This window comes from Aegilops tauschii, chromosome 5 (assembly GCF_002575655.3).
Source record: "Aegilops tauschii subsp. strangulata cultivar AL8/78 chromosome 5, Aet v6.0, whole genome shotgun sequence".
In the NCBI taxonomy this organism is placed as follows: domain Eukaryota; kingdom Viridiplantae; phylum Streptophyta; class Magnoliopsida; order Poales; family Poaceae; genus Aegilops; species Aegilops tauschii.
Window position 1 is genome coordinate 162,058,925 of NC_053039.3, and position 144,179 is coordinate 162,203,103.

The 144,179-nt window shown below is 46.9% G+C and overlaps 1 protein-coding gene and 5 long non-coding RNA genes across 12 annotated transcripts; 3 read left to right on the forward strand and 3 right to left on the reverse strand.

Annotated features, from left to right (window-relative positions):
- Positions 1-6,580: 6,580 nt before the first annotated feature.
- On the forward strand, positions 6,581-10,340 carry LOC109747386 (uncharacterized). Of its 2 annotated transcripts, XR_012184393.1 has the most exons (5): positions 6,581-7,077; positions 7,181-7,256; positions 7,362-7,514; positions 7,599-7,771; positions 7,849-10,340. It is a non-coding gene; the product is annotated as an uncharacterized lncRNA (long non-coding RNA). The 2 variants fall into 2 exon arrangements; XR_012184392.1 differs by having other exon boundaries at positions 7,075-7,256.
- A 1,465-nt stretch (positions 10,341-11,805) lies between these two features.
- On the reverse strand, positions 11,806-16,302 carry LOC109747379 (uncharacterized). Of its 6 annotated transcripts, none has more exons than XR_012184385.1 (6): positions 15,386-16,302; positions 14,638-15,116; positions 14,343-14,559; positions 14,063-14,185; positions 12,249-12,553; positions 11,806-12,128 (listed from the first exon to the last, which is right to left on the reverse strand). It is a non-coding gene; the product is annotated as an uncharacterized lncRNA (long non-coding RNA). The 6 variants fall into 6 exon arrangements; XR_012184389.1 differs by having other exon boundaries at positions 14,063-14,177; positions 15,386-16,277; XR_012184388.1 differs by having other exon boundaries at positions 12,317-12,553; positions 15,386-16,277.
- A 5,531-nt stretch (positions 16,303-21,833) lies between these two features.
- Positions 21,834-35,506, reverse strand: LOC109747383 (phosphatidylinositol 3,4,5-trisphosphate 3-phosphatase and protein-tyrosine-phosphatase PTEN2A). Its single transcript, XM_020306453.4, has 13 exons — positions 35,252-35,506; positions 34,135-34,719; positions 33,344-33,445; positions 33,212-33,268; positions 28,768-28,833; positions 28,436-28,612; positions 28,240-28,326; positions 28,100-28,164; positions 27,938-28,014; positions 27,762-27,808; positions 25,132-25,262; positions 24,859-24,928; positions 21,834-22,635 (listed from the first exon to the last, which is right to left on the reverse strand). Exons 2-13 carry the CDS (start codon positions 34,666-34,668, stop codon positions 22,087-22,089), a joined length of 1,962 nt encoding a protein of 653 aa, XP_020162042.1. The 5' UTR covers positions 34,669-34,719; positions 35,252-35,506; the 3' UTR covers positions 21,834-22,086.
- Positions 35,507-39,595: 4,089 nt separating this feature from the next.
- Positions 39,596-44,487, reverse strand: LOC109747382 (uncharacterized). Its single transcript, XR_006663895.2, has 5 exons — positions 44,256-44,487; positions 42,257-42,649; positions 41,921-42,038; positions 40,222-41,822; positions 39,596-39,997 (listed from the first exon to the last, which is right to left on the reverse strand). It is a non-coding gene; the product is annotated as an uncharacterized lncRNA (long non-coding RNA).
- Positions 44,488-44,771: 284 nt separating this feature from the next.
- LOC109747381 (uncharacterized) lies at positions 44,772-50,650 on the forward strand. Its single transcript, XR_012184395.1, has 3 exons — positions 44,772-45,167; positions 45,263-45,310; positions 49,532-50,650. It is a non-coding gene; the product is annotated as an uncharacterized lncRNA (long non-coding RNA).
- A 6,330-nt stretch (positions 50,651-56,980) lies between these two features.
- Positions 56,981-59,299, forward strand: LOC120963902 (uncharacterized). Its single transcript, XR_005755591.3, has 3 exons — positions 56,981-57,328; positions 57,404-57,644; positions 58,164-59,299. It is a non-coding gene; the product is annotated as an uncharacterized lncRNA (long non-coding RNA).
- The last annotated feature ends 84,880 nt before the right edge of the window (positions 59,300-144,179 follow it).

Consider the following 144,179-nt stretch of genomic DNA (forward strand, 5'->3'; position numbering starts at 1 on the left):
CTAAGCATATTAGAGCTAATTTAGCATTTTAGAGCTAACTTATGTCAATTTGGAGCTAACTTAGGTAAAATTAATCATTTTGGAGCTAATTAGGCTTATTATGTTATTTTCGAGGAAAATAAGCTAACTATATGGCATATATGAGGTTACCAAGATTGTTATGCCATTTCAAACCTAAGTAAGCTAATTATGCCATTTTTTACATAAGTAAGCTAAGTGTATGCCATTATTGAGCAAACCTAGGTAACTAAGCATATTAGAGCTAACTTAGCATATTAGAGCTAACTTAGGTCATTTCGGAGGAAACAAAGCTAAGTATAGATCATCTTGGAGCTAAGTAAGCTAATTATATCATTTTGGAGGAAGATAAGCTAAGTCTGGGTCATTATGGTAAGCATTTTGGAGGAAATAAAGCTAAGTCTAGGTCTTTATGCATTTCGTAAGAAAAGCACTAGAGAAAACTTACCGTCATCACGGAGGTGAAGGACCGATGTGGCTCGTGCCGGTACCATCACCTGGAGAAGGATCGTGTGATGCTTGTCTGGAGGCACGCTGCACCAAAGATAATTTGCAATGTCTCGTTAGCATGACGACACTCAAATGTTAATACTAGTAACTAATGACTATTCAAATCCTGGTCCTTGGAGCAATCTCTGGCGTCGGCGGAGGGGTCTGACCGACCTTCTGGCACACAGACTGCACATTTGGTTTTCACGGGTCAGTCATACTAGTTAGTAATGAAATGAACATTACGTGCATGATTTGGCTAATATGCAGAATAAAGTTACCACGAGGAGCTCGTACATGGCCCGGTTCTGCATATCATTCCGTGCCCTCTCCTCCTCCATCAACCTTGTCGTCTTCTCCTCCAACTCCAGCTCCCTCTCCGCCAGAAGTGCCTGTGTTCTATCTCTCTCACTCTAAAGAGCAGCCTGCAACACCACTCCTCGTTAGCATTGTAATCATCGATGGCTGCACACACAATGTAATGTTTGAAAGAAATCTGAGTCCGTATAACTAACCTGGAAGGCGAGCTTGATTGGCCGTGGATGAGGTCTTATCTCAAGATCTGAGCTCGTTTGGCGCGCCTTGATCTCCGGGAGAGTGCGAGGACAATGGATAAGTCCATCTCCAATGGCTATCGAGCCATGGGACCTCCCGCCACCAGATATCATCACTAGCTCCTGATCAAACGGCCTGCTCGGGTTAAAGTCCTCCCCTTTCCTCATCTTCCCCTCATCTCTGTACTTCACGAGCTTGTTGTGGGAGGAGATGTTGGTGAAGTTCTCTGGATGATCGAGGTCAGACGCAGAGAATGCCTTGGCCTTCTTGAACGGGGCAGTATGGGCCATGGCATAGAGGTCGAACACCTCTGGCACCGGTGCCATATTGTATCCCGCCTAAAAGAGAGGAACATAGTATTAGTAATTAAAGGGCTCAAGCTAGCATGACAGAACGAATTGCATGAATCATGAAGCAAACCACATACCCAGTTCCGCCCGTATTGAAATAAGTTGGCGTTGCCTTGATGGTGTGGCACACCTGTAATTTGGGCACGCTTGTCCTTGGCACCTTTGTGGATGGCCCGCCATGTGTCTGAGCACCACTCATCCACCAACGCCTCCCACCAATCCATCTTATCAGCACACCATCTCGGGGGCACCTAAGTCAGTAAAGAGAAACTTGAGCGCTACGCCTACGAATCAAATCAACGAAACTAAGAACAAGGCCTTAACAATATAGGCAATTACCTTCATGTACTCCTCCTTCTGCAGATACTTTCCGCGGCACTTCTTCTTGGGCTTCCGAACACCGCGCGAGGCGAAGTAGCCTCGAACAGCCTGCACCCGAGCCTCGTGGCGTAAGTTTTGTAGTAGGCGCCTGCATTCGGCATCGATAACCCATTCACAGGCCTCCTCGTATCCCTCCTCACACCTGTAGAAGGTCTACAATCAAACGAGACAACATTGATTAGTACAATATTCGAAGATTTTTTTATTGGGTAAATGAGAAATTACCCAAAACGTTCTAATCACCATGTCGGCCCTCGTGTGGCACAAGACACCCTCGACCCCTCGGCGACCCTCGACCCCTTACCCCTCAACAATCCTCGACCCTCGACCCCTCGGCGGTTTTGTCGAATACCTTCACTGTGAGCATGGTGCGGCTGTTGTCGTAGCTTAAGATGCAGACATGCCCGAGCTGAAGGTCATCAGCGCGGGCGAACTGCTTCCATCCGTTATTCGTGCACGGATGGAAGCAGTTCGTCCAGTCTCATGACCTTCAGCTCGGGGACATTCTCGTCTTAAGCTACGACACCAGTCGGTCAGCACTCGGACCGGAAGATCCTCGACCATCGACCCCTAGACTCTTGACCCCTCGGCAGTCTTGTCAAACACCTTCACTGTGAGCATGGTGCGGCTGTTGTCGTAGCTTAAGATGCAGACGTGCCCGAGCTGAAGGTCATGAGCGTGTGCATGGATGGAAGCAGTTCGCCCAGTCTCATGACCTTCAGCTCGGGGACGTCCTCGTCTTAAGCTATGACACCAGTCGGTCAGCACTCGGACCGGAAGATCCTCGACCATCGACCCCTAGACTCTCGACCCCTCGGCGGTCTTGTCGAACACTAATGAGGACATCAATACCATTGTTACACCCACAGCCCCTACTGCTACATATACTGGACCAATTACTAGAGCTCGCGCACGCCAATTAAATTTTCAGGTACTGTCGTTTTTTGGTAATGATTCTAATGTTCATGAGAATATGATGCTGCCCAAATTGGATACATTTGTTTTGATTACAAATGAAGGGTCTGGCATGGATAAGAGGGATGAACACTGGAGCAAGACCAAGCATGGAGAGGATGGCATGCGCAAGGGGAACAAGAACGGAGTTACAAGTAATGATTTCAGGACTTTGAAACCACCATAATGAGTGCATGAAGCCTTGGACGAAATATATAAGATGCCACTTCATAAATTTCGTCCAGAGGCTATTCTAGGTGTTGCGTCACCTTATTATTGGGCCAGGCCCATGTAATTTCGAAATACATAAGTATAGGCTATTTTTAGAATCCGTATGTGTGGGGAAACAAGAGATAGGGTTGGTTTCGGACCCCTTCCCCAAGGGCCACGAAATTCCCCCCTCTTCCTCCATATATACAGCCCTTAGGGCACCGTTTAGACTTTGAGTTTTGCTTAGATTAAAAGTTCGCCATAGCTGCAACTTCGCATACTTCGTTTCTGTTCAATGACCAGACAAAGGCGTCACAGAACCCCACCTTCATTAATAAAGCTTTCCTCTTATATTCGCAATATCCAGATTGCAATCTTAGTTTCTTGCTTGTTCTTTGTTTGCTCGCAGGAAACGGACCTTCGTGGTCAGGTTGATCATGCTTCGGCGTGGTCAATAACCCTCGGAAGTTGGTTTAGCGACTGCTAAGGCGCGACGTCTCGCACGTTCGTAGTCGGATCGTCAAGGTCGACTCCCATAGAAAATGATCACCTCCATCTCATCGAAACATCAGGACACCTTCGCCTCTATCAAACACCTTCACTGTGAGCATGGTGCGGCTGTTGTCGTAGCTTAAGATGCAGATGTGCCCGAGCTGAAGGTCATCAGTGCGGGCGAACTGCTTCCATCCGTTCTTCATGCACGGATGGAAGCAATTCGCCCAGTCTCATTACCTTCAGCTCGGGAACGTCCTCGTCTTAAGCTACGACACCAGTCGGTCAGCACTCGGACCGGAAGATCCTCGACCATCGACCCCTAGACCCTCGACCCCTCGCCCCCTCGGTGGTCCCGTCGAACACCTTCACTGTGAGCATGGTGCGGCTGTTGTCGTATCTTAAGATGCGGACGTGCCCGGAAGGTCATCAGCACGGGCGACCTACTTCCATCCATTATTCGTGCACGGATGGAAGCAGTTCGCCCACGCTCATGAGTCATGACCTTCAACTCAGGGACGTGCTCATCTTAAGCTACAACACCACTTGGTCAGCACTCGGACCGCAAGATCCTTGACCATCGACCCCTCGGTGGTCTTGTTGAACACCTTCACCGTGAGCATGGTGTGGCTGTTGTCGTATCTTAAGATACGGATGTACCCGGAGGGTCATCAGCGCGGGCGAACTGCTTCCATCCGTTATTCCTGCAACGGATGGAAGCAGTTCGCCCACGCTCATGATTTAGCTCGGGGACGTGCTCATCTTAAGCTACGACACCAGTCGGTCAGCACTCGGACCGGAAGATCCTCGACCATCGACCCCTAAAGCCTCGCCCCCTCGCCCCCTCGGTGGTCTTATCGAACACCTTCACTGTGAGCATGGTGCGGCTGTTATCATATCTTAAGATGCAGACGTGCCCGAGCTGAAGGTCGTCAGCGCGGGCGAACTGCTTCCATCCGTTCTTCGCGCACGGATGGAAGCGGTTCACCCAGTCTCATGACCTTCAGCTCCGGGACGTCCTCGTCTTAAGCTACGACACCAGTCGGTCAGCACTCGGACCAGAAGATCCTCGATAATCGACCCCTCACCCCCTTGGTGGTCCTGTCGAACACCACTGTGAGCATGGTGCAGCTATTGTCGTATCTTAAGATGCGGACGTGCCCGACGCACCCCTAACCTCGACCCGGTTCCGTTGGCGCCGACGCACCCCTAACCTCGATCCTCGACCAGGTTCCGTCGGCGCCGACGCGCCCCTAACCTCGACCCGATTCCGTCGGCGCCGACGCGCCCCTAACCTCGACCCGGTTCCGTCGGCGCCGACGACCCCTAACCTCGACCCGGTTTCGTCGGTGCCGACGCACCTCCTCTTCTTCTTCCTCCTCCTTTTCTTTTCTTCTACTTCTTCTTCCTCTTGTTCTACTTCTTATTTTCTTTTCTTTTTCATCTTTCTTCTTAACTAAACCTAAACTAAACTAAATATAAACCTAAACCTAAAAAACAGAAAACTAAACTTAAACCAAATTAAATCTAAACTAAACAAAACTTAAGCTAAACTAAATCTAAACTATAAACTATACTTAAAAAAAGAGGGGGAGGGGGCTCATCGGAGTGGGGGAGGTGGAGAAGGCCGATGCCGGCGGGTCGGGGCGGCGGGCGGCAGGGGGGCGGGGCGGCGAGGCGTCTGGGGGGGCGGGGCGTCGGGGAGGCCGGGGCAACGGGGCAGCAGGGGGCGTCGGGCGGCCCGGAGCGGCGAGGCGTCGAGGTGGCCCGCAACGGTGTTCCAGCGCGGCGGGGCGTCGGGGGGAGCGGCGGGCCGAGGCGGCGTGCAGGAGCAGGGTGGAGGCGGGCGACAGGCCGGTGCGGCGTGTGGTCGGGGACGGGGTGCGATTGGGGCGGCGGCGTGGTGCGGGGCGACGATGCGCGGTCGGGGGCGCGGTGGGGGCCGGGGGTCGGGGCGATTTGACTGGAGGCCGGCGGTGGGTGTTAGAGAAGACAGAGAGAGAGGAGGCGGGGGAACGGCCGTTACATAGTCAAATCTTGGCGGACGGCAAAGAGATGGGGCTGGTGGGCCGTCAGGGTTTGGACCTCTACTGGCCCTACCCACCTCTTTGTCGTCCGCCAGCGGGCGGCAAAGAACTGTCTGATGGCAAATAGGGTATTTATCGTTAGCCCGTTCTTTGTCGTCCGTTTTTTGGAAACGGACGGCAAAGACCTTCTTTATTATCCGCTAGCAGACGGCAAAGATCTGACTGATAGCAAATTCTCTGTTTGTGAGATAAACCATCTCAATGCAGAGTGTTTTGTCATTGTTCTGGAAGCAAACTAGCAAGACACACTTGGTCGAAGGTCAAGAGTGTTATTCCCTGGATGGTGCCAACCTCGCTACTCTTCATCAGGACTCTTGTGGCTCAAGATGTTGGCACAGGCAGTTTTTTGAGGCAGAAGGAAGTCAGCGATGCTAAGTAGGACACGGTTGATGGAGCAGAGCAAGGAGGGACTGGGACGGTGCCGTACTACATAGTAGGCAGGAAGTATACATGTTATGTACTCCCTGCGTAAAAAAATATAAGAGTGTTATAAAAGTGTTTAACACTCTTATATTTCTTTATGTAGGGAGCACAAAGCAATTAAAAGCATGGTTTATAGCGTTGGAAGCATGATTTTTATATGATGAAAGAAAAATTGAGTACACTTGTATTTCTTGGAATGGCATCACTAATATGTTTGAAGCATGTGTTCTGTGTACTCATGATAATGTTTATTTTGTATACTAGTAATTTGTATGTGCTTTGCACGTTAGATTATTATGTGTAATTACAATAATAACTCATTTAAATTAAAACTAATCTCTTGTCTTATTATAAAATTATAATGTAATTTTTGGAAGTACATTTGTGTTTTCTAGTGGAACTTGTGGAAACTTTTTTTTAGCTCCTCACATTTAGATATATTATAACCGAGCATCTTTGCAGCCCTCTCACGCATTCTCACTTGTGAACCGTTAGATTTTGTTTCTGGGACATCCACGGTCGTCCGATTTGAGGTTAGGTCGCAAACTGGACCAATTGTCCTGATGGGCTGCTATTCTGGTAGCCTTTTTGAAGGCCTGTGGTTAATCCGGGTCCATGGATGTAGCGACGACCCGTCTCTCGTCTCACCCCTGCTTGCGCCGCCGCCGACACCCCGGCTCACATCCTCGTCGGCTTCTCCCTCCCCTCAGGCCGCCTAGGCACGCCGCCGCCGCCGCGGCCACCACCTCATCCGTCATCGACCAATTCAGCCTCGGTCCAATTCCTCAATGCGAGTGCCTCACTGGTCGATGCGGGGCGAGCCGATGTATCCCCTCTCCCTCTGTGATGTCGTCCGTCCCTGCGTGTGCCCTCTCCCTCCAAGATCCCATCTCTGTGCTGTCTGCTGCATGGTAGGTTCGTAGCCCAATGCTCCGTTCGTATGTCCTCACAGGGAATCCCCTCCTCCCTTCTTTCCCCCGATTTGATTTCAACATGGTGGAAATAAACGGTTAGTCAACATAGACAGCGGATCAGAAAGACTACAAAAATAGCGTGCCGGCCAGTACGCTGTATGTCGTGGTGGTCCACTGTGGCGTTGGTCTCAACACCGGCATGTGGTATTTTCTTCCTTCCTGATGTTCAATTCATAAGCATGACGTGGTGTTTCACAGCATGTTCACTTGCTCTGAAGAAATAGTTGCCTGCTCATTTTTTCTTTAGATGTTCTTCTTTGTTTTGTTACTTCTACACATCGGTGCATGTGCTACTAAGAGATTATATGGCTGCCGCTCATTTAGTAAGTTCACATGGACTACCATTATCCATGCATTAAGGATGTACGATTGCTTAGTTTGCGTTTCTGTATCATTCATGCAACGGTACTGTTTTTTGTTGTATGCAGCAGTTTACTTTCATGAAGACGCCAGGCGACTGTGACAAAGCCCTCGTATCATGATGGTTTGAGGTGAACGGCTCAATGATGCCAAAGAGATTAATATTGAATTAAACTTTCCCCCATAATCTCTGCTAGGAAAAAAATGTGCAGGGAACTTAGGTACTGCTATCTGCCTGATCTTCCATCTTTCACACTCGATCTTCTCTGGCTTTATCTCACAAATTCACAAGGGATGTCGTGCAGGTATCAGTTTCCAGATTTTTGAGCGACCAGGGAGCAAAATTTTCACCACAGATGACTATGCATGGCTTCTCTGTGCTTTGCGCTCTTCTTCAATGAAAAATATTTACTTCATTACCAGAATTAAGAGACTTTTAATGACCATCGATATTAATATGTGACTGAGTTTATTCTAGGTATGCTTTTTTCCGCTTCTCAACTCTATCTCAGTCCCCATCCATCTTCCCTTAATTTTTCTCTTGATTCTATACAGGTTAGGTCAATGAGGTTTACAGCAAGGTACAAAGCTTCGTGAGGACTCATCTTCTTGGGATGCAAAAGGGTGAAGCTAAGTTGATGTTTCTTAATTAATCAAAAATATGTCAGGAAGATTAGAACATGCGTTCTATCTATAGGTATTATTTGGGAGATGATCGGTTACTATAAGCTCTAAAGTTTATATATTTCGATGATGGGTCTACCATGCGTAGTTAAAACTTGCCTATCGACAAACCATCAGCTGCTGCAAATGACAGATGGGTATGACGGATGGGTATTGCAGATCATGCATCACGGGTATTTTGATTCTAATATGATGATTCAGTAATTCTACTATTGGTCTAATAATCTTCAGCAAGGATATACTGACTCTCATTTCTTTATTAGTTTTGTAGACATTGCTTGATCCAAATTACGACAAAAGATCAATTGCCGAGGTTGTACTAAACCACATATTTATCACTGGGCAGTAGTAGTATAGTCTCTTAATTATCCTTTTAAAAATAAATTTAATGTCTACCTATTATTAGAGAATTAGAAAGCATAGGCTCTTTAGAAGCTTTCTTGCCAAAAAAGAAGGCCCTTCAAAAGCTAATACATGTATATGCTCACATCACATGCTTGTTTTTCTTCCTTGAATTTTCAAATGCTTATGAATCATCTGCAAAATAGTGTAGCTTGTAACTCTCTGTTGAACTAAATACCAATCCAAGTCGGAGTGTAAAGAAGACAATATAGGTTTTGATCTGCCGAGAGGTCATGCAATGCTTCTCTATTCCCATTTCAGGCCAGATTTACCTCCAAAACACTGCATGGATTCTTTCACATATTGTCCATTTTATTTCTGTAACTTCTTGCAGTTTAATTACTTGCAAGTTTTGTTCTCTATTAAGTAAGTTATTTGTCTTGTGGATTGTACGAATGATTTTCGCTAATACGCTGCACACATCTAAACCATAGACTGTTTCAAGACACATCAGAAAAATATAAATCAATCTAGACATCAGAAACCAAAGATGAATCATTTATATATGCATTTGATTTCCTGAAATATAAGAATAACGATGTATGCTTTTCTTTCTATGTGGAAACTATTATGTATCATTTATTAGCGGTGCACACATTCATGATTTTATTCTTATAAAGAAATTCACATTTAGAACTTAGATTCGGCAATTATTTGACATGGCATGTAGTGTGTACTACGCTACTCACAAAAAGTGTAGCATCCATCGAGCGGCTTTGGCAGACTTAATCCGTACGTGGATGTTTAACTGATTCCTGAAGTATAACTCTTACTTCCTGCTTATTATTGTTCAGGTTACTGCAATTAGTCCATTGATTGAAGGCTTAGCTGTTGCTTCTTGATCAACCCTGTTAACCTTTAGATGTGTTTTCAAGTTGTTCATAGTAGTCCGATGTTGTGTAAGTTAAAGTGAGAGCTATTACGTCAATTTATTTTTGACCTTTTCATTTGAAAGTAGCCAAAGCTACAAATGGGTATGTAGATGGTATGCACAACTTCTATGAAACAACTTTTGTCAGACTATTGTATCCTTTTACGGAAGGGACGTGCGTAAGACTTTACTGTTTTCCTCTCGTCCTTGGCGGCTGGAACCCTAGCCGTCGCCAGGGGAGGCCGATCTTCCAACGCCACTCTCCGGCGGCTCCCCTCTGCCGGCGACCTCGGTCGTCGGTGGTGAGGTGGGTCGCCGGATCCACGCATGTGGATCATTTTTACTCTCTCGTAGTCTAGGTTTTTAGGTTGTTCATCGTCTTTGCTACAGCGGCGACGATGACAATGCTGAATAAAGATTCTTCGGATTCTTCCCTGACGAGGCCATTGGTCCTATGGTTGGGGATGGATTTGGAAACCAGTCTGTTCAAGCAAGGATGGCGTGGCGGCGACGACATCCTCGTGGTGGACCTGTGTCCTCGGGCTCCGCCGTTGCGATGGCGTTTGCTCCAGCGTCGGCGCGGAGCTTGGGAGGTAGTCCAGGAGCGGATGCAGATTATGGTCTGCACCGACGACATCTAGAAGACGGAGCATGTGCTAGGCTCGTGGTTCATGGATGGCAGATATGGTTTCCTCCTTCGGTGTTTTAGTCGTGGTGGGGTGCTAGATCTGGAGTTAGATGGCGTGTCCGGGGTGTTGCCCCGGTCTGATCGTTCAACGGTAAGGGCTTCACTTTTGGTGAGCCACCTTGAAGGTCCGCAAAGCTGTATATCAGCGATGGAGCCGCGTCGAGCTCAGGTGAGGAGGTGATTTGTCATTCTTTTCTTCGGTGGCTGCTATGGTGGTGCCAGAGGCAGGTGACGGGCGTTGGTGTCAAGCTCAGAGATATTCTGCTATCTTTTCAGTTTTGTCATGTCGGTCTTTACATGACTTGTACTTTGTTCTTTATGATGTGAATGAGACACGTATTACCATGCAAAAAGACTATTGTATCCTTTTCAACATATTGTGATTCAATTATGTTTATCTTTTGTCTCCTTGCATTTATAGAAATTCCTATCATTTTATTGCCTAAATAGACGGGCGCAGCAACGCACACCAATCATGATCTAGTGAAATCACAATAGCGCAACGAATTTCTCTATCGAAAATGCATTAGAAGAATCACATATTTTTTCCAAAAAAAAATGTTATTGACATGTTCATGAACTCTTCTAGTTTTCGAAATTCAATTTTAAATATAAAGAAAATTAGTTTAATGTAATAATTTACACCTTTTCACACCTTTAAGTCAGAGTTTTCTTATAAACTCTATTTTATTTGTCTATCGTCGACCTCACAGTATTTTAAGCAACTTAACATCTTGTTAAAAAACAAAAGAAAATCTAAGTATAAATTTCCAACTGATTGTTTGAATATTTCTCTCAACGATTAGTAGCGACCCTATGCATGCATTCTTTTCTACAGTATACTACTACTTTTGAGAAAAATAAGAAATGCCTTCATGCATGCATTCAGAGGCACTCACGTGAGGAGTAAATTTCTACAGTGGCGCTCACGTCTACTTCCAGTCTGCAATGGAATAGGAGTACTACCTTGTCTCGTCTAACTAGTAAGATGCCCGTGCTTCGCTACCGGATCAAAAAAATAAGATGAACTTAAATTATAGTCAGGAACTCATACATTGATCAAAGTAAGGATATATTATTATTGATAAATAGACAGCAAGCACAATCAAATATATGGTTTTTAATCAATGAACCCCTTCGTCATGAAGCCGAACTCTTTCTTCTCCATCTCCATCTCGTAGAAAGAACCTTTGTTCTCCATACTCAGCTCTCTAATTAGGGGGAGACTTGTATAGGATCTGATCTTTAGGTGAGATCGTAGGATCAACAGCAAAATTTCATATTTAGACAATTCAAAAAATTCTAATTTTTTTTTACATACCTGCAAGGTATGTTTACAACTCTAAAAAAATTCAGCTTCAAACTCGGTCTACGGTAAGAGATTCAAAAAAGACAAATTCGACTATGAATAGTGTCATCTTGGGGTAAATAGTATTTGGCACAATTCATATCCGATTTTGTCTTTTTTGTTTCTCAAAGTGTACTTCGAATTAGGAGCTGAAACCTTTTAAGTTTTTACATCAAACACGGATGTGTCTACAAATATTTTCAGAATTTTTAAACATGTTTTGAGTCTTCAAATAGATTGATCTCATCTAAAGCTAGATCTAATACAAGTCTTCCCCGCTCGCTCTATCCTATATCGAAGGGAGAGAATGCGGCAAATATAGAATTCGTCTACACACGTGGCAACTGACAACATTCGCCAACTTTATCTCTCCATTTGTCTGTCTTTGGCTTCTATTTGCTTATCATGGACTATAACTCCAGCCCGCACACAATTATCAGCTAGAAATGGTAAGACATTAATCACCTCACAAACATATCACATTCAGTAACCAGTCATGAAAACTCACATGAGAAAAGATAACACAATCACAAGCACTTGGTGCATAACTTGCATACATAAGAGATTACATACAAGTACAACCAAAATAATTGGGCTCAGTAAGCAAGATTACTATGGCAAAAAATAGAGATGATGTGCCATGTGTCAGCATCCTTCAAATAGTGGCTTCGTCAAATGCAAGGCCTGTGAGTGTCACAGACGATAACTCCGAATTGCGATAAATGTGATGACCGCTCTCACCAGATCTCCCAAATCACCGGCACGGCCAGCAATCTCCAATACATATTATCATGTCTAGCCTTAGAACCACTACAACAGAACTGCTTCTTTCCTTTGATAGGCTGTAGAAAGCAAAAAAAAAAAAGATATCGTGTTACCATTCATCCAGGAATTGAACATTTTATGCCACCAGAACTAATGTGAAGATAAATGGCAGCAATCAGTATACCCAAATAACATACATAAAAGCCTGAAGAAGAAAGGCAATGCTACCGATGAATGCACGGCGGCAGTGTATATTGCATGGCACCTTTGGATTGAGAGAAAGAACAGAGTTTTCAAGGCCTCGTCAAGCTCTATTTCTGCTGTGCTGCTTCTTGCAAGAGATGCGATCGGCCTCCTTAAGGAGGCAGGGGAGTAGTAGCCTGAGGGTGGCATGGCTGGATGCCTTTGGCTTCAGCCTATTTTCCCTTTTTCTTCCTTATTGTAATCATTTCCGGCTGCTGCTTCCGGCAGTTTTGTACAGTATAATGAAAAGGCAGAGCTCCTGCCGTTCCGGTCAAAAACAAAATACATACTTTAGCTTGAGTTTTTTTTTAGAAAAGAAGGATGACCCCTGGCCTCTGCATCTAGACGATGCATACGGCAACTTTATTAATTATTCTCACAAGACCTTACAAAGCCAAACAACAGCAAGACTAAAGTCACCGTCTAAGCAACAGCTGTTGCTACACCTATCCAATTGATGAAGGGGCGCAGATAGTCTGGACCTAATACCAAACGACATCGCAGCCAAACCTAAACATCTAAGACCTAAGGTCCCAACCAGGACGCCTGCCTGGTATGGGGCACCTACCAGTCCGGCGCACTCCTCAACCAAGACACCTGCCGGGTATGAGGCCGCCGCAGCCACCTGCCATCAATCCATTTTCAGAGCTGTATTGTTGCATGTACCGTGCCATGTCTCTCTGCCATCGACGCCACTACGACGCCCGACAGCGTCGTCCTCCTGCGCGAGTCCATCCTCCCACACCGAACTCCGAATCTGCACTACGCCACGCCGTCAAGATCCGTCGCCATCAGTGTGTAGGGTGAATCACCGCTCCACCAAAGAATCCGTCCTCTAGTCCCTCGATCACGTGTGTACCTCCAAGAATGACGCCCCCAAGGGAGGAACGACACCATAGCGCCGCCGTCATCCGATCATCCGATCTAGGGTTTTCCCCGGAGGTAGCAGAGAGTGGCCTTGAACTTCTCCACGGCGATGCCTTCAAGAAGGGAACGACGCAGATAGCGCCGCCACCGCCGGCCTTAGCAGACGCCGAAGGCAAGTTTTCACCCAGATCAGTTCGAAGGGATCCAACTCTCGTGCACGGGCCGCCGTCACCACCAGCACCACCAGGCAGAACCCTGGAGCACCGGCAGATCAGCGAGCCGCCGGCACCACCGCATCCAGATCGCCGGCCACGCCGGGCCGCCGCCATCCCCCGCGCCGTCCGGGTCAGAGACGGAGCCGCCGACCGCGCACAGGGACCACCGCCTCCTGCACACGCCGGAGCGCCGCCGAGAGCCCAGCGCCGGCCACCGCTTGCCGAGGGCCGCCGCCGCGCGCCCCGAGCGGACTCCCACGCACACCAGGGGAAACCGCGAGCGTGAGCCCTGCCGTCGCCCCCAAGCCCGCGCCGGCACGCCCCGCCTCCAGCGCGCCGCCAACAACCGCCGCGATCTGCCCGCGCCAGATCCAGCGAGTCATGGGAGAAGAGATCCCGCTGCCGCCGACGCCGACCGGGCTTTGCCCGGCGGCGGCGAGGAGGAGAGGTCAGGGGAGGGACGAGGACGCGGCGGCGCTAGGGTTCCCCCCGGTCGCCGCGCCTACTTTAGCTTGAGTACACTCTTATAAATGATTCCAGGACAAACAAGATTGAAGGAGTGTTTAACTGAAGCTTCGCTAAATATGTACAAGAAACATGAATCTGTATACGGCGCCACCATGAAGAGAGGAAATATTCCAGACATGACTCAGATAGCTAGTTCCACTTAATTAGTTATTACATACCTTAGGCATTTATCAGGCCATGAAGTCATTTCTCAGCATAGTATACTCTTCTGTAGTTGTTTGCTCAAAACATTTATGCCAACAATATTAGCTTTGGAGCTCTCACATCATCCATCTGCTCACCTAAAAAGAACAGAGGATATTAGACAATCAGTACAGCATACGTAACAGTCAGGTATATTCAGGAAAAGGAAAAAAATATTGAGCCTGTAGAGGGTCTGTAGTATATTTAGTCAAGGAAAAAACAATGAACAACACTTGCAATACATTTATTTCTTGCCTCTCATCTAATGTCAAACTTTGCCTACATGGTCGTTGGCTTGCATTCCTCTCATCATGTGCCATTCGTTGTCTTTTTTCTCTTCTTTGTGCATTAATCTTTTTCTTCTCAGCAGGTGTTAAATTTTGCCGACGTGCTCTAACACGTTCTCGCCTTGCTTGGATTTGTTCTGGTGTACGGCTAGCATATCTTATTGCTTCACGTGCACGCTTTCGCCCTATAGCATTTTTACGAGAAATTAATTAAGTAGTTAAATAAAATTACTTATGCACACAATTTCGCCTTATAGATTTACCTTTTGAGCTTTCTCCGCACTCCAAGCCCTCAGTTGATATGAGCATGCCATTAGAAGGGAAAATCGTAGATGATTCGTTTGTCACTTCATCGTCCAAAGACGAGTGACTTGAACTTGTCATATCTGTTGGCTCGCGTATAAATAGACTTGTATGAGCACTTGGCATGCCACTGGAGCAAGTTCTGTTGGACTTGGCTACAAAATAATGCATTCAAACTGCACACTGATTAGATGAAATAAGATATGAAATGCATAAAAACTGCAGTCAGATTGGATATAAATAATCCAGGATGTTGGAGTCAGTTATATAAGATGTGTATCATTCAGTACTTTTCCAACTGCTACTGATACAGTATTCAGACGGGGGAAGCTAGAATGAGTTTTTTTTTTATGTATGGCCATCATGCGTGAAACATGGGCCACAAAAACCTCCCATGGAATACCACGCCACTCCATAGCTGAAAGGCGAAGCGCCTGGCCTGTGGCAAATATAACCAAATCAGTATAATACATGAACCTTCAAATTCTTAGTTTGTGATTCCTTTTATAATACTCAAGTTTCATTTCACAAGACGATTCTGGATAAGATATTGCAACTAAACACTGCTTATGGAAAAATAGAAAACAGTTCCATGTGCTACCACCACCACATATGCAATTGCACAAGTAAGGTTTGTCTAATAACAAAGATGAAGCAAGGGTTGATGAGATCGTGGAGAAGATTTTAATATTCATTTACAACCCATACCTTGCCCTTGACGAAGAAGATTAGATGGCGAAGAGAAGTGAATCACACTTCCTCACACTCCCTTCAATCTGAAGGTTTGCGTGACCAATGTGTGACTTCTTGGGGGTGTAGTTTGAGCAGCGTGAGTCCCATATGCCTGCCCACTTATTTATATTGGGCTGTAGGAGTGGTTTCTGGAGAGTTGGAACTGGGCGCGCGGATTTGAACTTTGACAGAAATTTTGAACTTGGGAGGCGGGACGGGTGGGAAGGAGAGGCAGCAGCAGAGGCATAGTACCGGCGGCAAGAGTGGCGTCGCGAGCTCGGGGGATGGAACGTGCCGGCGGCGTACTTGCCAACGTCGGCGTCGGAGGAGATGGGGTGGAAGGAGGAGACGCCGGGAAGGAGGAGGGGGGGGGGGGGGGGGGGGGGGGGGGGGGGGGGGAGTGGTGGGCGACTGGGCTGCTGCGTCAGAGGATAAGGCAAGACAGGGGTCGCGGAATCGGAAGCGGACGGCGCCGGTGGCGTACTTGCCGACATCGGCGTCGGAGGAGATGGGGTAGGGGAGACAACAGGGAGGAGGGGGAATTGGTGGGCGCAGGGGCTGCTACATCAGAGGACGAGGGAGGAGAGGCGTCACGGACTTGGGGGACGGGCGGCGGCGGCTGCGTGTTTGCCGACGTCGGCGTCGGAGGAGACGGGGTCGGCGGGAGGACAAATCGGGGAGGGCCGGAGGGGGGACGTGTTAGTGAGCGGTGGGGATGCTGCTGCAGTGAGGAGGCGGAAGAGGGCGTTAGGAGCGGACTGCGTCGGCGGCGCCGGCGGTGTGTGGAGCGGCAGCGGCGCTGCCCTCTTCGGTTCCACTGTCTTCTGTTTTCGTGAAGGATCGAATGCTTCGCTCGTTGGATCTGGATAAGGTTGGGATGGCTAGAGCTCAACAAAGAGACACAAGTTTTTTTTTTTTACAAACATGAACCACGGTTGGCTTCTGTGCGTCGGATGCAGATCTGATGGTCGAGAACGAAGTATGGCAGGCACACCATCACCACCAACTGGGTATTTTAAGTAGTAGAGACATGGCCAGTCTCACGTGAAAATTCTCGAGGAGTCTGCTCAGATGGCTGACGGCAGGAGAAGGGCCCCTCACAGCGAATCCCTGAAATATTGACCATTGGATTGCCAGGTCGAATGGACATGTGATGCCACGTTTTCTCATATTTGAACCTGTTAGTTACAACCGTCCGATTGTAAAGATCCAACGGCTCATATGTCATATTACTGGTACACTATATAGTAGTATAGATATAGATAATGGATGTCTTATTTCGTTAGAGCAATCCTATAGTCAATTTTCTGTTAACCGTAGCAAGTTTACTTCACTGTTGATGCAAAATCATTGATAAACACAAGCAAATTTAATTTTGCATTACGCTGGATCAAAGTCACATGGAAGCAAATTTAAATGGTTCTGAATATATCACATCTAATATTTCACATCTAAGTTGTGACATCAGCAGAAGCAATTAAAAGCATGGTTTGTAGGGTTGGAAGCATGATTTTTATATGATGAGAGAAAACTTGAGTACACTTGCATTTCTTAGAATGGCATCCCTAATATGTTTGAAGCATGTGTTCTGTGTACTCATGATAATGGTTATTTTGTATATATGGATGTTTTATTTTGTTAGAACAATTCTATAGTCAATTTTCTGTTAAGCGTAGCAAGTTTACTTCACTATTGATGCAACATCATTAATAAACACAAGCAGATTTAATTTTGCATTATGTTGGAGCAAAGTCATACGAAACACATGGAAGCAAATTTAAAATGGGTCTAACTATATCACATCTACCGGCCGCTGGAGCGCAACAAAAAAAAAATCAAATTACGGACTCCGCTGCTTTGGAATCAAACTTGGAACTTCACATTGGGAAACACTAGTGCCTACCACTCCAACTAATAGTTGTTGTTGAATATTTAGAAGCTGGAAGTGATTAAGAACATAGTACAACGTCAAGATTAGAAGACGCTTTAAAAAAATGAAACCTTATTTGCAAATTGTCAACAATTTTGAAATGTCAAATATTTTTTAAACGCAAAAAAATTGAAAACTCTTTTTCAAATGTGAGTAAATTTTGTAATTCCAACTTTTAAATAAGAACAATATTTGGTATTCCAAACAATTTCTTCACGAACAAAATTTGAAAAAAAAGCGAAGAAATTTTGAAAATCCCCAAACAGTTTAGCTTATTTTTTTAAAAAAATCTATTTTTTTGAAAAACATGAATAAATTTAGTTTATTTTTGTTTTAATCATAAAGTCTCAATAAAAAATTGTTTTCACCATTTAAAAAATGTTCATACATTTCAAAAGAATGTTTGTGATGTTTAAAAGAATGTATTATATAATGAAAAAAGTTTGGGCCTCAATTACGAGTCCAGGATAGATTTGCAACTAGGACAAAAAGAAGGTCGGACCCCCAGTTACGAGTCGAGGATGGGATTGCATCTGAGACAAAAAATGTCGGGCCCCAGTTGCGAGTCGATGGTGGACTTGCAATTGGGACAAAAAAAGACCGAGCCCAAGTTGCGAGTCAAGGGTGGACTTGCAACTTAGACAAAAAAAGGGCGCGCCCCCTTTACAAGTCGAGCGTGGACTTGCAACTAGGACAAAAAAATGTTGGGCCCAAGTTGCAAGTCAAGGGCGGACTTGCAACTGAGACAAAAAAGTTTGGGCCCAGTTGTGAGTTGAGCGTGGGATTGCGACTGAGACAAAAAAGGTCGCGTCCCCATTATGAGTCGAGGGTGGACTTGCAACTAGGACAAAAAATGTTGGGCCCCAGTTGCGAGTCGAGGGCGGAAAAGAAGTCCGGTCTCAGTTGCGAGTTGAGGGTGGGACTGCAACTGAGACAAAAAAAGGTCGGGCCCCGGTTATGAGTCGAGTGTGGACTTGCAACTGAAAAAAAAAAAGATCGGACCCCCTAATTGCGAGTCGATGATGGACTTGAAATTGGGACTAAAAAATATCGGGTTCCAGTTGCAAATCGAGAGTGAACTTGCACTGAGAGAAAAAAGTTAGGCCTCAGTTGCGAGTTGAGGTGGACTTACAATTGGGACAAAGAAGTTCGGACCCCAGTTACGAGTTGAGGGTACACTTGCAACTGAGACAAAAAAAATGTCGAGACCCAATTACAAGTCAAGGATGTGATTTCAATTGGGACAAGAAAAAATCAGCCTCAGTTACAAGTTGAGGATGGACTTGCAACTGAAACAAAAAAAAAAGACAACCCCTTTTTTGGTGGTAGACTGTCAACTAACAATGATTCGAAAATTCAATAATTTAAAAAAATGAAAAGGGAAAAAATAAAAATAAGAAAATCATGAATTGAAAAAGAAGAAATAGGAAAAAAGACAAAGAAACCAGAAAAACACAGTCGTTGCGCATGCACCACAAGCAGGGTACCTACAAACACACAGGAGCACAAACAAAGCAACACCGCGTCAATCGGTGCTTAAATGGATCAACGCTGAAGCCAACAAAATGCATCCTCCTGTCGTTGAGTTTGACCGACTCTATCCCGACTTTGAACAAATGAAAGAATAGGCGCGTGACGTCCTCCAGCACTTTGAACAAACGAAAAAGAATCAAAGAACACGAATCTTAATGTCTAAATCGTGTGGTTAGAAAGTTAGATGTGATGTAACTATTTTCACATTTAGATGTGAAATAGCAAATCTGAATTTAAATGATAATGGATTCAAATCTTCTTCCTATGGAAACAAATACTCTCTCCATTTTTGTATACAAGGTCACTATCAAAATTATAATTTGTATCTATATAAAGCCACTAACATCAATCGAGGTAAAATTAATGAGGTTTGCCTCGTACTAGCAACCGAGGACATTAATACCCCTTGCATCCATGTGGGAGTGAGAAGGTTGGTTATCGTGTACCACATTAATCAACCAATGAGGAGTGAGAGGGTTGTCTTGTTGTGCGTTGAAAAGAAAAATACACATTAATTAACACGTCAAGTGAGAAAAAAGACTACTCCTCAGCTGTCTGCAGGTTTACCCGACAAGAGAGTGGAAATAAGAGCATCTCGAGCCGCCCTCCAACAGGCCCCCAGGGCACCCTTTTTACCGCCGGTGCAGAAAAAATCGCCCAGCCGCGCCCCCAGATCCTCGTTTTTGTCAGTTTTGGGCCGAAATCACAAACGGCGAACCCAAGCAGAACCCAGCGCACCGGGAGGCGCCTGGGGACACCGGCTGAAGCGAAAAGACGCGTGGACCCGCACTGTCGGGGACACCAGCCGGTTTTCCTGCCGTTTTCCGCTTTTCCCTCCCTTTTCCTCCCCACCACCCCCCGGTCTCCCCCGCAGCTCCCGCCATTCTCCCCAGATCCGCGCGCCATGCCATCAAAGAAGTATGCGCCCCTCGCCTAGCCACTGATTCCGCCCAGCCAAAGCCGAGGAAGCTGAGGGCGCCGATGCCAAGCCCCCGGGGCTTGACGAACACCCAGTGGAAGGTCGACGTTGATCGCCGGGCGGCGGTCACCAACGATCGGCGGAACAAGCTCAACATGAAGAAGGCCAGGGACGCGACGGTGGAGCAGGAGGAGACGTCTCGCGCAGTCATGGCGAACGAGTGCCAGCTCCTTCCGCCTCAACAGGCCGGCCAGTACCACAAGGCGCGTGGGGCAGCCAGCAGAGCGTCGCGTCGCCGGCCAACTTCTCACTGCCAGTGTGGGGGTACGCGCCCTCACCTGAATGCGCCGACGATGACGCGCTTGGCGGCTTCAACCCCAACATCACCTTCCGCATGGCTCTGCGCCACTCCCCCCCCCCCCCCCCGTCGTCGCCCCGTCTTCAACCCCGACCCGCGCACGCCCTTCCCCGCGTTCATCGCCGACCTCAACACCCAGTACGGCTACTCGCCGACGTACTCAGGCTCGCCTGCACCAACTCTGCGTCGTGGACCCCTACCCTTCACACCAGGCTCGGTGCCACAGTTCAGCGGCACCGATACCGACATGGACGAGATCATCACGGACGGATCAGCCGCCGCCAGTTCGTGCCCCGGGTTCCGCATGCAAGACGAAACGTTGGACACCGCCGTCAACATGGAGGACGTCAAGCACGACGATGCCGAGGAGGAGGTGGAAGAGGAAGAACCGACGGAGCCAGCGGCCAAAGGGAGAAAGAAGAAGCGGCCGTCCAAAGCCATGCTGGGCGTGCCTCGCGTCAACTGGACGCCAAAGGAAGACAAGTGCCTCGCCGAAGCATGGAAGACTGTCAGCATCGACCCAATCACCGGCGCGAATCAGAACGCCGACACCTACTGGAGAAGGGTCAAGACGGTGTTCGACGAGCGCAAGTTGGTCGACCCCGACTTCGCCAGCATCCACATGGATTGCGGCGAGAAGGCCATGGCCAACCATTGGGCAACCATCCAGCAGGCCTCCAACAAGTGGCATGGGATTCAGGAGGAGGTCATTGCTCGCCCGGAGAGCGGCGTTAACGTCGAGCTTCAGGTATGTCCATCGCTCGCCGGCCCAGCTCTTCGCCGTGTACTTCGCCGACACTTGTTCTTTGTCTGTGTAGATGGTTCGAATGTTCGACATGTTTCACAAGGACAACAACGACCAGGATTTCAAGTTCCTTCATGTCTTCACCGGGATAGAGTCGTGCGAGAAATGGACAGAGTGACGGCTCGCTCTCGCCAAGACCAAGGATAGTGTCTACAACCGGACGCGCCTGCGTCGGCGGCGGCAGAAGGCGTCATGATGGCAGCAAGAAAGCTAAGGCAGCGAGAGACTCGGCGTCCGCTGCCAAACGGCTGCAGTCGTCGGTAGAGCAGTGCATCGCCGACGCCAGGAGCCACGCCGCCAAGAGGGAGGAGAAGTCTGAGGCGAGGTGGTCGGCGCTAATGACGAAGCAGGACGTCAAGCTCGACTTTCTCAGGACCAACGTCGTCGCGAAGAAGAGGAACACTGACATGGCGTTCCTGATGGGAGCAGAGATGGCGACGATGGACCAGCAGGTGAAGGTGTGGTACCTGGCAGAGCGTAACCTCATCTTGAACCAGATGTCGAGACCGGCAACGACCACTGCCACTACGCCCACGCCAACGCAAGCACTGCAACTGTGCCCACAACGCCGACGCCGACCTCTCCCACCCCTGTAGAGGAGCCTGCCATTTGAGTTCCATGTCTATTGTTCCTACCCTTTTGATTGCCGGACTTCGGCTATGTTCGATTGCCGACCTGTGGCATGATGATCACCGAACTTATGTCGTTTTTTGGTAGCGAAAAAGAACTTTGATTTTGTGTGTGTTTGGGGGCCGAAACCTGGGGGCGCGGCTGGAAACTTGATTCCCCTCAGGCCGAAAAAACTACCGGCGCAAACGCGCAAAGGCCTTCCCCAGGTGCGCTGGGGGGCCAAACGGTTGGAAATGCTCTAACAACCCATTTTGTGCATGAAAAGAAACAACCTGGTCTAGCTTGGAGAATCAAATGGTTATAACATTCTCAGTGGCTACTGTCCAAGTTCAGATCTGGTCAAGGTACAACACTGCACCTTGATTAAAGGGCTATAATAAACGCAAAACACAAAAATAAATCAATTCTTTCCAGCTTTGCTTTATAGTGACATTCCATCATGGGTCTTAGAAGAGTGAAAATGTACACATGACAAACCAAACACCTGCAAAAGCAGAGGGCCCTATTCGCTTTCGTAGTCATCTTCATCTCCAAATGAGAAGACCGAAGCGTCTGCGGCGATGGCCTTGAACTCGCTCAAGCTGGATGATTCCACAGCAGGGGGGTGTGCTTTGGTGGAGCCGCTCTTGCTGCTAGCTTCAGTTTTGAGAGAGATAGCGTCAGCTGCCCTTGCAATTCCTTGATCGCCCGAAATGGTTATTTTCTCGATTCCGCTGGCAACAGCTGATGGCTCCTGTTGTGCAACACTTGTTTCAGAAGCTTTGGCTCCATTTGCTCCACCTTGACCACTGCTGGAGACCTCCTTCCTGCCCTTGGATGACCCATCTTCTGCTTCATTGTCAGAAAAAACATCATCCTTATCATCACTTCCAGTTTCTTTCTTGGACTCTACAGGTGCAGCATTGCTGTCTTTGGCACTGCTGCTCGTAGAGGAATCAGCATCAGACTTCTTATCAGCAGATCCATCAGCTGGTTTTTGTTTTGGTGGTTGTGAACCACTATAATCTACCAGAACGATCTCAACCTGGAATCCTGGTGACGGCAATTTTCTCTGGATACCATAATAGTTAGTTAAGAGTCTGAACAAAGGTCAACAAGGTGAACTCAAGATAAATGACTCATCACTGGGCAAAATGTTTTCTTCACTTACTACTAGTAATATAAATCATTTTCATCAATGACAAATATAAAATGTACCAAGTCTGCTACAGCTCAACTAGAGCCAAACCTTGCATTACACATGGCAACTCATGGAATAAGGGTGCATTGGGTCCATAGGAAATCTGCAGGAATTTCAAAGGAACATTTGTTCCTGTGGGAAAATTTTCCAACCTAAAGTTTGGGAGAAAGGAAAGGCGCGCATCTCGATGCCAGTGGGAGAAAGGAAAGGCAAATAAAGTATTCATGGAACCATGATTAATAACAGGTGCACCAGTACCATTCCTTCGTTCTCCTGCAACCACCCAAATCGCACACTCCTTATGTTTTCCTGTGGTTTTTCAGCTCCTTTATTTTGCAGGTGTGATCCTTCCCCATTCCTACACTTACTCATATTCCTATGTATTACACATAGTTCAAAAAAGCGCTAGGCGTTAATTTTGTGTTTTACCACCTCCTTGCGATTTCTGACCAAAGCGCATACTTATGCGCAATTATGTGCAGATTAAGCGCAGTTACGCGCTAGGCGTTTTGCTACCGCCTAGAGCTAGGCACGCCTTTTTTAACTATGGTTTTACACAACCGTGTCCCGAACAGGGCCTAAAACAGTCATGTGGACTCAACAATATAAAGTGGATATTTAGCGTGCATCTTATTGAATAGTTCAATATTTTTATTTTTGAAATAAACTTCCGTTAATGTATTAACAACTTTGAATATTGGACATTGGATGAAGATAATCCGACGATACAGAGGTGGTAAATCCGAGCACTATTGGCCGTTGGATATCATCTTCACTCCATCGGATTCTACCACGTGCACTGATGAGGACATCCCCTACTGCAGTTACACCCACACATCTCACAGGTACACCTGCTCAAGTAACAAAAAGACAAGGACCAATCACCAGAGTTCGCAAACGTCATTTCAGGACTTTGAGGGAGCCATAATGACACATGAAGGCATGGACAAAGCACACACGATAACACTTCATAATTTCATCCATAATCATCCTTAGGTATTGTGCCACGTCACTTTTGGGCCAGGCCCATGTAAAATCGAAATAAAGGGCAATAGGTTTCGAGTTCGTATTAGTGGAGAAACCGACTTAGGGTTGATCCCCCCCCCCCCCCCCCCCCAATCCCTCCAGGGCATCGTTTAGACTTGGGTTTTGTTTAGGTACAAATTCGCCATAGTTGCAAATTCATATATTTCATTTGTGTAACAACCAACCCAAGACCGCTTACGGAAACCCAACATTCAGCAGTTTATATTGCAAATCATAGGTCTTGCTTGTTCTTCAACTGCTTACAGGGACTGGAACTTTGTGATCAGGTTGACCGTGCCCTGGTGTGGTCAATAACAACTTCGGAATTGATTTAGCAATTACATAAGCGCAACCTCATCCCATGTTGTAGTTTAATTATCCAAACTTTCTTTCTTGTAGATGAATTGTCACTCTTTTTTACTTTATGATTTAGAGTGCACAATATACACAAATTCGAAAACACCAAACACTTTTTTGTTCTAGAATCTTCCATACTTTAACTATCCAAACTTTTTTTCGAATGAATTGCCATTCCTTTTTTTACTATATATGATTCACAATGCGCAATATGCACAAACCTCACTTCGCAGGCACTTCTCATTTGTTCTAGATCCTTCCATACTTTAATTCCCCCAAGTTTGTTTCTTCAAAAATAATTCCATTCACTCTTAGTTCACAAAAAAACTCAAAGTTATGACAACATGTTCATAATTCCATTTGTCTTTGAAGATGCAATACTAGCTACTCAAAACTGCAATACGAGATACCTAAGGACAAATGTGCTGGATATATTTGACATTTTCATGTACTATATTATACCTTGCAGTCTTCAAATATTCTGTAGTTATAATTTGATTTTCGATGGGATGAACCACGAGAACTAAATCTACATCTACGCCATGCATATATGACTCCAAACTAACATGTTTACCTGTTTATCATGTGGTATATCGATATTCGTTCATACTTTGGTTATATCTATAAGCTCCTACGTGCAATTTGCACGTGTACCTACCTAGTCAAAATAATCAGTTACCTTGTCAAAATCAGCAATGAAGCATCGATTACCTTGTCAAAATCATCAAAATCAGTTGGATTCAGTGTCACTCTGTTCTCCATCATTGTTGTATTTAGCCAGCTGAAAAAGACAAGTGTAAAATATAATTAAGAATATAATTTATTTCCAGTTTCCCATGTAAGATTTTGATGCCATCAGATATATATCATATATATATATATATATATATATATATATATATATATATATATATGTAGATTTCTGCAACTAAAGCAAGATACTTATGTAAAGGAATGATACATTATTAGAAAAAAGGAGCTTACCAGTAGAAATCTCCTTGCCGATCATGAAACTGAATCTTGAAATCACCAGCTACCTCTGCTAATCCAGGCTCCCCGGGCAACGCGAAAACCATAATTCCCTTCTTTGGTGCACTAAACCAGAAATCTTCTGGCTGAAAATGGGTTGAAAATTAAGTTACCAAATGAGAGCAGAGAGAGACTTCATGCATTTAGAGAATAGATCAAATATATAATAAAAGAAACAGCTTCTCTAGGTCATAGTGAAATAAGAGAGTTTGGAATATCTTTTGAGGTTTTTGGTACTTTGTTTTACGGAATGTCATGTGGTGGGCCTTGGAGAAACACAAAGTCCCAACAAAGTAAATTAACCTCATCAAGGACATGTACGATAATGTTGTGACAAGTATTTGAACAAGCGATGGCGAGACTGATGACTTCCCGATCAAAATAGGACTGCACCAAGGGTCAGCTTTGAGCCCTTATCGTTTTGCTTTAGTGATGGATGAGGTCACAAGGAGATATCCCATGGTGTATGCTCTTTGCGGATGATATGGTGCTAGTCGATGATAGTCGGACGGGGGTTAACAGAAAGTTAGAGCTATGGAGACAAACCTTGGAATCGGAAGGTTTTAGGCTTAGTAGAACTAAAACTGAGTACATGAGGTGCAGTTTCAGTACTACTAGGCACGAGGAGGTTAGCCTTGATGGGTAGGTGGTACCTCAGAAGGACACCTTCCGATATTTGGGGTCAATGCTGCAGAAGGATGGTGATATCGATGAAGATGTGAGACATCGGATCAAAGCCGGATGGATGAAGTGGTGCCAAGCTTTTGGCGTTCTCTGTGACAAGAGTGCCACAAAAGCTAAAAGGCAGGTTCTATAGGACGGCAATTCGCCCCACAATGTTGTATGGCGTTGAGTGTTGGCTGACTAAAAGGCGACATGTTCAACAGTTAGGTGTAGCGGAGATGCACATGTTGAGATGGATGTGTGGCCACACAAGAAAGAATCGGGTCTGGAATGATGATATAGGGGATTGAGTTGGGCTAGCACTGACTGAAGAGAAGCTTGTTCAACATCTTCTGAGATGGTTTGGACATATTCAATGCAGGCCTCCAGAAGCTCCAATGCATAGCAGACGGCTAAAATGTGCTGACGATGTCAAGAGAGGTTGGGGTAGATCAAACTTGACACGGGAGGAGTCCGTAAAGAGAGATCTGAAGGACTGGAATATCACCAAAGAACTAGCCATGGACAGGGGTGCGTGGAAGCTAGCTATCCATGTGCCAGAACCATGAGTTGGTTTCGAGATATTATGGGTTTCAGCTCTAGCCTACCCCAACTTGTTTGGGACTAAAGGCTTTATTGTTGTTGGTGGTGGTACTTTGTTTTATGGAAACAACAAAACTGGAAACCTACTAGATTATGCTAAATAAAGCCTGAAACAAAGAAAAAGGAAAAGAAAAGAGATAACAAAGTAGGCTGCTCAAGTAGCAACCACACAAATTCCAAATGTACTTCCATTATAGCATTGTTTTTGTGTTTAGCTTCACTAATGCAAAATCCATAGAAACACGCAAGACACGTAAGGTAGAAGCCAACATATCTAGATTCCAAAAGTATTGTGCTCCTGTAACAAGTCAGTGGGCCGGCGGATCAAGGTGGAGGGTCGGTGAATCGGGGTGGAGCAGAGGTGGAGGGCCAGTGGATAGGCGCGGAGCAAAGGCCGGCTAGGCGAAGCAGAAGCCGGCAGGTCGATTGTTTGGCAGTGTGCAGTGGCATGTGGTAGAGGCATTGACTAAGGGGAGCAGCACGTGGCGTGCGCGGAAGCAGCAGCGACCAGAGGCAGGCACGCGTGTGGACATGAGAAGAAATCAGCAGCAAGCCAAGAGGATTATGGCGGCGCAAGATTGGATGGAGCGATTTTTTTTTACCTAGGCTCTAATACCATGTTATGGATGCACCTTATCTCGATTGCATAGCCCAAGAGGCATATATATATATATATTACACAAGACTTGGGGTACAAGGAAAGAGACGTAGCCTAATAAGAACTCCTAGACCAATACTAATACTACTTAACAGGTCTGTCCTTTATATAGGAAAATCGGGAGCAATACAAGACCAGTTAGTTAAGCAAGAAATATTACAAAATATTATAAGCCATCAGTATATTAGAGGAGGCATGTATCTATTGTTGAGGAAGCAAAGAATCAACACAAAAAATTAGTGTTCAATATTTGTTAGTTTCATTTCTCTCTTGGACCTAATATCATTTACATTATGATATAACAACCATTACATTTCTTTACCAATGTAACACCCCATTGGTACTGAAAATGTTGGGCATACAACTGCTTCAAGCTATAGAAGACGGTACTAGGCTATGTTCATACAACTGCTTCAAGCTATAGAAGACAGTACTAGGCCACTGATTTTTTTTAAGAACCTTTTTAACACTATGCGGTTTCCGCTATGAGCTTACAAAAACAAAGTGGGCGCAATCAATAATATGAACAACCTGCACAGATATTCGTGATACTCAACCGATAATTTTCAGAGTAAGCAGAAAGCCACAAACTACTGAACATAAACAAGAATGTTTTATTAATGAACAAAAACCAGAGTGGTTTATTGATGGAAAGGCATACCATTAGTTCTTTCGTTCTTGGATGCTTCTTCGTAGAAAAAAGAACACCTGCATAATAGGTTATTACTCAATGCAGAGGAGAAAAACTGCTAATCATAGAAAAAGAACAACAAGCTACTCTTTTACTATATGATATGTGAGATGAACATTTCAAGTTCAATTCATGATGTAAGATACCATTGTGATTGGACACAGTAATTGATGGCCTGATCCAATAGGGGCACCTATGAAGGCGAAATCCCCTAAGCATGCACCTGGAAAGTGTGGCACATGCTTAATCATTTACAAATGAGATACATGCAGATCATACTGAAATCATGGAGGAAGTAGTGTGAACACCTGCGAGGCGGCTGATTTTCACCATTGAAGTAAGTTAAGATACGCTCAAAGTACTTCACATATCTCTGTAATTTTTTCCAGCAAATTAAGAATAATGCATTGTTATATAAATAAATTAAAATAATCCAAGGGTTACTCACAATCTGGCTTGGAAGAATAAGCCCTTTTCCATCTACACATCTTTTCTGGTTGTAGTATTCAATGGACTCCTCCGCAGTAGGAAAGAACTGTCCATACATATGATGCACAAGCTTCCAATCTTATTAACCCTCAAAATTGGTAGGAGAATTGGCATGGCTAATTTTAATTAGCATGTAACGCAAATACTGATTTTACCTTTAGGTATACTAGAAGGCTGGAGATCATCAACCCTGTTCTTGCTTTCCCAGCTTTGCAATGGACAACCACCACATTTTCTATGTCTTCCTTCAGCCATGAGTATGCACTTTGGCAAAATGATATGACAAGTTGTATCGGAGGACAATTATGATCGTCAAAAGGAAAGCATGCAACCTAAAATATACACATCAAATATGAATATTGAACAAAAATGATTATTTCATTATCAAACTGTGTGAAGGAAACTGAAGCAAGTGATTGGAAATTTTCAAATTATTTCTTGGTGGTGACAGGACAGGGACATAAACAGATATATAAGCTGCCCATACCTTTCCCTCAAAAAGAGATGCATCATACAGCCTTTCTGAGCAAAGGTTATACACCTTATATTTCCCCTGTAACATAATAATAAATATAGAGGTTAAAAGGCACAAATAGTTCAAGTAACATTTGTAACTGAACTTTGTAATTGATGTAAACGAAGATCAACTAGAAAACGTAATTGTCCTCCAATGACATTTAACTAAAATTTAACTACCCCAACGACATGTCACGAGATCTACCGAACTTCAAGAAACATGTGTTATAGGTTTGATCCACAGGAGTCCTTAACTGCAAAACTTCCAGTAGTATTGCACATTGGTAAAAATAGAGAAGATAGGTCTAACAATGCATAGAAGCAAAATATCATAGATGAATTACCACCCTCAAGCAAATGAAAAAGGCATTCATCACCTTAACAAAGATATGCATTGTACAACAGATGAAAAGGTTAACTTGCACATTCATCATAATAGAAATGCTAAAACCCATTGCTTTTATGCGACGCTTTGGCGTCAGGGTGCCCCCCAAGTCCAGGGCGTCGAACCGCCTTTGACATCTACGAAAGGCATCCGCCTTGTCCATGTAATAGATATGTGTACTTCCTCCTTTATATAGGGGTATATTTGCTGGCCCGTAGCAATACGGGGTCCAGTGGAGGATGCCGTCACGGCTGCTTCATTAGATGACTGACACCCAGGCAGCTGCCTCACCGGACTGCATCGCCTCTACTCTCTACTGTCGCCTCCACTGTCTCGCCTTGGTCTCCTATGGCCTGATAGTGGAGTATGCTGCTGTTGCTCCCAAGGTAGTAGCACCTCATGCACCGCAGCCTGCTCAGCTCTCCAACTCGGCATGGCCTCCAATAGTGAACAAGAGAGCATTTGTTACCAACATGTCAGCAAAAGGCAAGTCCGCTGCTGCTGCTGCCAATAGTTCCAAGCAAATTGTTGCCATGTTTCGAAGAACACCTGAGGATCTTGTAGATGAAAGGCGCTTTTGGTGTTCTCAAAGCACTATGGAGTCCAGCACAAAGACTAAGGAAGAGAGGCACTATGTGAATGTGCAGTGAGCATTTGTTCTTCTGTGAGTGTGGCATACCATTTAATGCTACAAGCAGTAGACAATTTGAGATTGCAATTGAAGCCCCTTGCCAATATGGTTCAGGGTACAAGCCTCCTAGTGCCTATGAACCAAGACCTGAGAGAGAGCCATTGCTTAATGATTGTGTCAAGGAAACAAGTAGGGGGCAACATGAGGCAGCATGGAAATAATAGAGAAGGAAACTCATGTCGGATGGCTGGTTGGATAGAAGGGAGCGCCATTTGATTAACTTCCTTGTTAATAAATAATCCGGAGGACACTTCTTGGAGTTGGCTGATGTGTCGCTTAATCCGGGCGTTGCATGTTGCATTGTAGCTCAAATAAATAGAGGAAAACGGGGTAGAGAAGTCGCAAGTACGCACATGGCGCAAAACATTGTCTGTGTGTGTGCGAGATAGAGTTGGGGTAACACCAATTGAAGAGAAGCTTGTCCAACATCGTATGAGATGGTTCGGGCATATTCAGCGCAGGCCTCCAGAAGCTCCAGTGTTTAGCGGACGGCTAAAGTGTGCGGAGATTGTCAAGAGAGGTCGGGGTAGACCGAATTTGACATGGGAGGAGTCCGTTAAGAGAGACATGAAGGATTGGAGTATCACCAAAGAACTAGCTATGGACAGGGGTGCGTGGAAGCTTGCTATTCATGTGCCAGAGCCATGAGTTGGTCGCGAGATCTTATGGGTTTCACCTCTAGCCTACCCCAACTTGTTTGGGACTAAAGGCTTTGTTGTTGTTGTTGTTGTTGTTGTTGTTGTGTGTTGAGTTCATCATGCTCAGCTCCCGTAAGCTCTTCTGGCCGACAATTGGCATCAGAGCCTTGTTAACCGGTGACCGGTGGACATGTCGAGCAGCGGAGGGCAGACAAACTCTCCCTCCCATGCCTCCAAGTCGCAGCCACTGAGGCCACGGGACGTGAGCCGCGACCACAGCCGAGTGCGGCAAGGGGGGAGCTGGTCATGCAGCAGGTCGTCCGGGAGATCGGCGGCGGCAGCAGTGGACTCTCCTTTCCCATGCTGAACATGGCAAACTACACCGACTGGCCCTGGTCACAGGTGAATATGCAAGCGCCTCTGGAACGCCATCGAGGATGACGACATCCCGCGCCGTGAGGATCAGCAGGCGATGGTGGCGCTCCTAGCACTTTTAGGCTGCCACGGCGCCATTTCGGTTTTTTCTTTATTTCCCGTTTCTGTTAGAGCTTAGCTCGGGTTTCTAACAAACTTTGAGCGAGTCTTGTACTCAAGCACGATTCATTCGTGGGATAGAACGAACGCCACGGATCGTGGGCATTGCAGCTCAAATAGATAGAGGAGAAAGAAACAGAGAAATTGCAGGTTTGCACGCGGCGCAGAACATTCACTTCATCGTGCTCAGCTCCGGTGAGCCCTACCAGCCAACAGTAAAGAGAAAATGATGATGCCTTAGTTGTGAAGCTAAGGAGCTGCTTTAATGATGCACTTGCAAAAATGGTACTTGATGTCAATCTTCAAAACAAAGTTGATCAACATGGGGAAAGGAAACCCTCGTGAGTCATGTTGAATGCAGCATGTTAATTTTTGCAAGGTAATTCCAGCAATGTAATTTATAGACAGACTCTTCATATATGTTTATTTTTACATGTTAATTGTTTGGTGGTGTGCATATTGTGGTCAGACCATTGAGCTACAAAGGTTTGAAAAGCGTATTGTTAGTCTTTGTGTTTCATCATTTGGCTGTGACAGAAATCGGAGCACATTTGAATTTGCGAGTCAACTAGTAAACTCTCTGTATTTATTCAATAGTAATTTCAGCAAGCTAGTTATTCATTTTATTTGCTATTTGTAGATCCATATAAAGAAAGGAAACACGTTACAATGGAAAAGAATGAATGATGTGTCTTTGTTTCATACAACCAGAAGATGCATAGGTTTCAAAAGAGGTGTGTGAAGGCGGGCGACAAAAGCTGAGGTTTTTGATTGGGGCAATGAATGGGTTGACGCAACAATGTCACCACCAAAGGTGCTCGAGGGTGTCCTGATGACATTACATGGGAGGATGTTGGTGTGGCTATTGGTGCATCTTCGAACCTTTCGAGGTCGCAATCTTCCTAGGACAGCTATTACACTTCATAGGGGGGCGTCAAGTGTCTGTGTGGCATACATAAGGCAGCACAAGAGACCTACACCAACACGGCCAACAATTCTTGCAAAAGATGAGGAAGAGGAGTTAGAGCAATACTCAAGTACCCCCAACACAGAGGAGGATGATTGAGACTGTGATTGATGATGATAGTGTGAGCAGTGATGACGATCCAACCAATGTTGACCAAGATGGTGGAGAAAACACCAATGTCACCATGGATGAGTTATATGATGGTTATTGAGACTTGGAGATGAAAGTTGAGAGTTGAGAGACATGAGAGAGTTGACAAGCCTTAAGCCTTTTGCTATGCTGGTATTATGTGAACGTTTTTTATGCCATTGTAGTAATGTTTTAAGAATCACCGAGGAACTAGCCATGGACAGGGGTGCGTGGAAGTTTGCTATCCTTGTGCCAGAACCATGAGTTAGTTGCGAGATCTTATGGGTTTCACCTCTAGCCTACCCCAACTTGCTTGGGACTAAAGGCTTTGTTGTTGTTGTTGCTGTTGTTGTAGTGATGTTTAAGAATCAGGATTCATGACTAATGTCATGTGGTTAACTGGTTGTGCAATATATCATGCACTGCAGTCATGCTACTTATCTTGTTTTTCACTTTTGCAGTTTTGCTCACGCTTAGTTCTCTGTTTTTTCATTATTTGTGGACAAGTTATTAAGTTATAACATATTTGTTCATGTTCATGCCACTTTCTGTTTTGGAGAAGAGCAAGTGCAAAGAGGATGGGAGGGATGGATGCTATGTGGGCTCTACAACCAGCAATTTCAAGGTGTGTATCTACCAAATTCTTCTCTACTCTGCTGCTCATAGTAGTTCAGAATTGTCTAATTGTGTCGCCTCACCTTACGCTTTAAGCGACTAAAAGGTGAGGCGGTACTAGGGCGCCTCGCCTCGCGTTACCGCCTTAAAAACATTGATCAAACCCCTTGATGTAGATACTTGAGGTGAACAAGTTATCAACTGTTCTGGCGCTAGTGTCTTCGAGAAGTTATTCCTGTGTCATATTCAGAGGGCATGCCTACACTGAAGCAAGCTGCTTCTTTTTGCGAGAAAGAGAAGCGAACTCATGTTATTAAGTTAGTGCAGCATGGTCAAGGTAGCAAGAAACATATGGAAGCATAAACAAGTAAATATCAGACATATATCTGTAAGGCACTCTTAAACACCTGAAAATTATCATGTATGTTAAGAAACTTAATAGATAGCAAAAGCTACCTTGTGATGCATTTCAAAGAACCTGATGACTTCCTCCATGTGGTTGCGATAAAAGCCCTGCAATAGAGGTATTGACGTGTTTAATTCTAGAGACAATACAAAGGAGCTCCAACTTCAAAGTGTGACACTGACCTCAAAATATCCGAAAATCCCTGAGCTCAAATCACCGGCAGGAAAACCCATAGCAATTATGTTCTCTGTAATATATGTCATGTCTAAATCAAATCCTCCTTCCTATTATAAGAACGAGAAATTTGTCAACATCTATTGTCTTGCTGCTATGGCCACAAAAGCTAAATTATTAAGTGAAACCATCCTGCCTACTGTTTTTCGTATAGTTTCTAAGGTGTTCGAGAAAATAACTGACTAGCAAGGATCTTCTGAAGATAATCACACAGATCATTACTCTAATTCTCCAAAATAGTAAAGTTTGACCCTCCTCTCCATATAGCATTCTTGATTGTCCTTGCTATTATCAACGTAGCAAAAGACTGATGAATTATCATAATCATGAGGCATGACACTGCTTACCGAACCCAGCTAAGAACATGCAAATATGAACCTTGAACCAAACGACATGTGACTTGTGAGAAGATGCATGCTAAATATGAACACATATTAATGTCTAAAACCTCCTAACATGGATGACTTGGTGCTGGAAGAAGGCATTTTCAACGACACACACCATCATTTTTCATAAGTCAGAAGCGAGCAATGGAGCAAACATAGCATTCAAGGAATTGTGTGCGGACTATTAGAGTTTCCATGATGAAAGAGGAACAAAATTGTTGCTCAATTAGAGGCATGTATGCTTGTCCTGATCATGTTAGTGCAATACTATGAGAACTGAAAAATAAAAGAAATGCGTTTGAAAGATATAAAGGTTCACCCAAGATTTCATATTCGAACACCTATAAATGTACCTGATATCGTCTCTTATTCTGTGAGACCATGTGGCGAGCCTTAACTTGCACTGCCTTAACAGCATTCTTAGAGGAATCCACAATGCCTCTTGTCAAGGAACCAAAAACACCAGCTTGTGCAGTAGTTGGGGTTGTGCTGCCTTCAGCACTCTCGTCTTGCTGTGGATCTTTTGGAGACAGCCGCAATCCAAGGCCACTAGCGAGACGGGAAACGGTATTTTTACCTGTTGGTGATTCTTGACCTGAAGAAGGCTGAGGGATTTTCAGATTTTTCGCCCAGGAAGATAAGCCTGATGTAGAAAACATGGATGATGGTGCCTCGCGTCCTGCAGCATCTTGTGTGGTGGCAGAGGTTGGAGCAGAAGGAGATGAAGGGGCAACAGGATTTGGACTGGCAGCCTGTGTCGCGGAATCATTTGAAAGAGCACGTGGAACAGGATCAGCAGTAGTAACGGCAGGAAGTGGAGATGAATCCTGGTTATCCATAGGAGTATCAGACGGGGGGAGAGATGGCTTGACTTGTTGTTGTTCCATGATTGACTAACGGAGTTTATTAATCTCAGGTGAACGAATGACAAGCCACATCTGCAAGACCATCATCATAAGAAAGCAGCTCAATCTGCAAGTGCAAATCATGTCCTCGACTAACTGCATATATTTATTTACACGGAATTTGAGTGCATAACTACAATTTCACTCTTAACAAGCGCAAAAGATCTCATTCTAAACAATATGTTATGTTGCATCAACACATCAGCCAAGCAATGTATCACTTTACACATTCACATATCTAACAAAAGACAACTTAGAATAATTATCATCTTATCGATATCACTGATTACTTGCAACTGGGCAGGTTATTCCACATGTACAAGAACTGAAAATACAAATGAGAGCTCGTCCACACTAAAACTAACACAGGAACAAGAACCGCAACCTGAGCTACCACGGCAGCCAGACACGTAGTTAACAAGAATCTTTAAGCCTAACAAGAAACTCACGACGAGCTCGGACAAAGCAACGTGTGAAAGAACCGCTCTGAAGGGGATCTCTCGGGTCGGCTACGGACTCAAGAACTTATAATAGATGAGAAGCGGAGGTTGTGGCCTGGCCTTACCCGCAAGGTCCGGATCTGTGTGTCGTTCCTTCCCTCGAGGCTTGGCGAGTTGGCGACGACGGCGAGCTGCCTGATGGAGGGGGGAGAAGGGCGGTTGCTTCTTCGGCGGAGGTCTGTGTGGGAAACAGAGAGATGGGGATCGCGGGCGGGTTTGGTGGGGTGCAGCGGGAGGAGACGACCCTGGAGTGGGTACAGGGGGTTAATTGGAATTTTTGTGCAAAAGAAAGGGTAAGGGCATCTCCCGTCAAACCGTTTTGAGGGACGGTCTGGACGTGTTTATACCCATCTAAAACAGACATGTGGAACCGGCTTGGATTGGCAGATTTTATCGACACAGCAGCAAATGTTGACAGATCTCGGTCGGTCATTATCTCTATTATTAAAAGAGGATTAAACGCCGTGATGGTTCGACCTTCTTCGATGGTTCGACCTCATTCCCCGCTCCCCTTCGCACGATCGCACGCAGTCGAAAAAGGCAGCCACAAAGAGAAAAAAAGGCATCCACGAAGGCACGATAAAAAGAAGGAGAAAAACTGTAGGAACGAAAAAGCCCACGTACGCAAGCCCCACTCTCCCACGCCCCATCTTTCCCTAACCACTCACCCCAATCCCGCGACTCCTCCCGAGAAAGATCGCCGCCGCCGGCCTCCTCCAATATCGCGACTCCTGCCGAGAAAAAACGTCGCCCCTGGCCTACTCATTCCTTGCTCAACTTGGCATCAACAGCCCTCTCACACGCAATCTCTCTTTTTCTCGTCATAGACCCCTACTCCGCCTCCGTCCTCCATCCTTTCGCTCCGGCTTCCACGGCTGAGAACGAAGTCACCCGCGACGACGCCCTCACTGAGGCTTATGGCCCGGCTCCACCTACCCTCTCACCAGAGCAATCGGCGGGAACCAAGACCGCTGACCCGCGAGACGTGCATACAACAGCTCGGCTAGAGGACCAAAGGCAAGGTTGGATATCCCCATCTCGACCATTTCATCCCACCGACTATCGTCATCGTCCTCCCCGTGAATTTCCACGTGAACGACCACCTCGAGGGGCAGCACATCGCAGCCTGCGAAATTAGATTGGAGTGGCAGATCCGTGCCCTATCCGGTAAGTTCTACGATAACCATTATCTTCCTTCAAACGCTAATTTCAGACTGGTCACAATCTTCGGCCAGAGTATATTTCTAGACTATTAAATGCCATCAATTGTACAGTTGGTGAAAGGTCACCAATTTTTATGTTTCTGCTTCCAGTTCCATCCATAAAAAATGTGATATGTTGCCCTTGCATGCATGGCAATTGTTTGCAGGGCAGTGTTTATATGACATTGCGTAGAACAAGAATTAAAACTCCTTTCTAATGGTTGTACGCAACAAAAAATTCCTTCAACAATGTCCGATTGTTTAATCCATTATCGGAGTACAAATCCATCGAAACTGTAATGGTAGCAGTGGAGGTGCCCGCGGGCGGAGCAGCTCGTACATGGTTCACGGCGTACATGGGCATAGCGATGGAGATGGAGACGAGCTTCAGATGGGTGGCGTGACCATAAATTCTCCGACGAGGCTTGAAGTCACTTGGATAGGAACGCCATTAGAGGCCATGCATCAATTGTAGGACCGATCTAAGGCAACAAAAATCATAGGGAAAGCATCAGCTGACCGACAATAGCTAGATCATAGCTAGATCGGCAAGCTTGATTGGATTAATTTTAATATGCTATATGGCTAAGTGCACACAAGACCAAATAATCAAAATTCTGCAGTTTTGCCTTTACTGCCGGCCCAAGCATCATCACCTTCTGGACTGAAACCAAAGGCATGCGTCTGCATGTCCCATTGTCCAAGTCCACAACAACGTAGGTGTTGCAAAACTGCAGGGGACTTCAGTGAAGAATATACTCTGGGCTCATCTTACATCAGTGCTTATTGTATCTCCTTTTGCTTGGTCTTTATTTGGTTCTAATGGAACAACTTCCAGTACAATAAAAGAAGAAAGAATCATTTCTTGACTTGCAGGTTCCCCATGCACAAGGTCCAACAAATGGTTTGATACAGAACAACAATTGTAAGTGCTACTGTTCGTATGCCCAATTTGGTTATCTCTTATTTTCTGCATGACTATATTATCGTTCTGTTAATATTTAGGTACAAAGTGGAATTAAACGAGGTCTAAGTGATCTTTGAATTGTTCTTTCTCATATGGTTTCTCCTCTTCTCTCTACTTGATTATTATGTAGACAACTTCTTTTGTTTCCTTAAGGAGCCATATATGAACCAGTACGTACACAATTCTTTTCGCGCGTTATGCATCTACAAATAATTTATTAGCTTTGTTTTTACACGTATTTGTTTCGTGAATAACTAATCCAATTATGTTTTCTACTTTCGACCACAGGCTACTGGACATGGCATTATGACCATGCTCCTGATCATTCAACCAACAATACCCGCCTAATCATTTTAGGAGATAATTGCACGGTTGTAACCATGTAGTCATGTTGGAATCTTCCAAGTGTGATGCACCTGCATACACAGTTAAAGCATAGTTGCTTACATTTCATCTCCTATAATTAGGTCACGACCGCAGAACACTGTGCATGTGAGGGTTACATTTTTCTTTCAAAGAAGAAGATCCATGGGGAAGTGTTTCAGCTTATGGCCAGCGGGAAAATCTTCGCCTCGTTGTCATTAGCCGATTACCAGATAGTATCCAACATGTTTTTCAACATGTAACATTTGTCCACATAGTTTCCAACATGTAACATTTTCTCATATAGTTTTCAATATGTAACAATTTCCTAGATAGCTTTCAACATGTTTTCAGTAGCACATGTTGGAAACTATCTGGGCACCACAATGTTACTCCTGGAGGCTTAACTTTTGTAAGGCAGGTATTTATTCTTTCTTGTTTTGTCTGTAGATGATAGTCCACTTATCTATCCTTTTGCCTTTTACCTATTATAGATCTGTCTGTGACACAAATATACAGACACAAATATATCAATCTGGTTTATGTTGTGGTTGCTTCCTAACTAAAAGGTCTTGAATTTGATTCTAAAAATGTTGGAAGTTGCAGGCATGGTCATATGAATTTTTGCTCAAACCATGCTTGATACTTTCACATTAGTAGCTAATATCTTTGGAATTACACTTCTAAAAATCTTCCATTATTTTAGGCTAGCCCAAATGTCCATTTACTTTGGTTCCTTACTTATAATTAAAAATCTTAATTGCATTGTCAGCTATTTGGACAAGAGAAACTGCCATTGGTGTTGTTATTGAGCTAGCCAGTGCTTGGCATTGAGAATTTCAACATGAGGACAAAAAGGGAGGCAGTGACAGGAGGTAAGGGGGACAACAACGGGAGTTACCGGACCGTAGCTAGAAGATATGGACGTGACGGTGCGGTCATCATGTCCTCCAACTTGTAGAAAAGGAGAAAAGTGGATCGGTGTGTGCTCCGAAAAGAGAAGTGCATTGTTATTATTATTTTTAAGTATGCTTGTATTTGCAATTTGTTTGCTGGAATCAACTTTGTAATAGTTTAATAAGTGATAATTAGTTATTTGCTCTGCTTTTGCTTCCATATGATGTCAAAGCACATTTCAAGTTGAAGAGGAATCCTAATGTTTTTGAACTACTATATGACATTTTTTGCACACATGCATTTTTATGTCAATTTGTATATGCATTATGTTTATGCAATCGCCAAGGAAAGAAACTTGACTGGCATGAGGTGATTGCCTGTACAATGGTACCAAGTTTAAGCTGATATTTGTCCCAACGCATTGGTAAGCACATGCTCGTGAATTACAATGAAATTTTTATCAATATCCATATACGTAAATTTTGTCCTGTAGCAACGCATGACATTTTTATCAACATCGTACAATGGTAGCAAGTTTAAGACGACATTTGTCCAGATGCATTCGTAAGCACATGCTCATGAATTACAATGACATTTTTATCAATGTTCCAATACATAATTTTTTTGTCCCGTAGCAACGCATGACATTTTTATCAACGTCCCTATACATAAGTTTCTTGTCCCATAGCAACGCACGGGCATTCAACTAGTGGAGTATATATCTTGTCTATTGATCAAACGCCACTACCTCTAATGCCGACATTGAAGATTAAACAGGTCATAGTGGTGGGATGTTGGTATCTCTGATGGACACGCCGCCTTATAACACACTAGTGGCAGGGGCGCGCCCGTGGCGTGCCTCCTCTGTGGTCTTGTGCGCACCAATCTAGCTAATGCATTTGTGAACGTGTGTATGCAGTCCAGAAAAAAAGCCAGTTGTTTAAAAAGAGTATACTTAGCAGAAGTGTAGAAGCAAAGTGTTCAGTCGTCAAAGCATATAGCATGCTAATATATCTATATTAACTGAGAGGTGACATCTTACAAGGTTGATGCCAGAGCACAGCATCGATTGAAATCAAAGTCTAATATGCTCCAAAAGGCGGGCGACCTCCAAAACAGACACATACCTTGTTGAGCATCGCACATCTTGGGCTCACATAGCTAGAAAAAATCCTCTTCTACTGAACATCGCCTAAATCTCTCTCAACTTCTCTCCTCTAATCTCCCTGATTCATCTCCATAGCATCAGTTAGTTCAACACTTCCTCGCCCACCTCTCTGTTCTTCACACAGCCACCCTGACCATAGTTGCTAGACCTGCCACCCACCTCCCTTCACCTGTAGTTCTGTACCCAGGGCTCCTCTGCATCTCGCCGCCCTAGCCTAAGAGCATTTAAAAACGTTGTTTGGGTTAAAAAATTGTAATGATATGGCGAAAATGATCCAATGATTGTAAGTAGTGCCTTATATCATCATTGTTATAAGATAAGCATTCCAGTACTATATACCATTCTTATTAAATATTGCAAGAGGATCATTATAACTCAAACTCAGGTTCCGGTTTGATGCAATAATCAGATTTCAGAAAAGTGAGTAGGAAGACGTACATCAATTGTAACTCGGCCAAGCCGATGTGGTACTTTGGGATATTGCTGCAATGACAGATGGTGAGTAGATAAGCATTGTGTAATGAACCAACATGAGCTCAGCATAAAAGAAGGACATGTTCTCCACCTGCATTGCATTAAACAGAACCAAATAAGATTTCATCGAGTGATGGTAGTCCAGATATCCGACAATAGGACATCTTAGTAGCTAGCCAGCTCATATTTATTACAAATATCTTAAAAAATTAATACTCCCTTATGTGAATTTAATTCAAACATATTTGTACAGCGTGTATTCAAATCGAGAAAGATAAATATGAATATGAGGCATGCCCACTTGATGAATATCTCGATCATCAGAAGTATTCCCACCTAAATGTCAATGCACTGGTCCACTATCTGAATGCCAATGCACTGGTCCACTCCTGACACGAGCATATGTAGGAACATGAATATAATTGTTTTCTCGTATGATATTGATGTGTATTAAATGACAAACATCATATTAGCTTAACTTTTCTAGTCAACATATAGTTCCGCAATTAGCAAATGGTAAAAATTATTAGGAGTCCAGACCAGCAAAATCCAATTGATCTCTTCAGCAACTACTCTATTCTGCCAAACCAATATTTTGACAGATCATGTGATTACTCCACAATCTAAAATAAAGAGACACCTGAAGGTGATAACTACAAAGTAGATGAACCAAGAGTCACCACTTGCTCATGAAGAAAATTATTCAAGGGTATAAACTTGAACTACTAATGCAGGCTGCAAAATAGACGGGAAATCACATTTTCCTTGGTAGCGGCAAGTCGGCATCAGTTCAGATACAAAAAGACCCGATCCATCCTTTGAAACATCTACTTCTTCATTACGTGGGGTACTTATAAATCTGTAGACCATAGCTGCTTCAACTTCAGAACATCAACTACCAAGAGGGTAAAAAATTCAGTAGAAAAAGTTCATCTATAGGATGTGAAAATTTCAGAGAAAACATCAAGAGGATGTAAATCATTAGGATGCAACTACTCTCAGAAATTGAGGTGACACTTCCAATTATAATCATTTCAAAATTTCAAATAAATCAACATGAAGACTCCGGACTATAACTTAACATAAGTTGTACTCACTTTTTGGTATATTTCATAATCAGCCAGACTACATATCTTAAAGTTGCCTTGGATCGACCAAAAGCCTTTTGGCATTCTGGATGTATGATGTTAGTCCACCAGTACTACTTGAATTAAGTAGGCAAACCTGCACAATGAAAACTTTCGCAGGAAAAGAACAATCTTATATTTACTTTCTTACTCACTTCTGCATATGAAATCCCGTAGACTTCGAACAGAATGCTACTAACAGACATGCTCGTGTGTGCCTTTGATATAAAAACTTGTGACAATAAAGAGCTATATATTTTTGGTAGTTCGTTAGTAAATATCCCTTGCAAATATGAGATTAATCCTCCATCCAACATAAGTAGTGAAATATTTCAAGGATACAGCCGAAGACGCACCTGGTCACCCGAGAGTGCTACTATGTCCTCATCGGTCAAAAGCCCATTTGGTAGAAGACATCCCTAATAAGGTGTGAAGTACCTGGTCACATGATAACAAATTATTATTTACTTGTCACAACTGAACTATCATTAGCTGGAAAGAGTAAAAAAAAGCATGTATACTGAAAAAGCATATACCTCAGTTCCAGTTTAAGCTAAACGTTCTTCTCTAGGCTCCTTTTCTCCATCAGGTGATAGGGTGTACTGCTGCAATCTATCTCATCCCCAGAATTTTCAAATCTGCTAGGAACAAGTTCTAAACAAAACATTCAGAGAAAAATATAGTTAGACAGGGACATGGCATCGTCCTTTCTAGTTTCTATAGACTCCAGTTGCAACAAACAAGCTGAGTAGCTTATAAAATTGCTATCTTTACATAGAATAATCACTGTCATACCAATAAAATAGGACAAACTATTAATTGAAAGCAATAAGCGTCAGTACATCCTATCAGGAGGTGTACAGCCTACTTACTCATCTGCTACTTCAGTACATACTCCTTCTGCAACAGTAGCTACATATTCTGACTCTTGTTTCTCAGATGGAGCAGCTTTGGTTGTTCTTGCCATGCATTGCCTACACGCCGTTAAAATCAATTAGCTCAATGCAAACGAGCAGTAATATATGGATAAATGTGGGAGAAACCCTGTGTTCTTCCACATGAAAATTAAAGGAGAAACTTAATCGATCTATTCAACCAGAGAGAAATGCATGGAAAACTACATCTATTCATGAAACAAAAAGGCACCGTTACAGTAATGTTGTTGCTGTACATACTACTACACAACAGTGAACAAAATCGACAGAGCAATTCATCCGATCCCAATCTCAGCCCTAACACCCCTCCATCTATTAGTTCCAGGAAACCTGGAAAGTAAAAGAAAAAAATATCAGAGACATTTGACTCAACATGGAAAAGAAGGACTTGTATGAAAAAACAACAAAATTGAGTAAATACAAGTGCTATTACGGTCCATCTATCTCACTCCAAAAATGAGAAATAAAAGAGAACTAGTTAATTAGTCCATCAAATTACAACTTTTTTCTTTTGAGTACTTTGGAGAACCGGATCTACCAGCAGCTAGTTAATTAGTATGTTGCTGATTGTTCCTTCCTAAGAAAGAACTGAAACTGTATGTACATTATGTTTTTCTAGCATGGGGTCTTCTACCTTTTAGTATGATCTTATGATCTGTTTAGGGAGAGTGGTGTTGATCGTCTTCTTGTCAAACATGCATGGTCATCGAATTTGCTGTTCTGTTGGATCAAGTTAACTGTGTGCTAATCTCTCAGCAAACCAAACCATGCATTTAATAAACTCACTGTGTTCTTATTCTGAAATTATATTCAAGCTCATTATTCAGACAGATTGATGCTGGATTGCTGATAACAACATGCATGTACACGCATGTCAGCTGCTAGCTTATAATAGTTATTCCAGAGGACATGCATGCATACATGCACAGATTTGTATGAGCGAGCATAAGTTCAAAACTTACAGTTTTGTAGTGATTCTATGAAAAATTATGTGACTATGAACACCTAATTTTTAGTAGAAGCTAGCGCCGCGTTGCTGATTAATTATGGGGAAAATAGAAGAACAAGAAACACACATCGTAGTGGTGGAAGTTCCTTGTCCGGAAGCTGGGTGATGAAAATGGTTGGCCTTCACCAGGCACCTAGTGCCGAAGCTGCCATTGCCCAGCAAGAGGGGAAATCGGATCGCCTTGCTCGACGCCGGATCGTAGCCAGGCCCGTGGGAGACTTGGCTTGCGCGGGCACTGGCTCAGCCGGCAGCGGCTCCGAAGGGCTTGTCTGCGTTGGCTGCGGCGGCGAGGGATGCATAAGCTCTTCCATCGCTTGGCGCAGCTCGGAAGCCATACGGCCCAACTTTGTACGTAGATCACTGTATTTTTTTTTTTGAAGCAAGATCACTGTATTTTAAATGGCACTAACAACTTCAGTTAAGTTCGTCTCGTTTTAAAGTGCACAGCACAGCAGAATTTATTTCAAATCCATCTTCATACTGCCACATATAACAATCTTGCTCAAAATCTCTAAGAAGAAAAAGAAGAACCAACCGAACAATCTTTCTTGGAACCTCATACAAGAAAAAGCACAATAAACTGAAGCGGCAAAAAAAACCCGCTGCAAATCATACCTATAAAGACAGAGACAACCCACTGAGCAGATGAAACAGCGAACCAAATCTAACGATGAACCGGTCATCGCGATTTCTAAAATAAGAAAAGAAAATTGAACGTACCACAGCGAGGAGACATAAGATCAAACACCTCATGAGCGTGAACAAACTGACACAGGCAGGAATTGAAAATCAACACAGAAACATCCATGGATATGCATGAGCGGACCACGAAGCGCACCTTGACAACGATGACAAGCGGAGAATAGAAAGCAGAGGAGGGGCCGGTCCCACGCATCAAGAAATACAGAGAGATGATTGGGAACTCACCTCGGCCTGATGTCCTCTCCACGTCTCCCTCTGCTGCGGTTTGCGACGGTTCACGCTCGCCGGGTTGAGTGCCAACAAGGAGGGAAGGACGGAGCGCAGGCCGCGGGTGGAGGAGATGGAGCTCGGGGCGGGAGATGGAGGGCACGAGCATGGGGGAGGGCGGCGGCGGTAACCCTAACTGGAGGAGGCGCTGGGTGCGAACCGAACGGAGAATGAGTGCTCGAGGAGATTGCGTTTTGTTTCTTTTCTTCCTTCGATATACAGTGCGCCCATCACGCCATTGGCTGCATCGCACAGTACGCCTCCGCCCACGTGGCACGCTCGAGCAGCCCCCTTGATGCACACCTTATTGTTTTAGATAACTAGATCATCGATGGCGCGCGTTGCCGCGCCATCCATTATGATGATGGAATGCTAGAAATTTAGTAAATATATCAAAGCATGAAGATAAAAAATAGATGTTAGTATCAAAGTAACCATATAAATCTAAATTAGAAGTATCTACCAAATAGTATTTTAACCAATCATGATTTGTATATAGGGTCTTCATTTCCGGAATAATAATAACATATCATTCCCACTGAAGTGTTATTTACAAAGATGCAATGCATTATGCAGGGAGTGGAGTTTTGGCTTCCGGGTCCAGATGAACCTGATATCTGGGTCGTCCAGGATCGCACGGGGATGTGTGCCGTGTATTTTTCAGCTGGACTACGGGAACAGAAAAGATGGGAAAAGCAGATGTACGTATAGTGTCAGAGAGCGGCTAGAGAGCCGGTGGGCGGCGGCCGCGGCGGCGGGTGCCTCGGCTGTGTTCTCGCACGCTGCCGCACTAATCTCGTGGGCGGGCGTGTCTCTGATTAGCGGTGGCGCAGCCATGGCGATGGATTTCCCCGTCTCTCCGATGGACAGGTACGAAATCCCTACTTGTAGTACAAAATGTTTGTCGCTGCCATTCGCAAATCCACCATGGGAAAAAGCTTAGGCCTTCGATTGAATGTACGCAGGTTGCCCATCTTCTCGGATGAAGCCTGTAGCGTGGTGGCCCTTGTAAGGTACAGGATATATCTCCTCTAGATTATAGTTCACACACACTCACGATCTGATACAGGAATTGAGTTACAGATGAACTGGGGGAGCAGAGGTAGGAGAAGAGAGGAAGGTAGCCGCCGCTGGGTTGGTCCGTGATCCACTGGATGGTTTGCTCCTTGCCTTCGATCTGGTACTTGTAGTTGCAGCGATGGGGTAGCAGGCGGGCCAGGTCCATGAGCGGCCCAGTGGGCAAGCCCATGTGCGTACATGCTAGGAGGGCTCCTAACATCCCCCCTTCCTTAAAATTCGGCTTGCCCCCAAGCCGAAACCACCAAGAGCCGCCTGGATCCCACTGCACTCGATGTTCCTTGACTACCTTGAAGTAGTGGTGGTAGCCGAAATCGGGCTTGACTTGAACGATCGGGTTGTGGTGGCCGTGGCCGGTGGCGACCCAACCAAATGAGGTGCCAAAGTTGTCGTTGTCGAAGCCGGGGCAGTTGTGGTCGATGGAGCCTTGCAGGAAGCCGACAGTGAAAGCGATGACACCCCACCCTCCTTGAATAATAGTTTGTCAAGTCCATTTCAATAACAGCCACAATGCAATTCGTCCAGGATCCCAAGGTGTTACCAGCTGGTAGATGCCCCAGTGAGGCCCCAACAACTCGATAGCATAAAAGAGATGATAATCTGAATGGAGCTCATAGGACCGATGTCCAGCTTGATACACATCAAGTGCACTGGGCTCAACGCTTGTTCCCTTGCACCAATGAATATCCAGATTCAAATGTGCTAGGACAGAGCAAGCTTCCAAGTAATCAACCCAGGTAAGTAATAGGACGTTCTGAACAGAACAAATGTCGCTGCTCTGTCTGAAGGAAGAAGTGACAGTAACAACTGAATTGTTTGAACCATGTTTCTTCATCTTCCACAGCAGTGCAAACTTCTCCAAATAAATTTCCCAGTGGGCAAGACCATAGGTAAGGTATTCAACACTTACTAGTTGCTGCACCATATAGGATATATAAGACTGTACGCTTTTTTGTAGGTCACCTGCATCCCATGTATTGATTCTGAACACCCTCAAAGTAATGTTGATAAGATTCAGATAGGCCATACAACTTGCATGTGTATGCAATGTGCCAAGAGAAGATGTTTCCCGAGTCACTGTCCGGCTGCTACTATGACAAGCTTGAAAATGTAACTGGGACATATATCGACTTCTGGTGGCAAAGTCTGTGAAATATAGTACCTTTGTGCTGGTGATCCAAGGTTGAAAATGTTCAGAATTGCACTGGCCCCGGGGTGCCGTTAGAGAAATGAATGTAATTTGAAGATACCATTTAAGCAAGAAAAAACTACCCAGCTGTGAATGCATAGGACAACGTGAAGAATCAGACAGTGCACCGTAGTTTCCTTGCAACGGCAGATGTAGCATCTCAAACAGTGGCTTCAACGTGGTCAGCACACAGCTTGGAGATGATGTTGTAGTGATAGTCCGCATTCTTATGAAAAGAAGGATGCACTTGTCATAATCTTCAGGAGGTTTGGCAGGTGGTCTAGGGACACAGAGCCTTCTAGTTGCCTGCATTCCCACTCCCTTATAAGGTGCTTGCACGGTGGGAATCTTTCTCTCCATAATTCCCTCTTCCCTCAAGTAAATAATTGCAGTATGGTGGCAGTCAGACCAAATTGAACATAGCTCCTCAAGATAGTTCGCTTCAGATCGAAACTTAATTTCCCTTCGACTCAAAAATGACCAATTCACTGACATTCTCCTGGTATTCATGGCCCTGTGCAATTTCTCATGCCATGGAATAATAGATACAACGGCATGTTCGTCATAGTTAAATATCCATTGTTCAGATATGCTAGCTAGAGAAATCGGTGATAGTCTGCAAGAAGGCCATGGTTGCAGGTTGACTGAAGGGGCTAAAAAAATATGCAATATTCTGAACTTCAGAAGCACACCACAATTTTCAGTTTGATTTGGTCGACGCCACAGCTCATAATCAATGTCAGCAGGAGATAGTAAAACCAAGCAGCGCGTCATCATTGCTCGACAATCGCAGGCAAAATATTGTAGCTTCAGCTGAACATTTTTTTGACTGAACCCAAGTTTCAGTTGTATATCTTGAGCACACAGTTCATAAGAGGATTGCACACAGAAGATAACGCAGCAGACTGTGAGTTTCCTTATGCATTTTCGCAGTAGACTGAACCATGCATCAACACTTAAACTTGCAGAGATATCCACATTGAGAAATGCCAATTCATTTGATGCGTTAGCATCAGGTGGTGCCTGATTCGGTGGACGCCTGGATTGCAACTGTGCAACTGACAAACAACTGGAATGCTCTTCCACGGAAATCACCTCATAACAAGAAACCGGAGGGAAAACCACATCTCTGTATAGCTTCCTGCCGAGTCCAAAATTGAATTCATGCGGACAATGTATACCTGTACATGGCTCCTCCTGATAGCTTGTATCTGAATGAAACTTGAAAGACGGCCATGGCTTGGGCCTGAACAGGTTTCTGATGTATCTGGTCCTCACTCGCACAGGTGGTGGCCATGGTTGCTGCCCGATTCCTTGCTGTATCGGCGGCAGGCACGAGGTTTTGCTCATGTCCACAAGACGAACAGGCTTCAGCCATTCGCCATCCTGGAGTAGACCGTCTGTCGAACACATGGTCAGCACCGGCAGAGCAGGGTCGCTGCGGATGATGAGGGCGACGTCGTGGTCCGCCTTGCTCATCAGTTGGGTGGCGGTGTCGCCAGAGAGGGCATCAAGCTCCTGCATGCCGGCATTGGGGTCGACGTCGGTGGTGGTCGTCACGGGAGAAACGACCTCGGCACAAGAGGGAGTGTTGGTGCCGATGGAGGCCGTTGCCTGCACCGGAGCGAGCTGCTCAACTGCTTGGTGGACCGGGTCGACCGTGGGCTCGAGGTGGACGGTGGTAGCAGCGTCATGGACCTCGTCGACGCTGTCGATGGTGTCAACCTGGGTCGAGCACTCCGTCGAACAGGTGACGGGCACCATCGTGATGCACACCGGGGCTGCATCATGGGCGACCGTGGGAATCTCCTGGGCCTTGGTGGTGGAGCCGGAGACGTCCGGGACGGGCGCCGACGCGTTGGTTGTGCTCTCCGGCGAAGTGGTAGCTGATGGTGGGTTGTGGACGACGGCGGGTGAACTGGTGGCCCAACTGACGTCAAGGGCGTTCAGTTTATCGGCGAGGGACCTGGCGGCGTTGGTGTAGGCGTCGAGCCTGGCGCCGAGCCGCTCGAGATACTCCTGAAGGAACGGATCCATGGTTGATTCCGTCGGATGGTGGTGGTGAAAAAAAATGGGGAAAGAATTTGGGGAAGGGTGGTGCCTGGCTCTGTATACCAGATGTAAGGTACAGGATATATCTCCTCTAGATTATAGTTCACACACACTCACGATCTGATACAGGAATTGAGTTACAGATGAACTGGGGGAGCAGAGGTAGGAGAAGAGAGGAAGGTAGCCGCCGCTGGGTTGGTCCGTGATCCACTGGATGGTTTGCTCCTTGCCTTCGATCTGGTACTTGTAGTTGCAGCGATGGGGTAGCAGGCGGGCCAGGTCCATGAGCGGCCCAGTGGGCAAGCCCATGTGCGTACATGCTAGGAGGGCTCCTAACAGCCCTGATGGAGTTTGATTGGTGGGGCTGGTCTTGGGGAAGAAGACTCCGCCAATGGGTGTCGCGGGGCGGTCATCTGTGGATTAGGGTGGAGCTCTCTTGGCCAGTGTGCTGCTGTGTGCGCGCGAGGAAAGTGTTGCTGCCGGCGGCGCCACCATGTCTTTTACAGTGAGAGTGAGGGTGACAACGCTGATGCCATTGAACACGACTGTGTTGAAGCACATCTTGATATGGACCAGGAGGCTTTGATTCAAGATCGAACAGAGAGTGCTGATGGAGGCTCTGGGTGGACTAAGAGGTAAATTGCATTTTTTTAAGCATAGGTAGGATGAGTTTCTTATGCTGTGCACTGCACTGTCAGGTTTGGAAAACAAATCCCCTGATTCAGTGGATAATGATAAAATAAATAAAAAGGAATGCCATGCAGTAGATATAACTAGCTTGGTTTGTAAACAGATGTGAAATGTAAGGCTTGTGTTTGCCTGTGCTGGAGCTGAAGTATTTAGTTGTTCAGAAAAAATAGAAAGATGGGCATTCATCTGTTTGGTTCAATGAATAAAAATGCTTATCATGCTGCAGGAGTGCAGGGTGAGAATCGGTAATCAGCCTCCGGATAGGGCTCCATGTCATGAAAGAGTCGGCGCAGTGGAACAGACAATTAAGGAGTATGCTGATAAACTGGGGGACCATGTAGTTGAGCTTGCTATTGGTTTAACATTTGACTCGTTGGGCGAAGCATATGATTTCTATAGCCCGTACTCATGGGAGCATGGTTTCAGCATAAGGTACGGCAAAAGTAGGCTGAATGCCGAGAAGACGAAGTGTATGCAGGAAGTGGTTTATGGATGCTCTGTAAGTTCTTTGTTGTCAGGGCCCGTATATATATGGAAAAATCATAGTATCTTATGCGTTGCTGAATATCATAGTATCATTGACGGAAATGGTTATCATCGTGCTAATCCGTTCTAAGTTTATGCGTTGCTGAATCGGCTCGCTGAGGCAATCAACAGTTTCTACGAGGCTGATGTGTAGGCCTTTCCTAGCCTTTGGAGGCGTTCTTTTTTCTGTGTTGGGCGACTGGGCGTTTCTCTGCTATCCCTCTCTGTATGGGGTGTGGGCTGATCGATGGCTGCACAGTTGCTCGGTGCAGGTTTGCGGTGCTCGTGGGATGAGCGATGCATTTGTGTCAGGGTGGTAGGTGCTTTTGTGCTGAGTGCTCCTGTGCGGCTCCTTGCTGCTGTGGTCGGGGGTCGGCCCGCCGGCGGTGGTCGTCGTTTCATGGGTAGTCTGCTGCTTTCTCCTGTTGCTCTGCTTTCTTCGGTGTCTGCTGCTTGCGTCTATTCGGCGCGTTCTTGGTGAGATTTTGCGTCCGATCCTTTCTTTTCTTTCTCTTCTGTTTGAGATTTCAGGACGCGGCGGGGGTGCTGGGGTTGGGGGTTTCTTTGATCGATATTTTCCCTGTCATAATGTGCTTGCTATGGGGTTGGGTGGCCCTTTCTTTCGATCTGTGATATGGTTTGTATTTCGGGAGGTGTTTGTTTATAAATTTACAAGGATTCACGCATGAAGGATTTGGTCTTTTGGGTTACATTCATTTTCAGGCTCATTGTTTTGTAGATTTATAGGGATTTGTACATGTGTAGATTAACATGAAAGTTGTAAGTTTTGAAGCAGGAATGGTACTTTCTATCTCTGTTACATCTTCGGCTTGTGCCAACTTGACAATCCCTGATGATTGGGTTTTCCTCTTTCCTGGTGTGTAATTTTTCAGTTTCAGAACTTTTATCAATATCAAGACTCTAAATAGTAGATGGTTCAGACTTCTCCTATGATTCGATCAAACTTCGAACAACTTTCTAGAAATGTTTGTTGGCACTTTTTAAATCATCCACAGGAAGACGATTGGAAGTTTCCTAATCATGTTCAAATCTACAATGGTCACTTTTTTTCTATCATTGCTAGAAAGACCGACCCATTGATTGTTACTTATCGCATCCATAATGTCTTCTGGCTGCTGAATGATTATGTTTCTTTTGGTAGTGATGAAAATTTATCAGATGATCAACTAGAAAACAAGGGTTTCATAAATGTGAGTGTGCTTCAGTAGATTTTGCTTCTGCCATTTGAAGATGCATGGATAGCTGGAATTTTTTGCAAGCATATGCTTACACTAACAAGTTCTTACCAATTAGGACGACACGAGTCATTTGAAGTCAAGAAAACAAGGATTATCCCCTATATGTTTCTGAACTATCTACTTGAGTCCCTGTGAGGTCGCCTGCACGTTAGGATTATGCCCACTGTACCATCTCAAGACTTCATCTTTTATTTCTTTTTCAACTTATTTTCCTTCATCTTAGTGTCGGCATGCTCCAGGTTGTACCATATAAGGATGGAACTGTGGATGGAGCTCTGTGCAGATGAGGATATTTTTGGAGGCGTATGGAGGAAGATGACCGTGGCCCCGGTTAGGTGAGGCTGGGTGAGGGTGGGAGTTGGGCTGACGGCGTCGTTCGTTTTCTGCCAGTGGCCCAGGTGCATCCAGGCGTGTGTACCACCGGCCAGGTCCGTCTGTACCACGTGGGCCGTAGCTAGCGTCGTCATGCAATAAATGCACTGTGTGGGCCAGCAGGGAGATTCTGCCGAACGAATACCATATGAAAGAGGTAAAAGCACTCGGAGTCATAGAACTTTGATGTGATGGTTTAGTCCTAGAACTTGCAAAATATACCTACCCAGTCCTATAACTTGCACCCAATGTGCAACTTTGGTCCTAGACCAATCATAGAGCGACAACTGGACTGCTCGGGCCCGAACTGGTCAGCGCACGCATATTTGCAAAATCTCCTTGCCTTTCCTTGTAATGAACCGCAGTACAGGAAACTGCATAGATAGATAGTAAACCTACCGAGCTAGTGTGAGTATGTGACCAGGAAACTTAACCACTGGTGCTTCAGGATAAGCTCCACGTTTGGTGCGGGAATACTTTTTTGTCATGAAATGAGAGATTTAGCTCACATCAATCCGTCTGCCCCCTGAATTTGCATTTGCTCATATCCCTATTGTCAAGAATGGTAATCATGTTGCTGCTCTTTTGCGCCCTCTGATCCTTCTTCCTAACAAGACTGAGATGAGACAATCCCTTCTAACCATATACTGCCATGCCAGCTTTGCAGTTACTTAGTGTTGGGGATAAGCTTTCCGTGATGCACACAATGTCCATACAGTATTTTGGATCGGCTTACTTAATCTGCACTGCATATTTTTGTGCACCTGCATGCCAGACTAGACAAATCCATTTCGGAGTGCATATACTATTTTTTTTTAAAACGAGGCAAAAAATTTGCCATCTTCATTGAATAAGGAGAAGAGTTTTGTTTAGTACATTACAGCCCCGCCAAAGCGGGAAAAAGGCAAAGGCCTACTCTCGCGTCATCAAATTACACAAATGTTTGGCGCTCGCTAGACCCTAGATAGACGCCTCCTCCTTAATAGATCACACTATCACCGCCATAGGCGCCGCCTCGATCCTGAACACGCGTGCATTTCGCTATTTCCAAATCTCCCAGCTTACAAGGTGGAGTACGGAGGCCAAGGCTTTCCTCGGTTGTGCAGTGTTGGTGAGGACTCCATCCCACTAGAACCTCACTGTATCATAGTTCAACCAATGGGCGGTATCTACATCAAGTTGCAACCATGCAAGGACCTCCTTCCAGACCCGAATGGAGAAGCGGCACTTGAACAGCAGATGCGCCGCGGACTCTCGCACATGATTGCAAAGTGGGCAACGATCACAGTTTGGCCACCCATGACGCTGCAGCCTGTCCACCGTCCAGATCCGATTTTGTGTGACCAACCATGCAAAAAACTTACATTTTCGTTCTTATATTACGGAACAGAGGGAATGGTAAACACATTTTCTTTCCTTGTGTTGATGCAATGGAGCAGCTGTGATCCTAGATTTGATTAATCTGGTCTGCTGTGGAGGAGCTGGTAGAGGAGTGCGCTGCGAGCAACGGAGCTAGGAAAGAAAAGGTAAGCGAGCGAGAGTACACATACACACTCTGTTGCTGCTACTCCAATAAGGATTGGTTTTTGCACAAGTGTACTAAATGAAATGAAAAAGGAAACATTCTACTACGGCTTTTGGACGGTGGTTGGGTTAAAGGCCAATCACTTTGCTGATGGCCACTGATGTGATCCTTGATGGACTCCATCGCATCTCATGGGCAATGACAAGAAAACTGCAGCTATGAGCCGGCACAGCAATCAGTGCCAGAATCATGATGGGTATGAATGCTACTTAACACTTAACAGCACACCCATCATCAGTTAAATCACCAACATTAAGACCATGCATCGTCTGAACTATCTTGAGCAAGAAGCAGCAAGCCATGCCATCTCAAGGATGGATGGATGGATCCACGGTCGGGCACTCGGATCGTTCTTGCCATGCATGTGAGCATTATCCAGACGGACAGACAGACATGTTGAGGCCTGAAACCACATCCAGGTCAACCTCCATCTCATTTTCCGTGGCTAATTAAACCAACGGCCGCATATGCATATGCAGTGGTGTGCAGGACGAGGGAATATTAGTCCCGCCAGCCACATTTTCCTGGTCACATACTCACACTAGGTCGGTTTCCTGTACTGCAGGTTCATTACAAGGAAAGGCTGGGGGATTTTGCAAATATGGGCGCGCTGACCGGACCGGGCCCGAGCAGTCCAGTTGTCGCTCTGTGATTGGCCCAGGACCAAAGTTACACATTGGGTGCAAGTTGTGGGACTGGGTAGGTTCATTTTGCAAGTTGTAGGACTAAACCATCACATCTCGGACAAGTTCTAGGACTCCCAGTGCTTTTACCTTCATATGAAATACGAGGTTGAGCGCACATCCCGATGCTCCTGGTCGGTTCAGATACCGGGATCATCTAGACTCGGGAGCCAAATTGCTTTTCCGCTTGTAGTAGTATATAATGTTTTCCACAAAGATGTGAACGTAGGGTTCTTTCATTACCTCCACATATTGTGTCAAAGGTGTTATTATTTGGACTTTCTAATGGTTTTCGGAAGCAGATAGCTTAACTACACACGTCTAAAAAACAAACCAAAAGATGACAAGTCTGGTTATGTGGGAAGCATCTTTAAGCAAGAACAAGTGGAAACAATATTGTCACAAAAGTAGTCTGACATCTTGACATGAAATTCATCTGAAAGTACAAAAACAAAATGTATGAAATATCAAAATGACAATGATTTATCATTCATACTCATTGAAGTAGTCTGACATCATTAGATGAAACTCATCCGAATGTACAAGTTAAGACAAGGTATATACATAAATTTAGTATACAAAAAATGAGATGTAGAAAATATCGAAATGACAATGATTTATCATTCATACTTATAGGACACCAGGCAGTGGCGATTCTAGAGTTTATTCATTTTCTCTACTACTCTATACGTAGCCAGCAGGAATTAAAAAAGGTGCTTATAGGAAGAGGCAAACTCGTATAGCTATGTAACAGTCAGATAAGCAACTTATTGAAGTGATGTGCTTAGTAGACAGCCTCAGTTAAACTTACGGAATCCACCTGTGCAGTAAGAGAGTTAAGGGAACAGGGCACGTGTAAGAGAGAAAATATTTATTTCTAACTTACGGCATCCTCTATGAGACGAAGCCAGAGAATATTTAGTGTGGGAGATTGAAGATTGGGCAAAGTAACGACACCACGGTTTCTTGCGCATTTTTTGCTTCATCGAGCCATTACCACCACGTCACGTCATCACAACAGGAGGGGAACGTCACTGTTGCCTCGCGCCTTCACGACATCCCCTATGAGATGAAGCCTTACAAAGAAAAGTGAACGTCACTACTGCTAAAAAAAGCCTTACAAAGAAAAGTGAACCCAGATGGAAAATAACAAATCAGCACCTCTTGTAACTCCAACCCCAAATAAAAAAGCATGCATCGCAGGATTGGACTATTGTAGACAACAAACTTGAGATGTCTCCTCCGTTCAACAGTGCTGCCAATTGTCGCGTCCATAGGCAGTGGAATTATTTCTGTAAATAATATGCATAGAAAATACAATGATATTGTAGGAATGATAGACACATATACACAGATTTACACAGATATGAACTTGGCCGTTAGGCAATGGAAATCAGCAGCATGAGGATACCTTCAGCCAAGTGAGTAACCAGTCGCCAACCCAACCATTAACACCACTTGAATCAAATTGGAAGAGAAATAGATCAGCGCTAAGAAGTACGAACCCATAACTAATTGTGCAAAAGAGGGAAGGTAGGAAGAAGGGGAATCTGCAGCAAGGGAGGGGGAAACTAAGCAGACCCATGTCGAATCCTCCGACCTAGAGCAGATGCATCAAGCTGGGAGAAGAAATAACAGCATCAGTAATAATGAATCATGAATTCCATTGAGAAAGAGGGGCTCAACAATGGCTGCCCGAGACGCCACTGCCGAAATAAAGAAGGGGTGGGGAAGGAACAGTGCGACTGTATATGTACACGCGTGGAGCACTGAGCGGCATGGTAACCGGCATGCAATTATTGGCATCCGTGAGTGGCGCATTTCGATCGCCATTAAAGGCTATTAGCAATGGTGATTTATTTCCGCAAACTCTGTACTCAACTGAAGGGACGGTTCGTTGCCCCCATCCCATGAATGCCAGGCCATCGTGTGGCACCCACCCCGCCCTGGACCCATCGAGGCACCAACGCACGATTTGCCGCCACGAGAGAGGACCGAAGTTGGGGAGGAGCGAGCGATTCCGGAGAGAGGTAGAACCCAGCAAGCCCAAGTTGGCACAACCCAATGCTAAGCAGGCCATATTAACAAGAAACGTCAGATTTTGTTATGGGAGCAGCAACCCAATCCAGTTCGCTCCACCCATGCGGGATTAGAAGTGCATCTCACGACCAAGAATGTCTAGAGGGCGAGATCCGATGGCTCAAAAGCCTGATGGCCTGAGAGGGATGAAAAAGTGCTCAGTTTTAATGTCTCTAAATGAGAGTTGCCCGCCACTGGTAAGATGGTCTTTCTCGGTCTTAGCGATTACAAGCAACTATCAGCGAGCCATGGCGAAGATAGTTGTGACAGAGGAGGCAAGATGGTTGAAGCCGGACCCAAAGTTTGTCAAACTTAATGTGGACGCGGCCTTTTTTGCGGACGAAGGAGTTGGAGCTACGGCAACAATTATTAGAGATGAACGAGGTATTTTCCTTGCAGCTCAATGTAAGTTTATCCCCTATGCAGCGGACGCAATGTCATCAGAGGCAATGGCGACGAGACGTCTAAACTTGGCAAATAGCCTAGGGTTCCAGCGGGTTGAAGCGGAATCCGACTCGCTAACGGTGATCAACTGTTGTTCCGGTCAGAGTACTTGGTGGGACGCAGCGGCGGCGATATTCGCGGAATGTGTGGACATCTCTACCTTGACTGGGAATGTCAAGTTTAAGCATTATTTTCGGTCAACAAATCAAGTGGCGCATGTGCTATCTAGGTTTTGTAACATCCCAAATTTTTAGGTTTGGAATGTTAATAGGATCATTCTTTGTCATCATGATTTCTATGCATATTTGAATTTTTTGTTTATTTAAAGTGTTTTTCAACTCAAGGCAAAAAAATTGGAGTGGAGATAATATGACTTCTCCCCCATTAAATATATTTGGAAAATGCTAAGAATATATTCTGGAGTCTACATAAATTATTTTTAACTTTGTTGAAACTCAGTTATTTTAGAGTTGTTATAATTCTCTTTATGTGCTTGTTTTGCATGAGATAATTTTTCAGAAATGCTTTTGTGTTGTAAAAATGTTCACTGTTTTATAATGTAGTAATAATGTTTTATTGTCTGTTCTTGTATCTTTCTAGTATTTAATTTCCTATTTTTTAGCTTATTTTACTTCCTGTAGCGAGGTTTAAAAAAAAGGAAACGGTCACACTGTGCAGTCGGGCTGCACAGCGGCCCAGCTATATCTCGCCGCCGCGCGCAGCGCACGCAGCAGCCGCTAGCAGGCCGGCCCATTTCCCCAGCCCATCCCGCAGCTCTCTCCCTTTCCGTTTTCTTTTCTTTCCCTGTCTCACTGACGAGCCTGGCCCGTCTGTCATCTCCCTCCTGGAGACGTGTTCGTCCTGAACACAGGAGCACCGAGCCGAATCGAATCGATGTTTGCGATCGATTCTTGACCCCTAGGCCATGGGAGCTACTCTATATAAGATCCCCAACTCCTCCTCGCACGATTTTTCACAAAATCTCCTACTCCCGTGCCCTGGAGCTCCCGATCGGATCTCGTCGGAGTTCCACCTCGAGGCGTTTCTGCTGCCGTCGATTCCAGCATCACCTGAGGGTATCTGCACCACCTCTCCACGTCTTACTCTTCGTATTGATCTCCTCTATCGCCTTGACCCTCTATCTCGCACAGGGGAGTACCGAACCGAGCGCTCCGAGCTCGTCCCGAAGCAGATCACCGCCGCCCGAGCTCCAGCCACAGTGTATCGCCACCGGAGGACGCGTTCGTCGCCACCAAGGACGCCATGGAGTTCTCTGTCCCTCTACGTGTCCAGGTGTATCTACCCGGAGCCCGGAACGAGTGCACTGTCGAAGTCCGAACCGCTGTGCGCCGTTCTTCTCCGACTCCGGCGACCACCCAGCCTCTGTTTCCGGTGTGTATCCCCGTGCCGTCCGATCGAAGTTGGACCGCCTAGATTAAGTTTTTTTTCTATGACCCGGTATGCACTATTTAGTAGACGTTCGTCAGTTAGCCACAACAGCGAACAGTTTCCAGCCATCCACGTCGCGCCATGTGGCAAGCATTTTGTTTTAAATAGAAAAAGGCATATTTGTTCCTGTTTTTCAAATCCTCACAATTTTTGCATCGTTTATCCAAATTAGATGAAACCAATGCCAAATTCTTCCTCATGATCCCCTCTATTCAGAACACATATCCAATCTAATTTTTGAAACTTTTAAATTTGAATTTAACCTTCCGGAGGCCATATCTTTGAAGCCGTTGATCCAAATTAGTTGATTCTTTTTGCATTGTGATCCTACTAGCATGTAGATAAGATATACCTACTGATATATTTTGTTAATTAAGTTTTTATTTGAATTCCTTGCTGTTGACTTTATTGTGGGGTTATGTGAGTACGGTTTATTTATCGGTGCCTTCGTTAATCGTATAGATTGTCCGGAGTATCAAGCGGATCGGAATTAATAGTTAGACTACTTCAACAGCGTTCAAGGCAAGTTACACTTTTTGATTATGCTCATCTTATATTCTGCTATGCATGTGTCGTTTATGCTATGATATATATATTTGGCCTGATATGTGTATCCCGTGTTGTCATGTTTTGGTATTGATTGTTGTGATGGTGTGATCAACTTGCTATGGTAGACGTGGGCATCTGTCGAGTGATCCATGGAAATGGTGAGTGTTTATAGTCATAGGCTTAGGATTATTAACCAGGTGAATGCGTCACTCGCAGAGCACTCTATTGTCCCTAGAGAATGCGCCATTGACAGAGCGCACTTGAGGCGAGGTATAGTTTTCGGAACTTAAATCAGGTGAATGCGTCCTTGGCAGAGCGCTCTATTGTTCCTAGAGAATGCACCATTGATAGAGTGCACTTGAGAGATACTTCTGAAGTTCTTGTCATGTTTATTTAGAATCTTTGGGTTATCTTGGGCGAGTAAATTAGGGACGGTTGTGTGTTCAGGTAGTGGAGGTAGGTGAAGACATTCTTCTCCAAATTAACTTGAGTGTTTTGTTTGTCATACTTTACTTGTGGATGTAGGTTTGCTATATCATACTATGTGATTTGCCAATACATTCAATGTATTGACCCTTTGTGGTTGCAACTTATCATGTTGCATGATTTTTATATGATCAGTGAGATACAATAGGGTCGCGAGTCTTCACTCAACATGTTCTGCAGTGGGCATTGATGGACTCATCATTTATTATGCTACCATTCCGCTGTTATTATTGAATAAGTTAGCCATGTGCTATTCAGTTTGTAATACTTTATAAATTCTGGATCATACGTTGTAGTAAATGATGCACTCTTGTTATTTGATATTCATATGTACTGTGTGTGCTAGCGAGTCGATCCAGGGACTAGCACAGCGAGCACAAAGACATCCGAATCTAGTTATTGTAATAAAGTTTCTTCTAGTTGGACTAACGAGCCTCCAGATTGTCTAGTGAGCAAACTTGTAGATGATGTATCTCTACTGATTAATCAATAAAGCTAGCCATGATAGCCTAACCTAAAAAAATCACAGACATGTATACCGATGCGGACACTCTTTTTCGGTGAAAAAAATCAAACAATTTTGGAGGCTTTATGGGAGTTTGGACAATAGCCACGTAGAACTCCAAAACCCCAGCCCGCCCAAAAACCCTTCCGGACTCGCGCATCCATCCATCTTTCTGTGCATCCATTTTCTCTCTTGCATCCGCCGCCCAAAAAATAATAGATACATTGGAGACGTATCTATAATTTTTTTGTTATTTCATGCTATTATGTTATCAATATTGGATACTTTGTATGACTTCTTGTGCTATTTTATATCATTTTTGAAGACTAATCTATAAACCCAGTGCCTAGTGTCGGTTGATGTTCTCTACTTATTCTTGGTTTTTCAGAAAATCAGTACCAAACGGAGTCCAAACGCTACGAAACTCGTTGACGTTTTTTCTGAACAAAAGAGACCCTAGAAGTTTCGAGGGGAGACCAGACGGCAATCGAGGAGACGGCTAGGGCTGGGCGTTCGGTTTATATGGCTAATATGGTTTGGTTTATTCGGTTTTCTATAATTTCGGTTTTGAAGAAATGGAAACCGAAATAATCACACAAAATTTAGAAACCGAACCATATTACCCATAATATATTGGTTTGGTTTATTCGGTTAATCGAAAAACCAAAATACATGCACTCACTAGTATAAGTGTAATGACTCATGAGCACTGATTGCATTGTATAGAATGCATAAAAATAACCACAAGAGCTAACAACCTTAGCATCAATCAATGGTTTATTCCGTCAAGCAAACTAGTGGACATAATTAAGTGGAAAAATCACATGGAACGTGAAATGTATTATGTATTGATAAATACATGTGATGCCTCTAAACTAAGCAGCTCTAGTCATGTTAGCATGGTCTTACGTAGGAGTACTAGTTAGACTCAGAGACTAGAAACGTAGAGCAGTTGTCAAAGTACCTGTGATCTAAGCGGCTAGCCGGACGTCCGCCATAATCAACAAGGACAGGCCGATGATTGCTAGCTCGCTGGAGCCAGGCCGGATGTTGAGTTGTTCGCCAATGGCTGGAGAGGCTGCCACTTAATTTACTTTTTGGCAAGAACTCCGCATAATGGAGTGACAGTTGACTACTAGGTTTACCAACGTGGGAAGTGGGAGGGTGGGGGCTGTGGGGCGATTACTTGTTACTGCTAGGTTGGGCCGGTAGGCAAATGGGCCCTGGTGCACTTTCGGAAATAAGGTATTACACGGGGTACTCTACATATTGTTTTTTTGTCTATTCGGTTTCTGGGACTGAAAACCGAACACAAACCAAACACCGAACAATCTTAAAATATCCCACCGAACCAAAAATCTAATAGGTGAATTAGCCAACAAATCGGTTAATACGGTTCAATTCGGTTTGGTTTTTTGGTTTTCGGTTTAACAGTGCCCACCCCCTGAGACGGCAAGGCAAGAGGGCGTGCCCTGGGGGGGGGGGCGCCATGTTATCTGATACGTCTCCAACATATCTATAATTTTTTATTGTTTCATGCTATTTTAATATCAATCTTGGATATTTTATATGACTTTTTGTGCTATTCTATATCATTTTTGGGACTAATCTATTAACCCAGTGCCTAGTGTCAGTTGTTGTTTTCTGCTTGTTTTTTGTTTTCCAGAAAATCAGTACCAAACAGAGTCCAAACGCTACGAAACTTTTTAACTTTCTTTTGGACAAAAGAGACCATAGAAGCTTCGAGAGGGGACCCGACAGCAAGCAAGGAGACGACAAGGCAACAAGACGCGCCCTGTTGCCTTTGTGGGGCCTTCTTAGCTCTGTTTGACCTAATTCCACCTTTATAAATTCTCTAATATTGGGAAACCAACAGAGAGCCACCTGAAACACTTTTTCCGCTATCGCAAATTTCTATTCTTCCGTGATCCCATCTAGAGGCCTTTTCTGGTACTCTGCTGGAGGAGGGAATCGATCACGAAGAGCTTCTACATCATCCTTGCTGCCTTCTGATGATGCGTGAGTAGTTCACCACATACATACGAGTCCATAGCTAGTAGCTAGATCTCTCTCTCTCTCTCTCTCTCTTTGATCTTCAATACAATGTTCTCCTCGATGTTCTTGGACTTCTATCCGATGTAATCTTCTTTTATTGTGTGTTTGTTGGGATCCGATGAATTGTGGGTTTATGATCTTAATATTTTTTTGACTGGAGATCTTAATATTTATGATAAGTAATGGAGTCTTTTCTGAACTTTATTATGCATGATTGGCATAGCTTTTTATTTCTCTCCGATCTATCTGTTTAGTTTGGCCAACTAGATTGATTTAACTTCAGTGGGAGAGGTGCTTTGTAATGGGTTCAATCTTGCGGTACTCTATATCCCAGTGACAAAAGGGGATAAGACACATATTTGTATTGTTGTCATTAAGGGTAAAACAACGAGTTTTATTCATATTGATTGGGTTTACTTTGTCTACATCATGCCGTCTGCTTAAGGCGTTACTCTGTTTTTTCATGAACTTAATACCATAGATGCATAGTGGTTGATTGGTGTAGTAATAGTAGTAGATGCGGGTAGGAGTCGGTCTACTTGTCTCGGGCGTGATGCCTATATCATGATCATTGCCTTAAATATCGTCATAACTATGTGCTTTTTTTATCAATTACCCATCTCTCGAGTCCATGTGTCACGCCCAATATGCGACCCTATCCGAGAGGAACTCGAAGGTCCCACCAAGGATATACCCGCATATTGAAACGCTTTTGCAAGGTGGATATCATTACATCATACCATTACATAATAGTTGGGGATACATACAGGAGGCATACAATGCCACATGAATACAACAACATCGTACATAAGAGCAACATCCGACTACGGATGAAACACAAACAGAAGCTCAAACGACATCCACCCTGCTAGCCCAGGCTGCCGACCTGGAACCTATCCCCTGATCGAAGAAGAAGCAGAAGAAGAAGTCCAAAACAAGCAAACATCGCTCTCGCGTCATGATCATCGCAAAACCTGTACCTGCAACTGTTGTTGTAGAAATCTGTGAGCCACGAGGACTCAGCAATCCCATTACCATGGGTATCAAGACTAGCAAAGCTTAATGGGTAAGGAAAGGATAGGTGGTGAGGTTGCAGCAGCGACTAAGCATGTATGGTGGTTAACATACGCAAATAAGAGCGAGAAGAGAAGCAACGGAACGGTCGTGAAACTAGCAATGATCAAGAAGTGATCCTGAACTCCTACTTACGTCAAACATAACCCAAAAACCGTGTTCACTTCCCGGACTGCGCCGAAAAAAGACCATCACGGTTACACACGCGGTTGATGCATTTTATTTAAGTCAAGTGTCAAGTTCTCTACAACCGGACATTAACAAATTCCCATCCGCCACATAACCGCGGGCACGGCTCTCGAAATTTTATACCCTGCAGGGGTGTCCCAACTTAGCCCATTATAAGCTCTCACGGTCAACGAAGGATATTCCTTCTCCCGGGAAGACCCGATGAGTCTCGGAATCCCGGTTTACAAGACATTTCGACAATGGTAAAACAAGACCAGCAAGACCGCCCGGATGTGCCGACAAATCCCGATAGGAGCTGCACATATCTCGTTCTCAGGGCACACCGGATGAGCCAGACATCGGGTTGGCATAGACCCTGGTTGCCCAGGGGGTGCCGGACATCGCTCGGTTTGGACCAACACTTGGAGAAGCACTTGCCGGGGGGGGGGGGGTTAAAATAAAGATGACCCTCGAGAGCGCGACTCCCAAGGGAAAAGAAGTAGGTGATAGGCAAATGGTAAAACCAAGGTTGGGCCTTGCTGGAGGAGTTTTATTCAAAGCGAACTGTCAAGGGGTCCCCATAACACCCAACCGCGTTAGGAACGCAAAATCAAGGAACATAACACCGGTATGACGGAAACTAGGGCGGCAAGAGTGGAACAAAACACCAGGCATAAGGCCGAGCCTTCCACCCTTTACCAAGTATATAGATGCATTAATTAAATATTAGATATTGTGATATCCCAACAAAGTTCATGATATCCATGTTCCAACATGGAACAAACTTCTTCATCTTCACCTGCAACTAGCAACGCTATAAGAGGGGCTGAGAAAAAGCGGTAACATAGCCAAACAACGGTTTGCTAGGAAGGGTAAAAAGGTTAGAGGTTTTCATGGCAATTTGGGAGGCTTGAAGAACAAGTGGTAGGTAGCGCAGCATAGCGATAGAACGAAGCAACTAGCATAGCAATGATAGTAGTGAGATCCAGGGTAACGGTCATCTTGCCTGAAATCCTGCTAGGAAGAAGAACGAGTCCATGAAGAAGATGAAGCCACGAAGATGAACCAAGCGTAGACGAACGAATCCTCACGATCGCAACGAAGCAGGAGCTAACGAGAAGGAGCACAACCGGAAAGAAGCAAACAACAAGGTAAACACACAACACATAAACAAGACATGATGCACAACCAAGCCGGATGCATGACAAAGCTACATGAAGCTACTCATGGCAAGAGATGATGCATACAAGAGCAACACATCAAAGCAAGTTTAAATAAGGCCGGAAACAACATATGACAATTCCGGTAAGTCCTCATATGCAAATTTTGAAATTGGTCCAGATCTGAATAAGCCTTATGTTCAAGTTGTTAAACAGCAAGTTAAGATGCATCAAGATGATGTACACGAAATTCTAGTCAAGTTACATATAAAGTTCATTTAGTTCGGAGCTACGGCCTAGAAGATATGAGCAAACCAAGTTAAACATGGCATTGATGCAAAATGCATTCAAACATCAAGCAAACACTCTCAAAACAAAGATGCAACAAGGTAATATGAAACTACATGCAATTCTAAGCAAGTTTCATATAGAGCATGCTCAAAACGGTGCAACACTTACACTCCAAACAAGATATAACAACAATCTGTCCAAAACAGCAACTAGGCATCTTCCAAGCATCATGAACATATGCTACAGCACCCCAACATAAAAACAGAAGGCATGGACATGAAGTACAGGTAAAGCATTACAAAACATGAACACTGAGCTATCTCCAGAAACCACTAGAACATGCTCAAAAGGACATGTCAAAATTGCAAATAATAACAGTTCACAGACTTGGCAGAATATCTCTGGGCATGGCAGAAATAACATCAGGTTGCAATGTTTAGAGCTATCAAACAACAAGTTACAACAATCTATCATGGCAAACTTAAGCATGGCATGCTAGTACTAAAGACAAAGAACAAAAATCCTTTACTGAACTAATTCCAAATATCAACAAAAAACATGGTAGCATCCATGCAAACATGGCAAGTAATATGACATATTTATTTCCTAGTGAAAATAACAGTACATGGCAGAAACAACAATAAGTAGGCATGTTGGTGAGCTTGTACAACTCACCCCAAGGCAATACATGGCATGACAAGGTGACCAACAGTAAGAAGACACATTTATGGAGCTAAACATGGCAAGAGCAAATTCATAGGGTGCATGGATCACTAGGAAAACACATGGCAATACTGGACTTCATGTTAATAGGCTGACAGCTACATTATTTAGCAAGTTTGGAGCAAGATTACAACAAGCTACATCAGGCTATAAATGCAAACAAGGGCATGGATGGATAAATCATAACGGGTGTAACAAAACATCCTTAGTGAACATCTCCAGATTATGCATAGAATGACTAGTAGCAGCAGGTTTACATGGCATCACCACATAACAGACTCGGTCTTGGCAGAAATGACTAAGTCACAGAAATCAGCAACATCATAGAGTCTACTTTGCATGCTTGTTTCAATCAACACATGGCATATCATGAAGAGTGGATTGCACCACAGCAAATATGGCATCTTGTAGCACATAAGACATGTAGACATGACGCTCAAAATAAAATCACACAAAAAGATATAAAAATGACAAATGAGCAAGATCTGTTAAACTACAGCAGACAACATCACATAGCAATCTTGCAACAATGATTTGGGCATCAAGATGTAGTCAAATGAACATGACACAATGGAACAAAATGAAGATCATCTCATGGTGAACATTTTGACATATCATGCACGCCAAACGAAGTTATAGACATGGAGATATGGCATGGCAAAGTGGGCACCAGAATATGCAAATTGAGGGACTTGGAAGAATTTCGGGGCAACCTCGAGGGAAAAGTCAACGTGGGCGAGGGAGGCAGCGGATCTCGCTGGAGCCGGGGAAGAAGATGGCCGGAGAGGTTGCCGGCGACCGGATCCGGGGCTCCCGTGGCCGGATCTGGCCGGAGGAGGGGCGACGCCGGCGGAGGAGCTAGGCGGCGACGGTCGGCGGCACGGGGCCGGCGGCGGGGCAGGCGCGGTCGGCGAGGGGAGGCGCCGGCGGCGGAGATCGGGCGGCGGCCGGCGGGACCCGGCGGGGTGGCGAGCCGCGGGCTCGGGCGCGGGGCACGGGGTAGCGCCCGCGGGGAGCGGCGGCGGCGAGATGGGCCCCACGGGCCGGCTGCGGGCTGCAGCGGGCCGCGCCGTGGGAGGCGTAGGGAGGGCGACGTGGCGGCGGCGCGGACATGTCCGGCGGCGGGGTTTTCGTCCAGCGGCGCGAGGGGAGCGGGGCTAGGGTTTGGACTGCGAATTTCGGGGGAGGGGACTTATTTATAGATAGAGGGAGCTAGGAGAGTCCAAATGAGGTGCGGTTTTCGCCCACACGATCGTGATCGAACGGCGGAGAGCATGGAGGGGGTTTTGCTGGGTTAGTGGCCTGATTTGGAGGGGTGTTGGGCTACAAGACAAAAGGGGCTTTCGGGGTACGCGGTTAACCGTTGGGGCATCAAACGACCTCCAAATGGAATGAAATTTGACGGGCGGTCTACCGGTGATATACCAAGGCCACTCGACAAATCTCGGCCCATTCCGAGAACGTTTTCCTGTGGCTCACAAAACAAGGTCTGAGAGGGGCGCCGGGGGCGCGTGTGGGAGTGTCGAAACGCGAAACGGACAACGGGGCAAAGGACCGAATGAAAGTTTTGAAAAATATGCAGATGAAAAGCAGATGATGACATGGCAAGATGCAACACGCAAGCAAATGACATGGCAACGTCGACAAATAACTGGAAGACACCTGGCGCATCGGATTCGGGGCGTTACACCATGTTTGTGTCCTGTAAGGTCTGTACTTGATTGGTAAGCATTTTAATGAAAAATATGAACCTTGTTGGGAACTCGTGCATGTATATGTCCATGCAAAGGTGTAATGCCTCTATATTTGTAAATAAACGAGTTTCCTTCGGTAGGCTATCTTGCCGGTATCCTCTATTTGGTTGTCGGGGACTAAGCCTACCAGGCACAAACTGTAAAGAGGGACTAGCCCCCCGCCGACTTTTTTCTCATCAAAGGATACTGCGACCATCCTGACCGAAGCAGCATTCGAGTCAAGGAATGGGAGCACCTAAGTTTCAAAAAGTGGCGAGGTTTTCCTATGCACAAGTATTTGCTTACAGAACATCTATGGACAGGAGATAGAACTTATCTGTTTGGCTTGCCGGAGATCGCAGTGCTGGTTCATCTTTCCATCTCCCTTTAAAGGCCAAGTTCACGGCAGGAGCGCATGCATGCAACTTGTCTGGGCCCCCAACGCTTCATTCATTTTCTCTGTTGCTCAGGGTCTGTGCCTGGCTTTGTAAAAGGGGTTACATGCAACTGAGGCAAGGCCTGTACACAAGGGTGGCTGCCGGGCAGGGCCCGATAGCCGCCCCTTACAGGTATAACTTGCGGAGATGCTCAATATTCCATGAGTTTTGCAATTGAATGCCATCTCTGGTCTCCAGATGGACTGCACCAGATCTGGTGACTCGAACTACCCGGTAAGGGCCTTCCCACTTCGGCGTCAACTTGTTTGTACCCTTGGCGGACTGAACGCACCTAAGGACAAGGTCACCTTCCTCAAAACACCGGGCATGAACCCTGCGGCTGTGATAACGACGCAGGGCTAGCTAATAGCATGCAGGACGCGTAGCAGCCTGATACGTCTCCAACGTATCTATAATTTTTGATTGTTCCATGCTATTATATTATCTGTTTTGGATGTTTATGGGCTTTATTAAACACTTTCATACTATTTTTGGGACTAACCTATTAACCCAGAGCCCAGTGCGAGTTTCTGTTTTTTCCCTTGTTTCAGTGTTTCGTAGAAAAGGAATACCAAACGGAGTCCAAACGGAATGAAACCTTCGGGAGAGTTATTTTTGGAACGGAAGCAATCCAGGAGACTTGGAGTGTACGTCAGGGAAGAAACGAGGTGGCCATGAGGCAGGGAGGCGCGCCTGCCCCCCGAGCGCGCCCCCACCCTCGTGGCTCCCCTGAGAACTTCTTTCGCCTATATATATCCATATACCCTAAAAACTTCGGGGAACAGAATAGATCGGGAGTTCCGCCGCCGCAAGCCTCTGTAGCCACCAAAAACCAATCGGGACCCTGTTCCGGCACCCTGCCGGAGGGGGGGAACCCTCACCGGTGGCCATCTTCATCATCCCGGTGCTCTCCATGACGAGGAGGGAGTAGTTCACCCTCGGGGCTGAGGGTATGTACTAGTAGCTATGTGTTTGATCTCTCTCTCTCTCGTGTTCTTGACTCGGCACGATCTTGATGTATCGCGAGCTTTGCTATTATAGTTGGATCTTATGATGTTTCTCCCCCTCTACTCTCTTGTAATGGATTGAGTTTTCCCTTTGAAGTTATCTTATCGGATTGAGTCTTTAAGGATTTGAGAACACTTGATGTATGTCTTGCATGTGCTTATCTGTGGTGACAATGGGATATCAGGTGATTCACTTGATGTATGTTTTGGTGATCAACTTGCGAGTTCCGTGACCTCGTGAACTTATGCATAGGGGTTGGCACACGTTTTCGTCTTGACTCTCCAGTAGAAACTTTGGGGCACTCTTTGAAGTTCTTTGTGTTGGTTGAATAGATGAATATGAGATTGTGTGATGCATATCGTATAATCATACCCACGGATACTTGAGATGACATTGGAGTATCTAGGTGACATTAGGGTTTTGGTTGATTTATGTCTTAAGGTGTTATTCTAGTACGAACTCTAGGATAGATTGAACGGAAAGAATAACTTCGTGTTATTTTACTACGGACTCTTGAATAGATCGATCCGAAAGAATAACTTTGAGGTGTTTCGTACCCTACCATAATCTCTTCGTTTGTTCTCCTCTATTAGTGACTTTGGAGTGACTCTTTGTTGCATGTTGAGGGATAGTTATATGATCCAATTATGTTATTATTGTTGAGAGAACTTGCACTAGTGAAAGTATGAACTCTAGGCCTTGTTCCTAGCATTGCAATACCGTTTACGCTCACTTTTATCGCTAGTTACCTTGCTGTTTTTATATTTTCAGATTAGAAAAAGCTATATCTACCATCCATATTGCACTTGTATCACCATCTCTTCGCCGAACTAGTGCACCTATACAATTTACCATTGTATTGGGTGTGTTGGGGACACAAGAGACTCTTTGTTATTTGGTTGCAGGGTTGTTTGAGAGAGACCATCTTCATCCTACGCCTCCCACGGATTGATAAACCTCAGGTCATCCACTTGAGGGAAATTTGCTACTGTCCTACAAAACTCTGCACCTGGAGGCCCAACAACGTCTACAAGAAGAAGGTTGCGTAGTAGACATCAAGCTCTTTTCTAGCGCCGTTGCCGGGGAGGTGAGTGCTTGAAGGTATATCTTTAGATCTTGCAATCGAATCTTTTTATTTCTTGTTTTATCACTAGTTTATTCTATAAAAGAAAACTACAAAAAAATGGAATTGAGTTTGCCACATACACTTCATCTTTTTAATATCTTTCGTGAGAATGATGGAAAGGAAAATTGTGCTCAAGTGCTAGAAGAAGAAGTCTATAAAATGTTTGGCACTAAATCTTTGAATGATGAGCATGATTGCAATGTTGTTAGTATGAACTCTTTGAATATCCATAGTACTAATTATGATTGCACTAGTCATGATGAAAATATCTCTTATAAGCATGTCGATTTTTGTGGAGTGCATAGAGTTTGCAAATACATACCAAAAATGGAAGATAGATTTTGTAAGAGGCACAAGTACTTAGAAACTAAATGGTTGCAAAAGAGGCTAAATGTTGAGAGTGATTATGCTTATGATATGAAAAGGCCCAAGCTTGGGGATGCTATGTTTGATGAGAATGACATGTTTGAGAATATATTTGCTGCAATTAATGTTTGTCCCAAGCTTGGGGATGCTATGTTTAATGAAGATGATATTTTTAGCCTCCCAAGTTTTGATGAGCAAATTTATTATGATGATAGCATGCCTCCTATTTATGATGATTATTGTGATGACACTTATGCTATAAAGAGTAGTGATGATTATATTTGTAAAATTTGTCATGATTATGATTATCCCTTTTCTGAACATTACTCTTTTAATGTGGAAACAATTTATAGTATTCGGGTTTCTTATGATTCTCCCACTATTCCGAATGAGAAGAATTTTGCTTATGTGGAGAGTAGTAAATTTTCTATGCTTGTAGATCATGAAAAGAATGCTTTAGGTGCTGGTTATATTGTTGAATTCATTCATGATGCTACTGAAAATTATTATGAGGGAGGAATATATGCTTGTAGGAATTGCAATAATATCAAGTTTCCTCTCTATGTGCTTAAAGTTTTGAAGTTATGCTTGTTTTGCCTTCCTATGCAAATTGATTCTTGTTCCCATAAGTTGTTTGCTCACAAAATCCCTATGCATAGGAAGTGGGTTAGACTTAAATTTGCTAGTCATATTCTTCATGATGCTCTCTTTATGTTTCAATTCTTATCTTTTATGCGAGCATCATTGAAATCATCATGCCTAGCTAGGGGCATTAAACGATAGCGCTTGTTGGGAGGCAACCCAATTTTTATTTTAGATTCTTGCTTTTTGGTTCAGTTTAGGAATAAATAATCTATATAGCCTCTCGTTAGATGTGGTTTTATGTTTTAATTAGTGTTTGTGCCAAGTTAAACCTATAGGATCTTCTTGGATGATAGTTATTTGATCTTGCTGAAAATTCCAGAAACTTTCTGTTCACGAAAACTATTGTTAAAAATCACCAGAACGTGATAAAATACTGATTCCAATTGCAGTAGATCAATAAACAAATTATCTAGGTCTTCCTATTTGGGTAGATTTTTCTGAGGTCCAGAAGTTTGCGTTAGTTACAGATTACTACAGACTGTTCTGTTTTTGACAGATTCTGTTTTTCGTGTGTTGTTTGCTTATTTTGATGACTCTATGGCTAGTAAAATAGTTTATAAATCATAGAGAAGTTGGAATACAGTAGGTTTAACACCAATATAAATAAAGAATGAGTTCATTACAGTACCTTGAAGTGGTGTTTTTTTTTCTTTCGCTAACGGAGCTTACGAGTTTTCTGTTAAGTTTTGTGTTGTGAAGTTTTCAAGTTCTGGGTAAAGATTCAATGGACTATGGAATAAGGAGTGGCAAGAGCCTAAGATTGGGGATGCCCAAGGCACCCCAAGGTAATATTCAAAGACAACCAAGAGCCTAAGCTTGGGGATGCCCCGGATGGCATCCCCTCTTTCGTCTTCGTTCACCGGTAACTTTACTTGGAGCTATATTTTTATTCACCACATGATATGTGTTTTGCTTGGAGCGTCATTTTATTTTCTTAGACTTGCTTGCTGTTTGAATAAAATACCAATATATGAAATTCTTAAATGAGAGAGAGTCTTCACATAGTTGCTTAATTATTCGACTACTCATTGATCTTCACTTATATCTTTCGGAGTAGTTTGTCATTTGCTCTAGTGCTTCACTTATATCCTTTTAGAGCACGACGGTGGTTTTATTTTGTAGAAATAGATGAACTCTCATGCTTCACTTATATCATTTTGAGAGTCTTTAGAACAGCATGGTAATTTGCTTTGGTTATGAATTTAGTCCTAATATGATGGGCATCCAAGATGGGTATAATAAAACCTTTCATATAAAGTGCATTGAATACTATGAGAAGTTTGATTCCTTATGATTGTTTTGAGATATGAAGATGGTGATATTAGAGTCATGCTAGTTGAGTAGTTGTGAATTTCAGAGATACTTGTGTTAAAGTTTGTGATTCCCGTAGCATGCACGTATGGTGAACCGTTATGTGATGAAGTCGGAGCATGATTTATTTATTGATTGTCTTCCTTATTAGTGGCGGTCCGGGACGAGCGATGGTCTTTTCCTACCAATCTATCCCCCTAGGAGCATGCGCGTAGTACTTCGTTTCGATAACTAATAGATTTTTGCAATAAGTATGTGAGTTCTTTATGACTAATGTTGAGTCCATGGATTATAGAAACTCTCACCCTTCCACCATTGCTAGCCTCTCTAATACCGCGCACCTTTCGCCGGTATCATACACCCACCATATATCTTCCTCAAAACAGCCACCATACCTACCTATTATGGCATTTCCATAGCCATTCCGAGATATATTGCCATGCAACTTACCACCGTCCCGTTTGCTATGACACGCTTCATCATTGTCATATTGCTTTGCATGATCATGTAGTTGACATAGTATTTGTGGCAAAGCCACCGTTCATAATTTTTTATACATGTCACTCTTGATTCATTGCATATCCCGGCACTTCGCCGGAGGCACTCATATAGAGTCATATCTTGTTCTAAGTATTGAGTTGTAATTCTTGAGTTGTAAGTAAATAAAAGTGTGATGATCATCATTATTAGAGCATTGTCCCAGTGAGGAAAGGATGATGGAGACTATGATTCCCCCACAAGTCGGGATGAGACTCCGGACGAATAATAAAAAAAAGAGAAAAAAGAGGCCAAAAAAAAGAGAAGGCCCAAAAAAGAAAAAATGAGAGAAAAAGAGAGAAGGGACAATGCTACTATCCTTTTACCACACTTATGCTTCAAAGTAGCACCATGATCTTCATGATAGAGAGTCTCCTATGTTGTCACTTTCATATACTAGTGGGAATTTTACATTATAGAACTTGGCTTGTATATTCCAATGATGGGCTTCCTCAAAATGCCCTAGGTCTTCGTGAGCAAGCGAGTTGGATGCACACACACTTAGTTTCTTTTGTTGAGCTTTCATACACTTATAGCTCTAGTGCATCTGTTGCATGGCAATCCCTACTCACTCACATTGATATCTATTGATGGGCATCTCCATAGCCCGTTGATACGCCTAGTTGATGTGAGATAATCTTCTCCTTTTTGTCTTCTCCACAACCACCATTCTATTCCACCTATAGTGCTATGTCCATGGCTCACGCTCATGTATTGCGTGAAGATTGAAAAAGTTTGAGAACATCAAAAGTATGAAACAATTGCTTGGCTTGTCATCGGTGTTGTGCATGATTTAAATATTTTGTGTGATGAAGATAGAGCATAGCCAGACTATATGATTTTGTAGGGATAGCTTGCTTTGGCCATGTTATTTTGAGAAGACATAATTGCTTAGTTAGTATGCTTGAAGTATTATTGTTTTCATGTCAATATTAAACTTTTGTTTTGAATCTTATGGATCTGAATATTCTTGCCACAATAAAGAAGATATCATTGATAAATATTTTAGGTAGCATTCCACATCAAAAATTCTGTTTTTATCATTTACCTACTCGAGGATGAGCAGGAATTAAGCTTGGGGATGCTGATACGTCTCCAACGTATCTATATTTTTTGATTGTTCCATGCTATTATATTATCTATTTTGGATGCTTATGGGCTTTATTAAACACTTCTATATTATTTTTGGGACTAACCTATTAACCCAGAGCCCAGTGCCAGTTTCTGTTTTTTCCCTTGTTTCAGTGTTCCGCAGAAAAGGAATATCAAACGGAGTCCAAACAAAATGAAACCTTCGGGAGAGTTATTTTTGGAACGGAAGCAATCCAGGAGACTTGGAGTGTACGTCAGGGAAGCAACGAGGTGGCCACGAGGCAGGGAGGCGCGCCTGCCCCTTGGGCGCGCCCCCACCCTCGTGGGCCCCTCGTGGCTCCCCTGACCGACTTCTTTCGCCTATATATATATCCATATACCCTAAAAACTTCGGGGAACAGAATAGATCGGGAGTTCCGCCGCCGCAAGCCTCTGTAGCCACCAAAAACCAATCGGGACCCTGTTCCGGCACCCTGTCGGAGGGGGGAACCCTCACCGGTGGCCATCTTCATCATCCCGGCGCTCTCCATGACGAGGAGGGAGTAGTTCACCCTCGGGGCTGAGGGTATGTACCAGTAGCTATGTGTTTGATCTCTCTCTCTCTCTCGTGTTCTTGACTTGGCACGATCTTGATGTATCGCGAGCTTTGCTATTATAGTTGGATCTTATGATGTTTCTCCCCTCTACTCTCTTGTAATGGATTGAGTTTTCCCTTTGAAGTTATCTTATCGGATTGAGTCTTTAAGGATTTGAGAACACTTGATGTATGTCTTGCATGTGCTTATCTGTGGTGACAATGGGATATCACGTGATTCACTTGATGTATGTTTTGGTGATCAACTTGCGGGTTTCGTGACCTCGTGAACTTATGCATAGGGGTTGGCACACGTTTTCGTCTTGACTCTCCGGTAGAAACTTTGGGGCACTCTTTGAAGTTCTTTGTGTTGGTTGAATAGATGAATCTGAGATTGTGTGATGCATATCGTATAATCATACCCACGGATACTTGAGGTGACATTGGAGTATCTAGGTGACATTAGGGTTTTGGTTGATTTGTGTCTTAAGGTGTTATTCTAGTACGAACTCTAGGATAGATTGAACGGAAAGAATAACTTCGTGTTATTTTACTACGGACTCTTGAATAGATCGATCCGAAAGAATAACTTTGAGGTGGTTTCGTACCCTACCATAATCTCTTCATTTGTTCTCCTCTATTAGTGACTTTGGAGTGACTCTTTGTTGCATGTTGAGGGATAGTTATATGATCCAATTATGTTATTATTGTTGAGAGAACTTGCACTAGTGAAAGTATGAACCCTAGGCCTTGTGTCCTAGCATTGCAATACTGTTTACGCTCACTTTTATCGCTAGTTACCTTGCTGTTTTTATATTTTCAGATTACAAAAACCTATGTCTACCATCCATATTGCACTTGTGTCACCATCTCTTCGCCGAACTAGTGCACCTATACAATTTACCATTGTATTGGGTGTGTTGGGGACACAAGAGACACTTTTTTATTTGGTCGCAGGGTTGTTTGAGAGAGACCATCTTCATCCTACGCCTCCCACGGATTGATAAACCTTAGGTCATCCACTTGAGGGAAATTTGCTACTGTCCTACAAAACTCTGCACCTGGAGGCCCAACAACGTCTACAAGAAGAAGGTTGCATAGTAGACATCACAGCTCGGAGACGGTTCTCCTCGAGAAGCACAGTGATGTCACGCCGGTGCTGTTCTTGCGCTACTTCATCATAGGCAAGCACTCGAGGTGACCCATAAATGAGTTCCGTGGGGATAACTGCTTCTGCCCCATAGACTAGGGAGAAGGGAGTCTGCCCGGTAGCTCAATTTGGTGTCGTTCTGGGGGACCAAAGAACTACCGGCAGCTCATCAATCCACCGCCCGCCGTGCTTCTGCAGCGTAACAATTGTTCTTGTTTTGAGTCCTCGCAACACTTCAGCGTTCGCCCTCTCAGCTTGTCCATTGCTTCTGGGATGTGCAACAGAGGAAAATGAGATCTTGCTTCCGAGGGCATGAACATATTGCACGAAGGCGCTACTCGTGAACTGAGTGCCATTGTCGGTAATGATCCTTGCCGGGACTCCATAACGGCACACCAATTCTTTCAAGAACTTGATAGCTGACTGAGCAGTCACCTTTCTCACGGCAGCTACTTCCAGCCACTTTGTAAACTTGTCGATAGCAACGGGCAAGAATTCAAAGCCCTGGAAGCTCGGGGGAAAGGGCCGAGGATATCGAGCCCCCAAACCGGAAACGGCCATGACAAAGGGATTGTCTGAAGAGCTTGTGCAGGCAGGTGGATGTTTTTGGAATGGAACTGGTAGGCCTCACACTTGGTGACTAGCTCGACCGCATCTTGGAGGGCTGTGGGCCAATAGAATCCTTGCCGGAATGCTTTCCCAACTAATGCCCTTGATCCTATGTGGGAGCCACACATGCCTTTGTGTATTTCAACCAGCAGTTCCTTTCCTTCTTCCAGGGCAGATGCACTTCAATTTCACACCGTTGGCCTCCTTTTGTATAGAGTGACAATGTGCCATCGACAAACTGATACATATTGGCCCTCCGGGCTACTCTTTCAGCCTCATCTTGGTCATCAGGAAGTTCTCTGGTTTGGAGGAAATGGACTATGTGCCTTGCCCAAGTTGGAGCCTGGGGCTCGGCAACAAGGACTAGCGGCACCTCCTCATCTGCGGGGGCACATTCCTCGTTCGCGGGGACCATTGGCCCGGCTGGAGGGTGCGGTCCAGCAAGTGATGGGGAGTTGTTTCCGGCAGGGTCCCTGCCAGGAGCCCCCGGAGGCTCTACCGGGAGAGGCTTACCGGAGTCCATCTTCCCCCTTTTCCGGGCCATTGTTGTTGGGGATACGGAGGGCTGAGTAAGATGGAGAACAAAAGTTCCTGGTTCCACAGGAAGCTTTTGTGCAGCACACTTTGACAGATGATCAGCTATGCTATTTTCTGCACGGGTATGTGCTCTGTTTGCAATATGTCAAAGTGCTCCTCCAATCTTCTCACTTCCTTAATGTATGCCTCCATCAATGGACTTTGGTAATCCTTGTTGACTTGTCTCACCACAAGCTGTGAATCTCATCGAATGATCAGTTTCTTGACTCCCAACTCTGTTGCAATCCTGAGCCTGGCAAGGAGCCCTTCATACTCTGCTGTATTGTTGGTTGCCTCCTCCCGAGGAAAGTGCATCTGGATGACGTACTTCAACTGCTCCCTAGTGGGGGCAACAAGAAGCACGCCAGCCCCTACACCTTGTAGGGAGAATGCTCCATCAAAATACATAATCCATTCTTAGGGCACTTCCTTGCCGGGGATAACTGTTTCTGGCACTTCTTCATCAGGGGTTGGCATCCTTTGTGCAATACTCTGCCAATGCCCTGCTCTGAATTGTTGACGTGCTCTCAAACCTCAAGCCAAAGCTGGACAACTCCAAAGCCCAGTCCACAATTCTGCCGGTAGCCTCAGGGTTTTGGAATATCCTTTGCAACGGGAAGTGGGTGACAACCGTGATCTCATGGGCTTGGAAGTAGTGGCGCAGTTCCTTGAGGCCATGATGAGGCCAAAAATCAACTTTTGCATGCTAGAGTACCTCGATCAAGCCCCCTGTAATAGGGAACTAACGAAATACACTAGGCACTGCACCACTTTCTTCCTTGCCGCGTCCTTGGGGTCGTTCCTGCTGCCGTGCTCCTCTCTGTCCTGATCCTTATTAGGTCCTGTCGGACCTTGTTCACTCTCTGATTCCTCTACTTCCCGCTATGTCACTAGGGCTGCACTAACCACTTGATTAGTTGTCGCTAGATACAGCAGCAACGACTCTTGTGGTTTCGGGGCAACCAAAGTGGGCATAGAGGACAAGTAGGCCTTCAACTCTTGTAAAGCCGTGTCTGCTTCCGGGGTCCACTTCATGGGCCCCGCCTTCTTCAAAATCTTGAAGAATGGCAGGGCGCGCTTGGCAGACTTGGAGATGAATTTGCTAAGTGCGGCAACACACCCTGTCAGACGCCTCACATTCTTGACTGTCCTGGGTGCCCAGATCTGCTCGATAGGCTTGATCTTGTCGGGGTTGGCTTTGATCCCATGATGGGACATAAAGAACCCAAGTAGCTTACTGGAGGGAACGCCAAACACACACTTCTCCGGATTTAGCTTCAAGTTGATCTTGCACAAATTAGCAAATGCCTCCTCCAAATCCTGAAAGAGGGTCGATCTGTCCTTGGTCTTGACCACAATATCATCCATATAAGCCTCAATGTTTCTGTGCAACTGTGGTTCAAAACCAATCTGGGCTGCTCTTGCAAAGGTGGATCCAGCACTCTTTAACCTGAAAGGCATGCGCACGAAGCAGTACGTACCACATGGGGTGATGAACGAGGTCTTCTCTTCATCTTCTTTGGACATGAAGATGTGATGATACCCAGAGTACGCATCCAAAAAAGGAGAGCAAATCACAACCTGAAGTGGAGTCCACAATCTGGTCGATGCGTGTCAAGGGAAATGGGTCCTTCGGGCAAGCCTTGTTGAGATCTGTAAAATCAATGCAAAGTCTCCATTTCCCGTTAGCGTTGCGCACGACCACTGGGTTTTCCCACCATGTTGGATGCAACACTCCTCTGACCAGACCAGCTGCCTCAAGCTTCCTAATCTCCTCTGCAATAAACTGCCGCCTCTCCAAGGCTTGCTTTCGAACTTTCTGCTTGACAGGTCGGGCATGTGGGCAGACAGCAAGGTGGTGCTCGATTACCTCCCTGGGAACACCGATGAAAGGACATGCGGTGCCCCCATGTGTGGTTGGTAATTGATGACATTCTCTATGGACTAATGGTTGCATTGAGTTATATTTGAAGGATTTGTCCATAGGCATTCCTTGAAGTCCATGTGTTGGTTTCAAGGAGTTTATGAGTTGACCAAGGTGCTATTAAGGAATTATCCAAAGTTTGGTCATGTGAGTATTGAGCTTATTGCAAGCATGTCTTGAAGAAGATTGTGTGATCATTCATGTGTACTTTCAAGACATCATCCAAATGAAGAGAGTTGGAAAGAGTCAAGGTTGATCAAGACTAAGTATAGAGAGTGATTCAAGTTGATCATCACACAAAGCATAGAAGATACACCGAGTGGCCTCAAGTGATCTCACGGTTTGGTAAGCATTGTCCATTGCGCTTTGTGTACTAACCCATGGTCTTTGTGAGAGTTCTATGTGGGGTTAGGTTTGCTTCCATGGGCTTGCGTCAAGAGGAAGATCACATACAACCCATGGAGGATGACATCAAATCAAGGTTGTGTTGTGCAAGTTCAAGTGGAGCATCACGAAGAAATCATGCTTGTAGCTTGCCGTCCATTATGGTGACAATGGACTTGCGAAGGTGTGCCGAAGAGTGACTCACCCATAGTGGAGTACGGGGGAGCAATCAACTAGCCTTGATCGAGCTAATGCAATCACAAAAGGTGGTCCAACTTGAGGGAGTCAAGATCATCATCATCTAGCTCAAGTGGACTTCGTGCAAGGCAAAGGTTTGCCCTTGATAGGTTCTCTGTTTTACCGGTCTCATGGTGGTAGTTTGGAGACCGGGTTATAGGATCGATTGCCGTACTATCAAGGGGGGATCTCAAATGAGTAGCTTGATCATATCGTTCGTAGAGACCTCAAACCATTGCATGCTTGCATCATATTTCTTGGTTCTTGTTTGGTTTTCTCCTTGTGAGATTTAGAGCTTATGGTCATCTTCTTGACAAGCCCGAGTTAATCAAAAACGGAGTTCACGTGCTTCTTTTGTTGCGTTTTCGGTGCTGGAGGTTCTACCAGTTTTATTCGAGGAAGGGTTCTCACCATTTTCTTATGGGCCTTTTCTAATTTCCTTCTTATTGTTATTTCTATCAAGATTGTATTAGCCCTTGTTTCTAGCTTTCCAACAAACTTGGTTTCGTTGAATTCGTAGTCCGTTTGCAAAAGTTGTGTCTGTTTTGGTGTCCTTAAAGAGGCTACAACGGTACTACTGCTCATGGGAGCAGTACTACCGCTTGGAGGGGATGTAATTTTTTACTACCGCTCTTGGGAGCGGTACTACCGCTTGAGCGGTACTACCGCAGCTACTTCTGTGGCTACTTCCGCTCCGGACCAAAAACTCGTCTTAAGTCCAGCGGTGGTAGGCACGGATGTATTTTTTATTACCGCTTGCAAGCAATAGTACCGCTACCCTTTGAGGTAGTACCGCTACCCCTAGTGGTAGTACCATGAGGACAAGCGGTAGTACCGCTCTGTGCGGGCTGTCAGCATAACGGTTGGATTTTTCCCCACCTATAAAATGGGTCATCTTCTCCATTGAACTTAATCTTTTAAGCTCATGTTCTTCCCCCATTGTTGACCTTCTTCGAGCTTGCTATCTCTCAATCCCTCCATGGATTCTTGCTAGTTTTGGGGGGAAAATAGAGAGGAGATCTAGATCTACATTTCCACCAATTACTTTCTCCTCTAATTAGGGGAACCCCTTGGATCTAGATCGTGGAGTTCTTTGTGTTCTCTTCGTTCTTCCTCTCATTTTCCTCCCGAGCATTAGTTGCTTTGGTGGGATTTGGGAGAGTAGGACTTGGGCACTCCATGTGCCCTTGCCATTGCATTTGGTGCATCGGTTTGAGTTCTCCATGGTGATACGTGGAAGTTACAAGTTGAGAAGCTTATTACTCTTGGGTGCTTGGTACCCTTGAGCTTGTTCACCTTGGGTGCCTTGGTGCCCTAGACGGTTGGTGGTGTTCGGAGCTCAATCATTGTGGTGTAAAGCTCTGGGCAAGCGTTGGGGTGTCCAATTAGGTTGTGGAGATCGCCCGAGCAATTTGATGGGTTTCGGTGACCGCCCCCAAGGGTTGCCAAAGTGTACGGGTTCGGTGACCGCCCCCAAGGGTTGCCATTTGTATGGGTTCGGTGACCTCCCTCAAGGGTACCTTAGTGGAATCATGACATCTTGCATTGTGCAAGGCGTGAGGAGATTACGGTGGCCCTAGTGGCTTCTTGGGGAGCATTGTGCCTCCACACTGCTCCAAATGGAGATTAGCATCCGCAAGGGTGTGAACTTTGGGATACATAGTCATCTTAGCGTGCCTCAGTTATCTCTTACCCGAGCCCTTTACTTATACACTTTACTTTGTGATCGCCATATTGTTTCTTGTCATATATCTTGCTATCACCTAGTTGTCTATCTTGCTTAGCATAAGTTGTTGCTGCACATAGGTGAGCCTAGCTGTTGTAGGTTTTGTGCTTGACAAATTAACCACTAGGTTTATTCCGCATTTGTTCAAGCCTAAACCATAATTATTTTAAAGCACCTATTCACCCCCTCTAAGCGACATCCATGTTCTTTCAATTGGTATCAGAGCCTCGTCTCTCTTTATTAGGCTTTACCGCCTGGAGACTAAAGATGTCGACTAGGGGATTAGGATTCTCTGATACTCTTAGTTTCTATGGCACAAATTTTGATGTTTGGGTAATTCACATGCTTAATACCTTTAGGGTCATGGACCCAAATTTAGAGCGAATTGTAGATATGGGTTTTTCTCCTCCAAAGGATCCCCAAAGATTTATCTTTAGAGGATGAGAAAAACTTGTGACGCCCCAAGACCGACGCTACAGACGCCTTTCATGTTTTTCCTTATCGTCGTGTGTATTCATTTGTTTGCTGCATTCATCATGTCATCATCCGCATTGCATCGGCACTCGTTGCCATCATTGTTTTTTTAAACTTGCATCCGCTCGTAGTTGCCGCGTCCCACCTTGCTTTTGTTGACCGTTCCGAGACCAACCTTGTTCTTCGTTTTCCCTCTTGCCTAAACCGGAGTCTCTTTGCACAGCGCATCGACCCCTCGCCCGTGTCCGAAACTCCCCCTGACCCGACCCGGACTATCATTACCGTTGGGTCCGGATCATCCCCAAACATCTATAAAACATCTCTGTTTTCTTTATTGGACTCCCTAGCCTATTTATTCTCGTCCGTCCGTTTTCGATCGGAAGGTCCAAACTCTCCCCCTTCCCTATATATAGTCCACCCACATGCCTATTTGGACAAACCCTAGACCAACTCCCTAAAATTCCTCCTAGCCGCCGCGCCCCCTGTCCATTCTCTCCTCCTTCCCCGGGATCTCACCCGCCTACCCATCCACCAGCCGCCACTCTCTCCATCAAGATCCCTCCCGATCCACCACCTCCCCTCGTTTTCAGCCCCGAGCCAACCAGCAGCTCCTTCTCGTCCCCGTGGAGCAGCGAGCAGTGCCTGACCTCGCCTCGTCTCCGCGCCGCCGACGAGCTTCGTTCAAGATGAGCCACGTGCCCCCTTCTTTTCCTTTCTCTCCCTTCCCTTGGTCGTTAGTATGTTTTGTTTCCTGATGATCAGTAGTGGAGCCCAGTTGGGACGATCGGGGATCTAGCAGTTGGGTTATCTTCTTTTTCATTTGGTTCCGTAGTCGGACCTATGTGCGTACTCTGAATGATGTATGTTTAATTAATGTATTGTGTGAAGTGGCGATTGTAAGCCAACTCTTTATCCCATTCTTGTTCATTACATGGGATTGTGTGAAGATGACCCTTCTTGCGACAAAACCACAATGCAGTTATGCCTCTAAGTCGTGCCCCGACACGTGAGAGATATAGCCGCATCATGGGTGTTACAAAACTCTTATCTCAATGCTCAAGCTTCTAATGTGCTTTTCGATGCTTTGATCAATGTAGTTATATTTCAGCTCATGCCGTTCCGGGATGCTCGTGAGTTGTGGACAAAGTTTCAAGAGAAATATGGTGTGTCCAAGATTTGTGGGGATGATTGTTCTCCCTCCACCTCCGGCCGTGTTGCCTTCTCAACTTCTTCTACTTCACCTACATGTGGTTTGCCACAAGGTAATGATATGGTGAGTAGTGGTGTTCATTGCAATGATGATAGTGGGCTTATTGTTGTTGATCCTTCATCACTTCCTTGTTGCAATGCTCCATCTTTGGACTTTAACACTTCATGCACCTTACATGTTTCACATGCTTGTGTTTATAGTCCGTGCATATCATGTAGAAATTGCTTGACTAAATATCATGATGATATGCTTGCTATATCTTGTTGCCATGATAAAAATGCATGTATTTCCTCGAGTTGTTGTGCTAACAATGTAGAGGAAACCCAACACTCCATGGAACAAGATGTGGTCTTGAACGGTGCTTCAAGGGATCCTACATCATCATCGATTGCTTTTTGCCTTATGGCTAAGGCTTCAAAGGTATCTCCTAATTTGAACCCCAATATGTCTCTTGATGATGATGTTGATAATGATAATGATGAAGAGAATGATAACGTTGCCTCCTTAAAAATTAAGGAGGAAATGATTTTCAAAGCTCTTCATAAAAATAAAATTGCTCGTTCCAACTTCATGGAAATCATGTCCATTGCCATTGAGGGCAAGAAATATATTGAGGAGTTTGAATCTCATATCGAGGAGCATGAGGTCACCATTGATAAAATGGAGGGTCATGAGCGTGATTACGCTAATGAGATTGCGAACCTATCTCAAGCTCTTGAATATCTAGAGTAATGGAATCTCATGATAGAGCTCTTGAGGTGGCCAATGTTTTTGAAACTAAAAATGAGAAGCTTGAAGTTGCGCATGCGAAACTCCTTGAGGACTTTGGGCACCTCGAAAATAGCTCAAGGGTCATTAAGAGTGAGCTCATCAAACTCACCGAGTCTCATGCACAACTTAAAGCTTCATATTCAAAAGAGTTTGTAAAGTTGCCTTCTCCTCTTGTTATTATTGATGATGCTTGTGCTACTAAGTCTATTACTTGTGAAGCATCCATTTTGAAGGAGAATGTTGAGCTTTGGGCTCAACTTGAGTTGCTATCTAGCAATTATGGGAAATTGGAAGAAAGCCATGAAAAGCTCTCAAGCTCTCATGATGATCTTCTAGTATCCCATAATGTGCTAAAGATAGCTCATGAGGTCATGATTGCTAAGGTAACATCTAGTGAGCCTCATGTGGATACTAGCACTAATACTTTTAGTCAAAATGCTATATTGCCTTGTGCTAGTCCTTGTGATTCATCCATGCATAACATTGGTACATCTTGTGATGAATTGCTTTCCTTGCCTTGTTGCTCTAATGATGAAGCTTATACTTCCTCTAGTGCTTGTGTTGAGACTAACCATGTAGAGGAAATCAAAGAGCTCAAGGCCCAAGTCACTTCTTTGAAGAAAGACTTGGAAAAGTGTCATGAAGGGAAGGCCACAACCAACAATATCTTGAGTGTAAAAAAATCCCCCCATGACAAAGGTAGACTTGGATTCAACTCCAATAATAAGACGAAGAAGCAAGATCAACAAGAAGAAGGGCCAAAAACAAGTCAAGAATTCGGCCAAGATCATTTGCTTCAAGTGCAAAATTGAAGGGCATCATGTTAGATCTTGCCCTTTGAAGAAGAAGACCATTAGTGACAGGCAACAAGGGAAGCGGCCACAAGTTCATTCTCATGCTCAACTTCAAGTTGAAGAAAGGCCTCTTCCCAAGAGAACTCAAGCTAATGCTTCTCAACTTGAGAAATCAAGTGAGAAGAAAGTGAAGAGTAGACGTTGCTACCTATGTCGTGAGAAAGGTCACCTTTCTTCCTCATGCACTAGTGGTAACTTATCCAACCCAATTATTATTGATGATATCTATTCTCTTGGGAAGGATAAGGTTGGCAATGTGTTTGCCAAGTTTCTTGGTACTCAAAGTAGTTTCAAGCAAAGAATCATTTGGGTTGCCAAGCCTATTATGACTAACCTCTTAGGACCCAACTTGGTTGGGGACCAACAAGCTCAAACTTGATCAATAGGTGTTGTTGGAGGGCATTGGAGACTTGGCTACATTATGAAGAATTAAAGGGACTTCATCATTCTTATTGTCTCAAGCCAAGTCAATTGGGTTATCAAGTTTCTATACTATATCCAATGTGCCTCCTTCCGGTAACTTGTACTTAAATTGTTTACATTGAAAGTTACTTGCCCCTTTGCATGTTTTTGTTTTGTTCCTTGCATGTGTTTGTATATGTTGTGTCTCAAAATTGCTTATCTTGAGTAATCAAGTATGTGTGTGTTGGTTTGCACATCATGTACATGTGTTTCATATGTTGAGCCTTATGCATCTTGTTTGTATCTTAGTTGGCTCTTGTGAGAGATTAATGGAATATCCCATTGTGGGGGAGTGATGTGCTTTGTACACCTCACAATCCTATTTTGTGCTCTAATAAGAATTTTTGTAGTCGCTATGTGGTATGTCTTCTCATGAGGAATTCAAATTCTAAATAGTCCATCAATTATATCTTGTTGGATACTCTTATTGCCTCTTGTTAAGTTTTTATTGGTACCACATTATGGGGGAGTAATATGCTATGTGCATATTACAAGCCTAGAAAATGTGTACATTTGAGATATTGTCACCTAGAATTATTGTAAACTATCTTGTTCCTAGGTGGCATGTTAGCTCTACAAGTTGCAATTTGCTTGTGTTTGGTGTGAAGATGATGTTGGATATCCTTGCTATCTAACAACGGGAATTATTTCCAATTACTTCTTGTCTTTTGACAATTGGTACTCACTTATGTTTGGTAGAAATTATTGATCATCTTTACATTGGCCTTTGCTTTTATTTGCCTTATCTCTTGCCTAGGACCGTGTCAACTCCCATTGTATCCCATACCACTTGTGGATCTTGTTATTTCCTTGAGCTTGTCTAGTGTTTGTATAGATATAGTGAAAGCGGAGATCCCATCTTGTGCTTTTTGTATTCAAATGCAAATGCTCTATAATGCACAATGCTTGGGGGAGCTATCCTATTTTTTCTTAGAACGCTCATCTTGTGATCCTTATCAAGTGTGTGTTGGTGGAATGCAAACCGTTTCTTTTTGGTACTTTGTGCCATCATGAAACTTTGCAGAGCACTTGGTTTGTTTGGAACCATTCTCTCTTTTGGGAGTTTGAAATCTTTCTTTTTGCATGTATCAATGGATATATCATTCCTTGATGTATCTTTCAGTTGATATCCTCCAAGTGTTGATTTATTCATTTGGTATCTTTTCTTCACGTGGTATTTCTTTGTCAATTGGTATCAGTTCTTGAAAGTCTTGATCATGCATATTAACTTCATGTAGTTTCTTTGGCATGCTTTCTTTCTCTCACCCAATATATAGGGGAAACTCCACCAAGTCTCAAATTGGATGAGATGTGTGATACGTCCATTTTGCATCATGTTTTCTTACTGTTATTTATGATGTTTTTATCCATAATAATGCTTTTTTGAGTAATTCTAATGCCTTTTCTCTCATAATATGCAAGGTATACACAAAGAGGGAGAATTCCGGGAGCTGGAAATCTGGACCTGGAAAAGCTACGTTAGGCTACCTATTCTGCACAACTCCAAACAAGCTGGAACTTCATGAGGATTATTTATGGAATATTTGAGGAATATTGGAGCAAATAACTACCAGAGGGGCCCCACCAGGTGGGCACAACCGACCTGGGCGCGCCAGGGAGCCCAGGCACGCCCTGGTGGGTTGTGCTCACCCAGGCCCACCACCGGTGCCCATCTTCTGGTATATAGGTCATTTTGACCTAGAAAATAAGGAGAATACTTTTGGGATGGAGCGCCGCCGTCTCGAGGCGGAACTTGGGCAGGAGCACTTTTGCCCTCCGGCGGAGCGATTCCACTAGGGGAACTCCCCTCCCGGAGGGGGAAATTATCATCATCATCATCACCAACAACTCTCCCATCTTGGGGAGGGCAATCTCCATCAACATCTTCAACAGCACCGTATCATCTCAAACAATAGTTCATCTCTTGTGTTCAATCTTGTTACCGGAACTATAGATTAGTGCCTGTGGGTGACTAGTAGTGTTGATTACATCTTGTAGTTGATTACTATATGGTTTATTTGGTGGAAGATTATATGTTCAGATCCAATATGCTATTTAATACCCCTTTGATCTTGAGCATGATTATCATTTGTGAGTAGTTACTTTTGTTCTTGAGGTCAGGGGAGAAATCATGTTGCAAGTAATCATGTGAACTTGATATGTGTTCAATATTTTGATAGTATGTATGTTGTGATTCCCTTAGTGGTGTCATGTGAACGTCGACTACATAACACTTCACCATATTTGGGCCTAAGGGAATGCATTGTGGAGTAGCAATTAGATGATGGGTTGCGAGAGTGACAGAAGCTTAAACCCCAGTTTATGCGCTATTCCGTAAGAGACCGATTGGATCCAAAAGTTAAATGCTATGGTTAGAATTTATTCTTAATACTTTTCTCGTAGTTGCCGATGCTTGCGGGAGGGTTAATCATAAGTAGGAGGTTTGTTCAAGTAAGAACAGCACCTAAGCACCGGTCCACCCACATATCAAATTATCAAAGTATCGAACACGAATCAAACCAACATGGTGAAAGTGACTAGATGAAATTCTCGTGTACCCTCAAGAACGCTTTGCTTATCATAAGAGATCATTTTGGCCTGTCCTGTGCCTCAAAAGGATTGGGCTACCTTGCTGCACTTTTGTTACTACTTTCGTTACTTGCTCGTTACAAATTATCTTGCTATCAAACTACTCTGCTACTTACAATTTCAGCACTTGCAGACATTACCTTGCTGAAAACCACTTGTCATTTCCTTCTGCTCCTCGTTTGGTTTGACACTCTTACTTATCGAAAAGAGCTACAATTGATCCCATATACTTGTGGGTCATAAAGGCTATTTTCTAGCACCGTTGCCGGGGAGTAAAGCGCCTTTGGTAAGGAAACATTTATATAGTGTGCTGAAATTTATTGTCACTTTACTATGGAAAACAATCCTTTGAGGGGTTTGTTCGGGGTATCTTCACCTCGGCCGGAATCACAATTAGCTACCCCTAAACCTACTGCACCTACTGAAAATATTGAATATGAAATTCCTTCGGGTATGGTAGAACAACAGCTAGCTAATCCTTATTAGGAGATGGAACTGAACATCCTGATATGTGATTGTTATATGTAGAACAAATTTGTGGATTGTTCAAGCTTGCAGGTTTACCCGGAGATTAAGTTATGAAAAAGGTTTTCCCTTTATCTTTGAAGGGAAAAGCATTGGCATGGTATAGGCTATGCGATGATATTGGATCTTGGAATTGGAATCTTTTAAAATTGGAGTTCCACCAAATTTTTTATCCTATGCATCTAGTTCATCGTGATCGGAATTATATATATATAATTTTTGGCCTTGTGAAGGAGAAAGTATCGCTCGAGCTTGGGGGTGGCTTAAGTCAATGTTATATTCATGCCCCAACCATGAGCTCTCAAGAGAAATTATTATCTAGAATTTTTATGCTCGGCTTTCTCGTAATGATCAAACCATGCTTGATACTTCTTGTGCTGGTTCTTTTATGAAGAAGGCTATTGAATTCCGGTGGGATCTTTTGGAAAGAATTAAATGCAACTCTGAAAATTGGGAACTCGACGAAGGTAAAGAGTTAGGTATTAAGCTTAAGTATGATTGCGTTAAATCTTTTATGGATACCAATGCTTTTCAAAAGTTTAGCACTAAATATGGACTTGACTCTGAGATAGTAGCTTCCTTTTGTGAATCATTTGCTACTCATGTTGATCTCCCCAAAGAGAAGTGGTTTAAATATCACGCACCTATTAAAGAAGAAATCAAAGAACCGGTACCAGTTAAAGAAGAAACTATACTTTACAATGTTGATCCAGTTATTCCTTCTGCTTATATTGAGAAACCACCTTTACCTGTTAGGATAAAGGACCATGCTAAAGTTTCAACTATGGTTAAAAAAAGCTATATTAGAACACCTAAACCTGATGAACAAATCAAAGTAGAACCTAGCATTGCTATGGTTAAAGATCTCTTGGAACAAGATATGGATGGGCATGTTATTTACTTTTGTGAAGAAGCTGCTAGAATTGCCAAACCTGATAAAAAGGATAAACATAGACCTGTTGTTGGCATGCCCATCATCTCAGTTAAAGTAGGAGATCACTGTTATCATGGTTTATGTGACATTGGTGCTAGTGTGAGTGCTATTCCTTACACCTTATATCAAGAAATTATGAATGAGATAGCACCCGTAGAGATAGAAGACATAGATGTTACTATTAAACTTGCTAATAGAGACACTATGTCACCAATTGGGATTGTTAGAGATGTTGAAGTCTTGTTTGGGAAAATAAAATACCCCACTGATTTTCTTGTTCTTGGTTACCCACAAGATGACTTTTGTCCCATTATCTTTGGTAGACCCTTCTTGAACACCGTTAATGCTAAAATAGATTGTGAGAAACAAGCTGTCGGTGTTACTTTTGGTGATGAGTCTCACGTGTTTAATTTTTCCAAGTTTAGTAGAAAGCTTCATGAAAAAGAATTTCCTACTAAAGATGAATTAATTTGTCTTGCTTCTATTGCTGTACCACCTACTGATCCTTTAGAACAATATTTGCTAGACCATGAAAATGATTTCCATATGCATGAAAGAAATGAAATAGATACGATTTTCTTTGAACAACGTCCTCTACTTAAACACGATTTTCCTATTGAAACTCTAGGAGGTCCTCCTCCACCTAAAGGTGAACCTGTGTTTGAATTAAAACAATTGCCAGACAGTTTGAAATATGCTTATCTTGATGAAAAGAAGATATATCCTGTTATTATCAGTGCTAACCTTTCAGAACATGAAGAAGAAAGATTATTGGAAGTTCTAAGGAAGCACCGAGCTGCTATTGGATATACTCTTGATGATTTAAAGGGCTTTAGTCCCACTCTATGTCAGCACAAAATTAATATGGAACCTGATGCTAAACCCGTTGTTGATCACCAGCGTCGGTTAAATCCAAAGATCAAAGAAGTGGTAAGAACGGAAATATTAAATCTTCTGGAAGCAGGTATAATCTATCCTATAGCTGATAGTAGATGGGTGAGTCATGTTCATTGTGTCTCTAAGAAAGGAGGTATAACTGTTGTTCCTAATGATAAGAATGAACTTATTCCACAAAGAATTGTTACAGGCTATAGAATGGTAATTGATTTTAGAAAATTAAACAAAGCAACTAGAAAAGATCATTACCCTCTGCCTTTTATTGATCAGATGCTTGAAAGATTATCTAAGCACACACATTTTTGCTTCCTTGTTCGATATTCTGGTTTTTCACAAATACCTATTTCTCAACCTGATCAAGAAAAGACCACTTTTACTTGTCCCTTTGGAACTTATGCTTATAGACGTATGCCTTTCGGTTTATGTAATGCACCTGCTACCTTTCAAAGATGTATGACTGCTATATTTTCTGACTTTTGTGAAAAGATTGTTGAGGTTTTCATGGATGACTTCTCTGTTTATGGGATGTCTTTTGATGATTGTTTAAGAAATCTTGATTGAGTTTTGCAGAGATGTGAACAAACAAATCTTGTCTTGAATTGGGAGAAGTGCCACTTCACGGTTAATGAAGGCATTGTCTTGGGTCATAAAATTTCTGAAAGAGGTATTGCAGTAGACAAAGCTAAGGTTGATGCAATTGAGAAAATGCCATGTCCCAAAGATATAAAAGGTATTCGTAGTTTCTTAGGTCATGCTGGTTTCTATAGGAGATTTATCAAAGACTTCTCTAAAATTTCTAGGCCTCTTACAAGTCTTTTGCAAAAGGATATTCCTTTTGTTTTTGATGATGATTGTTTATAAGCCTTTGAAACACTCAAGAAAGCCTTAATTTCTGCACCTATTGTTCAACCACCTGATTGGAACTTGCCTTTTGAAATTATGTGTGATGCTAGTGATTATGCTGTTGGTGCTGTTCTAGGACAAAGAGTGGATAAGAAACTGAATGTTATTCATTATGCTAGTAAAACTCTAGACAGTGCTCAACGAAATTATGCTACTACTGGAAAAGAATTCTTAGCAGTGGTGTATGCTTGGATAAATTTAGACCTCATATTGTTGATTCCAAAGTAATTGTTCACACCGATCATGCTACTACTAAATATCTTATGGAAAAGAAAGATGCTAAACCTAGACTTATTCGATGGGTTCTCTTGTTATAAGAATTTGATTTACATATCATTGATAGAAAAGGAGTTGAGAACCCCGTAGCTGATAACTTGTCTAGGCTTGAAAATGTGCTTGATGACCCACTACCTATTGATAATAGTTTTCCTGAGGAGCAGTTAGCTCCAATAAATGTTGCTCATAGTACTCCTTGGTATGCTGATTATGCTAATTACATTGTTGCTAAATGTTTACCACCTAGCTTTACATACCAACAAAAGAAAAAATTCTTCTATGATTTAAGACATTACTTTTGGGATGACCCACATCTTTATAAAGGAGTAGTAGATGGTATTATTAGACATTGTGTACCTGAGCATGAACATGGACAAATCCTACGGAAATGTCACTTCGAAGCTTATGGAGGGCATCATGCTGGAGATAGAACTGCTCACAAGGTATTGCAATCTGGATTTTATTGGCCTACTCTCTTCAAAGATGCCCGTAAGTTCGTCTTATCTTGTGATGAATGTCAAAGAATAGGTAATATCGGTAAGCGTCAAGAAATGCCTATGAATTATTCACTTGCTGTCGAACCATTTGATGTTTGGGGATTTGATTACATGGGACCTTTTCCTTCCTCTAATGGGTATACACATATTTTGGTTGCTGTTGATTATGTTACTAAATGGTAGAAGCTATTCCAACCAGTAGTGCTGATCACAACTCCTCTATTAAAATGCTTAAGGAAGTTGTTTTCCCAAGGTTTGGAGTCCCTAGATATTTAATGACTGATGGTGGTTCACAGTTTATTCATGGTGCTTTCCGTAAAATGCTTGCCAAGTATGATGTTAACCATAGAATTGCATCACCCTATCATCCTCAATCTAGTGGTCAAGTTGAACTTAGCAATAGTAAAATAAAATTAATTTTGCAAAAGACTGTCAATAGGTCCAGGAAGAATTGGTCTATGAAATTAGATGATGCACTTTGGGCTTATAGAACAACATATAAATATCCTATGGGTATGTCTCCTTATAAAATGGTTTATGGAAAAGCTTGTCATCTACCTCTTGAGATAGAATATAAAGCATATTGGGGCGTCAAAGAGCTCAACGATGATTAGAACTTGCTGGTGAAAAGAGGTTATTTGATATTAGCTCACTAGATGAATGGAGAACCCAAGCTTATGAAAATGCAAAATTATTCAAAGAAAAATTTAAAAGATGGCATGACAAAAGAATCCAAAAGCGTGAGTTTAAAGTCGGAGAATATGTTCTTTTGTACAACTCTCGTTTAAGATTCTTTGCAGGAAAACCCCTCTCAAAATGGGAAGGCCCCTATGTTATCGATGAGGTTTATCGGTCTAGAGCCATCAAAATAAATAATGCCGAAGGTACTGTCGGATATGGGGTTCCGGCAAAACCCTTAAGGTTCGAACTCTGGGGTGTGCGCGAACTTCTCTCCCTACCAATCTGCGCCCTAGCTCGCTAAGATCTCGCGGACGAACTCGCAACACAAGAAGACACGAGATTTATACTGGTTCGGGCCACCGTTGTGGTGTAATACCCTACTCTAGTGTGGTGGTGGTGGATTACCTCTTGGGCTGATGATGAACAGTACAAGGGGAAGAACAGCCTCCTGAGGTTGAGGTGTTCTTGTGCTCTACCAACTAGTAGGTGCAAGGATGGAGTGTATCCAATCCAAGATGATCTGCCCTACTGTGGTGGCTGGTTCTACTTATATAGGCCCTGGTCCTCTCCCCAAATATTGAGCGGGAAGGGAGCCAACAACGGCGGGCAATTTGAAAGGGGGCAACTAGTACAAGCTATCCTGACAAAAGTGGTCTTTGCCTGCAAAAGGCTCTGGTGGTGACGCCGTCTTGGGCTCCATGGTGACCTCCGTCTTGCCGTCCTGCTGGTCTTCGGTCTCGTTGCACCGATATGGAAACCTTTGCTTGATGCCTCGGTACTCCGCGCCTGCACCTGCCTCCTTAGCACCAAAGAGGAAACAAGGACACTGCACGCGTTGGCGCCCGCCTGGTGCCCGCCTGGTGTCGATCGTCATGGCTTACGTCACGAGAGCCTCGCGAGGTTTCCCCCGCCTTGATATCTCCGCTCTTCATGAGCCTGCCTGGTGAGGCCGCTCCGGAGGAGGTCCTGCATCGTCCGCCCCACGAGGCTTGGCCCCTCGCGAGGGTCTTGAATGCCTTGTCGATGAAGATGGGCCGTATGGCCTGCTAGCATAGCCACGCCATGGGCCGCAGGCAGGCAAGTCTGGGGAACCCCATTCCCAGAACGCCGACAGTAGCCCCCAGGCCCAAGGCGCGCTCGGGCTTGGCTTCGAGGCGAAGCCAAAGGGCAAGTACGGAGCGCCGCGGGCCCCAAAAGCCTGCGGCCTCGGTTGACGCATGGCGGTCGATTGGACGTGGGCGTCTTCGCTTCCCCATGCTGCCTTAGAATCCTCCTGGCTACGCGCCCCCGCAACCTACACAGTTATTCCTCCGTCGCCCATGCCTTGCTTCCCCAATCTCTCTGCTTCATCGAGACTCTGCTTCTCCTCTCCAATCTGACCTGCCTCCTGCCCGCTTCATCGCCATGGCGCCGAAGCAAGCAGACAAGGGGAAGAAGCCCCTATCCTCGCCGAGTGCACCTCCGGCCGTCGAGCCTGCGGTCGGTTGATCCTTGGTGCTTAATGACGAGGCCATGGAAAGGTGCGTCCAATGCTCGCTTCCAGCTTCAATGAGTGGGGGAAGACGGTGGCTTGGCCTGCGTCCCGCGCTCGCGCTGCCCGGGCAGCCACCGAGGTCCCAATCTTTATCGATGCCCTTTGGGCTGGCCTGATTCCTCCCTTCTCCACCTTCTTCAACGCGGTGCTTGAGCATTATCGGATCCACATGTTGCATCTCGACCCTCAATCCGTGACTCTCCTTGCCGTCTTTGCCTATGTGTGTGAAGCCATGGTGGGCATTGCTCCTTCTGTGGCCCTCCTCCGCCATTTCTTCTCATTTCATCTGGTTGCCCCCCGGCAAAGCTCGGGGTGCGTGAGCTTCCAGGCCATGGCTGCGACAGCGGGCGCGGGGATCGACTTCGAGCTTCCTCCATCCATGGGCGAGTTTCGGACACGGTGGGTGTTTGTCGACGCCGGTGTGCTCAGCCCCTGCTCGATGCCCCGTCAACGCCTGCCATTTCCCACTCCGGTTGGAGCCACGAGAGGCTCGTGAGCCCCCGTCTTGCTCCCGTCTGGTTCAAGTTGAGGAGGCTGAAGGACCGCAGCATGACCACGCCTATGGTGGTGAAGGAATTCGTCAAGCGCCGGATCGCTCCGCTTCAGCGCCACTCTCTCCTGATGTGGACCTTGCTCAGTAGTCAGGACCATATGAGGTTTCAGGAGTCCGGGCTCCCTCTCGGGACGCGGCAAACGGTGCTCAAGGTCCTGACGGGTGTCCCTTTGTCGGATGATTTGCCTGGGAAGAACTATCTGCTGTATCGCTGCAAGAACAAGGCTGAATTTGCAGGGAGCATGCCTCCCCTTGATGAGTGGGGGCTGCATCCGGACGGCCTGGTGGGGTCCCGCGAGAACCCTGTCTGCGTGGTTCCCTTTCTTACTGCTGGCGCCGAGCTCGCCCCGAACGTGGGTGCAGGGGGGCGAGCGCAGCAAGATGCTAGCGGCTCGAGTGCTGATGTGCGGACGCTGCCTGGGGCGTCGTCCTCTGGAACCCACGATTCTGGGACGTTGGTCGCCGAGGCGATGCAGCAAGCGGCTCCCGAGGCTGAAACTCCAGAGGCCTCGGGAGGTCGCGGCGAGACGGCGCTCGGCTATTCTCCGCAGCCAAGCACTCCTGGAGTTGTTCTCTCGGGCGCTTCTCCGGCTGCACCTCGTACTGGCCGCCACGTTCAGTGCTTCGGCCGACTTTGCATGGACTTCGAGGAACTCCGCAAGAGGAAAGGATCTCCGGGCGGCAGCGGTATCTTCGGGCTATTGAAGCGTCGAAAGTACATCGCCGTCGACGAGTAAGTACTGCACCTTGTGGTTTCTTGATTGCTGCTTTCCTTCCTGACGCTGGCTCTTCAGGACCCCTTCTGCCAGGGCCGTTGAGCCCTCCAAGAAGCAATCCTCACCTCCCTCGGCACCCCCGTTGGCCTTGTGCACCCCGAGCCTGCATGCCGCGCCTGGAGCCGAGCCGGCCGAGGGGGTGCGCTCGCCTTCATGGAGCCTCGAATCTGTGGCTTTGTTGCCCTTCCTGCACGGTCTGGCTTGGAGCCTGGCGGGCGTTCCCCGGACTCTTCCTCTGGTTATGGACAATAGCTGGTTGGCTTCGGCCTTCAGCTCCTCCTCAAGCGGCGGGCCCCGTTCAGCCAGTGCCCCTCGTGAGGTCGGGCCAGCGCCTGGAGCGGCACCAGCCCCCAGCCCCCTGCTAAGAGGGGGTGCATCGCTTAACGCCCTGCCTGCGGCCCCCGTGGCGGAGGACGAGGTGGGGCGTGCGTTGGAGTTGGAACGCGGGCGAAGCGTCGTTTGTCATGAGCTCTTCCAAAAGGCGATGGACGCGATGAGCCGACTCGGCGAAGAACTCACAGGTGTCGACTCACGCCTTGAGGCTGAAGGTCTTCGGCTGGTGGAGGAACGACGTAGGCTGAGGGTGGCCATCAACCTTGGCCACTACTAGCGTGATCTTGACAATGCGAAGGCCGAGGCGTCCCTCAAGATTTCCCGTGAGGCTTGCTCCCGGGCCTTGGAGGAGGCTCGCGAGGCTGACTGTCGTCGCGAGGCTGCAGAGAAGTGCGTGTGGGAGCTCCAAGCTTGGAGCGCATCCCTCGAGCGCCAGGTGGAAGCGCGCAGAGCCGCCCTTGCGTCGCTGAGGGGGACGCCCGCAGAAGAAGAGGAGGTCCGGAGGCGTAAGTAGGCGCTGGCTCTGGAAGCCGTGGAGCGCAGCCTTGAGCTCGAGCAACTGGAGACGAGGGAGCGTCAAGTTGCTCAGGCGGAAGATGCCGCCGGGGCTCATGAGGCCAAGGTCTAGGAGGAAGTTGACCGCCAGGTGGCCCAGGTTCGCGCGGATCTTGAAGGTCAGTATGACCTGAAGCTGAAGCTTGCAGGAACTGAGGAGGCGGGCAGGACCGCCGCTCTCAGGCCCAGGTTAGACGAGGTGGAGAGACGTGGGGAGGCCACGGCTGCCGCCTTGGTCACGGCGCAGGCGGACTTGGCCTCCGCCCGCGCCGAGCTGCTTTTGCTTCAGCAACGGGTTGATGATGCTGAGGCCGTCGCGCGGCAGAACAGGGAGGAGGTGCTTCAACAGCGGACGCTGGAGCGCGAGCACGCCCCCATGCTTTAGGATCTCCGGAACAAGGCTAACACCGCCCTGGGCTTCATCTGCAATGAGAATGAACCCCCACTCGAATGACTACGCCAGCCACCTGATCTTCTTCACCAACGTGGTGACGCGCCGGGAAGCTCGGTCTGATAGGGCTCGCCAGCTCGTGGAAGAGAGAAGTCGGGGCCTGCTCGGGCGCGCGTTCTCCCGCGTCTTCAGCCATCTTCGGAACACCTTCCCCGACTTCGACTTCGACGCCGCCATTGCCCCCGTGCCATAGGCCGTCCGGGGCGACCTGGCGCGGTGGGTGGAGGACAAAGTGGATGCGCTGGTCAGAGCCTTTGCTTCTGACGACGACGCGGTGGCGGTCGTCGCGGACGAAGGCGATGTGGTTGACGACGGCGACGGAGGCGTCGCTTTAGGTGGTGATGGTGACGGCGAAGACGACGATGACGCGAGTGACGCGTCCGAGGGCGATGTAGCGAGTGACATATCTGGCTGATCCCATATTCTCTTGTCGTTTTATCCTGTACTCAAAAACTTGGGCATGGCGCCTAAATATTGTGAGAGCATTTTGAGAGGGGGAGCCCCTCGTGCAAGCAGACCGACGCCTTTATTCTTTTGTGTCGAGCTGAATGTGTACCTCTGTGAATTCATGAGTCTGGCAGCGGGTTTGCCGCATCAGCTTGCCTTGGTCGCGGTGCACCTCGAAGGGGATCGTGAGGTCTCGAGCTCCTAAGGAATTCCTGAAGGGCCCGTAGACTCACCCGAGTGGGCCTCGCGAGGATCAGGTGCCAATAATGGTATCGACGCGTGTGCTACGCGTGCCGCGCCCAGCCCCGCTCGCGAGGGGCCTGCGAGGGGGAGGCGACGATCGTGCGCTTCGTGACAAAGGAAGAGCCGGACGGCAATAAGTCGCTCGAACAAGAAAAGGTACCCCCCCCGCGCGCATCAAAGAAAACTCAACTTCAACTTAAATCCAAAACTAGAAAGCAAGGCTGTAGAAGAAGAGATCCAAAGCAACTGGCCGCGTCTGACGCCTAGTCTAGTCTTCTGGTCTTCGAGTCTTCTCACCAGTGCGGAGCTAAGTGCTGCCACTAGGCGTGGGAGGGAGCCCCAGGGCCTGAGGCCGGCACCTCTGAGACTCCGGGGCGTGTACAGCCCCACTCATTATTACGTGAGAGTGTCACGGGCGGCGAGCTTCACAGGCACTGGGCCTTCTTCACAGGAACCGGCCTTGCTTCATATCGCCAGACGAGGGCCCCGCTTTGCGCCACCCTCGACCACCTTTGAGCCAACCGGCAACCTGGACGACACAAAGGGGGGAAAGGGGACGCCAGCGGTGCCCTCGGCGACCACGGGTCCTCTGTCGAGGGAAGGCTCGCCGGCACCTCCCCGGCAGAGGGCCTACCTCCGGGCGTTGCCTGGCTTCGTGCAACGTGGGGAGGGGCCTTGCTCCTGGCTCCCTCCGTGCGGCCCCCAGCGTTCTTCCCTCGGCGGAAGGGATGCTGCCGTGCCGGGGTCGTCGACTGATGCTGTGACCTGATTCACTTGCAGCCCATGGTTAGCATAAGCCTGCTCCTGAGAGATTAGCGGTACCCTGTAGTTGTTGTTGCTGGCGCGATCGTTGCGGTTCTCCGTCAATTCCTGGAATGCTTCAACTTCTAGCGTCCCTTCATCCCAATCTTCTCTGAGGAACGAGCCAGGGTCGTCCTCCGGCGCGTACTCCTGGTCCATCATGCGGGGCACGTAGGCTTCTGGGGCCGTTACCCCAAATACCTCGCCGTAGTGCCCCACACTCCATGTTGCCCGGCCTAGCGCGGCGTCCTGAGGATGGTAGCGCGGCATCTCACTGGGACCATGGGAGGCGACGCCCATGCCCATGCTTGTCGCTGGTGGCACGTGGGCGGTGGAGCCTCCGGCGCCGCCGGCCGTGCTGGTGTTGACGAAGGCCCCAGGCACACCTGAGGGCGCGTGGTTGTGGCGAGGCTAGCCGCGAGATCCCGTAGCGGCATGAGAGGGAAGCAGATAACAAAAGGGCGGCGCTCCTGATGCCGCCGCGTCCAGCAGCTCGGCGACGCGTTCTAGCAGGGCATCCCGGGCACTCTCCATCAGCCGGCACCGCAGTAACTCCCGCGCCACCGTGAGCGTGGCCCGCATGTTCGCCTGCTCCCGCCGTGTGTGCGGCGCCGTTGCCGCGGCGTGCCTTACAGCCCTTGCAGCGGCTCGCGCTTGTCGTGGAGTGAGGGTGGACGACGCTCCGCCACGCCGCCCGCGCCCTACTACGTTGGGCGGCGCTCCGGCCCCTTGGAGCGCGGGGCTGAGGTTTTCATGGGCAGGTGGCGCCGCCCGGGTCGGCCAGGCTGCCCAGCGGTCGGAGTCAGCCCTTGGGTCACCGGACATCATGGCCGCGGAGCGTCGGCAGGTCGATTGGCAGAGAAGAAGCTCCGGTGCACCCCTACCTGGCGCGCCAAATGTCGGATATGGGGTTCCGGCAAAACCCTTAAGGTTTGAACTCTGGGGTGCGCGCGAAGTTCTCTCCCTACCGATCTGCGCCCTAGCTCGCTAAGATCTCACGGATGAACTCGACGAACTCGCAACACAAGAAGACACGAGATTTATACTGGTTCGGGCCACTGTTGTGGTGTAATACCCTACTCCAGTGTGGTGGTGGTGGATTGCCTCTTGGGCTGATGATGAACAGTACAAGGGGAAGAACAGCCTCCTGAGGTTGAGGTGTTCTTGTGCTCTACCAACTAGTAGGTGCAAGGATGGAGTGGATCCAATCCAACATGATCTGCCCTACTGTGGTGGCTGGTTCTACTTATATAGGCCCTGGTCCTGTCCCCAAATATTGAGCGGGAAGGGAGCCAACAACGGCGGGCAATTTGAAAGGGGACAGCTAGTACAAGCTATCCTGACAAAAGTGGTCTTCGCCTGCAAAAGGCTCTGGTGGTGACGCCGTCTTGGGCTCCATGGTGACCTCCTCTTGCCGTCCCGCTGGTCTTCGGTCTCGTTGCACCGATATGGAAACCTTTGCTTGATGCCTAGGTACTCCGCGCCTGCGCCTGCCTCCTTAGCACCAAAGAGGAAACAAGGACACCGCGCGCGCTGGCGCCCGCCTGGTGTCAATCGTCATGTCTCACATCACGAGAGCCTCGCGAGGTTTCCCCCGCCTTGATATCTCCGCTCTTCATGAGCCTGCCTGGCGAGGCCGCTCCGGAGGAGGTCCTGCGTCGTCCACCCCGCGAGGCTTGGCCCCTCGCGAGGGTCTTGAATGCCTTGTCGATGAAGATGGGCCGTACGGCCTGCTAGCATAGCCACGCTGTGGGCCGCAGGCAGGCAAGTCTGGGGACCCCCGTTCCCAGAACGCCGACAGGTACTAACCCGAAGGTTGTCAATGCGTAACGAATAAAACATTATATCTCAGGTATGCCCATTAATGTTGAAAGTAATATTATCCAAACTTTGACACCGGAAGAACACATAAAAGAGTCCTTCCGGAACACTCCAGAATCGTGAAAATAAGGAGGTACGTGATACGGTAAGTAAACAGACTCCAAAAAATCCACAAAAATATTTTTTATTAGTTTTGGAATATTTAGAAAAATAGGAAAATAAGAAACTTCCAGGAAGCATACCCTGGTGGGCACAAGACACCAGGGCGCGCCAGGCTTGCCTAGTGCGCCCAGGTGGGTTGTGCCCACCTGGGACACCTTCCGGACTCCGTTTTTCTACGGTTTGCTTGTCCCCCAAGATAAAACATCTATATATACTTCCCGAACCTGTTAACCACCGTATCACGGAGAAATCCCCTATTTTCTTTTCCTTGCCGTTTTCTGTCAGATCCCATCTACCATGGCTGCTTCAAGCTCCTCAGAGGACAAGTTCTTCAAGAACGTCATCAACCCATACCTTCGAGAGGTGGTGCAACACCCTCAGGTCATCCAGATGCATGAGGGGGTGCTTCACCTCTGCGATATGGCATGTTCCAAGGGGACGGGAACTGTGGAGGCCAGGCTTGAAGCTATGGAGCAAGACGTCTTCCGATGCAAGGGGATGGTGGAGTGTGGACTCAACGCCAATCACCTTATGATCACGGACCTCTCCCGTGATCTCAAGGTGGATGGCAAGCCCATGAAGGACATCGTTTTCACCCTCAACGAGCAAATCAACTTCCTCCAAAGCCATATCTATGACCTCCAAAACCAAGTCTTTGAATATGAGGCGAGGTTTAAAGGTATGAGTTTGGCTGCTAGTTGCAGGACCCGTGAGGCTCACTCCTCCTCTTATGATGGTGGACCACTTCCATGGAAATCCGAGGACAAGACCTCTACTTCATCACCACCACCTTCTTCTTCACCACCAAAGGAGAATTGAGTATCGGGTATGGGCACTCCCCTTGGCTTCTGCCAAGCTTGGGGGAGGTGCCCCGATATCGTATCATCCCACTATCTTTTTGCCTTTACTTATTTTAGTTCGATCTTTTGCTTTAGATAAATAAAAGTTTAGTTCGATCCTTTCTATGTTGAGAGTTTGCTTAGTGATCTATCCTTGTAACCATGTGCAAGTTATATAATAAAGTTTAGTTTGAGTTTTTGCTTTCTTTACTTTCATGTTGCAAATAAAAGAAAAGAAAGAAGAAAGAAAAAGAGAAAGGAAATAAATAATGAAAAAGATCATATACTAATCCTATGGTAGGTGATGACACCACATAAGGAAAAGTATAAGTAGAAACTTTTATTAGAGATTGACAAACATAGCATTAGTCAATGATGCAACTCATGAAAGAATTAATAAGGGAAGAGAAGATTCACATATAAATATACTATCCTAGAAATCTTTTATGATTGTGAGCCCTCATCAAAATATTAGATGCCAAAATTGTTGACGTTGGACAAGGAAGACAACTTAATGGTTTATGTTTGTTTATATTCACACAGAAGTCATATTGTCATGGATCCTTTAACATGTGGTGCTTGCCCCCTATCTATGCTAGCCAAAAATTCCGCACTAAGTAGAGATACTACTTGTGCATCCAAAAACCCTTAAAACCCAAATCTTATTTTCAAGTGTCCACCATACCTACCTGGGGATTGAGCAAGATCCCTCAAGTAAGTTGTCATCGGTGCAAAAAGGCAATAAAAATTGCTTCTAAATGTGTGAGATCATTGAGTGTAAGAGAAAATTGAGCGTTGCACGAACTTGTGATGGCGAAGAATAAAAGCGACATACTGCATAATAAAGGTCGCTATCACAAGGGGCAATGCAACGTGACGTTCTTTTGCACTAAGGGGTTGAGCATACAAACAAATAAGCGCATGGAAACCTCTGCTTCCCTCTACGAAGGGCCTATCTTTTACTTTTATGTATTTACTTTTATGCAAAGAGTCAAAGTTTTCCTTCTATTCCTTTTTATTTTTCTCCTTTGGCAAGCATCATGTGGTGAGGAAAGATCTAGGCGCATATGTCCAATTGAATACAAATTGCATGAGTTATTATTGTTGACATCACCCTTGAGGTGAATACATTGGGAGACGAAACCATGAGCCCCTATCTTTCTATGTGTCCGGTCGAAGCGTTTTGGTCATGTGTACGCGGTGAGTGTTAGCAATCATAGAAGACTATATGATGGTTGAGTATGTGGACTTGCCCAAAGGCTCCGATACGTGACCCTTCCTGAAAATATGATGAATTGTAGTTGCAAAGTTGACTGAAAACATAGTTTGTTGGTTTTTAAAAGAGTTTTGCTTCATACTTCAATTGTGTGATGAATTGTTACTTATTCATGAGAAGTATATGATAAAAGTTCTATGACAAGAGTCTTATATTTAACTTTGTTGCTATTATAATAATGAACATGATGCTTCTATGCCCGTATTTTTTTATCGACACCTCTCTTTCAAAGCATGTGGACATGTTTTTCGATTGCGGTTTTCGCTTGAGGACAAGCGAGGTCTAAGCTTGGGGGAGTTGATACGTCCATTTTGCATCATGTTTTCTTACTATTATTTATGATGTTTTTATCCATAATAATGCTTATTGGAGTAATTCTAATGCCTTTTCTCTCATAATATGCAAGGTATACACAAAGAGGGAGAGCTGGAAATCTGGACCTGGAAAAGCTACGTTAGGCTACCTATTCTGCACAACTCCAAACAAGCTAAAACTTCACGAGGATTTTTATGGAATATTTGAGGAATATTGGAGCAAATAACTACTAGAGGGGGCCCACCAGGTGGGCATAATCCACCTGGGTGCGCTAGGGAGCCCAGGCGCGCCCTGGTGGGTTGTGCTGACCCAGGCCCACCTTCGGTGCCCATCTTCTGGTATATAGGTCCGATACGTCTCCAACGTATCTATAATTTTTGATTGTTCCCTGCTGTTATATTATCTGCTTGGATGTTTAACGGGCTTTAATATGCTCTTTTATAAGTTTAGCAGGAAGGTACCAAAGTAATCCAGGAGTGGATCACTGGACAGCGGTTAAGAACATCCTGAAATACCTGAAAAGGACTAGGGATATGTTTCTCATTTATGGGGGTGACAAAGAGCTCGTCGTAAATGGTTACGTCGATTCTAGCTTTGACGCTGATTCGGATGACTCTAAGTCGCAAACCGGATACATATTTATATTGAATGGTGGAGCTGTCAGTTGGTGCAGTTCCAAGTAGAGCGTCGTGGCGGGATCTACGTGTGAAGCGAATTACATAGCTGCTTCGGAAGCAGCAAATGAAGGAGTCTGGATGAAGGAGTTCATATCCGATCTAGGTGTAATACCTAGTGCATCGGGTCCAATGAAAATATTTTGTGACAATACTGGAGCAATTGCCTTAGCGAAGGAATCGAGATTTCACAAGAGAACCAAACACATCAAGAGATGCTTCAACTCCATCCGCGATAGAGTCAAGGAGGGAGACATAGAGATTTGCAAAATACATACGGATCTGAATGTTGCAGACTCGTTGACTAAGCCTCTTCCACGAGCAAAACATGATCAGCACCAAGACTCCATGGGTGTTAGAATCATTACAATGTAATCTAGATTATTGACTCTAGTGCAAGTGGGAGACTGAAGGAAATATGCCCTACAGGCAATAATAAAGTTGTTATTTATATTTCCTTATATCATGATAAATTTTTATTATTCATGCTAGAATTGTGTTAATCGAAAACTTGATACATGTGTGAATACATAGACAAAACAAAGTGTCCCTAGTATGCCTTTACTTGACTAGCTCGTTAATCAAAGATGGTTAAGTTTCCTGACCATAGACATGTGTTGTCATTTGATGAATGGGATCACATCATTAGGAGAATGATGTGATGGAAAAGACCCATCCGTTAGCTTAGCATAATGATTGTTAAGTTTTATTGCTATTGCTTTCTTCATGACTTATACATATTCCTTTGGCTATGAGATTATGCAACTCCCGAATACCGGAGGAACACCTTGTGTGCTATCAAACGTCACAACGTAACTGGGTGATTATAAATATGCTCTACAGGTGTCTCCGAAGGTGTTTGTTGGGTTGGCATAGATCGAGAATAAGATTTGTCACTCCGAGTATCGAAGAGGTATCTCTGGGCCCTCTCGGGAATGCACATCACAATAAGCCTTGCAAGCAATGTGGCTAATGAGTTAGTTGCGGGATGATGCATTACGGAACGAGTAAAGAGACTTGCCGGTAACGAGATTGAACTAGGTATGAAGATATCGACTATCGAATCTCAGGCAAGTAACATACCGATGACAAAGGGAATGACGTATATTGTCATTGCGGTTTGACCGATAAAGATGTTCGTAGAATATGTAGGAACCAATATGAGCATCCAGGTTCCGCTGTTGGTTATTGATCGGAGATGTGTCTCGGTCATGTCTACATAGTTCTCGAACCCGTAGGGTCTGCATGCTTAATGTTCGATGACGATTTGTATTATGAGTTATGTGTTTTGGTGACCGAAGATTGTTCGGAGTCCTGGAAGAGATCACAGACATGACGATGTGTCTCGAAATAGTCGAGAGGTAAAGATTGATATATTGGACACCGGAATGGTTTCGGGATGTTTCGAATATTTATCGGAGTACGAGGGGTTACCGGAACCCCCCGGGGAAGTAATGGGCCTACGTGGGCCATAGTGGAGAATTCGGACAGCCCGGAGTACGAGGGGTTACCGGAACCCCCCGGGGAAGTAATGGGCCTACATGGGCCATAGTGGAGAAAGAGGGGAGCCCGCAAGGGGTGGCGCGCCCCCCATGGGCTATCCGAATTGGACAAGGGGAATGGGGTGCGGCCCCCCTTTCCTTCTCCCTCTCCCTCTCCTTCCCTTTTCCCCTTCGAAAGAAAGGAAGGGGAGGCCGACTAGGACTAGGAGTCCTAGTTGGTTTCCCCCCATGGCGCGCCCCCTAGGTCGGCGGCCTCCTCCCCTCCTCCTTTATATACGGGGGCAGGGGCACCCCAAAGAACATCAATTGTTCTCTTAGCCGTGTGTGGTTCCCCCCTCCATAGTTTACTCCTCTGGTCATATCGTCGTAGTGCTTAGGCGAAGCCCTGCACGGATCACATCCATCACCATCACCACGCCGTGATGCTGACGAAACTCTCCCTCAACACTTTGCTGGATCAAGAGTTCGATGGACGTCATCAAGCTAAACGTGTGCAGACCTCGGAGGTGCGTACGTTTGGTGCTTGATCGGTTGGATCGCGAAGACGTTCGACTACATCAACCGCGTTAAGCTAACGCTTCCGCTTTCGGTCTATGACGGTACATGGACACACTCTCCCCCTCTTGTTGGTATGCATCTCCTAGATAGCTCTTGTGCGATCGTAGGAATTTTTTTGAAATTGCATCCTACGTTCCCCAATAGGTAGTACCGCTTGAGAGGTACTACCGCGGATACTTCCGTGGCTACTTCCGCTCCGGACCAAAAACTTTTCTTAAGTCCAGCGGTGGTAGGCACAGATTTATTTTTTTAGTACCGCTCACTAGCAGTAGCACCGCTACCCTTTGAGGTAGTACCTTTACCCCTAGCGGTAGTACCGTGAGGACGAGCGGTAGTACCGCTCTATGCGGGCTATGAGCATAACGGTTGGATTTTCCCCCACCTATAAAAGGGGGTCTTCTTGCCCATTGAACCTAATCTTTTAAGCTCGTGTTCTTCCCCCATTGTTGACCTTCTTCGAGATTGCTATCTCTCAATCCCTCCATGGATTCTTTCTAGTTTTGGGGGGAAAAGATTGGAGATCTTGATCTACGTTTCCACCAATCACTTTCTCCTCTAAGTGAGGGGAACCCCTTGGATCTAGATCTTGGAGTTCTTCGTGTTCTCTTCTTCGTTCTTCCTCTCATTTTCCTCCTGAGCATTAGTTGCTTTGGGCACTCCATGTGCCCTTGCCATTGCATTTGGTGCATCGGTTTGAGTTCTCCACGGTGATACGTGGAAGTTACAAGTTGAGAAGCTTATTCCTCTTGGGTTCTTGGTACCCTTGAGCTTGTTCATCTTGGGTGCCTTGGTGCCCTAGACGGTTGGTGGCGTTCGGAGCTCAATCGTTGTGGTGTAAAGCTCCGGGCAAGTGTCGTGGTCTCCAATTAGGTTGTGGAGATCGCCCTGAGCAATTTGACGGGTTTCGATGACCGCCCCCAAGGGTTGCCAAAGTGTACGGGTTCGGTGACCGCCCCCAAGGGTTGCCATTTGTACAGGTTCGGTGACCACCCTCAATGGTCCCTTAGTGGAATCATGGCATCTTGCATTATGCGAGGGCGTGAGGAGATTACGGTGGCCCTAGTGGCTTCTTGGGGAGCACTGTGCCTCCACACCGCTCCAAACGGAGATTAGCATCCGCAAGGGTGTGAACTTCGGGATACATCGTTGTCTCAGCGTGCCTTGCTTATCTCTTACCCAAGCCCTTTACTTGTGCACTTTACTTTGTGATAGCCATATTGTTTCTTGTCATATATCTTGCTATCACCTAGTTGTTTATCTTGCTTAGCATAAGTTGTTGGTTCACATAGGTGAGCCTAGCTGTTGTAGGTTTTGGGCTTGACAATTTAACCACTAGGTTTATTCCACATTTGTTCAAGCCTAAACCATAATTATTTTAAAGTGCCTATTGACCCGCCCTTTAGGCGACATCCATGGTATTTCAACTGGGGATATCAGATGGTTGCCAGGCAAACTCATCAACATTCGCCCGCAAGAAGGCAACGAGCGCGCTTTCCTATTTGTCGTCAAGGGTGGCGCTGATAGTTGAAGTACCATCACTGCCAGCCAGCCCTGCCGGGACCTTCTTCACATGAGGTGCAGTAACCTTGGATCTCTTGCTGTTGGAACTCTCCGGCAAGTCATCGACGGGCGCATCGCACTCTGAAGAGGTATGCTTCCCGGATTCCTTGCTAGTGTCTCTTCCATCCTTCTTCTTTCCTCTTTTCTCCTTGGCAGGAACTGCTGCTGCCGATGCCTCTGCCGCGACTGTGTCCCAGTACATGTTATCCACGCAAATGATTGCGTCCTTCTCATCTGATGGAATGGAAATGACTCCTACCGGCCCTGGCATCTTCAAGGTGTTGTAGGCATAGTGGGATGCCACCATGAATTTTGCCAGAGCTGGGCGTCCAAGAATTCCATTGTATGGTAGGGGGAGGTCGACAACATCAAACACAACCTTCTCAGTCTGATAGTTCAGTTCTCCCCCAAATGTCACTGGAAACGTGATCTTCCCCTTAGGATGACTCCTGCCGGGATTAACTCCTTGAAACGTGCCCGTGACCTTTAGCTCTTCCTTTTCTATCTAAAGTTTGCTAATGACCTTTGGGGAAATCAGATTCAACCTGGCCCCGCCGTCAACCAACATCTTTGTGACTTTGAGGTTGCGAATTGTTGGAGAGACCAACAATGGCAAACATCCTACCACGGTGGTGCGGTCAGGATGGTCCTCTTCGTCAAAGATGATGGGCGTGCGTGACCATTTGAGCGGCTTCCGAGCCTCCGCCGCTGGCTCCAAGGCATTGACCTCATGTGCCCACCATTTAATTTGGCGGTGAGAGGAGTGCAGGGATGCACCCCCGTTAATGCACAGGGCGTCAGTGGCCTTCTGGAACTCCTGCTCACTGGTTTCCTCATCATCCCCTCCATCATTCTCATCATTGCAAACTTACTTCTCTCGACCCCTGGCGGGTTTTCCTTGGTTCCGAAAGGGCTTGCCGGGGCGATTTGCTTCACCGCCTCGGCCCTTCCCGCTAGCGCCATTCTGACCTTTTTCCTTATCATGCTTCTCATATTCTGCTCTCTTCCTCTTGATGAGCTGCTCAACCTAATGACACTCTTGAAGATCGTGACCCTTGGTCCGATGGATCTTGTAGTACGGCCCATCGCCTTTCCCAGCCTTCTCGGCAGCCACAACCTCCTGGCAGTCAGCGCATGTGGCAGCTTGCTTGCCAGGGTTTTTGGCTTTAGCCTTTTTGCCGGTATTAAGTGTGCCCGATCATTCGACAGTCATCACTGCCTTATCCTTGCACCTCTTGCTGCGCTTCTTGCTCTTCTTTTGACTGGTGGATTCATCGTCATCCTCGGAGTCAACATTGATGCAATCCTCTTCTCCGGGGAGTTTCCTTCCCTCCTACATCAGGGCACAGTTGTCCACCAAGTTGTAAAGCTCCTTCAGTCTTGGGCAACTGCACGTTCATCTTGGAATGAATCTGGCGGTTGCATACATTGGACTGGAAGGCAGCTATCACAGCTGCTGGATGGATGTTTGGGATATTCCTGTGGACTCTGCTGAATCTCTGCAAGTACTTATGGAGAGTCTCTCCTTATTTCTATTGAAGAAGCTGCAAGTCACTGGGCCGCCCTGGTTCTTGATGGCCGACAGTGAAGGCGCCAATGAACTCATGGCACAGGTTAGCCCATGATGAAATGGAGTTCTCTGGCAGGTGCATCAACCAAGACCTCACATTGGACTTGAGCGCCAAAGGGAAGTAGTTGGCAAATACCTTCTCATCTATTTCTCTGGCAGCTTGAACAACGATGGTGTAGATACTCAAGAACTCTGCCGGGTTCAGCCTCCATCATACTTCTCGGGGTATCTCTGGCTTGAACACGCAAGCGGATGGCCAACGGACTTCCGAAGCTCATGAGTAAAGGCAGGGCACCCAACCTCGAAAGGCAGGCACCCGCTGTCCTCGAGCGCAGGCTTGTCGACGTTGGGGCGATCACACCCATTGGTCCGACGGTGGTCGTCGCGGCGTCGCTCGATGACGACGCGTGCGCCTCCCCTCCGCCCGTGCTCTGGGGCTCGCCGTTGGACTGGACGTGCTCAAGGGTCGGAAGAGGCCATCGAGACATCATCGGGTTCTTGATTCCGCCGCGCCCGTGCTGGTTGCCGTGGTGGGGACTGCATCGTGGGGGTGGCGCCTTCCGTATGACCAGCAGGGCGAGCCGTTGTCATTGCTTGGGGAGGCCGTGGCGGGCCAGCTCGCTGTGAGCCCCCAGCCTCGGCGAAGCCAATCAGGCTTTGGATGGTTGCTCGCCACTCATCCATCTGATTGGCCGCCGGCGGGAACCTCAGCAGCAGCTGAGCCCGCGCCATGGCCTCCGTAGCAGTGCTTGGCACGGGTGATGATGATGTGGACCGCACCGTCACTCGGCTTCTGACAGTGCCGGTGGAGACAGTGTCACGCCCTCGCTGTTGCGAGCTGGCCACTTGGATGGCACGGTGGCGTGGCGAAGGTGCTTGAGGGCCAGCGGCTCCGTTGGGCACAGCGGCCTGGTCAACCCACTCCGGGGGAGGCACACGCACTGCGGTTGCGCTCGTGGTGGGGGCGGCCGGAGGGTGGTGATTCGCCCCGAACTGGGTGCCACCACTGTGGCTGTGCCCTTCGGCGAGGGGGAGGGGCACAACTGGGATAACCCCCTCACTCGTACCTCATGGAGCATGGCCACCGGGATGTCGTTGATGCTGCTCTTCTGCGGTGCCTCCTGCTTCGGCCGCGGGGGAGGTGGTGACAACGCCGCTTGTGCCAACCGCATCCCCCGCAGCGCCCACATCCTCGTGCGCCTCCGCATCCCCCGCAGTATCTGTGGCCATGGGCGGCGGAGCCTTTGAGGTGGACAAGTGAGCCGAAGCACCGGGTTTCTTCTTGGGCGCCATAGTCGATGGCGCCGTCAAAGACAAAGATGGCGATGAAGATGACGCGCTGCTCACGCTTTCAGGTTCGCGCAAGTGATCCCCCTACCTGGCATGCCAAAGATGTCGTGAGAAACCACGACCACCTATGGGACCAAGTGTCCCTTGCTGGTTCGCTGGGGGGATGGCACGTTGCACAAAAGAGTAGAGGAGCGTCGAACAACATGACAGAGATCACACAGGCAGTCTTTACCCAGGTTCGGGCCGCCATGAGGCGTAAAACCCTACTCCTGATTTGGTGGAAAAATGGTGGAAAGCGCAACATGCTTTGCTCGGCAGGGTTACCTCGGGGCGAAAACGGCTATGCGCGTATGAATGTGTGAGGGGGTGGACTCGCTAACCCTTTCTATGGTTCACTTGGCCTTCTTTTATAGACAAAGGGGTCACCACAGTGGCAAATAACTCATTATGCACTGATTAGATAGAAATTAGTGCTATCATACCTAACTCCGCGGGCTGACAGAGCGCGTTAAATGCGCCGCTCAATGTCACATCGTTGCTCGCTCGGCAGGCCCTGCCGGGCTATTTTGCCAGCTTCATGCCTGCTTGCTCGACACGTCGCAGGACGTGTGCCACTTGTAGGTATTTCCTGTAGGAAGTGGCTACCATGTGGAAAATAGCTGCTACTTAGTCACTTTGCGGCTTGACACCGCACTGATCGATGACTTGCGTCGTGATGAGGTGATGTGGTGAGGTGGTTCTGCTTTCGTAGACCTCGGTAGGCCTGCCGGGGCGACCTGGAGGCTTGCTTCGGGGGATGACCTCGTCCTGGCCAGGCTCGCCTTCCTGGCAAGGGAGGCTTTTCTCTTGGCAGTATCTTACTTCTCTGCCGTGGTCTTGGTTCTCTTGAGCTGCATGCTGATCCCTTGGAGATCTGATCTCTTGTGCCTTGGTCTGACCTTGGAGTTGTGATCTTGTTCTCGTGCCTGTGCACAGTCTCAGCAATAGACCCAGGGTTTGTTGCACTGGCAACGACCCAGGAGACGGCGCATGTCAAGAGCTCAAATAGTGTCCCACCAGTGGGCGCCACGGATGAGACACTTCACCAGATCTTGGCCTCATGAGACCCCTGCTCAGGAGGCAGGCATCTCGAGTAGGCTAGGCGGCTTCGCCAAGAGCCCCGCTAGGCCCTCTCGCCAGGCGGCCTCCCGAGGCACCCTCCCTGAGGCGTGCGAGGTAGGCGCCGCCCGACTTGGTCACACGGTCTCATGTCATCACATGGGTGACGCGCTCGGCGACGAACGGCGCACGAAGCTGTGCCAGCAGGTGCGGATGAGGAAGATTTCCTCTTTTGTGCTAAGGGAGCAAGGCCAGTATGCCGGTTCCCAAAGCAGCCCCGAAAGGTTGCACATTCGGTGCAAGAAGACCAAGACGATGGGCGCGTAGGGCGGAGGTCATCCCTGAGCCCACTGGCGCGTCATGGACGGTGGCTTTGCAGGTGAAGACCACCTTTTGTCAAGATAGACTGCGCCCCTGTGCCCCTTCAAAATTGCCTTGTGTGGCAACCCTTCCCGCCAATGTTTTTGGGGGAAGAGGACCAAGGCAGATATAAAAGGAGGGCAGGGTGCCGCCGTAGAGGAGGTCGACCACTTGATCCTCAACCCTTGTACTCTCATTCTCTCTCACTAGTGCAATCCCAACCTAGCAGGAGTAGGGTTTTACACCACAAGGTGGCCTGAACCTGGGTAATTGTTGTGTCACCGGCCCACTCCCGCTAGCACGCTCTCATCGTAGCCTCGCCGTGATTAGCAGCAGGGAAGGATAGGGCGGTAGGAACGAGTGCACCCTAGAGTTCGAACCTTTGGATCCCCGGAGCCCCAATTCCGACAACTCTGCTGCAGGTGGTACCTTTATGGAAATCACATTGGTAGAAGCTACAAAACTACTCGATAATATAATGGCAAATCGCACTCAATGGCACACCGAACGAGCTCCAACTAGTGAGAAGGTAAATTCTGTCGAAGAAATTACTACTTTGAGTGATAAAATGGATGCTCTTATGAAAATGGTAGCTAGTAAAAGCGGTCATGTTGATCCTAATGATGTGCCATTGTCTACTTTGATTGAGCGAAATAATGATGTCTTTGATGTGAATTTTGTCTTTAGAAATTATTTTAACAACGATGCTTATAGAGTAATTTTAATCATAGATCGTATCCCGGAATTCCTCTAATAATTATGGTAATTCTTAGAGAAATTCTTATAATAAAAATAATAGCATACCTACTGATCTTGAGAATAATATTGAAGAATTCATTAATTCTCTAAAGATTTCTAATGCCATGGTGGAAGAAAAATTGAATAAAGTTGATGATATGGCTAGAAACATGGATAAAATTGTTCATGATGTGGAAACTCTTGAATCTATAATTTTGCCACCTGATACGTCTCCAACGTATCTATAATTTTTGATTGTTCCATGCTATATTATATTCTATTTTGGACATTATTGGGCTTTATTATACACTTTTATATTATTTTTGGGACTAACCTATTAACCGGAGGCCCAGCCCAGAATTGCTGTTTTTTTGCCTATTTCAGTGTTTCGCAAAAAAAGAATATCAAACGGAGTCCAAACGGAATGAAACCTTCGGGAACGTGATTTTCGGAACGAACGTGATCTAGAGGACTTGGAGTCTACGCAAAGCAACGGACGAGGAAGGCATGAGGTAGGGGGGCGCGCCTACCCCCCAGGCGCGCCCTCGACCCTTGTGGGCCCCTCGTTGCTCCACCGACGTACTTCTTCCTCCTATATATACCTACGTACCCCCAAACTACCAGATACGGAGCCAAAAACCTAATTCCACCGCCGCAACTTTCTGTACCCGTGAGATCCCATCTTGGGGCCTTTTCCGGCGCTCCGCCGGAGGGGGCATTAATCACGGAGGGCCTCTACATCATCTCCAAGGCCTCTCCGATGAAGTGTGAGTAGTTTACCTCAGACCTTCAGGTCCATAGTTATTAGCTAGATGGCTTCTTCTCTCTTTTTGGATCTCAATACAATGTTCTCCCCCTCTCTTGTGGAGATCTATTCGATGTAATCTTGTTTTGCGGTGTGTTTGTCGAGATCCGATGAATTGTGGGTTTATGATCAAGATTATCTATGAACAATATTTGAATCTTCTCTGAATTCTTTTATGTATGATTGGTTATCTTTGCAAGTCTCTTCGAATTATCAGTTTGGTTTGGCCTACTAGATTGATCTTTCTTGCAATGGGAGAAGTGCTTAGCTTTGGGTTCAATCTTGCGGTGTCCTTTCCCAGTGACAGTAGGGGCAGCAAGGCACGTATTGTATTGTTGCCATCGAGGATAAAAAGATGGGGTTTATATCATATTGCATGAGTTTATCCCTCTACATCATGTCATCTTTCTTAATGCGTTACTCTGTTCTTCATGAACTTAATACTCTAGATGCATGCTGGATAGCGGTCGATGTGTGGAGTAATAGTAGTAGATGCAGGCAGGAGTCAGTCTACTTGTCTCGGACGTGATGCCTATATACATGATCATACCTAGATATTCTCATAACTATGCTCAATTCTATCAATTGCTCGACAGTAATTTGTTTACCCATCGCAAATACTTATGCTATCTTGAGAGAAGCCACTAGTGAAACCTATGGCTCCCGGGTCTATTTTCCATCATATTAATCTTCCAACACTTAGCTATTTTATTGCTTTTTATTTTACTTTGCATCTTTATCATAAAAATACCAAAAATATTATCCTATCATCTCTATTAGATCTCACTCTCGTAAGTGACCGTGAAGGGTTTGACAACCCCTTTATCGCGTTGGTTGTGAGGTTCTTGTTTGTTTGTGTAGGTGCGAGGGACTCGCGCGTGGACTCCTACTGGATTGATACCTTGGTTCTCAAAAACTGAGGGAATTACTTATGCTACTTTGCTGCATCACCCTTTCCTCTTCAAGGGAAAACCAACGCAGTGCTCCAGAGGTAGCAAGAAGGATTTCTAGCGCCGTTGCCGGGGAGTCTACACAAAAGTCAAGCCATACCAAGTACCCATCACAAACTCATCTCCCTCGCATTATATTATTTGCCATTTGCCTCTCGTTTTCCTCTCCCCCACTTCACCACAATGGCAAAGTAGTCATTAAGAAATGATAAGATAGCAAACAATGCTATCATACCTAACTCTGCGGGCTGACAGGGCACATTAAATGCGCCACTCAACGTCACATTGTCGGTTGCCTGGCAAGGCTTGCCGGGCTATCTTGCCAGCTCCACGCCTGCTTGCTTGACACGTTGCAGGACGGGTGTCATCTGCGGGTTTCTCCTGTAGAAAGTGGCCGTCATGTGGTGAATGGCTGCCACTTAGTCACTCTGCGGCTTGACACCGCATTGATCGATGACGTGGGTCGTGGTGGAGTGGTTGGTGAGGTGGTTTCGTCTCCATGAGTCCCGGCAGTCCCTGCTGGGACGCCTTGGCTTGTTTGCTTCTGGGTGTGGCCTCGCCCCTTGCCGGGCTCGCCTGCCCGGCAAGGGAGGCTTTTCTCTTGGTGGTATCTTGCTTCCCTGGCTTGATCTTGACCTCTCTGATCTGTACGTTGGTCCTTCAAAATCTCTTAGTCCCTTGTACTCTGACTTGGGATGGTGCTTCAATCTTGATCCCGTGCCTGTGCACAGCCTGGGCAACAGACCCAGGGTATGTTGCACCGACAAAAGCCCCCCGGCCTGCCCCGAACGCGCTGCTGAGCATCGTCGGGGTAGGGCCTAATAAGTGCACATGCGAGGTCACCGAAGAGGCTGGTCTCTTGAGGCCTTCTTTCCTTCTTCATTAGTCTTGATTCTGGGCTAGTTTCCGGTTTCTCCGCGCGTCGTGTAAAGCCAATAGTGGTGGGGCCGCTCCAGTAATGGCCCGTGAATGACTTTAACGCACGGGGTAGAAACTGCCAATTCACTCTTCCCCCCATGCCCTTATCCTTGGCAACGTATGCTGCATGCATCATGCGGGGTAGGTAACGGAGGCGCGTGGCGCGGGAGAGCATCAAGGTGAGGGCCCGGTCGTCTTGAATTGGCAGAGGAGGACGGTGGCCGCCCGTTGAGGGAGCGGCTCCCCTCCCCGGCCTGCCTATTAAAGGGAGGGGCGGAGGGGGACAGAGTCACTCATCATCGCATTCTTCTTCTTCTGTCCTCTGCTTCTCGTCGAATATGCTGAAGAAGAGAGCCTGAGGCTAGCCCCGGGCTCTTGGTTGGGGCAAGTGTTGCCAAACACTGATACTGGCGCTCGGGAAGTGAGCCTGGTCCTTGCCGCGGGAATCTTTTGGTTCCTTTGAGGATTGGCCGGGAGGCGGGGCTGGAGATCGTTGGTAATCCCAGTACTGCCCCTCACGGAAGTCTTGGGGCTGATGTCAATGAGAGGCACACCTTCTTGCCTGCCGAGGTGGGGCGCAGTGCGCCTCAAGCCCCCTGGCCGTCTTGGCCGCTCGCCGTCTCCCCGGGGAAGGCACCGGACTGGAGTCTTGGCACTTCTTGGGAGCAGCGGTGGTGAGGAGAAAGTGAGGGAAGACGAAGAAGGTAGGTGGCAGGGGGTCAGGTCGGAGTACGATGGCGTGGATACCTTTGCCTCCGACCGGCGACCTGCCGCCTTATCTTCCAGCTCTTCTGCTCCCTCCCCAGCATCGTCATCACCAGCCTCCTAGGGTGATGGCCGGGGAGGGATGTTCTCTTGGCGCCTTCGCCTCCCCTCCAGCAGTCTTTTGGCTGAGCTTTGGTGGATGACTCCAATGTTTCTCAAGCCGGGGCTTCTTGCTGACTTTGGTGGTGGCGACTAGAGGGCACCGCCTCGTCCCCTGTACTCCTCCTTCGCAGCCTCGCCACTCCCGGTCTTGTCAGGCTGCGCCAGGTGGGTTGTGATGGGACCGGGATGGACTCCTTCTTGGGTGCCCCTTTTCTCGTCTTTTCCTCCTTCCGCCGCAATGCCTGATGGAGGGAAAATGAAAAGAGGGGATTACGGGGCACTTATCTTTTTTCAATCTTAAATCTGGGCACTTGCCACATTCTAATTCAAATAATGTAATCTCTCGAGTCCGTATTTGTGTTTTGTAATGCTCGTATTTGTACCAGCATATTAATGAAAAAGATGAACCTTGCCGGGAACCCGTGCATGTGTATGTCCATGCAGAGGAGAGATGCCTCTTTAATGTAAATAAATGAGTTTTCCCCGGCAGGCTACCCTGCTGGCACCCTTTTTGTCTGCCGGAGAGTTGCATTTACCGGGCAATAAACAAAGGGACCAGCCCCCCGCCAACTTGTTTTTACGAAAGGCCACTGCGACCATCCTGACCGAAGCAGGGTTTGAGTTAGGGATGGGAGCACCTAAGTCTCAAAGAGTGGCGAGGTTTTCTTATGCACAAGTTATAGCTTATATGACACTAACGGACAGGAGGTAAAACTTATCTGTCTGGCTTGCCGGGGATCGCAGTGCCGGGCAGTGTTCTCAACTCCTTGTCAAAGCCAAGTTCACGGCAGGAACCTGCAGCTTCATGCAAATGAGAATGAATGCAGGATGCGATCCTATCTATATGCATATGCAAATGCTCATGAAATGCTTATGCAGTGATCTTGGAATGCTCATGCATGCATGCAATCTTGGTAGGGGCCCCCCACAGTGCTTCTTTATTTGCTCTTGCATAGGGTCATCGCCCTGGCTTTGTACAAGGGGTTACATGCAGCTGAGGCAAGCCCTGTACAAAAGGGTGGCTGCCGGGCAGGGCCCGACAACCGCGCCTTACAGGTAGAACTTGCGGAGCTTAATATTCCATGAGTTTTGCAACTGAGTGCCATCTCCGGTCTCCAGACGGACTATGCCAGGTCTGGTGACTCGTACTACCCGGTAAGGGCCTTCCCACTTCGGTGACAACTTGTTTGTACCCTTGGCGGACTGAACGCACCTAAGGACAAGGTCACCTTCATCAAAACACCGGGTGTGAACCCTGCGGCTATGATAGCGACGCAGGGCTTGCTGATAGCGTGCAACATGCGTAGCAGCCCGGAGACGGTTCTCCTCGAGTAGCACATCATCGTCACGCCGATGCTGATCTTGTGCTACTTCATCGTAGGCAAGCACTCGAGGTGACCCGTAAATGAGTTCCGTGGGGATAACTGATTCTGCCCCATAGACCAGGGAGAAGGGAGTCTGCCCGGTAGCTCGGTTTGGTGTCGTTCTGAGGGACCAGACAACTACCGGCAGCTCCTCGATCCACCGCCTGCCGTGCTTCTGCATCGTATCAAAGGTTCTTCTTGTTTTGAGTCTGCGCATCACTTCAGCATTCGCCCTCTCAGCTTGTCCATTGCTTCGGGGTGTGCCACAGAGGCAAATGAGATCTTGCATCCAAGGGCATGAACATATTGCATGAAGGCGCGACTCATGAACTGGGTGCCGTTGTCAGTAATGATCCTTGCCAGAACTCCAAAATGACACACCAGATCTTTCAAGAACTTGATAGCTGACTGAGCAGTCACCTTTCTCACGGCAGTCACTTCCGGCCACTTTGTAAACTTGTCGATAGCGACGAACAAGAATTCAAAGCCCACGATTTCTCAGGGGAAGGGGCTGAGGATATCGAGCCCCCAGACCGAAAATGGCCATGATAGAGGGATTGTTTGAAGATCTTGGGAAGGCAGGTGGGTTTTCTTGGAATGGAACTAGCAGGCTTCACATTTTGTGACTAGGTCGACCACATCTTGGAGGGCTGTGGGCCAATAGAATCCTTGCCGGAATGCTTTCCCAACTAATGCCCTTGATCCAATGTGGGAGCCGCACATTCCTTTGTGTATCTCAGCCAGCAGTTCCTTTCCTTCTATGACAAAACCCGGTATCATCATAGATGTTGTGGGCTCCTACTTCTATGACAAAAAATCATGACAGAAAATGGGCTTTTCATCCCGGGCGGGACGGAGACGCACCTGCATGACATTCTTTGGGCTGTCCATGACAGAAAATACTGTGGTAGAAGCGAGGGCGAGGAAAATATCGGGGAGTTCCCAGTTACGGTGGGTGGTCAGGGGCCGAGCGATGCGCGTTTCTCTCATACACATACGCGTGTGTGTGCGAGGCGTTGCGCTCTAACTGAACCCGAGCGAGGCGTTGGGCTCTAACTGAACCTGAGCGATTGCACTAGCTACATTACTGAACCACGATCGATCCCTTGCTGTTAACTGAACCCAAGTGATTCCTTCGCTACTGCTGCTAACTGAAGCTGATCGATGCTGCCTCTGGATGAACAGTGAGCGTTGTTCGGGGGGGGGTTGGATGAACAGTTCCCGGTGGGGGGTTGGATGAACAGGACCCCGTGGTAGTAGAGGTCGTTGCCGCTGGATGAACAGGACCCCAATCGAGCCGGTTGGGGGTGGATGAACAGGACCCAGTGGAGGGCTGGATGAACAGTAGCCGGTGGAGGGATGGATGAACAGTACCCCGTGGAGGGGTGGTTGAACAGGACCCCGTGGAGAGGGCTGGTTGAACAGTAGCCGGTGGAGGAGCGGTGGAGGCTGGATGAACAGGAGCCCATGGATGAATAGTCGCAGGTGGTGTCGGTGTCAAAATCGACGGATCTCGGGTAGGGGGTCCCGAACTGTGCATCTAGGATCGATGGTAACAGGAGATGGGGGACACGATGTTTACCCTTGTTCAGGCCCTCTCTATGGAGGTAATACCCTACTTCCTGCTTGATTGATCTTGATGAATATGAGTGTTACAAGAGTTGATCTACCACGAGATCGTAATGGCTAAACCCTAGAAGTCTAGCCTATGTGTATATGGTAATGAATGTCCTATCCGGACTATGCTCTCCGGTTTATATAGACACCAGAGAGATCTAGGGTTACATGGAGTCGGTTACATAAGAAGGAATCTTCACAGCTGGTCGCCTAGCTTGCCTTCCACGCCAAGGAAAGTCCAATCCGGACACGGGTATAGTCTTCGGCCTTCATATCTTCACAACCCATCAGTCCGGCCCAATGAATAACAGGTCGGACGCCCGAGGACCCCTTAGTCCAGGACTCCCTCAGTAGCCCCTGAACCTGGCTTCAATGAAGAGGAGCTCGGAGCGCAGATTGTCTTCGGCATTGCAAGGCGGGTTCCCTCCTTCCGAACTCCGGAACAGTCTTCAGATGTAGTAGATATATTTGGACCTGTGTATATAATTGCAGAAAATACAATATGCCATGAGTCTAATTTGTTGATAACTGTTTATGACATCGCATCACGCCTGCCTGGTTCCTATTTCCAACCGTTGGCTGGCACGTCGCCCCACGTCTCGGGACACGGTTTTACTGGCACGTCTTGCCAAGGCAGAGATCGTGTTCCCTTATTCACGGGATTCTCATTAATGCAAGCGTGGGTAACCCAACCGTCTCCTGGGTACAACTCTCTGGAGATAGGTAAGTTTCGAGACCCAGGTGGGTACACTTAGTATTTGGGGTCTTTATATAGGGTCCCAGACTCGTCTTCTTCCTTTGCGCTTGCTTCTTCCTCAACCCTAGCCACCCCAAGTTCCAACCCTCGGGTTCCCATCGCCACCAGCCCTAATCATGTCCGGATCCAGCCGTCAAGGCCGGTGGGTGGCTTCTTCTGTCACAGAGGAGGATATTGTGAAGCTCCGCGCAACGAGGTATCTGACCCCGGAAATCCTTCATCGGCTTCCTGCACAGGGGAAGGTCGTTCCTACCCCCAAATCCGGCAAGAGGGTAGTGTTTGTGTCCCACTTCCTCCATGGGTTAGGGTTCGCGCTTAACCCCTTCGTCCGGGGGCTCATGTTCTACTATGGGCTAGACTTTCACGATCTGGCCCCGGACTCTATTCTCCTCATCTCGACATTTATCGTCACGTGTGAGGCCTTCCTCCGGACTCCTCCGCACTTTGGTTTGTGGCTCAAGACCTTTGATGCGAGGCCGCGGGTGACAGAGGAGGAGCAGGCAGAGTGCGGCAGCGTCACAATAGGCAAGCTTGCCAGCGCGGTTTGGTTTGAAGGATCTTTCGCCAAGTCTCCCAACCTATGGCAGCAGGGGTGGTTTTATATCAATGAGCCGCAGGGCTCCAAGTGGGCGGCTACGCCTGCGTTCCGACCCGGCCCTCCAATTCAGCTTGCTTCATGGATCAATAAGGGACTGGACTGGGGATCCGTCAATGAAGTGCAGACTCTGCAAGGTCGCATCCGAAGCCTTACCGAGAAGGGCATCGGTCTTGTGAACGTCGTTCAAGTAATGCTAGTCCGCCGGACCCTGCCATGTCAGCGGCGGCCTCTCCGTATGTGGGAGTTTAATCCAGAAGGGCGGCGGCCTCTTCAGCACTTCTTCGGCACCACGCATGAAGGAATGTGGAAATTATATTTCGGGGAACGAGAGCAATGGCCGGACACCACCGAACATGTCGGCCTTGACTGCAATCATCCGGACATTGCGGTAAGTACTCAAACTCTGAACACCTTCCATTCAAGCATCTCTTGACAAGATACTGAACAATCCGTCCCTATACAGGACTGGATAAATAAAGCGGTGTTAATCTGGTGTCCGGCGCCCCTTCCCGAAGACTCTGCGACCGCCCTGCTGACGAGAATGCTGATTCCCACACCGTACCAGGTGTCTGCAGAGGAGGGCGAGAGCGGGGAACCCGAAGGTGATACTCGCCCTGAGGACGAATTAGACACTGTGTTCGGGGAAACCGAAACTCTTTTGCCCAAGGTCAAAGGTGCGGAGGAAGCTCTCCATGGCAAAAAGAGGGCTGCTTCCGAAGATCATGAGGGGAAGCCTTCCAAGAGAGGAAAAATGCCATCGTCGGGCAGTTTGGGCCGGGCGAGCGATGCTGCCGTAAGGCTTTCTGGCGAGGACGAACCTCTGGCCAAACCGTAAGTGAGGCTGGGGCACTTTAAACGTACCTCATTCTTTTCCTATTAGTGAATTAATCATCCGACATATGCACGTCCACGCAGGTTAACGCCTGGCGTTTCTCAATTGTCCTCCTCCTCGGGAGACCTTCTTCCGGAGATGATGGAGAGTGACACGCCATCTCCGGCCTCTCCGCCCAACAGGGGGATGATACAGAGGTATCATCCCGAAGGGCTCTCCCAATCATCAAGCAGCACAAGAAACGAAGAAGGCGTTACCCGAAGGTGGTGCCTCTGTCATCCAGGGTTCGGGAATCAAGAATGACGGCCCGAACAGTCCGGTTTACAGCCAGAAACGATTCTGGGGGAGAGTAAGCAGATTCCTTCAAAGGAGTGCCATACTCCGGCGGCGGTTTCCGAAGACCCCGGAGCGCCGGAAATGCTAACGGACATGCTGCGGCAAGCGTCCATTTCAGAGAAGCACCATGCCTTGATGATTACGGTGGTCGAAAATGTTCTATCCGCGAAAAGCGGATTGAACGAGGCCTTCTTGAGCCTTCTAAGAGGTTTTGAGGTTTGTGATGTAGTTTTGCCAATTGAATAATATTGACAGAATGCACCTGTTGTATATGCAGTAGCCCCTGAGACTCGGATTGCCTTCCGAAGGAAGTGATCGGAGGATCAAAAATATATGCTCAGTTACTAACCTTGATTTAACTTGGAATATAGGCTGCCTCCACTCCCGCGGCTACCCGAAATACGGAAGTGGCCGAACTGCAGCGAAAGCTGGATATTGCAGGAGATGACATTGCATTGATCAACAGGCGTCTTGACGACTTGCAAGGTATATATTTCGAGCATTCCTTACACCAATGTTCTTGTAATGTAGGCCTGACGCCGAAAAGGGTTTTATATGAAATGTGCGTGGTTGCAGACGGTGCTGCCGCCGTTGAAGCTCTTCGGGCGGAGCTAGCCCGGGCCAAGGAGTAGGGCCAGTGTAGTGATGCAGCTGCCAAGAAGGCATCGACTGACCTAAGAGCCGAACAAGCAGCTCGGCGCCAAAGTGAGGAGAAAATATCCACACTGGCGCTTGAATTGAAGAATACTGCCAGCCGCTGTGAATTCCTTGAGAAGGATAATAAAGCCAAAATGGCTGAACTCGATAAGGCCGTACGAGAGGCGAGTGAAGCTCGGTCTGAATCTAGGGCAGCTCGTGAAGAGATTCGGCAGGCTAAGGATATAGCGGCCGGTAAGCCCTTTTTGCTTCAGACTAAGTTTGGCGATCCGGACTATGCTCAGCTAAACCAGGTCTGGAGTTCTCTGGCCGAATTTTTGGACTTGCCGAAGAGTTCTTCCGATGCGGCGCAATTTTACCAAGCGCAAGAGGGGTATGCAACGGAGAAGCTTTTCTGGTCACAATTTGGCGCATCAAAGCGCCCTCTGTTGCTAAATGAACAGATGTTCCAATGGGCCGAGCTTCATAGGATATCCGGCGACGCCATGAAAAACATCATAATCCGGTTGTGGCCGAGTGAGCTTGTTCCCAAGAGCTATTTTGGCCTGGTGCGGCGTCTTGTTGATGTGGTGCCGCATATCGATGCTACGAAGAGGTCGGCATGCATTGAGGGTGCACAGATGGCCTTTTCTCGAGTCAAGACGTTCTGGGGGAAGATGAAGGTCGTCGATGTTGCGGCGAAGAGTCCGCCCAAGGGCAAGGACTGTAATGAGCCAGAGCATTATTTTGAAGTCGTCCTGGAAGCCGCCCACCTGATAGAGGGTCAATGCTCGAAGAACATAATGTTCGAGTGAGGTGTATTAGAATTGTAAAAGACAATTTTATAATTGATCTATTTTGTGTTTTTGCTCCAAAGCTTGAATTCCTCCTGTGCGGCCGTTTTAATATAATCTGAAAGTTTTCCAATAGTCGGCTTCAGCCCCCTCATAGGAAGTACGGGGGTGTTCGGAAAAGCATTTAATCACTCTTTATCCAACGTCTTGGTCCGTAAAGGAGGTGATAATGCAGCGAACCAGGCAATCGGACTATAAGGCGTTAACACTTTCACTTAGCCATAGGAGTTTTATGGTGGGGCTACGACATAGTCCGTGGTATGTATGCGGCGTATAATGCCTTGCATATTTGATCTGAAAAAGATCCCTCGTGTGACACGGAGAATCGCTAAGGATTCCAAGAAGTCGCCAAGTGGTTGATCAACTCTCGCCGCATCATGACAGTCAGTTTTTGGCTTTCTCTACTGAGGTGCTCGTCTGGTTTAGACCAGGGCACAATCGCAGTAGTTCTCCCTTTACTACCCTAGCCGATAGAGCGGAACGTAGGGTAGCAAGCACAGGAGCCGGGCAACCCAACTATTGACCCAAGACAATGATCGGAGCTGATGCATACAAGGCCAAACTTGCGACGCCGAAGTACGCTATAGAGCCATTCGGAATTTTGCTGGCAACTCTTTGGTTCCCATACCGAGCCCCTGGCAGGGTATGCCGAGGTGCATCTATGAAGCAGCCATTGAGGCCGTACTCATTGTTGCAAGAGTATGAAAGATTGGTTCGGACGAGGTTTACTGGGAGCGGAGCAATACGCCAATGACGAATTTATGTATATATATAATAATAAAAAAGAAACCACAAGCCCGGCTATTTGACATGCTTGGGGTCGGGTACAGAGGAAAAAAGGGCATAGTATAGGCTCGGAATAGAGAGTGCGGTCTACGAAAAGTTATTTTGGACCTCCTGTCCCACGTCTGCGCCGCCCGTCCTCGGGGAGGGGAATCCTTAACGGAAGTAGCCCCTTAGGTGAGTGTACGGATCCGAACTCCGATAGAGTCTGTTGTAGATGTTGTCGTGTTGGTCACCTGTTCTTAAGAAATGATACAGAGAAATAAGAAAAATGGATAAGAACGTTACGTGGATTCTTGCAGGGTTGTCCATATTGTGCTTCCGCCGATGCCCATGGTATCTTGAGTGCGTAGTGATGTACGCATGGTGTGAATCTCGCCGGTATGGTAGGTGGGTGGCGGAAGCCGAACTGCTATTTCTGTTCCGGGAGTGGTCGAACTTCGGAGGGAAACTGCTTCTGGCCCCTGATATTCGGCTGGCGGGCCGCTCCATCATCTTTATCACCTAGTGGCCTCCTCCCCTTGCTATCGGCGTTGAGCTTGCCTGCCTGCTTGAGGACCCAACAGTTTCTGTTGGTATGGTTAGCTGGCTTATCAGGATGACCGTGAATCTGACAAGGTCGGTCCAATATTCTGTCAAGGGTGGATGATCCATCCTGGTTTGCCTTTAGTGGCTTCTTCCGTTGACCGGGTTTCGGATTGTGAAATCCGGTGTTGACCGCTGTGTCGCGTAATCCTTCAGTATTATTGCGACTGTTGTGTTTGGTTCGTCGTGGCTTACCGTTGCCGTCTCGAATTTTGGAAGTGCTCGGGTCACTGGCGGTCTTGCTTTTACGAGCGAGCCAGTTGTCTTCTCCCGCACAAAAGCGAGTCATCGGAGCGGTAAGGGCTGTCATGGATTTGGGTCCTTCCTGGCCGAGGTGACGCGCTAGCCACTCATCCCGGACGCCATGTTTGAAGGCTGCGAGGGCCTCTGCGTCCGGACAGTCGACAATTTGGTTCTTTTTGACTAAGAACCTAGTCCAGAGCTCCCTGGCTGACTCGCCGGGCTTCTGGACAATATGACTTAAGTCATCGGCATCTAGTGGCCGGACATAAGTTCCTTGGAAGTTGTCTCGAAAGGCGTCTTCTAGGTCTTCCCAGCTACCAATAGAATTTTCTGGCAAACTGTTTAGCCAGTATCGAGCTGGCCCTTTAAGCTTGAGAGGTATGTATTTAATGGCATGGAGGACATCTCCACGAGCCATGTGGATATGGAGGAGGTAATCCTCAATCCATACCGCGGGATCTGTTGTTCCTTCGTATGATTTGATGTTAATGGGTTTAAACCTGTCTGGAAATTCATGCTCCATTACTTCGTCGGTAAAGCAGAGAGGGTGTGCGGCTCCTCTATGTTGAGCCACACTATGAAGCACCTCCGGCGGACTCTGTTTACGGAGTTCGGACCGAGCGTGGTCGGCTCTGTTGTGTCCGAATAGGTGACCATCATCACCGGTCGGGGCATGTCCCTACGATCTATGTATTGACTTCGTGTGTCCTGTTCTACCCTCCAGGTCCTGTTGGATGTCGCGAGTGTTCCCCTGAGCTGTTGTGTTCTTGTTTTGACGGCCGGATGGGTTGGTATGATACTCTGCTTGGGCTGCTGCTTTGTCCGAACCGAACTGTGGTCGGCCTACAGCCTTATTTGAAGGTGGTGTGGGCTCCAACGCCCTGCCATCGTATTGAGGGTGCCACCTGCTGTTGGGGTGGCTCTTGTCTGGGCCGATAAGGCCGTATTCTTCGGCGGCCAATACCTCGGTCCATCTATCATTGAGCAAATCTTGGCTCGCTTGAAGCTGCAACTGCTTCTTTCTTAGGCTCCTTGAAGTGGCTATGAGCTGGCGTTTAAACCGTTCCTGATCGAGAGGTTCCTTAGGCACGATAAAATCCTCGTTATCGAGGATCTCCTCTTCCTCGGAGAGTGGGAGATAATTGCTATCCTCTGAGTCTCCATATGTTGCCTGTTCATCAGGGATGTCTTGCCCGCCTTCCTATTCTTCTTGTTCGGATCCTACCTCAACAGGGTCTTCATCGTCCGGGGTATTGTCTTCTCCGGTGCTAGTGTTATTTTCTCTTGAGCGTCGTGACTTGGAGCGGCGCAAGGCGCGCCGGTGTTCGGACTGTGCACCAGGAGGTTTATCCTCAACTGGGTCCTCCTTGTCATCGTCGAAAGTGTCGTTGGGTGTGTCTATCATACACACGTCGTATCATGAAGTGGCCATCCCGCGTCTAGCGGGTATTGAGTTCTAGCCTTGCCCCTCATCGTCGTCCATACCGTCGATGTCTTCGGGGCCGAGGTCAAGCGTGTTGATTGGGTCTTCGACAGTGGCTATGAAGTGGGGGGCAGGTGGGAAGCAAAATTCTCCATCATCAGCCGTAAGTTCGAGCCGAACATAGTTCGGCGGAGAGTCGCCTGCCAGAGATAGGTTTTTAGTGAGTTTAGTACATCGCCCATGGGCGAGTGTTGGAAGACGGATGCGGCGCTGAACTTGAAGATCGATAACCGATCGAGTTCGGCATCTGCAGACTCGCAGGGTTCGGAACCTGTCGCCGGGGATGAATCCGGGGTTCCGCTGATGAGATATCATACGCAGTAGAATCTGTGTGCGGCTCCAATGCCGCGGAATCGGTAGCCCCGTGATGGGGTTGAGCTTCCCATCCTGGGACGACTTGGTTTGCTCCGGATCTAAGGCCATAGTTGCTACAGGAGCTATCTCCTGGATGCGGCCCGATGACAGGTTTAAGCCATGTCCATCGAGGCGGCGGGGAGCGATTGCCGCGGTCTCGAATCCCTCGAAGATCAAGTCTCCACGGACGTCCGCAACGTAGTTCAAGCTTCCGAATCTGACCTGATGGCCAGGGGCGTAGCTGTCGATCTGCTCCAGATGGCCAAGCGAGTTAGCCCGCAGTAAGATGCCGCCGAACACGAATATCTGTCCGGGGAGAAAGGATTCTCCCTGGACAACGTCATTACTGACGATCGAAGGGGCCATCGAGCCCTTTGCCGATGGCACAGTGGAACTCTCAATGAAAGCACGAATATCGGTGTCAAAACCGGCGGATCTCAGGTAGGGGGTCCCGAACTGTGCGTCTAGGATCGATGGTAACAGGAAATGGGGGACACGATGTTTACCCAGGTTCGGGCCCTCTCTTTGGAGGTAATACCCTACTTCCTGCTTGATTGATCTTGATGAATATGAGTGTTACAAGAGTTGATCTACCACGAGATCGTAATGGCTAAACCCTAGAAGTCTAGCCTATGTGTATATGGTAATGAATGTCCTATCCAGACTATGCTCTCCGGTTTATATAGACAACGGAGAGATCTAGGGTTACATGGAGTCGGTTACATAAGAAGGAACCTTCACAGCTGGCCGCCTAGCTTGCCTTCCACGCCAAGGAAAGTCCAATCTAGACACGGGTATAGTCTTCGGCCTTCATATCTTCACAGCCCATCAGTCCGGCCCAATGAATAACAGGCCGGACGCCCGAGGACCCCTTAGTCCAGGACTCCCTCAGGTGGAGGCTGGAGGAGATCGACGGTGGATGAACAGTAGCCCGTGGAGGCTGGAGGAGGTCGACGGTGGAGATGAGCAGTATCCCGTGGAGTCCCGTTTTGTGGTACGCCACACCCCTCCCGATGAACAGGACCCCCATTTCGACCGTAGCACTCCAACACAAGTCCGTTTCCTCCGTTTTGCGGTACGCCACACCCCTCTCGATCAACAGGACCCCGTTTCGACCGTAGGAGTTCCAAGAGAAGTCCGTTTCCTCCGTTTTGCGGTATGCGAGACCCCTCCCAATGAACATGATCCCGTTTCGACAGTGGCCGGTCGAACACAAGGCTGTTTCCTCCGTTCTGCAGTACGCCAGGCCTCGTTTTGATCGGCTGTTCCGTCCAAGCCGGTTGGCTCCCGATGAACACGATGTATTCCATTGCCTCCCGATGAACACGACGCATTCCGTTGCCTCCCCATGAACACGACGACGACGCAGTTTCTCCGTTCCGACCCAGCCATGTACACGAGCCCTGGTCATACGTATGCGCGAGTAGGCGTTCAAGACCCCGCCCGTATGTACATACGTGGCCGTATTTACTTTCTTACACCCTGGCTTTACGTACATGTACATGCTACGTGCGCGCCTCTACTACGACACGTGTGCGCCTATACTACGACACGTGCCCTTCCTTACACGACCACAGTTCATCGCTGCAGCCTGCAGACAGACCGATCGTATGTACGTACACGTTCGCGGCCAGAATGACAATGCTATGTACGCTTCGACCAGGTGGGTCCGTGTCACATCCCTAGTTCTAGTAATGCCTAGTGCTAGCATCTGGTGTTGCATCGTGTTTAAAAAATTTCAGTTAAACTTGAAATGGGGATGTTCAAACCCTAGCACCAAATGAAATGCAACTAGGATCAAAATAAAAATATTTTCAATGAACCCAAAATGCTCTTCAGAAAAGTTCATGATTTTTGAATTGGTCTAGAACCTCTGCCAAAAATGATGAACACTTTTCTAGGTCATTTATGGATTTTTGGATTAAATCATAAGGTATTTGAATTTGGGCATTTAAATGCTATAATTATTTTAATTGCTCAAATAATTGTGGAAACAATTGAGGGCTGTTGTAAATATTTCAAAAGGTGCCAACAAATATTCCAGGAGTTGGAAAAATGGTTTAGTATTACTACTAAATCAAAAACAGAAAAACAAATTAGAAAATAAAAATAGAAAGCAGAGAGAGGAGAACTAACCTGGCTTACCTGGCGGCCCAGCTGGCTGGCCCAGCCTAGCAGCCTCCCCTGTCGTCTTCCTCGCCCGCCAGGAGGATGAGGGCGTGTGTCCGTGGCACGCCGGCCACTTCCTGCTTGACGCTTGCTACTGGACGCGTCTAAAGGCGCCACGCAAACCCCCTGGCCTCTCCTTCTCTGCCCCGTGCTCTTCCCCTCCTCTGCTCCCTCCCAGCTCTCTGTCCGTGGGTGCCGAGACCGCCGACAAGCAGCACCACGACCACAGCCTTCCCCGTGCCTCTCCGACGTGACCTCGAGCTCCACCATGGACCCATATGCCGTCTTCACCGAGCCACGCGACGGGAAGAGCCCCGGAGCGCCGTCCCAGACGTCTTCTTCCTCCTCGGGCCACTGAGATCGCCGACGACCTCCCGTCCTCACCAGCCCCTCCCCGAGCACGCCGAGGCCTCCGTTCAACTCGCTGTGAGCTTCTGCGTCTTTCCCCTTCCTCCCCGAGCTCATTCCTGTCCTGTAGCCGTCGATTCCACCGGAGCCGCGAGCTCGGCTCCGCCGGCCATGTTGCCGCCATGGCCACCGTCACCTAGAGCTACAACCGAGCGCACAACCGTGCTCAGCGCAATGCCAGAAGCCCAAAACCCCCTCCAGTTGCTCCTGCCGTGCACCGCAACGCCGAAACCGCTGAGACCCGAACTCCGGCCGCCGCCTTTGAGCTCGCCGCCGTCGATATAGGTTGCCCCGACGTAACTGACTGCACCACTCAATGCGCGGGATCACCAGCTGTCCGTAGGTGGTCTCCTCCGTCCATTTGGACGTCGGAGCGCGAAACCCGCAGATCTCCGCCGCATCTGGCCTCGCCGGCGTCGAGTCACCGGCAGGTTTTGACCCAGTTGACCCGGGTTTGACCATCGTTTGACCCCTAGTGGGTCACTTATGTGTGGGCCCGACCCCTGCTAACTTTTGGTTAAATTAATAACTAATTTTAGTTAAGCCACTGACTCACTGACATGCGGGCCCCGCCCGACTAATTAAACTAGGTTAGGTTTAATTTATATTAGGATTAGCCACAGTCACTGACATGTGGGTCCTAGCCATCAGGTTTGACCTGGGCTGGCGCCTTTGACCTGCTGATGTAGTGATGAGGTCACTTTGACGTCATAAAGTCTTTTCTGGAATTTAAATAAATCTAAATGATTTATTTATTTTCAGAAAATGTCCAAAACTTCAAAAATTCATAGAAATTAATATGTAACTCAAAATGAAATAAATCATATATGAAAAATGATCAGAAAAATTCAGTCTATCCATCTGTACCATTTTCATGCATGTTGGAACAAATTATAGTTGCTCAATTGGACAAATTAAATAAATGACATTTGAATTTCACATATAGAGTTTGAATTTGAACCTTGGGTTCAAACCAACTTAATTTAACTTGTTGCTAGCTGCATTAGCTCAAATCACAGCATATTGCCATGTCACATTCATGCATCATATTGTGCATTGCATTGATTGTGTTCTTTCTCTGTTGTTGGTGGTTGTCCCCCCTCGGTAGACGTATGTTCCGACGATGAGTTCGATGACACCGATGGAGAGCTATACTATCTTCAGATGTGCCATGTGTCGGTGTCAAAATCGGCGGATCTCGGTTAGGGGGTCCCAGCGTCTAAGGTCGATGGTAACAGGAGACAGGGGACATAATGTTTACCCAGGTTCGGGCCCTCTCTATGGAGGTAATACCCTACTTCCTGCTTGATTGATCTTGATGAATATGAGTATTACAAGAGTTGATCTACCACGAGATCGTAATGGCTAAAACCCTATAAGTCTAGCCTGTATGACTGTATATGTTTGCGGACTAAGCCCTCCGGTTTATATAGACACCGGAGGGGACTAGGGTTGTACAAAGTCGGTTACAGAGAAAGGAATCTTCATATTCGCCAAGCTTGCCTTCCACGCCAATGAGAGTCCCATCCGGACACGGGAGAGAGTCTTCGGTCTTGTATCTTCACAGCCCATTAGTCCGGCCCATGTCCAACAGGCCGGACGCCCGAGGATCCCTTAGTCCAGGACTCCCTCACTAGCCCCTGAACCAGGCTTCAATGACGAGGTGTCCGGCGTGCAGATTGTCTTCGGCATTGCAAGGCGGGTTCCCCTTTCCGAATACTCCAAGATAGTCTTCGAACGCAACAAACGTGTCCGGATCTGCAACACAAGTACCACACACACAGCCATAGAGAGTATAATATTTCACGAGTCCCATCCGCTGACAACTTTTTTCAAGATGACATCACGTCTGCCCGGTCATTATTTCAAACCGTTTTCGTCTGCCGTTCCGCGTTTCGAGATGCGGTTTCCATTGGCACGTCTTGTCAAAGCAGAGATCGTGTCCCCTTATTGCGGGATTCTCATCAATACGGGCGTGGGTAATCCAACCGTGCCGTTTGCACAACCCTTGGGAATAGGCGAGTTTTAAGGCGAGTGGGTAGGCGTTCGATATTCACTGCCTTTATAAGGGGATAAGGATTCCCTTTCTTCACCCACGCCTTCTTTCTTCCTCTGCCCTTCCATTCTCGAGCAAGCACTCAACCATGTCTGGATCTAAAGGGCAAGGCAAGTGGATGGCCTCCTCCATTAAGGAGAAGGACATCGCCGAGCTTCGGGAGGCCGGGTACCTGGCGAAAGAGATCGCACACCGGCTTCCGGCCAAGGGGCAAGTCGTCCCTACACCGAAGCCCAATGAGAGGGTGATGTTCTTCCCTCATTTTGTCCGCGGGTTAGGGTTTCCACTCCGCCCTTTCGTCCGCGGACTAATGTTTTATTATGGGCTAGATTTCTGTGATCTAGCCCCAAACTCTTTCCTCAACATCTCGGCATTCATTGTCGTGTGCGAGGCCTTCCTCCGCATAGCTCCCCACTTCGGGCTATGGCTCAAGATCTTCAATGTGAAGCCGAAGGTGGTGGATGGCCAACACGCGGAGTGCGGAGGAGCCATGGTGAGCAAGATGCCCAACGTCACATGGCCCAAAGGCACATTCGTGGAGACTGTCAAGGAGTGGCAGAAGTTGTGGTTCTATATCAGAGCCTCGCGACGCCACTTGGGCCGCGGCTCCCGAATTCAAGTCCGGTGCGCCAATGCGGCTCACCTCCTGGCTAAAGAAGGGCCTGGACGGGTCTTCGTCAGACGAGCTAATAGCGCTGCAAACGCGCATTCAAAGCATGGCGGACAAGAATGTCAAACTTGTCAACGTGATCCAGGTGATGCTAGTTCGCCGGATCCTTCCATGCCAAAGCCGGACTTGCCGTTTATGGGAGTTCGATCTGGCCAAGCACCAGACTCTGCAACAGTTCTTCGAAACTATGCATGAGGACATATGGAAGGTGCTCTTCACAAGCAAGGAGACGCCACCGGGGACGACCGAGGACCGCGGGCATGCCCTAGCTCGTCCTGCTAGTTCGGTAAGTTTTCCCCGTTTCAAGATGCATCCGATTACTCGCTTGTTTAGCGAAGATACTTAGGCTTCACCATTCATTTTGCAGGGCTGGACGAAGAAGGTGGAGCGGATTCAGTGTGCGGCTCCGCTGCCCGAGGAACCAGTCATCCCGCTCTTGGCGAAGATGCTGGTTCCGGCGCCCTACAAGGCGCCAGAGAAGAAGGCCAAGGATGCCAAGAGTGGCCCTCGTCGCAAGGGCGCTTCAGACAGGATGTCCGAAGACAACGAGACTCCCTCCTCTGCCGCCGAAGACGACGTAGGAAAGCCCAGATGCATCTATGTATCCGGCCTCTCCTCTTTATGGTATTAATATGGTTAATCGTGTTATTGCAGTCCGGCCCACGACAGCTCCCCGCAAACCTCATCAGGAGGTTCGCTGGATTCAAAGGCGATGGCCAGCGAGTCGCCGCCGGCCGCTCACTCTCCCAAGGCCAAGGGCGACGACGAGGTGTTGTCCCAAAGGACCTTCCCAGGACAGGGAGAGGTTCAGGAGGCCGTCAGGGTGGCGCATGAGGGCGAAACCTCGATCGCCGAACATCTGGGGGAGCGGGTCCCCATGGAGACTTGCGATGAGGGCCATGTTAGCCGAACACGGATCCGGAGACCCATACGGCTCCGGAATCCGGCAAGCAGCCTCCTTCAAGAGAAGGAGGTGTGCCTGTCCCGCCGGTGACCTCTGTCCAACCAGAGGCACCAGATAATCTGCTGGAAGTGCTACGAGGCGCTTCCATTGTGGAGGAACACCGTGTCCTTATGGGTACATTGATTGAGAGGGTTCAGTCCGTCAAGAGCGGACTGACCGAAGCCTGCAGTGGCCTGCTGACAGGTTTTGAGGTAAGCGACGCAAAAGAGAAAATCCCAATATAGACAGTAGCCCCTGAGACACTGTCCGATGTTCGGAGAGAAAAGCCGGACAAAGGATCAATTAAATTTCGCAGGAAACTAACTGAATATGTCTTATGTGAATAAGCAGGCGTCGTTGCTAGCCATGACCTCACACACTGCCGAAGTCTCCGGACTAAAGCAGAGACTGGAGCGGGCCGAGGAAGAGCTCGGCCAAGCGAGGAAGCAGCTAGAAGACCAGCAAGGTATGCAATGACTCGCTGTATATTCGGAAATAATAAATGATGTGTATTAACCGTAGTGTCATGATATGTGTAGGAGCGACGACCGAGGTCGAGGCCCTTAAAAAGGCCCTGGCCGAAGCCGAGGAGAAAGCTGCCAAGGAGTAGGCCGCCCATAAGAAGCTCAAGGCCAGGCTTAACGAGGTCCAACAAGAGCTCCAGGACGCTGTGAAAAATGCGATGCCTTGGAGTGCGATGTTTTGGCTCGAGAGACCGAACTCGCCAAGGCTCGCCAAAGCGCTGAAGAGGCCCGGGTTGAAGCCCAGGGCGCCCTCCAGGAGATCCAGGGGGCCAAGAAAATCGCTGCGGGTAAGGCGTTTAGTATGCAAAGCAAGTATGTGTAGAAGAAGTACTTCTTACTAACCTGGATTCGGAGTTCTCCTGGGGCGTTTGCGGATCTGCCGCGCAGTGTCTCTGACGCTGCGGAGTTCTTTCGAGCCGAAGAAGGGAGCTCGACGGAGAAGCTGTTCTAGTCGCAATACCTTGTGCTAGGACATCGAGTGCCCTTTACCGACCAGCTATAACAGCTGGTCAAGCTGCATAGGGTGGCCGAACTGGCCATGAAGGATTTGATAATTCGGCTGTGGCCTGCCGAAGCTATACCCGACAGCTACTTCGGTCTTGTGAAGCAACTGGTAGATGCCTGCCCTCGGTTGGACGTCGTCAAGTGGTCGGCCTGCATCGAGGGCGCGCGCATGGCCTTTGCACGCGTCAAGGTGTGGTGGGCGAAGATGGATGCCGTCAAGCTTGTGACCGAGGGGCCGCCCGAAGGCAAGGAGCACCACACGCCCGAGCGGTACTTTGAGGATGTCCTGGAGGGGTCTCGCATTGTGGCGACGCAATGTGCGCAAGACATTATCTTTGAATGAATATATTCATGTTGTCCCTGTCTTGTATGATTAAACAAAGTTGTTATGTAATATAATGTTTGTTAAAAAAAATTCACCTCCTGTGCGGCCGTATTGTATGAAATCTGAGAGTTGGCCATTCGTCGGCTTCTGCCCCCACGTAGGTAGTACGGGGGGTGTTCGGGATGTAATCTAAACAATCTTGATCCAATTGTTTGGTCCTTGAAGGAGGTGTTTAGCGCAACGAACCAGGCAATCAGACTATTCGGCTTGAACACCCTCACTTAGCCATAGGAGTTTGACAATAAAAATTTAGGCGCAGCCCCTGGTATCCAAACTAGGAAGCTGTAAACACCTAATCGGGCAAGTACCAATCCCTCGCGTAATGCGGAAAAAATCTCTATAGATTTGAGACCTCCGAAGAGCTGACCGGCTCTCGCCACATCATGACAGTTAGTTTTCGGCTTTCTCTACTGAGGTGCTCCTTCGGGTAAACCAGGGCACAATCGCAGTAGTTGTCCCTTTAATACCTTAGCTGATATAACGGAACATAAGGTAGCAAGCACAGGAGCCGGGCAACCCAACTATTGAGCAAAGACATGATTCAGAGCCAATGCATATAGTGCTAAATTCGGGGTGCCGAACTATACTGTAAAAAGTGTTCGGACTTTGTTGCCGTAGTGTGGGGCGCTATGAAGCCCCTGGCAAATGTGAAATGTACCAAAGTGTACGGGTGCTGACTGATAAGGTTACCAACAGAAAAAGGAAAACAGAAAGGGAGCAAAGGTAATAACCTGGGGCCCTAAAATTTGGGTCGCAAACTATTTCCATTATAATTTGATTAATATGTCAAAGCGCATTGATACTAGTAGTGCGATAAGAAACAAGCTATTTAACATGCCACAACCAAGGGAGAGTTGCGTGTTGGTCCTGAAAACAGGTAGAGTGATTGTTAAAGAAACCACCTAGAAATTCCCCTGTACATCTGTGCTTCTTGCCATCTTTGTGTATTTATCCTTCGAAAGGACCGCTGGTCAAGCCGTCAGAGGAGGCCTGTGAAAAAGAAACCTGAAAAGGAGAAAAAGGGAACAGTGAATGTATATGTGTCCAGGAGCGGTCGAGCCGTATTGTGGATCACGAGGTAGGTATGCCTCCGTCTATGCCCATGGTATTTTGAGTGCGTAGTGATGGAAGCATGGTACGAATGGCGCCAATTGATCGGGACTGAGGCGGAGGCCATATTGCTAGTCGAGCTCTTGACAAGCCGAGCTGTCCTGCTGCAGAATAGTCCGGACTCTCTTGACGGTGTCCGGCAGCCCGGCCGCCGAATTAAGGTTCTGCTTGAGAAGGCTGCTCTGTACTTCTGCTGCTAAGGCAGCGGTGTGCTCCTCGGTACGGAGGGAGCGCTCCGTGTTTCCATTAACTGTTATGACGCCGCATGGTCCGGGCATCTTGAGCTTGAGATAAGCATAGTGTGGCACCACGTTAAATCGAGCAAATGTCGTTCGTCCCAACAGTGCGTGATAGCCGCTGCGAAAGGGGACCATATCGAAGATTAACTCTTCGCTTCGGAAGTTATCCGGAGATCCGAAGACAACCTCAAGTGTGATTGAGCCCGTACAGCGGGCCTCTACACCTGGTATGACTACTTTAAAGGTAGTCTTTGTGGGCTTGATCCGTGATGGGTTAATGCCCATTTTGCGCACTGTATCCTGATAGAGTAGATTGAGGCTGCTGCCACCGTCCATGAGGACTCGCGTCAGGTGGAATCCATCAGTGATTGGGTCGAGGAACACTGCGGCTGAACCGCCATGACGGATACTGGTCGGATGATCCCGACGATCAAAAGTGATCGGGCATGACGACCATGGATTGATATTTGGGGCGACTGGCTCGATCGCATAGACGTCCCTGAACGCGCGCTTGCGCTCCCTCTTGGGGATGTGTTTAGCACATATCATGTTCACCATTTTGAACTGAGGGGGAAACTTCTTATGTCCTCCAGTGTTCGGTTGCTGGGGCTCCTCGTCATCGTCCTCGCTTTGCGATCCCTTTTCCTTTTTCTTGGTGTTCAACTTGCCGGCTTGTTTGAAAACCCAACAATCTCTGCTGGTATGATTGGTTGGTTTGTCTGGGGTGCCATGGATCTGGCACGGATGGTCGAGTATGCAGTCCAAGCTAGATTGCCCCGAGTTGTTTCTTTTGTATGGCTTCTTCCGCTGACCGGACTTGGAGCCACTGAATCCGGCGTTGACTGTCGTGTCATCGGTGTTGTCACCATTGCTTCGGCGTTTGTGTCTGCTGCGTCGGAGCTTGTCGTTGCTATTTTTGACCTCGGAGGTGCCCGTTTCACTTGCGGTGTTTTTGCTACGGGCCAGCCAACTATCCTCACCTGCACAAAAGCGGGTCATGAGTGCCGTGAGGGCTGCCATGGACTTCGGCTTTTCCTGGTCGAGGTGGCAGGTGAGCCATTCGTCACGGATGCTATGTTTAAAGGCCGCTAGGGCTTCGGCATCGGACAGTCGACTATCTAGTTCTTTTTAGTTAGGAACCTAGTCCAGAATTTCCTGGCTGACTCTCTAGGTTGTTGAACTATGTGACTTAAGTCATCGGCATCTGGTGGCCGGACATATGTACCTTGGAAGTTGTCAAGGAAGGCTTCTTCCAAGTTCTCCCAGCTACCGATAGAATTTTCTGGCAGACTATTTAACCAGTGCCGAGCTGGCCCTTTGTGTTTGAGTGGGAGGTATTTGATGGCATGAAGGTCATCTCCGCGGGCCCTATGGATGTGGAGAATAAAATCCTCGATCCAAACCGCGGGATCAGTTGTTCCATCGTATGATTCGATATTTACGGGTTTAAACCCTTCTGGGAATTCATGATCCATTACTTCGTTAGTGAAGCAAAGAGGGTGTGCAGCGCCTCTATATCGGGCCACATCGCGACATAGCTCCGATGGAGTCCGTCTGCGGTTTTCAGCCTAGGCGTGACTAGGCTTGTCATGTCCGAATAGATAGCCATCATAACACATCCTCGTGATCCGTAGATCGATCTGGTGTGTCCTGCTCTACTGTCCAGGTGCTGCCAAAGGTCATATGTATAATCCCGAGCTGTTTTATCTCTGCCTTTACGGCGAGGTGGGGCGGGCTGGTGTTCGGTTTGAGTTGCTGCTTTATCCCGACCGCGTGGTGGTCGGTTAGCCGCATTGCGCGATGATGGTACGGGCTCCGGTGCCTCGTCATCGAATTGAGGTAGCAATTTGCGCTTCGGGTAACTTCTGGCTGAGCGCTTAAAGCCGTATTCTTCAGCTGCTAGGAAATCAGTTCATCTGTTGTTGAGCAGATCTTGGTGAGCTTGAAGCTGTTGCTGCTTCTTTTTCAGGCTCCTTGGAGTGGCTATTAGCTGGCGCTTAAAGCGCTCCTACTCGAGAGGTTCCTCAGGCACGATAAAATCTTCGTTGCCAAGGCTCACCTCATCCTCAGAGGGTGGAAGATAAGTGCTTCCCTCCGAGTCGTCGTTTATGGCCTGTTCATCAGGGCTAACTTGCCCATCTTCCCGATCGTCCTGTTCGGCCGTTTGTTCGTCGGGATCTTCTCCGTCTTCGGCACTTTCCGAAGTGTTATCGTCTCCTGTGCTAGTGTTGCTGTCCTTGCTACGGCAGGATTTAGAGCGGCGCCGCTGACGCCGATGCTTTGGTTGTGTCTTAGGCGGCTCATCCTCAACTGGATTTTCCTTGTCCTCGCCGTTATTCTCTTTAGGTGTATCCACCATGTATACGTCGTACGAAGAAGTGGCCGTCCAACGTCCAGTAAATGACTGGTTTTGGCCATGCTCCTCATCTGCATCGTTGTCCATACCGTTGATGTCTTCGGAGCCGTAATCGAGCATGTCGGTTAAGTCCTCGACAGTGGCTATGTAGTGGGTGGTAGGTGGGAAGCGAAATTCCCCGTCATCAGCCTCCAGTTCGAACCGGATATAGTTCGGCTGTGAGTCCTCCGCTAAGGACAGATTTTTTAATGAGTTCAGCACGTCTCCTAATGGCGAGTGCCAGAAGATGTCCGCGGCGCTGAATTCGGCGATCAATGACTGATCCTGCTCGACATACGCGGGCGCACATGGTTCAGAACTTATAGCCGGAAACGAGTCTGAGGTTCCGATGACACGGACATCACCCGAGGTTAGGTCTTTGTGCGGCTCCACCGCCGCGGAATCTGTGGCTTCCGTGGCGGGGTTGAACTTCCCATCCTTGGATGGCGCGATCTACTCCGGATCTAAGGCCAGGGCGGTTACATGTGCAATTTCCTAGGTATGGCCCGATGACAGATTTAAGTCATGTTTATCGTGGTGATGGGGAGCGACTGCCGTGGTCTCGAATCCGTCGAAGATCAAGTCTCCGCGGACATCCGCGACGTAGTTCAAGCTCCCAAATCTGACATGACGGCCATGGGCGTAGCTATCGATCTGCTCCAGTTGGCCAAGTGAGTTGGCCCACAGTGCGAAGCCGCCGAACACGAAGATCTGTCCGGGGAGGAAGACCTCTCCTTGGACAGCATTTTTGTATATGATTGAAGGAGCCACCAAACCTTTTGAGGACGGCACAATGGAACTCTCAATGAAAGCACCAATGTCAGTGTCAAAACCGGCGGACCTCGGGTAGGGGGTCCCGAACTGTGCGTCTAAGGTCGATAGTAATAGGAGACAGGGGACACAATGTTTACCTAGGTTCGGGCCCTTTCTATGGAGGTAATACCCTACTTCCTACTTGATTGATCTTGATGAATATGAGTATTAGAAGAGTTGATCTACCACGAGATCGTAATGGCTAAAACCCTAGAAGTATAGCCTGTATGACTGTATATGTTTCTGGACTAAGCCCTCCGGTTTATATAGACACCAGAGGGGACTAGGGTTGTACAAAGTCGGTTACAGAGAAAGGAATCTTCATATTTGGTCGCCAAGCTTGCCTTCCACGCCAAGGAGAGTCCCATCCGGACACGGGAGAGAGTCTTCGGTCTTGTATCTTCACAGCCCATTAGTCCGGCCCATGTACAACAGGCCGGACGCCCGAGGACCCCTAGTGAGACTGAAGTCTCGCTGCAAAAACATAAATTAAGCAAACGTGAGTACAAATGTACCCAGCAAGACTTACATCAGAACTAGCTACATATGCATCAGTATCAACAAAGGGGTGGTGGAGTTTAACTGCAACAAGCCAGCTTTGACTCAGTGGCTATCCTGAACTACGTCTGCAAGTAACTCTTTTGAGGTGGCGCACACGAGTCCACATATTCACCAATCAATACACCACTATGGATCCACTCCCGTCTCCCTACAAGAATGCCATCCATAGCACTCACGCTTATCTTGCGCATTTTAGAGTATCCACTTTCACTTGTCTATGAACTATATAGGCAGCCCAGAGGTCCTTTACTGCGGACGCGGCTATTCGAATAGGTCAGTTATAGCCCTGCAGGGTTGTACTTCTTCACACATGCTCACGCCACTTACCACCATGTACACGTCGTCTATCTCGGCAACCTTCAAGCAGAAGCCTGGCGAGGGAGTCGGCCACGACCAGACTAACCAAACAAGTCTCTAGTCCAGGTTTATCGCTTATTCGGGTTCCATCCGCAAGCAGATCCGGCCGGGGTGTCGCTCACGCCCCCAAATGATGTGAGCAGGGTTCCCAAGCCCACCAAACGGGCGACGCTTGGTACACTATGCCACTCCACCTAGTCTGTCCCAAGCCCACCTGTACCGGGTGCCACTTGGTAGACTACTAGCACTACCTACAAACACCAGAAACTAGTTGCAACTCCTGGACAGAGATCAGGTTGATTAATATGTCGAGAGGGGCACTTAAGCATTCCAATGCGTGGTAGTAGCTGTTCATGGATCACAAACACAGAACTCAGTTCCTGAGGAAGGTTTCAATGAGACAACCCACCATGTACTCCTACATGGCCTCTCACCGTTACCTTCACCAAATCGTGTTCATACACTTAGCTCTCAACAGTAGGACATGTTCACAACGTTCCAATTCATCCCTAGACCTAACACAACTCTAAGCAATAGTAGGCATGACAAACAAGCATGAACGAGTAGGCACATCAGGGCTCAAACAACTCCTACTCATGCTAGTGGGTTTCATCTATTTACTGTGGCAATGATAGGTCATGCAGAGGAAAAGGGGTTCAACTACTGCAACATGTAACAGATGAATCGTTGTTGTCCTAATGCAATAAAAGAGAGCAGGAGCAGAAGAGTGGGATTGTATCGGAATGAACAAGGGGGTTTTGTTTGCCTGGCACTTCTGAATATAATATAGCTCTTCATCGGTGTCATCGATCTCATTGTCAGAACCACGTCTACTGAGGGAGAACAAATACTGGCAACAGAGAAGAAACACAATCAATGCAATGCAACAATATGATGCATGATAATGACATGTCAATATTCTGTCATTTGAGCTAATGCAACTAGCAACAGGTTAGATGGAGTTGCTTTGAATCCAAGGTTCAAATTCAAACTCCATATGTGGATATTCAAATGCCATTTATATGATTGGTCCTAAACAGCAGCTATAAGTTGTTCCAACATGCATGAAAATGGTATAGATGGATAGATTGCATTTTTCTGATAATATTTCATATATAAATTATTTCATTCTGAGCTACGGTTGATTTTCTATGATTTTTGAAAGTTTAGGTTATTTTTTGAAAATAAATAAATCATTTAGATTTATTTAAAATCCAAAAAACATTACTGCGTCAGCAAAGCGTCACGATGATGTCAGCAGGTCAACAGCGCGGTCCCGGTCAAACCTGCCCAGTAGGGCTCACTGGTCAGTGACATAGAGTCAGCTACAGAGGCTGACACATGGACCCGGTCAATGCTGATGTGGCCAAGTCAAACTGACCGGTGGGGCCACGGGCATTAGCTTAATCTAAGCGGGAGATAAACCTATGATTAGTTAAGGGCATGGGGCCCATTTGTCAGTGACCTAAGGCTATTAGGTTAGCGCCTAATCTGTAGTTAGGCCGATGTTTAACCGGGGTTAACTGGCCGGCGAGGTGCCGCGGCGGCGGGATGGCTCAGAAATCGCCCACAGGGCACGGCTTGCGACGCGGTTGGGTTCTACGGCAAGCTAGGGCTTGCGCGCATCTGATGGAGCAACCAGGGGGTGCTGCGGTGGTCTAAGGCGACGACAGCAGCGAGCTAGGCGGCGGCCGGAGTTCGGGTAAGTGCGGGCGCGTGGTTCCAGCGCACGAGAGAGCTAGTTAGGGGCTGCGTTGGACTCGTCGTTGCTCCAGGAGCACGCCGGAGGCACAAAGCTCGAGCGGAGATGTATGGTGACTGTGAGAGCAACGACCATGGCGGACGGCGGCGCTCGGGTACGGCAGCTGGAACTACTAGAGGGTGTAATCGAGCTCGGGGAGAGGGGGTTGCGATGCAGGAGCTCACGGTGGTTGCAGAGGCATCGACATGGGCTCGGGGGGGGGGGAGGCTCGGAGCAGAAGGCACGACGGTGGTGATCTCGGCATCCCGAGGTTAAGGACGACACGGTGACGACGAAGCAGGGTTTCCGACGAGGCGTGGCTCGACGAGGTGGAAGAGGGCGATGAGGCGGATCCCTGGGACGCGTCGGTGAGGCGGGAGGAGGCTCTGGGCGCGGCAACGGCGAGCGGTGGCGGCGGCTGTGTTCGGTGTGTGCGAGGGAGAGAGCCAGGGGAGGGGATGGGGATGAGAGAGAGTGAGAGAGCCAGGGAGGGTCGCGTGGCGCTCGTCCAGACGCGTCGGGGAGGGGCATGCAGGCAGGGAGGAGCTGGCCTCCTCGGCCGCGCGCGTGCGAGCACGCAGCTGCTCCTACTGGCAGGGGGTAGAAGACGGGTGTGCCCCTGGTGGGCTGGGCCGCCAGGTGGCCTGGCCAGGTGGGCTGCTGCTACACGTAGGAAGCCCAGGTGAGTTTTTCTGCTCTGTTTTAATTTTTGTTCTGTTTTCTTTTTATTCAGATATTTTTCCACTGCTTGTAAATTCAAAATGAATTCAAACAATGCCAAAACACTCTGAATAGTTTTATGGTGCTAGATGGACTTTTCCAACAGCACATAAAGCATTTCAAAGTTATTTGAAAATATATCCTATATATTATGTATATAATTCCAAATTCAAATACAATAATGATTTAAATTCAGTGCCCAAAATATCCCTTACAAATGTTCATTATTTTTGGTTTGGTGCAAAAGCCTTGCCAAAAATATCAAACAGTTAATATTAACATTTTGAGAAACATTGAATGCAATTTTCCAGGGTTCTTTGCCCTTCTTGAATTAAATTTTGAGGCTTCCAAATTTCCTCAATTCAAGTTTCAAAAATTTAAACATGATGCAAGCAAGATGTAAACACTAGGCAGCACCAGAAGCTAGGGATGTGACAACTCTCCCCCACTAAAAAGGAATCTTGTCCCGAGATTCAAGATATGAGGTAAGAAGACACAGGGGACCAAAGCTAACACGATCATCATGATCCAACTGCCCTCATCGTAGATATTGATTCATTGTATCATATTGGTCTTAATGTCTCTGCTTTCGAGATCTTCGTGCACCACTTTGATGACAGAAAGAAGCTCTACAAGAATCGATCTCCTCGAAGATCGAGCACTCAAGATTAACTCATGGGGTGAGACGTAGGAACATCTCTTGAGTTGAGACATAAAACACACATCAGTTGCAATGGAAAGAGGTAGATGACAAGGGTTCAACTAGGTAGGCAGAAATTCCGCGCTGAAGAAGATGGTGCATGGTTTCAAGATAGCAATGAAATAACTACCATGATTCCATGACGGGGCACCTTAGAGGAGGTGGCTCGTAGAACTATTCCCTGAAGTGATAGAAAGAATTACTTTTGATATAGAGGTCATTGAAACTCTCTATACCAGGCTAGGGTAATTCACAATCAATCGTTTGAAGAAGTTCCAAAGAATGACGTACTCGGACTAGGATGGATGATGTGGACTACCTTGTTGAAGACAATGCAATGGATGATTTTTGCTTATCATCGGAAATAGATGGGACCCATGGTAGGACCACTTTTGAAGATGATCCTGAACAGCAATTACTGAGAGGGGCAGCCCATGGAAATTGGCACAATGGTGGTGCAAGCTGGGAACAAAGTGCAAATGTTGGGAATGTTCCAACCATCATATCTGCCTGAGATTCAGATTTGGTTGGTAATAGGATATTCCAGACAACATGTCTGAAAAGGAAAGGTTCCAACACAAATCAACGAGATGATGTTGCGAGATTCTCGGGAGATGAACTACGGTAGCAAGCTCCAAAACATGAGCTGGTTCTGCTACACAGATGTGAACACGTTGTCCAAGACAAGCATGACCACATAGTAGTCTTATGATAAAACACTACCGAGTTCTGGTTGGGAACCATCATCGAGGATAACGAAATCCTGTACAAATCCGTCTGGTGCCTTCGGGACTAGCACTTAGAACTTATTATCCTTGAACAAATCAATCAATGGCTTGGTGTGCTAGGAATTACATATGGAATGAAGATGATCAGTCTATCAGGCCATAGAATACTTCGCACAGGCATGACTTACTTGGGATGATTCCAGAGGGAGCAAAACAAACTTTCCCGAATTCACGGAGGCAACTTGATTTGAATGCACATGAGTTAGAGGAAGTCACTTCTTTCATCCAAACATATGCTTCATGAGCTAGCATGAAGAAATGCTTTCAAAAGTTTCCAACACTAGCTTAATGTTCAACATGAATCATGGAGGAGATAAAATGCTGCTGATGGGCTCAACAACAAGTCATCGGAATGACCATATAAATGGAATTCTATAATTATGTGAACAAGGATATAGCATTGGTCAGACCAAAGGATGTAGTGGTGTATGCTCGAGGGATCAACCACGAGTAAGACAACATTACGAACACCGTTGGTTCTGATTTGATTTGAGGATAGCCCACACACAAATCAAAGTTTCGACAAGACAATAGATCCAACAATTGGTCACATTGAGATCAACCGATGAAGATATCATCTTTCTCGAACACACATATACAAAGAGATATCCCTTTGGAATGAACTAAGTCGGACAAGCTTCCATGTTCCAACTCTCCAAGTTGTTGTTTAGCCCAACCAACTAGTTCAGGGTATCCGACACAGATTCTTGGAGAAGGGGTGGTTTACAAGAAACCAACTTGATCACGAGCTCAACATAACAGTCAGGAGACAACCTGGTGATACTTCTGAGAGGATATTCAGAAAATCATGAACCACCGAATTGTTATTAAGCTCGAAAACAATCTTGCTTTTCAAGGCAAGACGACATGATCAGAAGAGCAAGGGATTCAATCCTAACTCAAAGATCGAAGAGCACCAGAAATAAGGACAAGGTAGCACGATCAATCCTAGAATAGTGATTCGATAACCAACACGCTAACAATGATAATAATGTCCATTAGCTACCAAGCAATGTAGTTTCTAGGAGTATTGATTTCACACATAATGGTTCACTTGTCGGCATTCCGGTTGCGACAACACATGACCGAGGAATGAAAAATGATGGCAAGAAGTATCACTGCGTCAAGAATTCATGAGAGATGGTGCAATTCTCATGACAATCCTGACATAAAGGGGGTAATACTCCGAGGTAGAACAGAACAAAAGCCGGATTGGCATTTTGATCTGCGGAATACAACTACTTTGACCAGTCCAAGGAATGGATGAGGTGCTGGAGTTTGTTTCTCCTAGTCATTCTGAACTAGAACGGCTTGACGGGCCACAAGAATAATAGGCATCGATGAACACGAATGCACAACTATTCCTGACTATCAATTGATAGACAGAGGCCAAAATACAACTAAAGAGAGACAACTCAAAGGAACATATGGTTTTCTGAGTTGCGGATGCATAGATTTAGTATGTCAAACAAGTTCAACATATTTCTTCCAGATAATCCATGCAGAAAGGTAGGACTGGCAGATTCACAATGGAGAATGGAGAACTCATCAACAACACTCTGGTTGTGATCTTTTGGTTCAACGAGGAACTTCTGCCATAAGTAGTTCATGGTATTTGGAAGAAGGAAATACCACGGACCTCGAGGACTATCACAAAGGTTACTAATATCCTAAAGAAACTAGCAAACACTATCAACATGAAGTAAGTAGGGTGAATCTCGGGTTCAAGAACCCAGGAATAGAATGCCTACTAACTAAGTGGCATCACGGGATGCTTTCGAGAACAATGGCCAGAATCATCACACTAGGGATACAAAGCATTGCTAGATTACTGAGTGGTTCTCTAAGATGCCTAGGGTCATAATAATAGCTTCAACATATATGTTGAGGCAATGGAGTAACTCAACTCAGCAATTGGTGTGGTTAATCTGGCCCAAAGGAACATCGGGAACGGGAAGGAAGATTTGCAAGTGCATCAGACTATGTAGAAACCTAGGATGACTCAGACAACATAATGACTGTAAATGCTCAAAAAGAGTTGAGATGTCCTACAGAATAGTGGCATGACCACTCAACATCACAATATCAAGGTTCTGAGATCAATTGTCATCACACGGAGGTAGTAAAAACTGAACTGAGACTAGAATCCATCAATCCTATGAGTCTACGGATTAGTAACACGTGAACCTGATAGAAAGATGAGAAGCCTAGTTCTTAACCCCGTAGGAAAGATAGGATGACTTAGATCAGAAGGACATAAGGTATAAGTAGTAAAAAGAGCCTTACGTTCCCTTCCACAATCAATTCCCGTACATAACTAAAGCATTTCTAGACACAACTTCGACCAGTTTGGCTTGGTAATCCTACAGGCAGTCAGGCTCTGATACCAAAGCTGTCAGGACCCCGATCCTAAGTCACACCGATCTAGCATGTAACAC

What these genes read in the sequence shown, in the direction of transcription:
- LOC109747383 (XM_020306453.4), bottom strand. Translation starts at nt 34,668, where the DNA reads ATGGAACAACAACAAGTCAAGCCATCTCTCCCCCCGTCTGATACTCCT. An exon ending in GGATTTTCGGATATTTTGAG is followed by an intron (nt 33,269 to 33,343) that starts GTCAGTGTCACA and finishes CCTCTATTGCAG; the next exon opens with GGCTTTTATCGCAACCACAT. An exon ending in TTATTCTTCCAAGCCAGATT is followed by an intron (nt 28,165 to 28,239) that starts GTGAGTAACCCT and finishes AAAAAATTACAG; the next exon opens with AGATATGTGAAGTACTTTGA.